This window comes from Nelumbo lutea, chromosome 1 (genome assembly GCF_056320005.1).
Source record: "Nelumbo lutea isolate HS-2025 chromosome 1, American lotus-T2T, whole genome shotgun sequence".
Taxonomy (NCBI): Eukaryota; Viridiplantae; Streptophyta; class Magnoliopsida; order Proteales; family Nelumbonaceae; genus Nelumbo; species Nelumbo lutea.
In genome coordinates, this window is record NC_142684.1 from 64,471,762 (window position 1) to 64,615,940 (window position 144,179).

At 36.5% G+C, this 144,179-nt stretch overlaps 5 protein-coding genes, 2 long non-coding RNA genes and 1 pseudogene across 18 annotated transcripts; 5 read left to right on the plus strand and 3 right to left on the minus strand.

The window, feature by feature from the left end:
• Nucleotides 1–2,257: 2,257 nt before the first annotated feature.
• On the minus strand, nt 2,258–30,702 carry WIP2 (WPP domain interacting protein 2). 4 transcript variants are annotated; one of them, XM_088963925.1, is made up of 3 exons: nt 30,392–30,702; nt 28,649–30,119; nt 2,258–3,227 (listed from the first exon to the last, which is right to left on the minus strand). In XM_088963925.1, exons 2-3 carry the CDS (start codon nt 29,940–29,942, stop codon nt 2,515–2,517), a joined length of 2,007 nt encoding a protein of 668 aa, XP_088820051.1. In that variant the 5' UTR covers nt 29,943–30,119; nt 30,392–30,702; the 3' UTR covers nt 2,258–2,514. The 4 variants fall into 4 exon arrangements, with proteins under 4 accessions (XP_088820051.1, XP_088820049.1, XP_088820048.1 ...); XM_088963923.1 differs by having other exon boundaries at nt 30,404–30,540; XM_088963922.1 differs by having other exon boundaries at nt 28,649–30,106; nt 30,392–30,515.
• A 10,920-nt stretch (nt 30,703–41,622) lies between these two features.
• LOC148874947 (uncharacterized) lies at nt 41,623–45,003 on the minus strand. The gene is made up of 2 exons (XR_016105159.1): nt 44,735–45,003; nt 41,623–42,969 (listed from the first exon to the last, which is right to left on the minus strand). It is a non-coding gene; the product is annotated as an uncharacterized LOC148874947 (long non-coding RNA).
• Nucleotides 45,004–60,996: 15,993 nt separating this feature from the next.
• LOC148874948 (inactive beta-amylase 9-like) lies at nt 60,997–62,259 on the plus strand (annotated as a pseudogene). The gene is made up of 3 exons (XR_016105316.1): nt 60,997–61,159; nt 61,279–61,761; nt 61,862–62,259. The product of XR_016105316.1 is annotated as an inactive beta-amylase 9-like (transcript).
• A 10,255-nt stretch (nt 62,260–72,514) lies between these two features.
• On the plus strand, nt 72,515–76,704 carry LOC148874949 (P-loop containing nucleoside triphosphate hydrolases superfamily protein). Its single transcript, XM_088974238.1, has one exon. It carries the CDS (start codon nt 73,364–73,366, stop codon nt 76,409–76,411), a length of 3,048 nt encoding a protein of 1,015 aa, XP_088830364.1. The 5' UTR covers nt 72,515–73,363; the 3' UTR covers nt 76,412–76,704.
• A 1,304-nt stretch (nt 76,705–78,008) lies between these two features.
• Nucleotides 78,009–79,068, minus strand: LOC148874950 (PRA1 family protein G2-like). The gene has a single exon (XM_088974250.1). The coding sequence runs from the start codon at nt 78,991–78,993 to the stop codon at nt 78,379–78,381; it is 615 nt and encodes a 204-aa protein (XP_088830376.1). The 5' UTR covers nt 78,994–79,068; the 3' UTR covers nt 78,009–78,378.
• Nucleotides 79,069–114,639: 35,571 nt separating this feature from the next.
• LOC148874951 (uncharacterized) lies at nt 114,640–115,861 on the plus strand. 2 transcript variants are annotated; one of them, XR_016105613.1, is made up of 3 exons: nt 114,640–114,780; nt 114,939–115,029; nt 115,287–115,861. It is a non-coding gene; the product is annotated as an uncharacterized LOC148874951 (long non-coding RNA). The 2 variants fall into 2 exon arrangements; XR_016105612.1 differs by having other exon boundaries at nt 114,642–114,780; nt 114,939–115,020.
• Nucleotides 115,862–128,248: 12,387 nt separating this feature from the next.
• Nucleotides 128,249–135,485, plus strand: LOC148874952 (uncharacterized). Of its 7 annotated transcripts, none has more exons than XR_016105813.1 (9): nt 128,249–129,110; nt 129,818–129,988; nt 130,230–130,328; nt 130,520–130,621; nt 130,703–130,825; nt 132,038–132,178; nt 133,128–133,481; nt 134,504–134,670; nt 134,888–135,485. XR_016105813.1 is itself a non-coding variant. In XM_088966553.1 (8 exons), the coding sequence occupies exons 1-8, from the start codon at nt 128,577–128,579 to the stop codon at nt 135,167–135,169; spliced, it is 1,806 nt and encodes a 601-aa protein (XP_088822679.1). In that variant the 5' UTR covers nt 128,249–128,576; the 3' UTR covers nt 135,170–135,485. The 7 variants fall into 7 exon arrangements, 4 of the variants coding, with proteins under 4 accessions (XP_088822679.1, XP_088822678.1, XP_088822680.1 ...); XR_016105812.1 differs by having other exon boundaries at nt 128,399–129,110; nt 129,794–129,988; XR_016105814.1 differs by having other exon boundaries at nt 128,399–129,110; nt 129,890–129,988.
• A 4,429-nt stretch (nt 135,486–139,914) lies between these two features.
• LHCA3 (PSI type III chlorophyll a/b-binding protein) lies at nt 139,915–141,352 on the plus strand. The gene is made up of 3 exons (XM_088963926.1): nt 139,915–140,252; nt 140,350–140,411; nt 140,583–141,352. Exons 1-3 carry the CDS (start codon nt 140,115–140,117, stop codon nt 141,196–141,198), a joined length of 816 nt encoding a protein of 271 aa, XP_088820052.1. The 5' UTR covers nt 139,915–140,114; the 3' UTR covers nt 141,199–141,352.
• The last annotated feature ends 2,827 nt before the right edge of the window (nt 141,353–144,179 follow it).

Below are 144,179 nucleotides of genomic sequence, written 5' to 3' on the forward strand. Positions count from 1 at the left end.
GAAAATTAAAGATCCCACCCAGATTTAAGCTGCTGTAACGTCTGTTCGAACGGGCATTGCACCGAGCAAAGCCAAACTCAATTTTGATATCAAAAGATCAATGTGTAAATTTCCATCAGTTTCTTGAGATTATTGTGCAAAAGAGTGGTGACCCACAAACGTTATTAAATATTATTTCATGGATTGCAGTTGCACGGTATTTCATATGGCAGGTGAAAGATGAAAGGATCTTCAAGGGGACTGAGAAAAAGGCAAACTGGGTTTTGGGTTGTGGTCATTGGTCAGGAGCTTAATGAAATTGAACAGAGTGTGATTTTCAAGGGCATTTCTTTTGCAACGGCCCAAGGATGGAATCCTATATCTGTAGTGATTTTCTCAAACTCAGATACAGTGGTTAAGGCTCTTCAAAAGAGTGAAACTTTATTACCCTGGAAATTTGCTAGAAATATAGCTAGGATTTTGTCTTTAGTTAAGAATTTCAATTTTGTAAAATTTGTATATAAATCTAAGTAGTTGAGTAAAACTAGTTGCTCATGTTTTGACGCAACAAGCTAAAACTTTTAGTGAGGTTTGTTACTGGTGGTATAAGTCATCGGTCTGGCTAGAACCTTGTATTTGTAATTTCTTGCTTAGTTAATGTGTATTTTAATTATCAAAAATAAAAATAAAAGCAATTGAGGTTGAAGTCGTTAAGACAAAAGAGAGAGTTAAAAGAGATTTAGCCCATGTTTGGGAGTGCTTGTTGGGAGTTGGAACCACACCAACAAACCCTAATTTGCATTTATAGGAAATAAGCCTGAATAAGCATTGAACCCAAATTTTGAACTTATTTTTTAAGTATTTATTTTCTTTTGGCTATCTTGGCCCACCACATCATGAAATTAACTATACTACCCTTATTTGGAATAAGTGATTTTTTATCAAACACTGATAAATGCCTGAATAAGCACTTATTTATAAAATACGCACTCTCAACCTTAACCTCAAAAAGGAAAGAGAGAACGAGACAACGGGACCCACTTAGCTTTCCCTTCTTTTTGACTTAACATATAATATATATATATATATATATATATATTTTTTTTTTAATTCACACCTTTAGCAAACTGCCAACTACACGCTTGGTCGTGAACTCGTATCTTCTGGGCGACCCACCAATGAGAGGACACACCAACAATTGAAATAAAATATCAGTTCACATGACGTTCAGAATTTTATTTTCAACTGCTAGCGTGTTCCTGTTTCATTGGGAGGTCGCGTGGAGATTCTGCGAGTTCCCTCGTCACCTTGGAGCTTGGAATGTCACATATATATATATATATACACTAAAAAGACAAATTGGGGTGCCCTTAGTAAGGACAACCCCACCCATCTCCTCCGTCTTCCACTCCAATTAATAATTATTTATATGGAGTATTTGCACTGCATTTGGAATTTGACTGAAAATGTTTAAAGGAGTTGCTGAGATAAACATCTTTGGAAGTTGGAAGTTGAGACGCAAAGAAAGCAGGAGATGATCAACTCCAAGTCTCCAATATCCAAATGCCAAATGGACGTTGGGATTCAGCTCTTCTTTCTGCATACACAAGTAGAAGAATAGAACAGAATAGAATTACAGAACCCTCCTTTTCTCCTAATCAGATGAGATCAGGAAATGGACCCACCGACCCAAACATCATTCACGTCGGAAAATATATATTTGGTTCCTTCCATGTCACATGACATGCATCCTACCGTAATCATTTTCCTTTAAGGCTAGGGTTAAGGCTGTTGAAGGAAAAGGTAGGGAAAGACAGGGAAGCCTAATATAAGATTTGTAAAAGTTTTCCTACCTTTTCCTTCCTGTCCCTGCATTTTCCTTCAAACCAAACATAGGCCTAAGGGTTTAGGAACTTAGGCCTTTAAGGCTCAGTTTGGAAGGAGTACAAATACATATAAAATAATACAAAAAATGTAAGGTTTTTCACTGTACATATTTGCATTTTGTACTTCTATACCTGTATTTACACTATATATTTGTATTTATACTCTTCCCAAACTGAGCCTTGGGGTTTAGATCTAAAAAAATCAGGAGGTGGTAGGAGGCAAGTATTGCCCATACACGCCATGCTATAATTTCTCTTGCCAATTTGCTCAGAGTCAGATGGATGTTAATGTTATCAACAGACTCAGACTCAGAGCAAGTAAGCATTCCTTCAGTTTCAGCCCCATAGTACTATCTCTTCACATATTCCTTGTAATATAACAACCCAACAAATGAGAAATCAACTAATCATTTTTCGCTCTCCTCGTCTTGGCCAATAGAAACTGTACTATCTAATATGGCATTCATAATTAGGAAGAACCGGGAAAACAATGAGCTATAAATGACAAGACGATAAAAACATCACAACAACATGAAAATTCCGTGTGTAAATCTCTAGTAAAAAAATAGCAGAGAGTTTATGTGTTCTACGACCTGGTTTGTTGTCAGATGACGAATACCACAAGCCATTGGCATTCCTCTTCTCAGACTTAGGTAGGTACAAACCCACCATAATGTGGGAATAGCCGCAAGAGGAAAAGCCCAAATGCTGTAAACAGCAATATCAACTGCACCAAAACGCACAAAGTAAAATTCCATACCCTGTTCTGCATCTTTAACACCTCTTCGGTCCTTACCAACTCCTCACAACAAGTCTCCAACTCCTCTGCCTGTCTCTTCAGTACTACAGCCTTGCTTTCTGCATCTCTTAGTTTGTGCAGTATCTCAGCTTGCTCCTCTGCCAGGGATTTTTGTTCTTCAAGGAGTGTGATGTGCTCCTCTGTGTCAACTATCAACTTCTGGGTTGTTGTGCTTACAGCTAGGTACTCAACTTCAGCTTCTATTTTCTGCTTGAACAGATTCTCAAGCTCGATCTCCAAGTCTCTCCTCCTCCTTGACCCTTCCCTGGGTGACTCACTTCTACTTAAAATTGCTTCTAGTTCAATAACCCTACATTCCTTAGCCTTGATAGTGGCCATTGCCTCCTCGAGTTTTCTCTCCTCAATATGCACTTTTTGTTTTAATTTAGTTAACTGGGTTTCCAGAGGCAAACTGCTGTCTTCCATACATAACTTCCCAGCTGAATCAGGTTCATTTATTTTTGAATCAGCATAACCACACTCCATAGGCATATTATGAACAATAACAGGGACATCAGGCACTGAAACAGATACCAGCCCAATCTCTCCAAATTTTTTAAGTTCTGCAAAAGGACAGGTCTCTCACACATTGTGTAGCAAAAATAACACAATTTTATAGTTAGATTTCTTCTTTGATCATTAAGAATAACCAAACAGATGTATTTTAACAAGAAAAGCAGACAGCATATGAAAGAAAATCCCTCTTTTATATATGAAACAATGAAAACACGCAGCTCAGCAGCTGACCAAAGTCCAGAACCGCAGATTCAAAATATTTTATATATGAAAGTATGATAAGACGATTATTCTTGTAGGCAGCTCTTATTTGCTAAATACAAGGCAGAGATACATCATGTGTCAACAAGATACTGACATGCCAGTTACTACTTACTAGGTTTAGGGCTAAAAAAGCCCAACCCAAGGTCTACAGGTTGGGAAGCAAGTAAGGCAGGCTGGGTCAAGTTTAGAGCCAGAAAGCTAGAGGATGAACCCCTAAAATATTAGGTTGGGCTAGGTTTGACCTCAATCTGAACCGACCCTGCCAGAGTTGCATCCCTAGGCCCAGCACACAGCCCAAGAATCCCAGCCAACCATAGTTGTTGCTAAAAGGCTTGAAAATCCAACATAACCTGAACAAAAGAAAACTTTTAACTGGTCAAACAGAAATTGGAATAGAGATTGCGGCTCTTCATGGAAAGTGGCTTTGGAGATTTCTATGAAGGAAGCAGCCCATTGGAGGAAAGTTATCGCAGCAAAAGATACTGAAGTGAATCCTATTATGTCTGAGCTTCTAGATCTGTTTCTGTGACATGAAAATGGATCATAGTTGTCAAGGTGACGCCTAGGCTACAAGGCGCCCTTTGAGGCTCACCTCGCCTAATCGCTAAACAGTTTTGTACTATGTATTATAAAATACCTTTTTATTCTTTATTTTTTGACATTATAGTTATAAAATAGGCACTATTAAACTAAAATGTCCATTTTGTATGTTTATATACTAATTTCTTTTCATTTTCTTATTTGTTAGGGTTTAATCAATATAAACATTACTACTATTACTACTACTACACATTTCCTGATCAACACATTTTTTTTCTTCTTTTCCTATAGCAAAAACAATGTTTTAAAACCAGGATGTGTGATGCGAGGTGTTCCACTACCTAGAGGCGTGAGGCGTAGTTTAGAACACAAGAGGCGTAAGCCTCCCAAACACAAAGAGGCGTAAGCCTCCTTAAGAGGAGGGGGATTAGGAGGAGGATGAAGAGGAAGGGGGGATCTCATTTTTTTCTTTATTTTTAATAAAAATATTTTATATTAAGAAGAATAAAGATGCATAACATCAGTTAATTGTTAACAATGGAAGACTGGATAATCTCTATTAAATTCCTTTCAAGATCAGCATATCTGGAACCTTTGAAATGATCAGTGGAAAGAAGCCAGGAAAAGGTGCCCATGAAAATTCTCTCTCTAATGGCTTCCACCCTCGCAAACTTGTTAAAAAAATTCTCCTGTTTCATTCATCCCAGATACACCACATAACAGCATGAGTTGAGGCTCTCCAAAATATTTTACCTCTAGAACGCAAATTGCAAGGCCACTGATTAAAAAAATTTGCAACCTTTGTTGGTTCGGCTGGTTTGGTGTTTATGTTAGTCATATTTGTGTCTTAAGTCCTTAGTTATTGGGCCTAAACTTATTTTAATGTTTTATTTGTCTAGGTGTCCCATCACTAATCAGGGGCATTCCAGTCCATTCATGTAACATTATTTTGTAAACATCTATATAAGATTGTAGGGCCGGCTGAAGTGAGTAAGCCGCCATTCTCAAATCTTCTTCTCTTCTTCTTCTTCGGCTGCTATGTTCCAGCAAACATAGTATCAGAGCACTAATCCGTCTGTCTGGTTACAGCCACCACTTTTCTTCTCTTCTTTATTCTTTTTTTTCTCTCTCTCCAATCTTGGCTGCTGTGAAGAAACCCTAGGGCTGACCGTAGAACACAGCAAGGTCTGTATCTAGGGTTTACCTTGGTTGTAGGGCCCAAGGGGAGTTTGTTCCAGAAGCGATGCCCTACTAGACACCTTGCAGCAGGTAGTAGCCATTCGGCTGCTAAGAGAGATCTGTGTGGAACAGATCTAGGTGGAAGGACTGACTTCGACAGTCCTAGTACAGATCGTAATGGTGATCAGTCTACGACAGCAGAAGTCAAAGCCCGGCCTAGTCCAGAAGAGTTCAACACAGTACAGAGGTGGATTGTTCTTGGTTTCAGACCTGTTACGAGGGGTTCTCAGCCTTGTAACAGCCTCGGTAAGTCTGAAATAGTACTGAGTTTTCAATCGTGATCACTGTAAGAGGAAGGAGATGTCTTCAATATCGGGAGAAGTGTCTTCTAGGGATAATAGAACTGGTGGAAGGTCTCCTAATCTGGAAAATCCAAATCTGCACAACTTGTAGATCACCAGTGTATTGTTGGATGAATATAACTTCAGAGAAGGGTTTGTTTCAGCCATGCTCTTCATTACTTCCCGGGAACTTACGGGTTATTTAGATGGATAGAAGAAGGAACCTGAAGTGGGTAGTGTGGAGTACGCAGTATGGCATAAGGAAAATGCTACTGTTATGTCCTGGCTGCTTGCTTCGATGACTCCAAGAGTGGCCAGGACTGTTCAACACTTTCCCACTGCTGCTAAGATCTGGGAGAAAGTATCTAAAACTTATGGACAGAGAAAGAATAATGCCAGAATTTATAGGCTAAACCAAGACATTGCTGCACTGAGACAAGGAAATATGACAGTTGCAACGTATTTTGCAACCCTAGAAGGACTATGGGAAGAACTTGATCATCATCTTATTCTCAATTGGGAGAATGCAAAAGACAGGGAAAGGCATGATAAACAAATTGAAGAGGGTAGAGCCTTTAAGTTCTTGACTGGTTTAGACCCAATGTATGAGAGCATAAGGTCTCAAATTTTGGGAAGGGATGAAATGCCAGATTTACACCATGTCTATTATCTAGTAAGGAATGAACAGGTTAGGAGGAAAGAGATGCAAGTTGACACTAAAATACAGCCAGTTGAATAGCCTGTTGAACATTCAGCCCTGATTTCTTCAAACCAAAAAGGAAGCAAGCATTCAGACAAGAGGCATCTTAAGTGCTCTCATTGTGGAGGTGAAAGGCATGTAAAAGAGACTTGTTAGGTTCTTTATCCTCATCTGAAACCAGTTGCGTTAAGGAAAGACAAGAAGCCCAAGAAGAATCAAACAGCAAGTGGGAACCTTGTTACTAGTCACAGTGGTGATAGCTCGAAGAACACATCTACAGTTGCATCTTCTCCCATGGGACAGACTGCTAATTCCTCCACATCCGGGTCTTTAGGTTTCACTGCTGATGAGGTAGAGGTCCTTAGACGGGCCTTAACCCGTCTAGGGACTAATTCCCTTGCTTCCACCTCTCTTGCCAGATCAGGTATTGTCTCTGCTTATAGTGCAACTAGTTCTATAGATTCTACTTCTTGGATTATTGATTCTGGTGCAACTGACCACATGACACACATGTCCTCTTTATTTTCTTCTTACCAATTGATGTCTGGCCAAGATAAGATGAGAGTTGCTGATGGTTCTCTCTCCACCATCTCTGGGGGGGGGGGGGGGGGGGCGGGTTGACTTAAGCAAGGACCTCTCTCTTAAATCTGTTTTACATGTTCCCAATCTTACTTCCTATCTCTTATCTGTTTCGAAGCTTATCAAGAATTTAAATTGTAGCATAACTTTCTTTCCTACTCATTGTTTCTTTCAGGACAAATTGACGAAGAGAACGATTGGGAGCAGTCATGAATGTAGAGGTCTCTAATATTTTGATGCAAACATCAGTTTGGCCTTACTATCAACTACTGCCAGTAGTCAGAATAATGAGGAGTCAATAGCTAGGTTACACTTGTGGCATGCTAGGCTAGGTCATTTACCTTTTTCATCATTGCAAGGGCTATTTCCCAAATTATTCAAGGGTATTTCAAGTCAAAGTTTAGTTTGTGAAGTGTGTCATTTGTCAAAACAATGTAGAACTCTTTATCCAATTTCTAGTAATGAAATTCAAGCTCCTTTTGATTTGGTCCATTTTGATGTTTGGGGCCCTTCACCTCTTGTTTCTATAGATGGCTTTCGTTACTTTATCAATTTTATTGATCACTACTCATGATGCACATGGATTTACTTGTTAAAAGGATGTAATGAAGTGCCCCGGATAACCATGGCATTTTGTAAAATGATTGAAACTCAGTTTGACAAGAAGATTAAGCAATTCCGTTCAGACAATGCTGCTGAATATTTTGAAAGATCCTTGAACCTGTTAATGGTGGATGCTAGCATGCTACACCGGTCATCTTGTGCTAGTACCCCTCAACAGAATGAGGTTGCTTAGTGCAAAAATAGATACTTATTGGAGACCGCTCGAGCTTTACTATTTCAGCACAAGGTTCCCAAGCACTATTAGTCTCAAGCAGTCCTTACCGCATCATATCTGATAAATCGGATGCCATCCAAGGTGTTGGGTATGAAAACTCCTTTCTCTGCCCTTTGTCCTAATCTTCCAGACTTTCCTCTCCCACCTAGAGTCTTTGGTTATGTTTTATACATGTAAAGGATCCAAAGAAGACCAAGTTGGATCCTAGGGCTACGAAAGAAATCTTTCTAAGGTACTCTCCTACACAGAAGGGTTACAAGTGTTATGATCCCGCCACCAAGAAGAAATACGTCACAAAAGACGTGGTATTTTTTGAGTCTCAATCCTATTTTCATTCTTCCCAAAATCCTCTTCAGGGGGAGACTAGTGGGATGGAAGAGGATTCTTCTTCCCCCTCCTTTTTGTGCCACTTTCGGCCTCGGGCCTTCCATCTTCTCCTCCTGATCCTCTTAGTTGTAGCATCCCGGGTGAACCTTGTGAGGCTCCCATTGCACCTGTTACCACTCTTGATGCTGCAGATGTAACTGAGGACACCAGTAGGCAACAAAAAGATATAAGAATCACCTACAACAGAAGGAAAAATGACCCTCTAACTCATGGCAGCAATCAATCGGACTCGGATCAATCTGTCTCAGCAACTCCAGGTAATCTTATCACTCATACTTCTGATTTGGATCTCCCTATTGCTCTTCGTAAGTCTACCCGTTCTTGTACTATCCGACACCCCATTGCTGAATTTGTTTCTTACTCATGTTTATCTCCTCGTTATTATTCATTTGTGTCTGCTCTCTCCTCCATGCATGTCCCTACTAGGTACTTAGAGGCAGTGTCTGACCCAAGATGGAGAGAGGCTATGAATGAAGAAATGAAAGCCTTAATGAAAGCAAGGACTTGGGAATTAGTGGATCTACTAGAAGGGAAATGCACTGTGGGATGCAAGTGGGTGTTCACTGTAAAGCATAGGGAGGACGGGTCCATTGAAAGATACAAGGCCAAACTTGTGGCAAAGGGGTTTACTCAAAAGGAGGGGATTGACTACAAAGAGACCTTTGCTCCAGTCGCAAAGCTCAACACAATCCGGGTTTTACTGTCATTAGCTGCAAACTTCTCATGGGAGTTACATCAGTTGGATGTGAAAAACGCTTTCCTAAATGGCAATCTATGTGAAGAGGTATTCATGGATCCTCCACCAGGTTATGGCTTTGATGGGAAAGTGTGTAAACTAGGGAAAGCATTATATGGTCTTAAGCAGTCTCCTCGGGTTTGGTTTGAGAATCTTTGTGGGGCCATGAAGAGAGTGGGATACACTCAAAGTGGTGTAGAACATACCTTGTTCATAAGGAAATGGAATAGCAGACTTACGACACTCATCGTCTATGTGGATGATATGGTGATTACAGGGGACGATCTGGAAGAGATAAAAAGATTAAAGGAGTTCTTGGCTTCTGAGTTTGAGATCAAAGACTTGGGCCATCTGAGATACTTCCTTGGAATTGAAGTTGCTAGGTCACAAGAGGGCATCTATATATGTCAACGGAAGTATGTTCTTGATCTTCTAGAGAAGACAGGTATGATGGGGTGTAGACCAGCAGATACTCCAATAGAGCAGAACCATGGTCTACAGGAATCAGTAGGAGATGACTACCTTGATAAAGAGAGATACCAAAAACTAGTAGGGAAGTTGATATATCTGTCTTTCACTCGACCAGATATTGCTTATGTTGTACATGTCAGCCAATTCATGCACTCTCCAAAGATTTCTCATATGAAAGCAGCGGAAAGGATTCTTAGGTATTTGAAGACTTGCCCAGGAAAAGGAATTCTGTTCAAAAAATACAATAAAATTGAAATTGAAGCGTACACTGATGCAGATTGGGTTGGTTCTGTTGGAGACAGAAAGTCTACTTCTGGGTATTGCACGTTTGTTGGAGGGAATCTGGTTACACGGTGAAGTAAAAAGCAGAATGTGATTGCTAGATCAAGTGAGGATGAATATCGAGCTATGGCTCATGGTGTTGTTGAACTACTGTGGCTTAGGACCCTTCTTGGTGAGCTCGGGATAAAGGTCGAGTGTCCTCTCAGACTGTACTGTGACAACAAGGCTGCCATCAACATTGCAAATAACCCAGTGCAACATGATAGGACGAAGCACATTAAGATTGACCGACACTTCGTTAGAGAAAGAATAGTCTCAGGAGAACTCTGCATTCCTTATACTCCTTCCAAGATGCAGATTGCAGATGTGCTAACAAAAGGACTAGCTTCAACAAAATTCTTAAGACTTACTTGGCAAGCTAAATATGACTGACATCCATGCTTAGCTTGAGGGGGAGTGTTGGTTCGGCTGGTTTAGTGTTTGTGTTAGTCATATTTGTGTCTTAAGTCCTTAGTTATTGGGTCTAAACTTGTTTTAATGTTTTATTTGTCTAGGTGTCCCATCACTAATCAGGGGCATTCCAGTCCATTCATGTAACATTATTTTGTAAACATCTATATAAGATTGTAGGGCCGGCTGAAGTGAGTAAGACGCCATTCTCAAATCTTCTTCTTCTTCTTCTTCTTCTTCGGCTGTTGTGTTCCAACAAACAACCTTATTGGGAGGAACCCAATAGAAACTAGAGTCAAACACCAAATCATGGAAGAATTGCCATAGAGAACGAGCCACCTCACAATTAATTAGCAAGCGACTAGCTGATTAACCATCCTTCATGCACATAACACAGATGTGAGGAGAAAGACAATGGCATCCTAATCTTTTTCTTTGGATCAAATCACAAGTGTTAATGCGCTCCCAAACCGCCTCCCAAATAAAGAACGAAATTTTAAGGGGCACCACACGAGGCCAAATTTTGTTGACCAAGATGGTAGGAGGGGTTCCCGAAGTAAGGTGGATGAAAAAGGACTTGGTGGAAAATATGCCATTGGGAGATAAAGACCAAATACGTTTGTCAAGGAGATTAGAGAGAAAAACTTCACTCAATGAGAGAAGGGAGGAAACTCCTTGGGCTTCAAAATCAGTTAAAGCTCTATGAAAGTTGAAATTATAGGACAAACCTTGATTACCTCTTATGAGAACATCAGAAACTAAGGGTCCGTTTGGTTTGCAGTCAGAATCGGAATCAGAATTGGAATCGAAATCCTTCGAAATCGGAATCGGAATGGTCCATTCCCATAATCTGTTTGGTTCAGACAGGAATGGGAATGGGAATTAAAATCAGCAGGAATGGGATTTCATTCCCAAGGGAGGGGCAGGGAATGGCCATTCCCATAATCTATTTGGTTCAGACAGGAATGGGAATGGGAATTAAAATCAGTAGGAATGGGATTTCATTCCCAAGGGAGGGGCAGGGAATGGCCATTCCCTCGAATGGGGGAATGCCATTCCAGCAGGAATGGGAATGGGATTCCAATTCCACCCAACCAAACAGTTGGAATCGGAATAGCCCATTCCGATTCTGATTCCAGACCCCTATTCCCGTGAACCAAACGGGGCCTAAGATTTCCTTGTCCAAAGCTAGACTAAAGAGGTTAGGATAGGTGATGCAGAAGATGAAGAGTCAATTGGAATTTTATGATATTTTATGTATTTCTGTATTTTTGGACAGTAGGGGTATTTTTTGTCATTTTTGCAATTTTCTGGGGTCCAATGATAGGGTTTAATTTTTCTAGTTATAATTTGTTTATGTTTAAAATTTCAGTCATTGCATAAATGGGATAAGAGTTATTGAGTCTTCTTTGAAATGAAATAGGATATGACAACTTAGTATGAGTCCTACTAGGATTATTGAGTCTAACAGTTTGACTCCTAGGGTTATTATGATTTTAGAGTCTATGTAGAGGAGATGGGCCGAATGGCCCATAGACTGTCATTTCATGTTATGTTATGTTTCTCTCTGTTGTGGGCCTTATTCTGGGCCCATACTCTATAATGTTTTGTTTTTTGTATTTTCCTGCCCACTCAAGGGCCTCTCTATAATTTGTCAAAGACTAACTTGTTAATAAGATGTTTAGAATGTTAGAGAGTGGTTATGTTCGAACCTCATTGCCGCCGGCTCTCTCTTCTCTTCCTCTCTTGTTTGTTTATTTTCTAGTTTGCATCTAATCTCAAACAGTTCCATACATCAAGTGGATTGTTTATTTTCTGGTTTTCAACTTTGTCCTTTTTATGGTTCCTCTCAGGAAGGACATTGTCAACAGGGGGAGAGTCTGTCACAAGTTTTTGCTCTTCTTCCTCCTGTCCCAGTTGACTCTTGACAAACTTGTATCCTCACCAAATGAATCAAAGGAGGATCAGCCACTTCATTCCTCTTGTCCTAGTGCCTCTATTTCTTTACCTCCTTGTCCTACCCATAATCCCAAAGTGTATCAAAGGCAGAGATCCAGGAATGAGCAAGTGGTTTCACTTACAACAGATGAGGCTCATACATTCCCAACCACAGATGAGATAATAGGTACTGCTTCAGCTCCCTTGGAATCATCCTTCCCAGATCTTGATGTCCCCATTGCTGTTAGGAAAGGAAAGCGGAAGTGTATTGCACACTGCATTTCCAAACACCTTTCTTATGACCTACTTTCCCCTTTATACTGTGCCTACCTCTCTTCAATTGCTTCTAACCCCATTCTTAGGTCTGTATCAAAAGCTCTTGGGATTCCAGAATGGAGAGATGCCATGCAGACTGAAATGGATGCTCTACATGAAAATAGTACTTGGGAGGTGGTGGATTTGCCTGAAGGGAAGGATCCAGTTGGGTGCAAGTGGGTTTTTACCATTAAATACAGGGCTGATGGGACTATTGAGAGGTACAAGGCCAGACTTGTTGCAAAAAGCTACACACAGACATATGGGATTGACTACCTGGGGACTTTTGCCCCTGTTGCTAAGATGACATCTGTGAGGGTTCTTTTATCTCTAGCAGCTCACTTTGATTGGCCTCTCTATCAATAGATGTAAAGAATGCATTTCTAAATGGTGACTTACATGAGGAGGTCTACATGTGTCTTCCTCTAGGAATGTATGGGAAAGATATGCAAGGAAAGGTATGTAAACTGAAGAAATCTCTTTATGGCCTCAAACAATCTCCTAGAGCCTGGTTTGAGAGATTTAGAGCTGCACTTGTTAAATTCGGCTATGTTCAGACACAGTCAGATCATACTCTTTTTGTGAAGAAAAGTGGATCTCTAGCAGTGTATCTCATTGTGTATGTTGATGACATTATAGTGACCGGTGATGATGCCTCAGGCATTCTAGCCCTTAAGTCTTTCCTCCGTACAGAATTTGAGATTAAGGATCTGGGGGAGTTGAGATACTTCCTTGGCATATCAGTTGCCAGATCCAGGGATGAGATTCTTATTTCCCAGAGGAAATATGTCGTTGATTTGTTGTATGAAACTGGAAAAATGGGTGCAAGACCATCTGCAACTCCTATTGATATGAGTCACAAACTTTCAACTTCGGATGGAACTTTGTTGGAAGACAAAGGGGTCTTTCAGAGACTTCTTGGGAAGCTTTTGTACCTGTGCATGACTGGGCCAGATATTGCGTATGCTGTCAGTTGCATTAGCCAGGTCATGCATGCTCCTAGATACCCATATGGTAGCAGCAAAACGGATTTTGTGCTATCTGAAAGGCTCTCCAGGAAAAGGAATTCTATTTAACAAGCATGGTCATCTGAAACTTGAAGCCTATATTGATGCTGATTGGGCTGGAAATATTGATGATAGAAGATCTACTTCAGGGTATTGCAGTCTGGTGGCTGGTAATGTTGTCTCTTGGAGGAGTAAGAAACAATCAGTTGTGGCCCGATCCTCCGTAGAAGCAGAATATAGAGCCATGGCACATGGAGTCTCGGAATTGTTGTGGCTAAGGTCCTTAATGGAAGAACTTGGGATTGATCATGACAAACCCATGATGTTGTATTGTGATAATCAGGCTGCCATCAACATTGCTCACAACTCGGTACAACATGATAGAACCAAACATATTGAGGTTGATAGACACTTTATTCAAGAAAGAGTTTCCTCCGGTGAAGTGTGTCTTCCATTCATTACTTCTGAAGGACAATTGGCAGGCTTCCTCACCAAGGGCATTTCCAAGGCAAGGCTTCAACATGACACTGGCAAGCTGGGCATGATTAACATCTATGCTCAGCTTGAGGGGGAGTGTAGAGGAGATGGGCCGAATGGCCCATAGACTGTCATTTCATGTTATGTATGTTTCTCTCTGTTGTGGGCCTATTCTAGGCCCATACTCTGTAACGTTCTGTTTTTTGTATTTTCCTGCCCACTCAAGGGCCTCTCTGTAATTTGTCAAAGATTAACTTATTAATAAGATGTTTAGAGTGTTAGAGAGTGGTTATGTTCAAACCTCTTACTCTCTAACACTCATTGCCGCCAGCTCTCTCTTCTCTTCCTCTCTTGTTTGTTTATTTTCTGGTTTGCATCTAATCCCAAACAGTTCCATACATCAAGTGGACTGCTTTTCAACTGTCTATAAATCTGTATGGACGTTTTACACAAAGGCAATGAATTATATTGAGTTTTCTTTAGCTTATGGTAACTATGGTGAGTGATTCCCATGCTCTGGAGTGATTCTAGGCACCCTGTGAGTGATTCCAGGTGTTCTCTCTCCTTTCTTTCCCTATTTCTCTCTTATTCCTTCAAGAAGACATTACAGCCATCGACAACTATAAAATTCTGATCCAAGAAGACCATTCAACATTGTCTAAGGACTAGAACTGAGCTGGTCCTACATCAATAGGTAACAGAGAGAAGTTGGGGACCCTATCAGTGCTTTAAAAGTGCAAGGCGCAAAAAAAAGAGCAAGGGCCAATTTGCACCTGAGACACAAGGCACAAGGCGAGTTTAAGAAAGGCGCAAAATTACAAAAAAAAAGCTAAAAAAACAAAAAAAATCCAAAAAAAATCCAAAAAATGCCAAAATTTAAAAAAAAATGCAGAAGTTTTAAAAAATATTAAACAAAATGTTAATAAAAATATAAACTTAAATTTTAAAATAAATGATTTAAAAACCTATTATTTAAAATTAAAATACATAAACATAACATGTAAAGTGTATTCAAATGAAAATTTAAAAATAAAAGCAAACATAGAAAGCATTTTCAAGCATGTAAAACCCACAATCTCTTTTTTTTCTCCTTAATTGCATTGCTTCAAGTAGTTAATGTGATGTAAAACATATTGCATTCTTGATTCTATGAGTCGCCTTTGTAGCATGCCCCCCGAGGCAAGCCCGGACAAGTCTATGTTAGGGTATGAAATTCTTATTTCTCACATAAAAAATAATGATTTTACAACTTTTATTGCCTTTTAAGAAGATATTTTATTGTGCCTCAACCCAACCATTAGACTAAAAAAAAATAAAGCAAAAAGCGCAAATTTTAAAAAGGTGCAGCCTGGGCTGAGGCGCAAGGCGCATCAAGCACACCAGGCACACGTCTTTTGAAAGAGGTGCACCTAGGATCTGGGCGAGGCGCATACCCCAAAATGCGCCTCGACTGTGCATCTAGAGGCGCGCCTTTTAAATTACTGGACCCCACCAAGTATCAGTCCAAAATCTGATACAATTACTAGCTCCAATTCTGAGTCTAAATAAGGGGGAGAAGAAAGGAAGCACTTGCATAATACCTTTCCAAGGGTTGGCAAAGAAATATTTGTTTGTCACAATGTTGCTGCCCCACATGTTATTGTTCCTTACAATATTTACTTCTTATTACAGAAGTCCAGAGACTATCTTGTTCCAAGGGGAAGCGCCATAACCATTTCCCAAGAAGAGCAACATTTCTTTCTTCCAAATGCCCAAGACCCAATCCTCCATCCTTCTTCGGTTTGCAAACTATCTCCCAGCCAAAGGAAGCCATGCTGCAATTTTTCTAGAAGAGGTCTCACTTTGTCTGGCATTTTAAAAATGGAAAGGAAATAGATTGGCAGGCTGGATAGGGAAGACTTGATGAGAATAAGTCTTCCCCCTTTTGGGAGGTAATTTATTTTCCAAGAATCCAACTTTTCTCACATTTTTCAATCACCAGAGCCCAAAAGGAATTTCCCCCCAAAGGAAGGCCAAGATAATTTATAGGCCACTTCTCAACCTTACATCCAAGTATTTCTTTAAAGGTGATCAACTTATCTTGGGGGACATGAATGCCTACAATACTGCTCTTAGCTAAATTGGCTCTTAAACCCATCACAGCCTCAAAGCATTTGAAAATTTTCTTCAAATTTCTGAAGTAGTTAACCTCACCTTCTAGGAAAAAAGTTATGTCATCATTTAAGGAGAAAGTCCAGTAAATCTGCTACCAAAGCGAACAGAAGCGGGGGTAGAGGACATCCTTGTCTCAGTCCTCTCAAGGCCTTATAGAATCCTTGGAGGGGCTCCACTCATAAGAACTGAGAACCAAGTAGATTGAATGCAGCCTTTCATCCAACTAATCCTCCAAAACTTTTAAGTCTCAAGATATTCCCAAGGCATTGCCAGTCCACTCTGTCATACGCCTTTTCTAGATTAATTTTTCAAACCACCCCTTCTTTTCTTTTTTGTTTTCTATCTTCTACTACCTCATTAGCAATTAAGGCCCCATCCACAATTTGTCTGCCTTTGATGGAAGCACCTTGGGAGAAGTCCACCACATCTCCAATTACTTCCTTTAATTGATTAGCTAGAGCTTTGGCCAGGATTTTATATAGGCTTCCAAGGAGGCTGATTGGCCTATAATCTTTAATCTCAACTGCACCAGCTTTTTTAGGAATCAACTTAATGAAAGTAGAGTTATTGCCCAAATTTAACTTGGCTGATCTATGGAAATCAGCAAAGACCTCTATCAAGTCCTGCTTGATAATATCCCAGCACTCCTGATAAAAAATCAAGGAAAAACCATCAGGGCCAGGGGCCTTATCTTCATCAAGACTAAACACTGCCTCTTTAATTTCCTCTTCCCTAAATTCTCTCAAGCCAAGATTTCTTATCTTCTGAGATCTTAGAGCCATTCCATTCTGATAACAAAGGTCTCCAACTTCTGTCAAACAAATACAGCTTCTCAAAGAAGTCAACTATTTCTTCCTTGATAATAAGGGGAACCTCTGTCTCACAATTACCCATCATCAACTTAGAAATGAAATTCTTCCTATTCCTGCCATTAGCAAAGCTGTGAAAGAATCGAGTGTTACAGTCTCCTCTTAGCCAGCTCACCCTAGATCTGTGTCTCCAGTACACCTCCCTCCACACTAGTTGTTCTAGGGCAGCTTGAGTCTCATTTCTTTTAATCAAATCCTCCCTCTCTAAATGACCATCAGTCTATTTGACATCCAGAAGATCTGCTAACAACTTATCTTTTTCTTCTGAGGTTGCTTTAAAGTTCAGCTTATTCCACTCCTTCAGCTTCCTTTTGATGTATTTAAGCTTTTGACCAAACTTAAAAGTTAAAACCTGCCCAACCTTCAGGATTATATTCATCTCACCATCTGGCCACTTCATCCTTAAAATCAGGGTAAAAAATCCAATACTTCTCAAATCTATATGGACTTTTACCCGTTTGTAATTTTTCTGTATCCAACATTACTGGCCAATGATCCGAGGTACATCTATGTCTAGTTATCTGAAACGTCTTAGGAAAATGATTTTCCCAATCAGAAGACGAAAGAAATCAATCCAGCCTACTGCATATTAATTCAGCTTGCATGTTCGATGAGTATATCTAGCAGTAGAAAAGGGGGATCCACTAAAGAAAGGTCCCTGATAAAATGAGAAAACCTTCACATACTTGAGGTAAGCCGACCTCCATTAGATTTCTCTACGACAAATCTAGTGACATTGAAATTGCCTCCTACACACCAAGGGAGCTGATAATGAGAGCCGACACTTTCAAGTTCATCCCACAAGTTCTCTCTCAATCTAGGGGAGTTAGGAGCATAAACACCAGTGAATATCCAAGTAAAACTATCAGACTTATTCGTGAAGAGAATTAAAAGAGAGTGGTTTCCTCTGTCAACTTCCTGTCCAGAAACTTGATTCTCATCCCAAGCAATCATAAGCCCACCCTACGCCCCAGTGGATGCAATTGAAGCCCAACGTTTACCATTAACATTCCAGATAACCTTAATCAATCTTCTATCAACTGTTTCTTTTTTGGTTTCTTAAAGAACTATTATATCCGGATTTAATTTCTTAAGGGTGTCTTTCTCTGAAAACTGTTCTTCCATTTCAGGTCACTTTGGAGTTTCTTCAATTCTCTAACCATTTAGGTTCTAGAGAGTTGCCTTCCTCTCCCAAAAACTTCTCAGTACTCCATTTTTTTTCCTTTCTTATCTACCATCAAAATTCCCAAAACCTCTGCTACCTTATCTGTATCCAATTCTGATCAATCCTTAATCAAAGTGTTATCAGTCTCCTGACTCTGGGCTTCTAAGAAAGGAGTCGAGGTAGAGATGGAAGGAACAGTAACAGGAGAACCAGAACCTGTACCAAGGTTAGGGAGGCAACCAGACGGCAAGTGACAAGGAAAACATTCAAAGGAAGGAAAGAAACAGCAAAATTATGAGTAGGGGTGTAAACGGACCGAATTCGAATCGGATTATGCAATATCCGAATTCGAATCCGATTAAATATTCGAATCGAATTTGATTAATTAATAATTAATAAATATATAAAATAAATATTTTATTGATATAAAGTATATAAATATATAAATTATTCATATAACTTAATTATTATGTATAAATTATATAACATATTTTATATATTATATATAATAATTAAATAATAGGTCGAATTCGGATATTTATCGAATTGAATCAGGACATCCGAATTCGAATCCGATTAACTATTCGATAAGAATAGGATATCCAAATTCGACCGATTAGATATTTGATTATCTGAATTCGATTCAATTATGTCGAATATCGAATTCGAAATCGGATTTTCGAATACCGTTGACACCCCTAATTACGAGGGGGCGGGAGAGATAGTACTTGGAAGTTGGGCCTGGAGGTTCAGAGAAGGGATGGGATTTTGGGAACTGCCTCCTGCCTTGTCGATCAGAGAAAGAGGTTCGGCCATCTTGCTTCTGGTACTAACCGAGTCTTTCAAATACAACCGTTTAATTCTGTAACTACCGGATAGATTAGCTTCTGCTTTCGTTCTGTAGGGCTCTGATGAATCATCGGAATCATCTTCCTGACCCGAGCAATCAGGAGGGTTCGGATGGCAAAGGACCTTGCAGTGATTACATAATCCAATGTTGGAGTTTCGACTGAAACACCCAGAGGATACAGCAGGGTAGGTGGAAAAGTCTTGCTCTCAGGGTATGTTTCCCCTACTGATCCAAGCTAGCAAATCTGTTGTATGAGATTCCACCCCCGATCTTCTGAGATATCGTAAGAGAAGTACTATTGGTTTGCGTGACTTAGACCAGCTTAGGTTATGAAGTACAAAGGTACCATGCAGGACTTCAATAAACATCCTATATTGACTGGTTATGAAGTTGGCAATAGCTCTAGAGTTAGATGCTTGAGAGCTAATTGTAGTGGGTTGGGCACTTTCAGATCTTTGTGCCCTCACTTTTGTTGGGAGTGATAGTGAGTACACCACCAAGGAAGAAGATTGTTTGGAATCCACTATTTAGAAGGCCATCCCTGATTAGAGAGAGTGATGAATGCACCCTATGCTCCAAACGGTGCTAGATATTTTGATTTAGACAAAGAAGAATGATAAAATTACTTCGACAGAAGAGCTCAAAGGAGGCTTTTTCTATGTGGTCTTTCTTTGCGTCCCTTCCTAGAGGTGCACCAGGGAAGATGATTGCATCTAGGGTCGTAAGGTTCCAGCTCTAGTTAAGGCTTCCATATGGCTGGCTTTTCTTGACACAATCATTTTTATTTTTTATAATTAACAGATATTCATTGAACTTGAAGCAAAAGCGTTGCAAAAAAAGTAGCAAGGACAAGATAAAACAGCACATAGCTGACAAAACAAAACTAAACAATCAATTTATATGGGAAATAGCCAATTGCAACTCAGTACCCAAACCCAAAAAGTCACATTCTAAGCTTTCTTTTAAAGCCCCACCCTTGGCAAGTTCGTTGGTCACTTCAGTTGCACTTCTAGAAATCCAGCTAAATAAGGAGTTCATTTGATGTCCAAGCATTGGCTCGCCCATTTGATGTTGGTTTCAACATGCAAAAGCAAGAACAATGGCTGGAAGGGAGTTGGAAAAGAGCCAATTTTCTATCTCTGGTAATCCTCGAAAAGAAGTTCAAACGACGCTTGGTGAGGATCCTGCAAAATTTTTTATGAATACAGGGGTAGTTGTTCAGCCCAAGACATTTAATGCTGGGTTGGTGTGTAAGAAAAGAGAACTGGTGTCTACTCAGGATAAGGGCTTTGAGGACATGGCTGCTTCCAGTCAGGTATTAAGTTTGGATCCACTGGCTCAAACACAGAAACATGAGAAGTTAAAATCTCATGTGGAAGATAATTTTGACAGTACTGAAAGGGGATGAGAGATCCATCACATGGACGCCCAAAGATTGCGGAATAAGGGACGAATTTCAAAAATTTTTCTCTCCCTTCAACTGGGAGTCACATTCCCTATTTAGAAAATCATATTTTTAAGGATAAATCTTGAACCTTAAACTGAACCAGATCTGAACCAAAAGGAATGGGAGAGAATAATACCTGATACGGAGAAGTAATATCTCCCAACGAAGGTGTTCACGCCCAAGGAAGGATCCAAAAACTGCTCCCACTGAAGATGGCGCAGTGTAGGATGGAGCAGAATCAGCAGTGTTCTTCCCCAAGAACTCTGTCCTTCGCAAGAAACAGTAGAATGGAACGTGAGCACTGCTTCCTTTTCAATCCTTTCTCAAAGAACTGATGTCAAGATCCAATCTTGACTTCTCCCACAGCTGAAGATCGAACTGGCAAACAGGGCAACAAGAGCAGGGAGGCGGCAAGAGAGTATTCGCAGGCTGCAGAATTCTCTCTTCTTGATTTCAGCACTAAAGAGGATCTGATGTGTTTCTTGTTGGTCTCTCTCAAGGCTGCCGCCCCCCTCCTTTTTGTTAACTTAAAAGATCAGCTCCTAATCCCATTAGGAGGTGCTTATCCAAATCATATTTGGATCAGCCTTCTCTTCTAGTGATAAGGATAAACCCTTATCTTATCTGCGGATTAAATTAGCTTTATCCTAATCCCATTAGGAGGTTTCTAGATCTGAATCACATTTAGATCTAGACTCTCTGAGTGGATAGGATTAAGACCCTATCCTATCTGCTAATCTATCTCAGAATTCGCCCCTTTAATTAACTAAATAAATAGCCCAGTTCGAAATGGGCTTTAGGCCCATTAAGCTTATGTGCTCACTCAACCTTCCTAACTGCTGCCCAGTTGGGCTTCCTTGTATGGCGTGGGACCCAAACATTGATCTACACATCAGCCACATGGGTTCGGCCCAGCCTTTGTTACAAGGCCTGGTCGAATACACTGTTAAAGACAGTGCACCCCCTGAAACCCATCAAATGGGCTCTATGGGCCCAACACTTACCCTAAGTGGTCCCTGGGCCAAGCCACCTTGTAACACCCAGGGACTGTGGGCAGATGCAAGATTAGCCCATCAGGTATTATCCTCAATGGTCTTACACTTAACCTCTCAGCCCTTAATGATCATACACTGCCCGACAAGAGAGGACCTCTCCCTCGGCTGTAAGGAACAGTGTTGCACTCTCCACTTATATGGATCCCGGGAATTAAAACCTTTTGCAAACATTTTAGAAACCATAATATATATACTTTTATATCTCATATAAAATATACTTTGCAACAAATCTCAACGGTTGAAATCGGCTGCCGGCAGTCTTGGTTTCCAACAGTGAGAGCGCATCCCCGATCATTACCTTTGTCCGACAAAGGGGCTGATCCTGTCACTATGATCACCCACTCAGATGAATTCTCGGATTGTCCCAACATACCCAGGTTTTGACCCCCGCTAAGGATCTCACTGATTGGTACATCAAAGACAGACCGATCCGACACCTAGTGCAGTATCATAATCGAGTCTAGGGGTCAGGTGTAACTTTCCAGTTTTGCCCATCAATCTCCAAGGTCCAGGGCAATACTGGAAATCTGGTCCAGTTCAAAGATTCAATTGATCCCACACTGTATGTGCCTGGGGTCTCACCCCGGTAGCTGAGACAAGCCACCTCAACCGACTTGATGGCACCACAGTGTCAGCCTTGTCAGGATAGGTCTCCCCAGACCGACCCACTGGCTGTAAACTTTCTAAACTAACACGAGTCTCAATAAGTGTCCAGTTTAAGGGTATTACACAGAAACATACCAAGGGAACATGAATCAAATATGCACTTTTATTCATTTACAATAAACTCATAAAATACATCAATTTTGATTGAAGCTAAGGGCATACAAAACTGTCTAACAAGTACACCTGGACTTAAAGTTGGAACAAGTAACTTTGGGTCCATAAGTTTTGGGCCGAGGGCTGATGTGGATTGCTTGGAGGCGAGGTCACTTGGCAGACCTAAAATTCATGTGATACGGGGGAAGGAAGTCCTAGGAGGTGGAATTATTGATCCTTTTTCATCCCTTTAAACACAGACTGAGGGAAGGGGCATTGAGGTGACTGAAGATAAGGCAGTGATGAAGTTTGTTGGATTTACAGTGCTGGATAAAGACAGCTTCCTTTGGAAAATAACAAAGTATACCTATGGAAAGAAGAATGAGCTTCCAAAAGAAAAAAGATGATGGTTTGGCTAACAAGGCCTGTAATGCTTTGATGAGTATTGATCTACATAAGGAAAGTTCTTTAGGTGAGTTTTTTCAGTAGACAGCCAAGAGAACATCTTTTATTCTCCACCATCTTGCGAAAATCAGGAAGGGGCTGACAGGTATTGTTTTGGAGAGGAAGGGGGTTAGCATTGATGGAAAGAGGCACCATTCTCGGCAAAGAAAAAAGAAGGCTTAGGCGTAGAAGAAGAAAGAGACAAGGACGAGGAGTTTTTTCCTGATGAAGGCAATAAGGAAGGCTTAGTAGCGAGAAGCAAGGATCCTAGTGGGACTTATGAGAGTAAAGGGGATCACTCTGAAGGGGAAGAGGTAAAGAAAAAGAAGAAGGAAGGGTAGGAGGGAAAGAATTACAACAAGAGAAGAGGATACCTTACAAGACTGCTGAAAGATAGAGAGGGTGATTGGGGGAGTGATGAAGATGAAGTTGAAGATTTTGACTCAAGTGAAGAAGAATTCTTGTTAGATGAGACCCATGAAGTTAAAAAGCAAATTGATGTGGAGAAGATCGCAAGTACAGGAGTTGGAGTGAACAAATCTTTGGATTTAGTGGTTTTAGGTGGAGATGCTTTTACTAAAAAGATGTTTGAGGAACCAGAAGGAAGTTTTTCTCTTCCCTCAAGGGAGTTAAGATGTCAAGTTTGATGCTCTTAATTCTAGTTCTGACGACTTATGTTCTGAACAGTGAGCTGATCGAACAACAAGAGTCAGCAATGGTGAGGTTGAATTAGTGGGAGTTTTGTGGATTGCTTCATTTGTGATTTGATGTTAGAGATCTGGTTGTGAAGAGCTCTGTGTTAGTGGTTAGATTCTGTTTTTGTTCAGGTTTGGGCCTCTGGGTCCAAGGTGGGATGCTCGGTTGTTTTTCTGGTATTGTGATTGGTGGTTTTTTAAGGTGTTGGGGCTGGTTTGTTTCTTCTTCTCTCTCAGGTGACTTCTGGTCACTTTCTTTGTATTTCTTCTTTTTTATTTTAATAAAACTTTATTTTATTACCAAAAATGAAAAATGGATTTCTCCTACACAGGGCCTAAACTTCCAAGGTACATTGCCTGAGCATAGCCAAGAAACAAACACTTGACAGTCCCTTTCCACTATGATATTTTTTAAATTGCAGGTAGAAGTAAACTTCAAAACTTGCAAAACTGACAAAAGTTCTGCCCTTGGTGAGTTACCATACCCCACCGAGCCAGAGTACCTCAGTTTTTCTTGACAAAATTCCCACTATTTGAACTTAAATGACAGAAGCACGGCATTTAATACCAACAGGTTGGAGGAACTACCTTGTCCCTTCAGCTTTATGGAACTCATCTGTGCTGCTTACGTAGCCTTCTAGCTTAATAAGTGCCAAGGGGTGATCTTGTGGAAAATTGTTCCATTTGAGATCTTAACTATTTGGAAAGAGAGGAAAAAGAGGATTTCTTATAGAATAGAATGATCATTTGCTTGCATTTATCCAGATGAAAGATTCCACTCTTTTATAAGGGATTTTTTTTTATTTTAATTGGATGGTTGTATGAGCAGAGGATGGTGTACTGTCTAACCTTCCTGAGGACTGTTGCTTCATCCCCTTTGTTGTGTGTATGAATCCAGATTTCGTCCTCACAAAATTGGTCACCGTCCTCACAACACTTCGGCTGTGCATTGGGAAGATCTTCCCAGGAATGAAAAATACAGAGATTTCCCATGATCATGATGATTAAAATGTGTCCTAATTTTTCTACAATACATATTATGTATTTTTGTCATATTTTTTATCTTTTTTTAATTTTTATTATTTAATTAATTACGTCATCATGGGTTAACCTAGATGGTTCAATTTCTTACCTGCCACCTGGATAGATGAATGGTTTCATTTTTCAGTCAATTTTAAAGAACATGGGTTTTATATTCTTAAAAGTATTGGGCATATAGATCTAATTAATAGAACTTATTGGTGAGAAAATTTCATTAAATATAGGACTTAATGAGGGAAAATAGGAGTTAATACCTTACATATAAGACTTAATGAAAGGGAATTGAACGAGGTGAAAATTAGTACTTCAAATTACATTTTCTGCTCTCACAATTAGAGAGGGACTAAATTCAAAACTAGGGGTATTTTAGTAAAAAAATCCACAAGCTCATTCATATTTTTAATAGTATATGTGAGTACACATGTAATTGTTATTAATTAATTATTTTAAGTTGGTTCAGTCTTGGGAATGGCACATTAGATTTCCTAAGTTCGGAAACTTAGTTAAATATTTGTTCTCTTTTGCAAATTAGAGACAATTAAACAGATATCCAGAAATAGTTCTATATTTGTTCTTGTAAATAAACTTTTGGAGAAATTATAGACTTGAATAAACTTATTTTTCTTAGCTTTTATTGGACATCACTTCCAGGAATTATTTCTTTATTTTTTCTTCCCCATTAATCTCTACTACTCATTATTCTATTTATTTTTTTCTGCAGATTAGGAGTGTTAAAATGAAATAAATGTTAAAACAATCTGTTGCAAATTGATGGGGCTAGAAGGGCTGGGGCAGACCAAAAAGAGCATGGGTTGAAATAGTAAGAAATGATTTTAAGAGATCATAATTTAACAAGGGATGTAGCACTAAACAGAACGGAAAAACAAAACAGGATTCATGTAGCCGACCCCATATGGTTGGGATAAGGCTTAGATGATGAAAATGAAACAAATGTCTTTAGACAATTCTATCTGTATTCTTGAAATCAAACTTTCAGAGAAATTCTGGACTTGAATGGATTTAATTCTTCTTAGATATTTATTAGGGATTGCTTCCTTATTAATCTCTACTATTCCATTCTGTTGTGCTGGTATCATCCGGTGTTGCAAGGCCGCCTTAATCTAACACAAGATTCAAGAGTAGACAAGTGTGCATGACTGCATTAGATGATTCATGTGTAACTTGTCAATCCTGCACCTCATAATCCATGAGTCACACAGATTACTTCTTTGCAACAGAGGACAGAGCAATGTTTTCAACCAGCAGTTGATCCAGATGGTCGAACCATTGGAACCATCACCTGATCCCTTTTCTAGGTCCAGTTTTCCTAAAACCCGCTGATCCAGGCAGTTCTACCATTGATCCATTCGACCTGGCCACCAGGTCGCGGGTGACACATTAAAATGTATTGAAACTTCCGGAGGGCATAACTTTGACCTCAGTTGTCCAATTGAAGTGATATTTTTTATTTTGGTTAACTTTTTGAGATCTACACATTCCAAGGTGCCAAAAGGCACCTTGCCCAACTATTTTTGTCAAAATAAAAACCCTCTTTTGGCCTCAAATTTCAATTTTTATCTTTTTTATTTATAAAAAATTAAAAACTGAAATAAAAATATAAATTATACCTAATATGAACCATATATATACATATATTACATGTAGAATATAATTATACATTATTTAATTGATAGAATACATGTATGTGATGTGTCACAGCCTGACCTATCCAACCTGGAATGTTTTTTTAATCAGCAACCAACCAGAAAAATTCATTAATGATTAAAGTAGAAGATGCAGCAAGTAGTTGTGAACGAGGAGCATGTCCAAAACAAGACAAGCCACCCAACCCATATTACAATTGTGCCCAGTACATTGATTGTCTTTGAAACTCTTGCTTAACTAAGCTGTTTGCAGATCTTCTAACCCAAGGCACTTGGATGTTCTTGTCTTTTGACAGCCTCAGAAATCTTCTGAAATCATTTCTCATCTGCCAAGTCACCCACTCTTCTTTTTTCAACCATCCCAAAACTACCTTTGAGTCCCCTTCAATAATTAATCTGTCAATTCCCAATTCTTTGGCTTTCTCTACCCCATGAACTGCTGCTAAAAATTCTGCTTTCACCAAATCCTGCTGCATAGTTACCTTCTTTCTGCTTTTTGTTTCATAATTCCCAAATGAAATAGAATGTTACTATGTTATTTTTGAACTATCAAGGTAAGATTCATGCACCCTTTCTTTTCTTTTGTAAAGTGGGAAGGCTGAAATGACCCTCGATTCTTTTTTCCTTAATGGTCCGTTTGGTTTGTGCAACTAGGATGGAAAAGAGGAATATTCTTCAAAGATTCCTATTTTCCCAGGTTTGTTTTGGGCAAAAGTGTGATACGCGACGAGAACGCATATCTCAATTTCTGGGACGCGGGGTCTCACCAAATAGGTGCGACCCCACTGAGAAGAAGCTGAGTGAGAAAATTTCATCGAGGGAGGCAACTGAGCATAGTCTTCTTCTCAGACGCTGTCCAACGGTTTACTCACCGGCGCCATCTCCGGTTTTCATTGCCAGAAAATGGCTTCCGACATCTGCCTCTTCCAGAAAATGGCTTCCAGCTTCCGACATCTGCCTCTTCCAGAAAACGGCTTCCGGCTTCCGGCGTCCAACGGTTTTCATTGCCAGAAAAAGGCTTCCGGTGTCTGCCTCTTCCAGATCTAGCGTCGATCTTTCACCGCTATTCTTCCACCGCCGCCACCACCACGAGCACTACTGAGGTACTTGGTTGAGAAAAAATTGGTCTTTCTTCCACCGCCATTCTTCCACCACTGATAACTTTCATTTCTTCTCCCTTGAACAAATTGGTCTCAGCAACCAAACGGACCATTAATGAAAAAAAATGAGGCCTTGATACCAATCAAGAAAGAAAAAAAGAAGAGCTTGATCATCACAAATTGGTGAACTTTCTCTTTTTTTTCTTAAGAGACATCATACTAGAGTTTGGATGTTGGAGGACAATACAAGTTGTTGACTGCACAATGAAGTATGAGTGTTGGTACACAAATCAATTGGTGTTTTGGCATTTGGCTAGGGTTCTAACAACATTCCAATGATGAGGCCCAAGGTACAAGAGACAAAACCCTTGGGTCCTCCTGATGTGGCACTCAGACAATTGGACTTGTCAGACTTGGTTTAATTCTCACACATGATGGCCCTGTTATCTCTTTGTGATTGAATAAGCTATGCCTGGTGTTGGCACTGAAGAATGCTCTCTTTACACCTAAGCTAAAACAGAGAATAAGGGATAGCATTGGTCTATTGGTGCTGGTATCAAGTGCCAAAACCTATTTGTCTAGGCTCCACTTTAGTCAGAGTTCTTTTTCTTTTTTTGGTAAGCTGGAGTCAGAGTTCATATCACACCACCAAATCCAAATCTCCTCAATCTCCCTTGAATCATCTGGCAAGTTCAAAGGTGTCAGAGGTAATTGGCTTCTACCAGCATAAGTTGCCAGTACTGCTATCCCAATGGTCACATGCCAACTTAATAATAATCCTCTACATAAAGCTTTTTGACTCTCTTCATAAAGCATATGACCTGATCAAGCACATCCTTCATTAGAAATTTAGAATATAGGAAATGAATCTAATATAAACAAAAAAAAAAAGAAGAAATTTAACTGTGATGATGGAATATAGTACAAATATAAATATAATGTATATATGATCATAAATATATTAAATATCTTAAAACACTCCTAAGAAATCCTTGTTTGTGGAACTCGCCATGTCAGACTCCTGAACATATTGGATTCCCATGCCTGTTTCAGAATCCATGCCTCACTGGTTTTCTGTATGTTTTTACATTCTGTTCTCTTTCTTCTCCCTTTACCCCGCAAATATGTAAAGGTTCAAAAACTTGAAGGCTTTTGATAGAACAATTCCACTTCTTTCTGAAACTTACATACTTGCACAATACAAGAAACTGCTGGCGCATGCTCCTATCCAGAATCAAGAAAGCCTAGGCTTTTCTTAAAGTTGTATATTCATTTCAAATGGATGAATTGGCAAGCACGGAGAATGGAGTTCTCCATATAAATTCCTTTTAAATTAATAGAAAGCAAGTAATACGCTTCTATAAAAATATAGAGAAATAATCTGAAGATAGAGACTTCACAACTTTAATTTTCCAATATTTATTTTCCAATCTCTATATTCTCAGAATAGTGGCATGCATACTTTACATTTATGTGATACCTGAGGAAAAAACTTCTAAACTAGAATCAAACAGAGATCAAGTTGAAAGAAGGATACCAAAAGGCAAAACAAAGAAAAAAAAATAAAAGAACGAAAAGTTTTAATATCACAGTTAGGAATTTGGAATATAGAAAAAAGAACAAAATTAAACACATGTAATGAATAAATGAATATCTCCATCCATCACAAAAAGGTAAATTAGGCACAAAAATAAGAGGCAGAAGAGGAAGGTAAGGCCTACCTCCTTCAAGAATTTCCTGCAGATGCTGAAGTGCAAACACTGACTGAATCAAAGGATCCTGATCCACTGTGGACCTGTGATTATCAGCTTCTTCTTCCTTCACCTCTGATGACACATCAGCGGCTACATCATCTTGTGAAACATCTTCAACTTCTTTCCCATTTTCTTGGCAGTAACCAGTTTGAACTTCTTCACTAGATTGTGGGTCACTTACATGAGTATCATCCCTATTCTCTATGCCACAATTTGAAGATATCTCACTCTGTCTTCCATTACTAACAACAGAAGAACTACCCATCTGCAAAAGGACTGCATTGTAGTTTCTCGAGTCAGACTCCAAGCTAGAAAATGAATTCTCCTTTTCAATTTTGACCCTTTCTCCTCTAAGCTTCTTACTGGTATCAATCCTACCTTTTCCTTGTTGAGACCTTTGAATTGCATTACCTAAACTCTTTCCACCCAAATTTTTCACCTTGTTCTTATCTCTCACGGATCCCATTCCTACAGACACATCATACCTCAATTTAGGAACGCTTGTTGCTGTGGAGGACTTGCTGCTCCTATCCTCACTATTCTCAGAATCCGTACCAACAGGAAAACCAGCCCCCATTGCCAACCTAGAATCTGAAGTTGAGCCTTTGGCAGCAAAAACAATGGGAACAGAAGGGCTCTGCACTGATGAATTCACAGATGCAACAGAAGCTTCACTCTTCTCTTTGATCTCCGCGGACAGATCTAGTGAGCGCCCAGGCTCTACAGCATTAGACAGACCCCTTTTCAAGATCCTGTTCGAATCAAAACCACTACCTGCATCCTTTGAAAGGTCTCTCCTAATCCTCCTCCATTTCTTCAACCCAAACCCTTTCGTTGTCGGAGATGTCCCCCCAGGAACTCCAGGAGACTGATTCGTCTCTGAAGGCGGAGTAGAGGCATGAGATTGATTTGTTTTAAGAAGTGGCGTCTCCCCAAGAAGCTCAGAAGACTCATTTGCCTTTGAAAGCGGTGTTTCCTCGACAACTCCAGGAGACTCATTTGTGTTAGAAGGAATCTCGACTTCTATATCAGTTTCAACTCCTTTCCCATTTGCTTCATCCAACTTTTTAATCTCCACATGTTCTCCGGAATTCACAATCTCATTAACACAAGACCCATTACTCTCTACCTTAGTTTCATCCAAATGGGTCACCTTAGTTTCATCCAAATGGGTCACCTTTTCCGAGGTTTCTTCCTCCTTCGTTGCAACTACAGATTCTGAACACTGATCTTCCAATAAATCCATCACTAAATCTAACATACAGGGGAAACGCTTAACTACTGCCCAAGCCAAATCACTCGGTCTTCAAAAGAATTGCCCAATAAATCCCAATTTCCGCTCATAATTTCCTCATGTTTCCTTCCTCTGCTCCTCTATCCAATTATTCAGATTAGGAATCATCTGCTTTCTCCACCATCCAAACCCTGGTCTCCAAATCTACCAAAATTAGAAAGGATATCATAAACTACTCAAAGCTAAATTTGGACCAAAAATACGTAGATTTAATCTAAAATAAAAATGATCAGAAGCTCTTTGTTGATCATAAATGTCATAGATTGACGAATTTAGGGGGCGAGGGGGAGAAAGGATTCAAATTCGAGTTGATCCTCTCTAAAAATATCGGATCGACTAAAAACAAAGTTGGAAACAATAAAACAATAAAAAGATTGTTAAAAGTGGAAAAGGGAGGAGAGGGAGAGAGAGAGCACCTTTAATTTTACCTAGGAAGCAACGATCATGAAGTTGAAGATGATAAACAGGGGAAGCTGAATCAGTGAATCTGACGGTGGTAGAAACCCTGAGCCTTGATAGGATTTGCAGCTTTAAAGCCGGAAATTATTGGCGAGAAAAAAAAAAGTGAAGATGAGTTGTTGGCACGTGGGGAATGTCGGAGTTGCCAGGTAAATAGGTGGCATCATACACGTGGCAATGCTGGTAAAACCCGAAGGTTCCGCTGGCACATCCTTATCAGCACGAGTTCGGATCTACTCTCACAGAATGCACCTTACAGGCACATCCCATCATCTATCCAAAACATTTCCCATTATTATTCATGAGAGATCTTCTCAATGGACGGTGGGATGTGTCTGTGAGGTCGATGTAAGGTGCGCTCAGTGATAACATAATCCAATTCCCTCTTAGCACCAATGACATCATTTCAGTTCAGAGCTAATCATCATTCACAATGACCTTGTATTGGTAACATTTCCGATAAATAATAACACATAAGTATGAAAGGTGTTCCCATGTTCCCAATGCACATTGGGATATGCCTTTGAGGTCGTTGTGAGGCACCTGTGTGAGGAGCAGATCCGGTCTCAAACCAAACCCTTTTGTCCCTCTTTGTGGTCGCTTTTTTGGCAAGCACTTTCGTCTTAGGTAGGGGTGCAAATGTCAATCCGAGATCCAATCCTATTTGGTCGAATTCGAATCACTTCTGTTTGGATCTTTGGTTCAGATTAGATTCAAATCACCATTATTTGATCTGAGAATATTCGATCCGATATATATTATATATTTATAAATATAAATATATATAATATGTATATATGTTATTTATTTATTTATAAATAAATATTTTTATAAATTTGTCTTATTATTTATTTTTTATAAAATATATATATATGATGAAAATAATTAAAAAATATTTGTATTTTTTGTTTTTATTTAAATTAATATATTTTATTTTTTAAATAATATATTATTTTTTAAAGAAAACAAACTAGATCGGATCAGATCCGAAGATCTGATTTATCAATAGGATTCGAATTCAAATAGAGTCCTATCATATTCGAATTAGGGTATATTCGTATATACCCTTATTGGAATCCGATCCGATCCGTTTGCACCCCTAGTCTCAAGAAGAGAGAGAGAGAGAGAGAGAGAGAGAGAGAGAGAGAGAGAGAGATAAGATAATAACAATGGACTCCGGATTCCATATCTCTTGCCCACGTCTACTCACAACACACTAACCCCATGCATGGGTAACATCTCCCCATGCATAAGACTATGTAGGGGGATGAGATATATTCCATGTGTGGCTGTAATGATATGTGGGTAGACGTGGGTAGAGTTATGTTTGGTTTCGTGGGTAGACGTGGCTTTGTTAAGTGAAATCTAACCAATAAAAATACATAAGAGTATGCATGTATGTTTGGTTTCGTGGGAGTTTTCTAAGAGGTTTTTTTTTTTTAAATAAATGTTTATTTGAAAATGCTATTTTAAGTGTTTTCTACTTTTTCTATTTGGTTGGATGTTTTATGGGCATTTCAATTAACACCCCATAAAGTTGCTTTCCACCTCAAATAAAGTGCGCTACATCACCATTTCATTTCAAGAAATGCCCAAGCATTGGAAGAAGCATGAATTTGATGTTTCCCCAGCCTAAATGCTCCATGAACATAAGTCAAAGCATTTTAGTTTTCTAGTGTTTATTTGATAAACAATGAGACCATGCAATAAACACCAACACCTATGTGGCACTGATGTGGTAGTGTTTTTTCAATAAATGCCCACAGAACCAAACATATACCATGTAATTATTTTATATTTTAACTTTTTAATAACTAATTTGATAGAAGTCTTCCCAAGTTGGTCGGTGTTCTAGTATTTCTGATCGGCTTTGGTTCAACAACTTTTCAACCTGACAGAGTTAGGTCAGTTTCAGTTTGGTCATTTGTAAACCAACCCAAAACTGAACTAACCCGACCATATATATATATATATATATATATATATATATATATATATTAGTCTAAAATATTTTATATCATAAATTTAATTCTTTTTTTTTAATTTTTTATAATACAACTATATTTTTATTAAATTTAAATTTAATTTTAAGCTTAAATATTTTGAACAAACAAATCAAACCAAAAATAGATCCAAATTGATACAACCTGAGTTGATGGGTTTTCACTAATGGTCAGTTAGTTTTGGGTGACAAATTCCCGACCCAACCAAGTCGATTTGGTAGGCAAAACAACCTACAATTGAACTGAACGAATCCTTCAATACTCCTAATTTTAGCTAAACTAATAGTTTAATCTCTAATAATTATTGAAAATTTATAGCAAAAATACACGATTATTGAAAACAAATTTATAATGAAAATATATTAAATTAGTTAATAAATAGTGTAATCTTAAATAATAGATTAATCTCTAATAAATATTAATCAATAAATTATAAAAATACATAGTTACTAAAAATAAATTTATAACAAAAATACAATAAATTAAATTTCAAAAGTTAAATAGTAGTTGTTTAATCTCCAATAATTATTGATAATTTTCTGTTAAATAAAAATAAACAGATTTATAAATAATTATTAAAAATATATTTATCATAAATACAATAAATATTAATTTTAGTTCTTAAAAATATATAATGAATATACACTATTATCGTAAAATTATTACTAATAACATTAATTTTTTTGAAAGTTATTTTCTATAATTATTAATTGATATAAGCAAAATTAGTTATTTACAACATTATTTAGTTATTAAAATAATATTGCTATTTAAAATTTTAAAATATTAATTATTTCTTGATTTTAATAATTTGTAAACTAATAGTTAGTACTATTAGTACATAATTCGTTATTAATTTTGTAAAATATTAAATTATTATTAATATGAATATTATGAAATCTATGACAATTATTTTTCTACTTTTAAGAATTTTTTTAAATTTATTACATGATTTTGTTATTTAACTATTTAAACTTTAGTATTGTTAAATATTTCATAATTTATATATTTAATAATATATAAAATATTTATATTTTTTCATTATTTGAATTTTATTTATTTTAAAGTTATTACATAATATTAGATATTTTGTTATATAAATATTTATCTATTTTTAAAGTTTTGTTATTTAAGATATTTATTTATTGAAATATTTAGACAAAATTTTATTTTTTGAATGCTAAATTTTTATTATTTGAATAACATTTAAATTGAATAATTCATAAAATTATAATTTATATTGTTACTACATAATTTCATGATGAATTTTGTAAAAATATAATAATATGAATATTTCTAAATCTATTATAATTAATTTTTGTTTTTTTAATAAATATTTTAAAGTTAGTATATAATTTCGTTATAATATTTAAATAATTCTGATTTTTTTAGTTGAAACTTTCTTTAGATAAGCATAGATAAAAAGTGAGGGGAGAGGATAGATAGGAACTAGAGATAGTTTAGGAGAGAATCTCTCTACTAAATTAGAGATAATTTAAGAGATAAATAGGAGTAAGAAATAATTTAGGAGATAAATAGTAATTAGATACAATTTAGGAGAATATGGGGGAAAGTGGTGCCACTTGGCTAAACATTAGAAAAGCAAATCCCTCTTTCTTTATGGTTGTTAGAAATAATTAAGCCTATGATATTTTCTTATTGGTTTAATGGATAATTATGTGGAATTAAAAAAATAAAAAATTCAAAGAAAACATGAAATTAGGAAGATGGGTTTGGGGAAAGAAGAGACATGGTGACATGGACCGTCTTTCTATATATAAATAGATAGATAAATAGATACACATACGTTTATATATATATATATATATATGCACACATACATCTATATGTTAATGTTTTTAAAATATGGTTGAATATGTTTGAATATTTTCTAATAGGATTGTAAAATTTAATTATTTTTATTTTTATTTTTAAATAAAATAAAAAACAAAAACATAATGGTTGACGTTATAAGGAATCATGGGGAGTGGGGATCTCCATGGGGATGGGGATAACTTTATCCCCATTAGCGGGGATGGGGATAGGGGACTTGGAGAGGCTCCTCGTCCCTGCCCCGCCCTGTTGCCATTCTGAATCAAACTAATGAAACTGATCAACCCGATTTTTAGTATTTTCAGTCGGCTTTGGTTCAACAATTTCTCAACCCAACTAGGTTGGATCAGTTTCGCTTTGGTCATTTATAAACTGACTAAAATCAAAATGACATAACCATATATATATACATATATATATTTTATATTTTAAATATATTTTTTTAATATGTAAAAGTGAGAAAATTCCAATATTTTTTAGGCTAAAATAGTTTATATCATAATTTTAATTTTTAATTTATTTTTTTAATAATACCATTGTAAATTTTATTTTTTATTTTTTATTTTTAAGTTTAACTGAAAATTGACCCAAACCAATATAACCAAAGTGACCAACCCCCGAACTTGTTCAAGTCGATTTGGTTGGCTAAACAACCTACAACTAAACCGAACCAACCCATGAACAATAGTTTAATCTCCAATAATTATTAAAAATATATAGCAAAAATACACAATAAAAAAATTTAAAAAGCTAAATAATAGTAGTTTAAACTCCAATAATTATTGAAAATTTTCTGTTAAATAACAAAACAAAAATAGATTTATATATAATTATTGAAAATATATTTATGATAAAATACAATAAATAATAACTTATTATATATAACTATATAATAAATAAAGATTAAGTTTTTAAAATTATTATTCATAAACAATAATTTTGTTGAAAGTTATTTTCTAGAATTATTAATTGGTATAAATGAAATTAGTTATTTACAATATTATTTATTTATTGAAATAATATGATTATTTAAAATTTAAAATAATAATTACTTGTTGAATTTAATAATCCATAAAATTATAGTAGTATTAATACATAATTTTGTTATTTTAACTATTTAAAATCTAGTTGTGTTAAACATTTTGTTATTTAACTAAATATTTAAAATCTTAATCTATTTATTATAATTGAAAATTATTCAATAACTATTTAAAATATATTATTAATTGATTTAAAAGATTTAGTTATTAAAATATTTAAATAATATTTCATTTTTCATGTTAGATTTTTATTATTTGAATAACATTTAGATTGAATAATCCATAAAATCATAATTTGTATTGTTTGTAGATAATTTCATGATGAATTTTGTAAAGATACATAATTATTAATAATATGAATATTATTAGATTGATCAAGCATCACTATTTACTTGCCCTAACTTTTCTATTGAAGAACTAGTACTTTCCATTGGAGAAGTTGCGTAGGCTCAATTTGGAATGAGTACAAATACAAATATGTCTAGTGCAAAATATTTGCAGTATACATATTTGTATTTGTACTCCCTCCAAACTAAGCCATAGGAAAACATCATTAGAGAAGACAATGATTTTGTTGAAGAAGAGGGATTTAGACCATTATTGTTGTAATTTCAGTTATTAATCCATAACAAAGGGTGGGTTAGACCATCATTATTGCCTAAGAAAACGAGTGATTCTTCAATCACCGAAGAAGACAATCAAGGTAAAATGGTCTAAAAAATATTGAAAATGGTAATTTTGACATTAAAAAAATTGAGTTGCACATGTCATCAATGGATAATTGATGGACTACTAATGATGGTAGGGGTGCAAATGGATCATTAGATTATGATCCAATCCGATCAGAAGTCCAATCATATTTTGTTGAATTTGATCAGAAGTCCATCAATGGATTACTGATGGACTCTCTCTCTCTCTCTCTCTCTCTCTCTCTCTCTCTCTCTCTCTCTCTCTCTCTATATATATATATATATATATATATATATATCAACTTCCTTGGAATACCCTCAAATAGCACAATGAGAGCAAAATGTGTCTCAACGAATAGAAATCTTATGTATAAGTCATTTAAGGGCATAAATATGTTTAATAAGGCTGATTCGCCATTTAGGGCAATTTGGTTATGAAAACTGCATTTGTGCTGACATGGACAACTTCTGTCAAAGTCATGGCGAGTTTAATTCAAATTCGACATTTAGGGTTCTCTAGACGTTTTGAAAAGTCATGGTGAGTTTAAGAGAAATGCTGAAAAGTCATGGTGAGTTTTGGACAATTTCCCTTATATAAAAATATATAACACATATATATGTTATTTATTTATTTAGTTAGTTATAAATATGTTATTTATATTGCATTTTTTGTTTTTCTTTATTTAAATTGTTATTTTTTATTTTTCTTTTAATAATTGATTGATTTTTTAAAAATTTTAATCAGATCAGATCAGATCCTAATATCTGACTTCCTCATTGGATTTGAATTCAAATCGATGCTTATGAGATCCGATTAGATCGGATTCAGATATACCTTAATTCAAATTCGACAAGTTGCACCCCTAATGGTGGGTACTAAATTGGTAGTTTTCAAAAGTTCAGATAATACAATAGCATGTTTTAAAGTTTAGGTACTGAAGTGAGATTAACCCCAAAGTATATGGTACTAATATACAACTTACCTTTATTTTATTTCATACTTGCTGTGAGTTCAAATTTGTTCCAACTAACACACCCAACACTATCCCAACAAACCATTACAATTGTACATAGGGAATTTATCCCCATGAATGATAAGGGAGGTATGGCCGACTAAAATGGACTATTGGGATGGTATTACGAGTGCTTTGTTGGTAGCATATCCTTAGCCACTTCTTGCTTACTGCATTAATAAGTTGGGATCCGCTTGCAACAAAAACTGTCCCAATATGATTCCAAGATCTGTATCTATACATCATAGACATAGTAGATCCCAATCTTATGATGAGATGTGTAGATATATACAAATCATGTTCGAGCTGTATTGGGATTAGATATGCTACCAACACAACAAAACGTTCTTGACAAGTTGGCATTGTCCCAATAGGCCACTGCAACCCTACATTTGGCAACATCTCCCTTGTTATTCATGGGAGATATTCCTTATGTAAACCTATAATGGCTTCTTGGGACAGTGTTGGGAGTATTTGTTACAATATACAACAGATCTGAACTCACAGCAAACCATAAATTTCCTTAAAATTGAACCATGTAAGTCCCAACAAAAGTTCTCCAATTCCAAAATTTTCAAAAGGAACCATCTTAGTCTTAGGGTGTAGGGATAGTGACCGTGGATCAGCGCCCTCCTTAATTTGTCATCACCTGCACTGTTTGTCAGACTCATGGACCTACTGACGGATAAGCCTCTCCTATTGTAAAACCAACAAGTGATTAAATACAAATGGGACCCCAAAATGGTTGTGAAATGTATTAAAAGACTGGTGTGAGACATTATAATTGATCCCACAATTTCTGTATGACATAAAACACCTCTTACAGACATAATTTTGAAGAATCATCATTGTCTCCCACTCTTCATTGCTTTTTTTTTTTTTTTTAATTTTTTATTTTCTTCCTCTCTTTCTTAGCTTTTAACTTATAAAAATAGATACAATACAGGGTTAGAAGCATAAACCAAACCTAATTTCCTAATTTGTGATGTACACCCCAACTTGACAAGTGACAACTTCTTCATCTTCGATCTTGACAGTCTAACCGTCAAACCTTCAATTTGGACAAAAAAATCTGAATTAGGTTTTAAAACATAAAAAAAAAAAATAGTTGCAATTTTCTAAAAAAAACGTTAATTGCAATTAGACCTTTATGAATTGGGTTTGAGATTGGCTTTTGCCAAAATTTGAATAAACTCGAACTTCGGACCGAGTTCAAGTCAAGCCTGAAACCCGTCAAATAAGTCTAATTGCAATTCAGCTTTGCTCCCATTGGACATTGGGGCAAGGTAGTAGAGGGGATTCGTATATAGGCTTAAGAGGAATGATGCCAAATGACTACCTAGACTACATGGTCATTGGCCCTAGAATACTTATTATTATATATATATATATATATATATATATATATATTATGTTATCAATTAAAAGACAAAGTGTTAGGCAAGTCAGTTCATTATTCAACAAACCAAATTTGGGTCATTACTTTGGCATATTAAATTAACTTTTAACCCTATTCATTTGTCGTTATATTTATTTTAGGCATGATCACTTCATGTAATCTTGTCGGTGAATGGAATTTTGTCCAAAGGCTTAAAAGATCAGGTAGAAATAGGGGTGTCGATTGGATTGGATTTGGTCCAATCCGATCTAGTCCAATGTGAGTCCATTACAAATGGACTACGTCCAATCCAATTTAATGAATAATCTGGATCATTTTGGATTGGTCCAATTTAATATTAGGACCATCTAATTTGTTCAAATTCATTTTAATTTAAATTGGTTTTAACTCGAACTCGGTCCATTGACATTTATATTCTTATCTGATATCAATGGACCGGATATTGGCTTAATCCAACCAAATCCAGTATAAAATTATTACGTACGGATCAGGTCCAATCCAATCTAATAAATATTTTGGACCGAATTGGTCCAATCCACTATGTCTTTTTGGTCCATCCAATCAGTCCAAAATGATTTTGGCCGGTCCATTGACACTCTTAGGTAGACGCATACTATGAACATGATGAGTAAATACTAGAAAGTGTTTTTTGACACCTGCCCCTTAAAATACCCCCAGCCTAACCTTGAAAAAGATTAAAATCAACTTCTGATAGATAGAGGTGTAGAATATCTCATTCATTATGCTTACAATACTGTTCCTATTATAAATGGACTTAAGGCTCAGTTTGGAAAGAGTACAAATACAAATATGTACAGTACAAATACATATAAAATAATATAAATTACAAGATTTTGCACTCTACATATTTGTATTTGTACTCAATTTGAAAAGAATACAAATACAAATATATATACAATATTGCAAAATACATAGTTTTACGCTCTACATATTTATATTTGTACTCCTTCAAAACAGAGCCTATAAGGGTTGGAGGATTTAAGGGGATGGGGATCCCACGGTTGTGTAGCTCACCATCAAATTGTATGGAACCAAGAGAGAGAAGAAACACCACCACCAATAGATATTATTATTAATATCTGGTAACTGCCCACTTCTGCTTTGCACAATTTAGAGGATAAAAAGAAAAAGAGTGGATTTGCTTTCTTAATAAATTTGGGGATCTATATATTTAATTAGAAGCTAGCAGATTAGGTACCTACTAATTGGATTATCCTTTGGACCCAACTCTACGGACCTAATTGTGACTAGATGTAAAGTTTGGGGACCCAGCTAATAGGAACATGTAAATTGGATGTCTAAGTATTTTAGGGACCCATTTCCACCCCTAGTTTTAACTATTAACTAAAACTATTCAATATATTTAAGGCAAAGTCTATAATTCATTTATTGCACCGTGCAACAAAATATGTGGATTAATGATGTCTTTTTAATTCACATTGTTTGCTGCACCATTGAGTATACTTTGTGAAATGTGAATTAATGAAAGTAAGATATCTTTAACATGATTGAGTAAGTCAATATCAGTGAATGTACCATAGTTGAACTCTATATTTAAATAGCATTTATTCCAATTTCTTCAAAAATTTGTGTCTTCAATTCTTAAGGTTGTATTTGATTTGAACTAATTTGTGTTTTCTTCAAAAATGGAATGTTGGTGGAATGTTGATTTGAATTAATTTCCATTTCCCTCTTATTTTCTATCAAACCAAATACAACCTAAGGGAGCATTCTACAACATGAATTGTTTTTTTTGTTGCTAGTTTAAAAAACAAACCTAAACCAACATGTTTGAAAACAGACTGTTTCTCAAAACAAAAACACAAGAAATATGTTCTTGGTTGTGTGTTTTTTGTTTTCAAAACTGAAACCAAAAACAGGTTCTTGAATTTGGTTTAAAAAACATGTTTTCATTTGATTACTCAACATCATGTTCCATAAACCATGGTTTTTAAAACTGATCCAGAGATCAAACTGGTCGGGTCCGGTTACTGGGTCGAACAGTCCAATTGTTCGAATCAAACGGTCGGCCCATTCTGACAAAAAATAAAAACCGATCAAAATAGTTCAAACGATTAATTGCTCGGGTCAGTTTTGTTGACCAAAATCAGCGGTTTTTTGAGAAATCTCAGTTTTGGGGAAAAACGGAACTAGTCACCTGACCAATTCCCGATTTTTCTGGTCCGACCGTCTAGTTTGGTCCAGTTTTGAAAACCATGCCATAAGCCATATAATTTCTATACTAGAAAATTTGTTTTTATTTTAAAACTCAATATTTTGTTGGTTCCAAAAACATGTATTTGTTTTCAAATAAATCATATAAATAAGTTGTTTTTGTTTCATGTTTTCAAAAACCCAATATTTCGAACCAGACAATGAATGTTTTTATTTTCATTTGTTTTTGGAATTGCCACATCATAAAAAAACATGTTTTTGAACTCTATTTTTGTTTTCAAAGGGAAAAATAAGTTGGTTTTGTTTTAAAAAGTAGTACATGTTTTTGGAACCAACAAAATATTGGTTTTTAAAACAAAAGCAAATTTTTTAGTATAGAAATTATATGATTTATGAAACATAAAGTTGAATAATCAGATGAAAACATGTTTTTAAAACCAGATACAAAAACATGTTTTTGATTTCAGTTTTGAAAACAGAAAACAAACACACAACCAAGAACTTTTTTTTTTTTTTTTTTTGTGTTATTGTTTTGAAAAACAATCTGTTTTCAAATCAGATGGTTTTGATTTGTTTTTGGATCTAGCAAGAAGAAAACAATTCACATTGTATAATGCCCTATTACCACTTTTATGATACTGGTTGAAATCTCATCCCTAATAAATATATAATCTTAAAAGAATGGAGAGTTGTTTGTTGTATCTTTCATTATTATTATTTTTTCCTTTTTGAGGCCACATATAGTCTCCTTATTCAATGCATTATTCATCACCAAATCAGATCATTTTTTTTTTCTTTTCAACAATAATCAAAGAAGAGAACACTGTCGTTCTCTGCTAGGCAGGGTTAATTGGACGGGATTTGGTCCAATCCGATGAATACTTTGAATCATTTTGGACCGGTCCAATTCAATGTCTAAATCATCAAATCTGTTCAAATTGGTTTTAATTTAGATTGGCTCCCACCTAAACCTGGTCCATTGACACCTGTATTCTTATCTTCTATCATAATCATTGGCCAAATGCTTATCATTTATTTTCTATTGGTAAGTTGTGAAAAGTTTCTTCTTGTTCTAAGAAGAGTCATGTGTGTTCTATTCTACAATACTAATTATCTGTTCCACTTTGAACCTTTATAATCTCTACTTAAGAACCAAGGCCAATCCCAGTTCCTCTTTTCTGTGGGGTGAAGTATCCTGATCCATTGATTCTCATCTGCTACGTCTTCCTCCAAATTATCTGAAATCTGTTTCAGGATGTATTCTTCCTCTTCCTTTAGCTGCCTCATTGCTTCTTCAAAGGCAGTCACCAGTTCCATGTCAAAAACAGAGCCATCATTGCATTCATTTTTGTTTGTAGGAGATGGTAAACTAAAACATCCAAATTTGGGAGTGACATATGAACCAGGAGAGAACAGTTGTCCCCCTACATCAAGCCATTCCTTTAGACTTCCCACGGATGGGAATTCAATAGTGGATTGAATTTTGAGTGTTGTTAGCCCCTTTGCCATAGCCTTTCTTCTCAAGCCCCTTTCCTTCATTGCAGTTCCTTTTTCAATGCCATCTCCAATTGATTCATTCACCTCATCAGAATTTGAGCAACTACAACTTATGAAATCATTTGTTGCTTCATTTTTTGAAATTTTAGGCTTATAAGTTTCCGCAACCCCTATCTCTTCAATAAAGCTATTTGTGTTAACTGCAGATTTCGGATAGTAAATTTCTCCTTTTGGATGACCAATGGATGAAGTTTCATGAACATCTAGAAGTTTCTCCTTCGTGTTCTCTACTGAATCTTCAAACTTATTGTCCTGTGATTTCGGATAGTAAATTTCTTTCTACCATTGCATCATATTCCTGTGCAGTATGAAAGCTGCTATGGTGTATGATTTCCCCATTCTCCCCATTCAACCCACATTCTTCCACATTGAAGCTGACTTCTGTAGGTGACTCACTTGCTGATGACCAATGGAAACTCTGAGACTGCTTATCTAAATTTTTTGGTCTCTCTACTCTTGGTGGTGATTGTAGCTTCTGTTGTTGTTCTTCATCATCTAAGCCTTCCATCAATTCCCATGTGTTGATCATCTCAGGATGCATAACATCAAGGGATGGTTTGATGCCTGCATTAGATTCTGAACTGAAACTTCCGGTATGGAGTGTCTTGGCTACTGCGTTGGTAGTGCAGACAAGAGCAAGGAACTGGTCCCCTCCATTCTTAGAGACGAGTATTTCTTCCAGCATGGGAAAGGCATTTGCTGTCCTATGCATTATTCTTTGGTTCACCTCTTCCTTAAAGCTTCCAGACCTAGTCAATACTTTTGAAGAAATGCAACCCATGTCTTATCACGTAATGATTTGCCACTGCACCAATCATCAAAATTTTAGTGTAATAATGTGCTTGTAACCAAAATGCAGAACATAGTGATAAATGTTCCAAGTATTGGACATGATATAAACTTATTATACTCAGATACATGCACATACACTGGCACAAACAGAAATTTGACCCACCAAAATGATTCTCATGCTTATGTGGCCAAGGTTTAAAAGAACATTGCAGAAGATTTGGTTAGAATTATATGTTACATGTCAACTTTTATATGAGCTCATAACTTCATATTCAGAACCCATTAATTAACTGGTGGAGTTATTTCAGATCTTGTATTCTGGATAGTAACTACAGTTGCCAAAGCACATATTTGCACAGGACAAGGACTCGACATAGGGTCTTAAAGATCAAGGAATACATTCCTTTATTGTAGTTGTACTAAAATAGAAAGCTAAAAAATCAAGAACAAAACAGAAGATGTGTACCAGTGAGTGAGGGAAAATGTAACCCATTTCTTCCCATGGACTGACTACAAACTAGCTTTTGCTACAAGGCACCAAGAGTTTCCAAGGATTGGACATGATGCTAAACTTATGATCATCAGAATTCAGAAACAAACAAGCGCGCACACACACACACACACAGAGTAGCTGCTGGGTTCAAAAGAACATTATAAAATGAGAGGGTTAAAGTGTTAAACCCATCTGATATAGTTGACTTTGGCATGAGTTCCCCTGTAATATTGCATTTACAGACAGTGATTACATAAAAGCTAGAAAAGCAAGAACTGAACAAGCTACTGCACTAGTGGAAGGAATTATAAGATATTGAAATGAAAATTAGAAACAGATAAATGACATTTGAGATAGGTAGGGGCAATTTTGAAGTTCTTGTTTCCTTTCAAAAACTGTATATCCAATGGTGAGCTTTCTTGGTGAATGTTGCAATAATAGTAATAAATAATAATAATAATAATAATAATAATAATAATAATAATAATAATAATAATAATAATAATAATAGCATTATATAATGCCAACTAATCAGAGAAGGGTTACTGCTTGGCGTCATGAAAATATTAAAGAAAAAACGGAGATAGAAGAAAACGGTAGTAACACATAAATGAAACTCCACTAAATCTCTAAGAAGTAGCTTCATGGTTCATGCTATACAAGGGCTTAAATTTGTAAGATAAAAATAAAGCACCGAATATGTAATTATTAAACACCAACCGAGGGCTGGCTCGTTGGTGTGTTACTTGGTTTGTCTAGCATTGACGCGGAACAAATCCCGCAACCGGCACTTTGGGGAAAAAGGGACACAAACATAATATCCACATCAAATCAGAAGAATACCATGAAAGAAGGAAGAGGAGGAAATTGAATGGCATGAAGATACTGAAACAGAAAATAAAAAGAAGAAAAAGAGGAAAACCTTATACAAGTATAACCCCAAAATGGGATAACAAATATGAATTACAAAAACAGAATAGACCCATTAAATATGAGTAGAGATATCATCAGCCTTATTAATTTCACAATATGAGACCCAACTAGAATAACTAAAAACATTGATACAAACGATGACCAAGTGAAGCAAGACTAAAAACTAAACGGAACGGAATGACGGAACAGGATTCATGTGGCTAAAGGCTTAGATAGTGATGATGAAAACCAAGTGGAGAAAGAAGGTATGGGAGAGAACATATACATGACTGAAAACAGAATCATTGTTTAAAAACAAGTAAACAAACGAACAGAATAGAGCCAATTCAAGATGGAGCTAGGTCATTGTTACCTTTGGACGAAAATTTCCCAAAACTCAATCTGCAATATTATTTGTTCGGATTGAAACAACACAAGATGGTGCTCCGTTTTCAGGTTGGAGCAGTTTCAGGGAAAGTCTTCTAGTTGGACTGCATCACCATCACCATTCACCGTTCAGCATCTGCAATTTTCAAACTTCGACACTCCTACAGTCCTATTGCAATTGGACTTGTGGTATGCATAGAATAACACCACCAACATTTGCCAAATTTTCAAGTTTGCCACTTGTTCATCGGCCAGCCCGTGGACAAAATCCCAAAATTAAATAGAGTTTTGATTTTTATGCCCCGTTCATTTGCTGGTATTCAGTGGGGTTAAGTTGATCAATTGATAAATTGATTTTTAAGCAAGAACATTGGTCAGGGGTCCGGTTCTTGGGTTGAATGGTCTGATTGTTCAAACTGAATTGATAGTCTGTCGTGATAAAAAATAAAAACAGTCAAAATCATTAGATAGTTCGAACAGTTTGACCGCTTGAATCAATGGTTTATTGACCAAATCAAATTATTTTTGACAAAGTAACTGTTATGAGAAACAGAACTAGTCATTGACCATTCCTATTTTTCAGTTCAACCATCCAATCCGGTCCGGTTTTAAAAACCATACAGTTAAGGTTGTTATATCGTACAACCTTCCACCTCTCTTTTTAATAGATTAATTATATCGTACAAGAACATCAAAACTTCACTTATTCGAACAAGCTTTACATAAAAACACTTGTTCGAATAAATGTAAGAATTTGAGAAGCTGGAGTCAATGAGAAAATCCAATGTGATATTATTAACATGGCCCAAGAACAACAATTATTCACAATCCAAATATGGAATGGTGTAGGGCAGAGGCAGGCAAAAATAGGGTGGCACTTGTGAAATTTGTGCAAAAGCGAGGGTCACATGAATTAACCGGGGAGCTTGTAAATTAATTGAAGGCATGCAGTGGGCGGGCGAAAAAGAAGTGTGGCCTCATGAGTCATGACCCACCTGCGTTAGGATGTGGCCCATCTGATGTATATATAAATTCTTTTCTTACCAAACAAAATTAAGAAGAAGGCATTTTTACTGATAAAAAGACAAATTTCCCTGTTTGTAATTTCCATTTTACGGAAAGCGGTGGTCTATCATATGCTAATATTCGAATATCATTCAAATGGGTCAAACGAGGGATGCATTTATTTACTCGCAAAGTGGTGTTTGGTAGGAAGTATTGATCAGACCAGTTCCGCTTTTTCATGTTTGTCACATCAACTGATTCATCATTAAATTGTACTTTTATTGGACGGACACCATTCTTCAATGCGCAGTGCAAACAATTAAATTAACATGAAATGCCTGGTTAGGGCTGTTCATAAGAAGCCCAATCATACCAATCCGATCAACCCGAATCCATCCAACCTGACTCGGTTGGGTTTTTATCAACACCAGTCGGTTTTGGGTTGGGTAAAATCATAAATCGATATATCGGATCGATTTCGATTTTTTTTATGCGAAAACTGAAACCGATCCGAACCAATTAGTTTTTTAGTTCAGTGGTTCTTAGTTTCCTACTTAATTAGTCTTCTACTAGAACTGGAACAACCCTATATTCTAGTTCTTACTTAACTAAATTGTATCTATCCTAATTTCTAGTCTTTTACACCAAATAGGCAACCCATTAGGCAATTACAATTAGAATTAGGTGTCCTTCGAGTTCTAGGCTTCTCTATCATTTTTGTACAAAAGCAAAACCGAAACCGACCGAAACCAACCCAACCCGACTCAAACCGATTAAATCGGCTTTGCCTATTAGTAGGTCGGTTTCAGTTTCCACCTCATGTAACCCGACCAGATCGAATCGGTTGGGAAAACCCCTGTAAGCCGACCCAACCCGACCCATGAACAGCCCTATACCTGATCAAGATTTTGGTTCATTACATATGCGCATTGATTGGAATGAGAAATTAGGTCCATCGGCCATGGGCTAATGCCATGAGATTTTAAATGACCTGGGCCTCACCTAAAGATAACAAGGTGAATGTTCCATTTTGTTTATATAAAACAAGAAAGGGGCTACACAGAATAGCACACCCCTAGGAATCAAAATAACTAGTAACTTTTTTAAGTAGGACTATAAATGGTATTTGAAAATTTGAATTTGAATTCTAGATCCGAAGTAAATGAATCGAATTCAGATATTTTAAATTGAATGAATGATCGAATTCGAATATGTTTTTTATATCGATTATTAGTCGAATCGAATTTGGATATAACATAATTCAATTCCATAAATATCCGATTTAATTACAATATTATAAATATATAAATTATATATTTATTTAACAATATTTGTGATGATTCATAAATATTGATTTCTTAAAAAGAAATATATTAATATATTAATATATCATTTTATTAATAGTTCAAGTACAATGCATAATGATTTTCGGTAAAACCACTCAATATAATATTATTTTAAAAATAAAAAGTTAGTGAAAACACAACGAAGACATAAGCTAGTTCCCGTCTCTCTGCATCGGTCAATTCATCATATCGTTTACTATGGCTGGGGTATGCTGACCATGCCCCAAGCGACTACATAGGTAAATGCGCCACTCCCTCTTGTAGTTGGCGTGACCTTCGCTGAACCGTTTGTGGTTCCCCTGGAGTCGGGCAATCCCAGTTTAACGACCTGGTACATTGCGTGCGGGCCATTCAGGTCCAAATGCAACAGGTCCACCAGTTCCAGCACTATCAGCAACAAGTTCTCCATCAGTTCTACCAGCAACAATTCCCTCCACTGCAGCAGAATCAGCAGCCAAATCCACCCTGACACCCCGCAGTACAGCAAAATCAACCTCATCTGCAAAACACTCGCTCTCCCTGCCGAGGCGAGACTTCCCATGTTCCACTTCCTCTTGAGAGCCAGGTCTCACCCCGCGGTAGGAGGGACAAACAGGTCACTCCGCCCGCTTTATAGGGCAACATTGGAAGCATATCAGGAGATACTCAACCCGCTAGGGCTATTTTACCTCGGCCTTCGCATCAAGAAGGTTCGCTCGCAGGTAACCGGTTTGGGGTTTTGGCCACGAACTCAAGGCGAGGCCCTTCCATCCATGGCAGTCAGCCTCAACATCCAGAGCCACCTCACGCCAGAACAATACCCGACCACACAGAGGTCAGCAGCACTAATGCGTAGCCAATGAAGAGGTAGCAACAAAGGCATCGCAAGGCACGCCGAACCATAGCTCAGAATAGCCAGCTCGCCAGGCCCAGCCAGCCAGAGCAAGTTAGCAGCAACACATACCGCTCCTCTCCTCTCCGGGTCATCCCCTCTGTCCTCCGAGCTTCTGGCGACCCCGATGCTGAAGGACTTCAAAATGCCTCCTCTCGACAAGTATGATGGATCTTTTGATCCAAACGACCATGTAGATTCCTTCCAGTCCAAGATGCACCTAGCTGGGGCTGATGAGTCTTGCATGTTCGTGGCTTTCTCCACCACATTCAAAGGAGTAGCTCGTACATGGTACCGGAACCTCGTGCCAAGAACAATCAGAAGTTGGGCGCAATTCGTAGAATTGTTCACCTCGCACTTCATCACCAGCAAGAAGTGACCGAGGTCCCAAGAAAGCCTCCTCAACGTAGTTCAAAGAGAAGGGGAGTCTATCAAAAGCTATATCAAACGCTTCAATGACACCTGCCTACAGATCCCCAACCTAGATCCAACAGTGAGGCTCACGGCAGTGAAGAAAGGTATAACCCACAGGGAGTTCATGTGGCATGTAGTGGCCAACAAGCCTAAAGACATCACCGAATTCCTCAATCTCGCCGATCAGTTCATCGAGACCGAGGAGGAGATGAATCAAAAGACTGAAAATCCGACAGAAAAAGAGAAAAAGAGAAGGTGACAACACAAGTAATGGTGGAAATAAATGAAGAAAGAGCAAGTCCCCGACCAGGGGAGGAAACAAGTTCGGGAGCCGATCTCCTTCGTGATCTCATAAGTCAGGTCAGCATTCCAAAACTCCGCCGATTGAAAGGATGAGCTACACACCCCTCAACGCGAAGCGAGGAGAGATCCTTATGGTGACCAAGGACTTCTCCTATGTCAAGTGGCCACCTCGGTTGAGGGGGGACCCCGCCACTAGAAACCGGAATGTGTATTGTCATTTTCACAAAGACCACGGTCATAGTACCGAAAGTTATAGAAATCTCCGCAACGAGATCGAAGAGCTTATCCATCGCGGATATCTAAAAAACTTTATACAAAAAGAAGATAGGAACTAAGTAGATCACCAAACAGACCGACAGGGGGAGCAAAGAAGAAATGCTCCCGAGTCCAGTAGCAGACAGAGTGAGCAGCTGTCAAAGCAGTGGCCAGAAGAAAGGCCGATCCGCGGAGTAATCAACATGATTATTGGCAGGTCCATCATCGCGGGCTACACCTCTGCAGTAGGTCGAGCTTTAGTTTGTGAACTAGAGAACGAGGAGCAAAATCCGCTGAAGTGACCCAGACTCGAAGACCCCATCTACTTCACGGAAGATGATGCGCGTGGGATCCAATATCCTCACGATGATGCCCTGGTAATAAAGCTGAGGATAAATGACTTCGAAGTCAAGTGCGTCCTAGTAGATTCGGGCAATTCAGTCGACATTCTGTTCAAGGATGTCTTCGACAAGCTTCAGCTCCAAGAAAGCGATCTCAAGCCGATAGATACCCCCTTGGTAGACTTCAGCGGCAAAGAGGTCAGACCGCTAGGGCGAGTATCAGTACCTGTAGAGGTCGGCACGTGGCCCAATATTGTAAGGTTCGAGCACACTTTCTTTGTGGTTGCGACTCCATCCCCGTACAATGCCATAGTAGGTCGGCCCATTATGTACGCCCTACATGCGGTAGTATCCACCTACTACTTGGTGATGAAGTTCCCTACGGACTATGGAGTAGGGGTTGTGCGAGGCGACCAACTTGAGTCTCGCAAATGCTACGTTGCCGCCCTCAAGGGGAAAGCCAAGCTAGCGGCTGACATCAAGCTCGAGCAACCTACGGAGTATGCCGAGGAGTGAGTTACACCAACAGAAGAGACGGTTCACATCCCAATCTCAACAGAAGATCCAACTAAGAATCTCTAGATCGGCGCTTCGATCGAGGAACTGCTCTGCTCTCAGTTGGTAAGTTTTTTATTTAAAAATTTAGATGTATTTGTATGGTCCGCGATAGAAATGCCCGGCATAGATTCTAAAGTCCTAACTCACAAATTAAATACGGATCCCTTAGTCAGGCCCGTTAGACAGAAAAAACGCAACCTCACCCTGGAGCGTTGGAGGATAGTCGACAAGGAGGTTGGGAAGCTCTTAGAGGCCGATTTCATCAGGGAGGTCCATTACTTGAGCTGGGTAGCTAACCCAGTTCTAGTAAAAAAGGCCAACGGTAAATGGCGCATGTGTGTCGGTTATATCAACCTGAATCAAGCCTGCCCAAAGGATTGTTTCCGGTTGCCCAAGATTGACTGCCTAGTGGATGCGACCTCAGGGCATGAGTTGCTGAGCTTTCTGGATGCGTACTCGGGATACAACCAGATTAGGATGGACCCTGCCGATGAAGAAAAAATGGCCTTAATAACCGAGCTCGGACTGTATTGTTATAAGGTTATGCCCTTTGGACTAAAAAATGTCGGGGCGACCTTTCAATGACTCATAAATAGGATTTTTGAGCCGTTAATCGACAACAAAGTTGAATGCTATGTAGACGATATGATCGTTAAGACCCTATTTTCAAAATTTTTATTAGATGATTTGCAAAGTGTCTTTGAAATTTTGCGTAAATACAACATGAAATTAAATCCCAACAAGTGCATCTTCGGTGTCACATCGGGTAAATTCCTGGGTTACATAGTCAACCGACGTGGCATCGAAGCCAACCCCAAAAAAATAAAAGCCATCTTAGATATGAGACCACCTCACAAACTAAAGGAGGTTCAGAGACTGAACGACAGGATAGTTGCTCTGAGCCGCCTCATGTCTAAGTCGGCAGATCACTGCCTGCCTTTCTTTAAGGCCATAAAGAAAAGCAAGGACTTCAAATGGACCACGGGGTGTCAGTTAGCCTTCGATGAGCTGAAAAAATACCTAGCTAGTGTCCCAATTCTGACCAGACGCGAGGAGGGAAATATTTTAAAGTTGTACTTCTCCATGAGCGATGAGGTAGTCAGCTCGGTACTAATAAAAGAGGTAGATCGGGTCCAATGACCCATCTACTATGTTAGCAAGGTTTTGCAGGATGCCGAGACAAGGTATCCAGAGATTGAGAAGCTGGTGTACGCGCTAGTCATAGCAGCTCGAATGCTTCATCCCTACTTCAAAGCCCACACTGTCGTCGTCCTCACCAACAAGCCTTTGAGGTAGATCCTGCTCAAGCTCGAGGTGTCTGGCAGACTAACGAAATGGGCTATCGAACTCAGTGAGTATGATATCCGGTATGAACCTCGGACAACAATTAAGGCCCAAGCCTTAGCCTATTTTGTGGCAGAATGCACGTTCAGCACCGCGACCCCCAAGCTGGTCGAGCTCGAGCACACGAGGGAAGCATCAACCAACGCGACACCAATCCCAGTTAGAGCAAGTCCGTCCTGGGACGAGGAGCCCTGGATCCTCCACGTTGATGGCTCATCCAATCAGTAAGGAAGTGGAGTAGGCATAATTCTATATGGTCAAAGCGGGTGAAACTGGAATACGCGCTCCGATCGGGTTCACAACGTCCAACAACGAAGCAGAGTACAAGGCATTAGTAGCCGGGCTCACTTTACTGAAGGAAGTAAAGGCTAAACACCTCATCATCTGCAGCAACTCCCAGCTCATGGTCAACCAGGTCAACAACGAGTATGAAGCCCGCAACCCTACCATGGCTGCTTATTTGGCCAAGGTCAGAAAGGTTCTATGCAGCTTCCAATCTTATTTCATCAGGCAGATCCCGAGGTCCAAGAATGCTGAGGCTGATGCCTTGTTCCAGTTAGCCAGCACAAGAAGTAACGCCATGCAGACTGTATACATAGAGGACCTACCTCAGCCTAGCATTCTCAGGGGGGGGGAGAGAAGTCGCTCCCGTAGCACAAGCAGAGCCAAGCTGGATTGACCCACTCACGAGCTATCTGTTTCATGGGACCCTCTCTGCAGATTGCAATGCGTCTCGAATGATAGAGCGCCAGTCAGCTAAGTACATCATTATAGATGGACAGCTATACCGGAGATCTTTCACGCTCCCCTGCTTGCGCTGCTTGCGACCCTCAGAGGCCGAGCTTGTTCTCGGCGACGCCCATGAGGGTTTGTGTGGTGGACACTTGGGGGGCAAGGCTCTTGCCCAGAAAGTGCTACGACAAAGGAACTATTGGCCCACAATGAAGGCAGACGCACTCGAGCTCGTCAAGAAGTGAGACAAGTGTCAGAGGCACACCAACATCCACCACCGACCTACCGCTGACCTCAAATACCTCACTAGCCCGTGACCCTTCGCACAATGAGGAATCGATATTCTTGGCCCATTCCCACCAGCAGCAGGACAGAGGAGATTCTTGGTGGTGGCAGTGGATTATTTCATGAAGTGGGTGGAAGCGGAACCCCTAACAACGATCACAGCCCGCAACATACAAAATTTCTTATGGAGGAATATAGTGTGTCGGTTCGGGCTACCTCAGGTACTCATCTCCGACAACGGAAAGCAATTCGAGGACATCAAGTTCCAGAATTGGTGTGCCGAGATGGGAATACAACAAAACTTCACTTCGGTGGCACACCCCTAGGCAAACGGGCAAGCGGAAGTTACCAACAGAGCCATACTCCGTGGATTGAAGGCTCACTTAGCCTGAGCCAAAGGACTATGGGTAGACTAGTTGCCCAATGTGTTATGGGCTTACCGGACTATCGTCAATACTGCCATGGGTGAGACCCCCTTCAACTTCACTTATGGTATGGAAGCGGTGATCCCAACAGAGATCGAGGAGCCAACATTGCGCTTGGAGGCCTACAACGAGGAGACAAATGATGACAAGCTCCGTACCCACCTCGACCTGGTGGAAGAAGTACATGACATATCATACATTCGAACTGCAGCCTACCAGCAGGACATATCATACATATCATAACGGCCAGGTCAAGAAATGACACTTCCGTGTTGGCGACCTGGTTCTTCAGAAGGTTATGGTACATGAGCCCGGTATCGGTAAGCTCGGACCGAACTGGGAAGGTCCGTACCGAGTAAGATGGGTACTTGGGGAAGGTACGTATGAGCTCGAGACCTTGGAAAGGAAACAAGTACCTCGAGTGTGGAACATTGGCAACCTAAGATGATATTACCTGTGATCGTCAAACTAGAGAGAGGACTGCGAGTCTCTCCTAGAAGCCAAAGGGCCAAGATGCCGAGTTGACATAAGACCCCGGCATTACGACAAGTCCCAGTCGCCTCCTCGGCATGGGCAAACAAGTTCCAGTTGCCTCCTCGGCATGGGCAGACAAGTACTAGTCGCCTCTTCGACATAGGCAAATCATCCCCCACGCCTAAGGCATAGACAGTTCGGGTATAAACCCTACAACGTCTAGCCCAGGTCGGCATATAATAATAGGTTGGACCCACTAACTCTAAGGGACAACCGACATCTAAGCATGCAGCCTGTGTGCAGACAGGTTGGGTATATACCCTACAATGTCTGCTCACCTCGGCGTACACGATGTGAAGTTACCCCTACTAGTAGTCCATCTCGGTAGCTCGACAGTTCGGGGTAACCAACACTTAGAAAAATTTCTTAGATATGCCTACTTCTGTCTGGTTTAGTTTGCTAGTTCGGTAATTGCTCACACTTAGAAAATTTTGCACAAAAAAGTCAAAACGTTTTCATTTCATTTGATGTAAAGATGTTGAGTACAAGAGAAAAGAAAAAGCAAAAAACTTTCCTTATAACCCGAGCTCAGAGGCTCGAGGTGTACAACAAAATGGTTCAAGGAGAAAGGCAAGGATCATGCATTCGGACTGCCAGGCAGGTCGGTCTCCATATGCTCGACCTCCGCGTCCTCTTGACCTGATGGGCCCGCCTCTAGGACTTCGTCGTTGCTTTCCTCTTTGGAAGAGCCAGACTCTTCATTCGCCGCCTTCGCCACTTCTAGGGTAATATCGGACATAGAAATGTCTCCAAGGTCCAGCTCGGGGAACTTCTGCCGCATCAGATACTTGCACAACTTGAATCCGGAACGATAAGAGCTCGATCCATACTCGACTTGGAGATTGTGGAACCTCGGAGATTCCTTGAAGCGGTCGATGGCGTGTTTTTTCTCTTCAACTCACACCTCTTGAATGGTGGTCTCGAAGATTTCAGTACGCTCTCGGATCATTGCTTCAAGATTCTCGTTCTCACGTTGAAGCTTCCCCTTCTCCTCGGTCAGCGCCAAGATCAACTTCTGTTGGCTCTGAGCTCTCTTCTTGGCCTGAAGAACCTCACCCCGAGCTATGTCCAACTTACAGTAAAGTTTCCGTGCCTTCTCTTCAGCTTCCCGAGCTTGCTTCAGGCGGAACTCAGACTGGTAGACCAATGAATGAATGGCGGAGTTCACCTAGTAAAGGAAACAAAGGTAAGTACACTTAAAAGTTTGACAAGGAAATGAAATGTAAAGTAAGGTACTTACCACCATGCAGTTGCTGGCAGCCCGACCTCCGAGCTGACTTATAGGCATGTCAGCCCACTCCACGACCTCGACAGGAAAAACGGCATCCTTGCTCTTGAGCAGCCCGAGCCAAGGGGTCATTATACTTTCCTTTGGGAGTTGGGTCTCGGGCGTGGAAGTGCACTCCGGTTCGTGAGGCAGAACGCCTTCCTCCTGGTCTTCGTTCAGGTCGACAATGGGAGGCTGAGGGCGGACCTCCTCCTCTAGGAGCTCGACAGAAATCGGCTAGGTGCAATAACCTCGGATGGAATGGGGGCAAAAGGATCGGTCTCCTGGCGAGACTTCTTTGAAGCCTTCCTCTTCTTCTCTCTATGGAAGCTCTTGAGAAGGTTCTTAGCATCGACCTCCGGCATGACTACTACAAGAGGAAAAGAAAATGTTAGTCGCGAACTAAGGAAAACTTAAAGTAAGTAAGTACCGAGGTGAAGACCTACCAGGAGGGCTCAATCCAACTCGCACAAGCTTCTCCTCGGCCAAGAAATCTTTCATCTCCAGGTCGAGGTCCCTCCAAGAGTTAACAACTGCCCTAGTCTCCACATCTAAGCTCACCCCGGGATCTTTGATAGCCACCCTCTAGTGAGTTGGGAAAGGCCATCCCTCAGGATTCCAAACAAAAAAGTATCTTCTCTTCCAGGCTGGTACTTTGTTCGGGCTACCGAACAGGATTTTAAACCCGGGCCGAGGAGAGATGTAGTAACTTTATCAGACATCCCAACGCAAACAAGCAGAATTCTTTTTGATTGAGCAGATCGAACTAAAGACGTCTAAGGACAGAGGTCAGTTGTATTTGTGGAATAGGGAGAGAGTACCTAATATGTTTTGGATAGAGTTCAGGTGTAGTTGGTCGATGGTGATGTTAAAAAACTTGACTATTTCTATAATAAATGGATGGAGCGGGAAGCGTAGCCCAGGGATGAGCTGCTCTTCGAAAATCACGAGCTCATGGTGATCGTGAGCCCATGGATACTGACCTAAAGGAATGCTAAAAACTTAGCTATCGGGGAGATAGTAGCGAGCTTCCAAAGAGAATAACCTATCCGAGGTCACGGTAGAAGGACCGAAGTCATCCGAATCTCAACCCTGAGAAGAAGATGGGACCTCCTCTTTGGAGGTCGGTCCCTCCTCCCGAGCTTCGAGCTCCCCAGGCCGAGATGGACCAACTTCAGGTAAGGAAGTCTCCACTAAAGGGCGAAGAGGGGAGTTACCCAGCGAGGAGCTGACCTTGCCAGCGTGAGCCGAGGACTGCACCTCAGCACCCTCAAGCTCACTAGAATCACCTAAGAGCCTATATATGCTAGCACTAGACATGATTAAAACAAGAAAAACAAAGGGAGAACAAACTAAGAAAAGACGAACTCACCAAAAGAAGAACGACCTCGGAATACAAAGAAGGAAGTAGTGAGCTGAAAGACTCCAACGCGACCTCGGGAGAGCTCACTCACAGAATTTTTGGCGAGGAGGAGGGGTCCCTCGGCCCCCTATTTATAGTTCAACCGCAAGGCGATCAACGGTTGAGATCTGCTTGATCCAACGGCTCTCATGAAAATCGATTGCACAACACCCGAGGACGAAATCGGTTGAGCGCGTTTTTGACGTAAGCGGAGTCCATAAACAGCGTGACGTCCGTGCATACACCTGACGTGACCTGGGCTATTGCTGGTTAAACTGGAAGTTCGAACAAGTCCAACCAACTGATCCGCTCGACAAACCACCTAGAGCTCGTGCCAAATCCACCTGGACTCGTCATGAACTCCCCGCACCAGGTCGGGACCCCTGGCTCGGGGAGTGAGGGGCAATTGATGAAGGGTGATTTGGCTCGACCTAATAATAAGGGGACACGTGGACACGACCTGAGTGATAGATAACAGTTCAGCCCAACATACCAAGACCGCAACAGATCGGGCTCGGATAATCAAACCACCTCGACACGTGTCACCTCGGTACAAGGTCGCATTAGGACCACCTCGGTCCCAAGGCACTTCAACATTCATTCTAGTTTGGAACTAAAGAGCATCAATTCGGGGATACTGACTCAGACCACTACATAGCGACCCTGGAAATCTCTCCATCAGATTCCGAGCCTTACGGGATCACACCTCGTAACGGTAAGCCTTATCTTTCCCCCGTCCAGTTCGGGCAAAATTGATAAGCCTTATTAGTTGGCAATGTTATCCCTCAATTAACATGGAAACGGATCTCATCGTGACGAGGATCCTAGAACCGCTCCGTGAAACTTGCGAGAACTCAACTATATAAAGTTTCCAACCTCGAGGGTACAAGGTACACGTGATTTCTCTATTCTCTAGCTCTCAATATTTTCAGCAACTTTCAGCTCGCAACAAGTTTGCTAACTTAAGCATCGGAGTGACCTTGCCGGGTTAGCCACCTCGGGTTCTTTGATCCTCCTTTTGCAGATCAATCTAGTCCGCCGTCCGACTGGAAGCCAGATCACCTCCAACATGGAGCAGCTAGATCACGCTACATCAAATTCTGAAACACCTCATAATATACTGAAGAGTCATATTTGTTGAGACCTCATAATATAATGTGGAATCATATTTGTTGAGGCCTTGATAAGAGTAATTTTGCTAGCAAGGAAGAGAGATTTTCTTCCAACCCGCAAGCTTGCTAGTCATTTTCTCATTTAGAAATTTGAAGGTGTTTTTATAGTATCTATTGTTGAAAGTCAGAGCACCCAAGTATAGACTACTTTTATTTGAGCATTTTAGACAAAATTTTCCAGAATTTAGGATGGGTAGCTTTTGAAAACATGATATTCGATTTCGTGAAAGTTGGGGCTTATCCATAAGCTTTGGCAAAATGATTTAAAATATTCTTAATCACCAAACAAGCCAGAATATCTGCCTTGGAAAAACTAATGCAATCATCTACAAATTATAAAATTGGAATGGAGGGATCGTACATAGAGGCCTTTCAACCAATAGGACTCCTAAGGTTCGAAGTCACCCTTTTCTAGATTCCTTGTTAAAGCTTTAACACAAATGACACAAATATAAGGGGAAAGAGGGTCTCCTTGCCTGATACCCCGAGTTGGGGTGATCTCTTTGAAGGAACTCCATTAACAAGAACTTGATACGAGACATATGTAATACACTACATCACCCAACTCACCCATTTGTTATGGAACCCAAATCTATGGAGCACATTCTCAATGAATCCCCATTTAAGTCTATCATAGGCTTTCTTTGTATCAATTTTACAGGCCATAATCCCTGAACTACCCATCTTTTTTATCATGGAGTGAATTATTTCATGGGCAATGAGGACATTATCAGTAATTTGCTTGCCAGGCACAAAGGCATTTTGGAAGTATTCTTGATGCATGTGGTTCAGGTAAATGTTCCATTAATGTATTAATTGATTTTACTTTTATAATTATGGGTATTGCATTTGTAATAAGTGGTACTAGTTGGGTCCCGTGAGGCATAGGATTTTTTAAGAGAAATTGAAGTAGAAATAACCTTATGACATTCTCTATTGAACACATCCAAGTAGAAATATCCTTATAAAATATTTTATAATATTTATAAGCATAATATTGGCACTTGCCCGCTATTCCAAGGTAAGCTCTGCACAAGTCCATATCTCCTACACATTTGTTCCTATAGAGCTTCCTATACATCAAATCAGAGGGTGCCATATCAACACTCTCTCATGCTTAAATCTCACATGTGCAAGTGGGACTAACAAATGTTACAAATGTCTTCCCATCTTGTTTTTAATATATTAAAATTTATAAAATTCTAAAACAAATAAAAAATAGGGGTTAAAAGGGTTTCTTCTTCCTATTTTGTTCAAATCTTTCTCTAACAAACAAATTGAGTAACACTAGAAGAAAAACAGGAATAAGGGTTTAGAGGATCGAATGCCTGGCTAGAATGACTTTCTCTCATATCTTTCACTCTGCTATTAAGTACCAACTATCAACCAAATATCAACTAGGATCACAGGATCTCTTGTACATTTGTCCTTGTAGAGAACCATTCAACAACCATCGATTTTCATAAGATTTGAAACTCAAATAAGCTTTTTGTTTCAATTGTTTTTATCTTCTAGATTCCCATCACCTTAAGGGTTTAGATAATCAAACACTTGGCTGAGATAATTATCTCATATATCTCGCTCAATGCTATTAAGTAAACCAAACACCAACTAGGATCAATAGAATACGGGGATCTATCAACAAACTACAAAGCATATGCCATCGCTCTTAATTTTCTATTCAATTCAATACCTTACCTCGATTGTTGATCCCAGTTGGAAATCATGTAAAAGTTAGAGAATCGTTTCAGTCTCAGGCATTCAATTCTCGAAAGTTAGAACTCTTATTCGTGGTTTTTTCTTCTTAGTGATATTCAACTCTATAAATTCTTGTTTTTTATTTGAACAAAGTAGGAAGAAGAAACCCTAACTTCTGTTTTTTATTTGTTTTAGAATTTTAATATAATTTTTAATATATTAAAAATAATATGGGTTGATGTTTGAAACATTTGTTACTCCTACTCCCACATATGAGATTTAAGCATGAGAGGGTGTTGACATGGCACCTTTTTATTTGATGTACAAGAAGTTCTACACGGATGAATGTGCAGGAGATCCGGACTCCTGCACGTACTGTTTTATTCCAACAACTCAAACATAGACCGTTGGGCCTTGACAACCGAATCATTGTCAAGCCTAAAAATTGCTATAACACAAAATTCAACAAGTGAAGTAACTAAATTGCTCTTCAACATGTGGAATAAAACAGGATTGGGGGTTGAATCAAAAAGAAAAATCAAAGGATTGGAGCCATTGTTGAAGGAGAACTCGTATTGATGGAGAACAAAGCCAGTACACACCTGCATGTGATCTTTGGAATTGGGGTGTTACTGTAAGAGAACTCTTAAGAATCAAATGTGCATGCTCTTCTTTCTATTGCAGTAGGAAAATTAAATTAAGAAAGTGCAGAAATTGGAAACAACAGTCCTATCAACCAACAAACAGGCAATGGCTCCCTTTACAAATGGATCCATCAACTGTTTCCTTGCATTTTCACTTTTTTTTGCTTCAATTTCTCTCACAATGTCGGCAATGGTGCATTGAAGGACTTCTTAGCCTTGTGAAACTCATGTGCTGCAGAGCTGAGAAAGGATTGTCAAATTCATAATCCTCAAAAAAAAAAAAAATAATAATAATAATAAGGGGTTTTTATTGTTCAGTTCACCCAATAAATGTTAATTCTACCATACAGTTGGGATAGGTGTCAGCTTAGAATTGATACCAATAAGCGGGTGGGTATTGGTGTTATATGTGGGAATATTTTAAATTTTGAATTGTTGTAAGTCTACAGTAAAATTTAGAATTTTAAGATAGAATGGAGAATGTAGTATAGTTTTTACTAATAAAAATGGAGAGCGTTTTGCTAGTTCAAATGTCTCCATTACTGCAAAGTGACGACAACGAAGTTTCTATTTCTCGATGAAGATATCTAAAAAAATGAACTGAAAATAAATAATAAAGATAGAGTGGGTGATCGAGAGGGGGGTGCTAAGATATGAATTCTCTTATTCTGAATTGAAGAGATCGTTTTTGTGAGCACGAAGAGTGGGAGGGTAGAGAAAAGAGAAAGATATGAGAGGTGCAAATTTGACCGTTAGATTTTTATCTAATTAGAAACTTGAATAGGTGGTGCAATTTTGGCAGGTTTCTATACAGGTACAATTTCTTTTGGGAAGTTACCCACTATAGAGGACTTGGGTTAATGATGATAGATATTTGAAGCCTTACCACGTGACTTAATGGGAGGGCTGGGTAGGGAAAGGGGAGGAAAGAGAGAGAGAGAGATAGTAAAGGAGAGAGCAGGGATGGGGTTTGGGAGAAGGGAAAGAGAATTCAAGGAGGAAGCAAGGAAGGGGGAATGGACAACTTTGCATTATAACATTAACATACAATATGGTCCCATTGCTAATAATAATAGTTTGCAAAATTAACTAGTTAGTTAATTAATGTTAGTAATTTATAAAATTATTCATTTAATTTCCATTTAAAAATGATTACCATAATAGAAAAATCAAAAGAAATTATTGATTTTCAGTTTTAACAATAGTAATTGTAAAATTAATTATAAGAGTATTATACTTAATTTTAATAACAAATTTTGACATTATTAAAAATTTTAAGTAGTAGCAATCTTAGCATAATATCATTACTTAAATTATTTATCAATAACAATTTACCAAATAAATTAAAATTGATTTAATTCAATTCTAAAATAATGAAAAATAAACACAACAAACCGGGTTCAATATGGATTTGCCTTCACACTTATATTATAATGACAAACTCTAACATTATTAAACATTTGGGTAAATTACAAAAACTCCCCCTATACTATGGGGTCTGTAACAAAGACCCCTCTGTACTTTGTTTTGCGACAAAGACCCCCCTTATACTATGACTGTGAGACAAAGACCCCCTTCCGTTAACTTTAATCCCCATACTACCTTTATAATATGGAGATGGCAGATTCACCTTATCCGAAGCTTGGGTTTTTTAGTTCTAAGCAGATCTTCACAGAAAAAAAAAAGGGTTTGTTTTAATCTTGCTAGGAGATGGACAGCAGCTCAAATTCAAGTCTCTCTCAAGGCAACACAACCGGAGGTCTCCGGATCGGTGAAAATTACCAGAGAGAGGGCGATGCAAAAGGATCGAAGCTAGTAAGTGTTATTTTTCTTTCCTTTTGTTCGTTTTGAATTGCAAAAACTAGGGTCTCGACTTTAATTCATCAGAAAAATCTGAGTATATCTATTGAAATTAATTATTATTTTTTATGCAGGAGGATGGATTAAGAAAATTTGTTGGGCTTCCTCTAGATGCTGTTTCCCACGGCAACACAATGAACCGTGTAAGAGCAATCGGGGCAGGGCTGAAAGCTCTGAAGCTCTTGGGGGTAGAAGGGGTCGAATTTCCCATCTGATGGGGGATAACCAAGAAGGAAGCCAGAGGAAAGTAGGACTGGTTGGGATATCTTGAGCTTGTAGAGATGGTCCGAGATGCGGGTCTCAAGCTTTGCATGTCTCTCTACTTCCATGCCGCCAAACAAGCCAAAATTGAACTCCCTGATTGGGTGTCAAAGATTGGTGATGCACAACTAGTCATCTTCTTCACCGACAGGTCGGGACGGCGCTACAAAGAGTGTCTATCACTAGCGGTGGACGATTTGCCCGTCCTCTATGGGAAGACTCTGGTTCAGGTTTACTAGGAATTCCTGGAGAGCTTCAAATCTTCATTCTCAAACTTCATGGGCTCTACAATCATGGTAAGCTTCAATTCTTCATTCTCAAGTCTCAACCCATCTCATTTATTTATTTGTTAGAACCGGTTCTTATCAATGGCTGCTTTTTTTGTGATCTCCTCAGGATGTTTCAATGAGCCTAAGACCGGATGGAGAGCTCCAGTATCCTTCTCGGCCGTCAGTGAGAGGTGGCAAGATTACAGGAGCAGGAGAATTCTAGAGCTGTGACAAAAACATGCTAAAGCATTTGCAGGAACACGCCGAGGCGACCAAAAACCTCTTCTGGGGCCTCTCAAGTCCCCATGACGCCCCAAACTATGACTAGTCACCCTTTGCCAACACCTTCTTCAAGGAGAACGAAGGCTCCTGGGAGAGCCCGTATGGAGTAGCTCTTTTCCTAATAAAAAAGCAGAGCAACACAACAAAAGTGAAACCGCGAGAAGCCCCCCACCCCCAGTGGCTATGAGAATTACGTCTTTCATTTTAGAGAGTTGAGAGAGAGAAAAAATGAGAGAGGACGGTGAGGGAGGGGAAAAGAAGAGAAGAAAGGGACAGCGATAGGTTAAATAGGTTTCAAGAGAAAAGGGCAAAAATAAGAAAATAGAAAAAAGTTTAATGGGGGTATTTTAGTAATTTAATACATTCCGTCATCCGACTTAATAGTCAAAGGGGGTCTTTGTCTCACGGTCATAGTAGAGGGAGGTCTTTGTTGCAAAACAAAGTACAGGAGGATCTTTGTCACAGACCCCATAGTACAAGAGGCTCTTTGTAATTTACCCTAAAAATTTTAAACAATAGTAAACTTAGCATAATATCTTAATTGAATTATACATCAATAACAATTTACTAAATAAATTAAAATTTAGTAAAAGTAAAAAATTATTAATTTAAAATTGATTTAAATTCAACTTTAAAATAATAAAAAATAAATACAAGTCAGATTCAATATGGCTTTGCCTTCACCCTAATCCAAGCCTCCAATGCTTCTACTCAAACCCAAAATAATGACATATAGTTTCCGAATCCGACCCAACTATAAAGGTTCTACACAACACCAACCATGCTTTCATCATCTTTTTTGTATTTTTCTATATTGCATTTAAAAACCCAAGTAAAAATGGAAATCTAATCCATCCCTACTGATGCTCCAACTTTTGCCCTGCCCTGATTAGGGCAATTGGTGATATGTGGAAATGATATCATATTAATATCTAAAAATGCTATACCAATGTAATTTCATTTCACGTCAACTCAATTTAGAGGGGCAATAGAATTGACTTGACCCTCCACCTAGTATCCCTTTCTAAACCCTTTCGGTTTCTTTGAAAATGTAGGTAAATTAGGGACTTCACCTCACCAAACTTCACGAGTTTTCATCAATCAAATGGATTTGATAGGCTTATTTTGAAACACATTATTCATAAAAAAAGTAGTTTAATTCTTTTTGCAATTAAACATCTTTGTCTATTTAATTTGCCAAAATTTTCGTCACATATGCATCAAACCTAAAAAAAGCCTAAAAACAATTTTTTTTACCCTTTTTTAGCGATTTAAATTATTTTTAATTGTATTTTTAAATAATCTTAGTTATAATGTTATATTAGAGAATAACCAATCCGTATTAACTACTAAGTGCGAGGCCAGTATTCTGATAAATTTTGTTTGACACCAATATTTTGATAAAATAATTTAACAGTACTATTCTCATAAAATGTTGAATGGATCACAAATCAATAAGGTATAAGTAGTGAATTCACCACCATCTTCTTCGTGATTAGGTGAAAAGTTCCATTAGAATTCCTTAGAATTTTCCCTTGTTTTTTGTTTCTCTCTTTTCCATCAAACCAGATGACTATCTGCCATTAGTTTCGCAATCAGGCGTTACAATTCTGTTATAACTTCACTTATCAAATAAACTATGTGTCTTTCACAAGGAGCTCAGATCTCCTATCTACATACACACCAGACACTACAGCCACGTATTGGGAATATTTTTCTTGTCTTTCATAGAGAGAGATTTCAAATGATGTACAGAATGGTGAATCAATAGGTGGAATTTTCATTTTTAAATCTATTGCTTTGTAAGCGTGATTATGATATTGAAAGGTAGGGCACAATTTGAGTGGGTTGATTCAGGTTGAGGGACAATTCAGGCCAACCCTAAGATGGATGCAAACCTGGGCTCAAGCTTGATCCGAGCCAAGGTCAAGTTCAAGTTTATCAACGTAGGCTAAAGCCTAGCTTTAACTCAACAAAATTTTGATTGGACCTGGGCCTGTCGGTCAAGTTTAAACGAATTTAAGAAATATATTTTTTTGTGCAATCATCTTTTATTAGGCTTTATAACCTAATTTAGGAGTAGAATGAATTTAAAATATGTAAAAATAATGACAGTAGATGTGATATATATATTATATTTATTTATTTTTATTATATGGATAAATTTATGATGCCAAAAAGACATGATACAAACCCCCCATGAAATTTGATGAATACCACCTAATTTGTTACCATTTTTATGATACCAATTGATTGGTTATAAGGCCCTGTTTGGTTCACAAGAATAGGGATTTGGAATTGGAATCAAAACGGGCTATCCGATTCCAACTATTTGGTTGGGCAGAATGGGAATCCGATTCCGGTTCCTACTGGAATGGTATTCCCCCATTTGAGGGAATGGTCATTCTTTACCCCTCCCTTGAGAATGAATTCTCATTCCCATTGATTCAATTCCCATTCTCATTCCTATTTGAACCAGACAGATTATGGGAATAGACCATTCTGATTCCAACTACGAACAAAATGGACCCTAAGTTTTTCTGGTGCCATATCCTTACAATTTCATAGTTGAACCCTTTCTTCCATATAAACATGGTCATTATCACCATGATTGAACCCTTATCCCAACTCTATGGGGTTGGCTACATGAATTCCATATTACCATTACCCCATTTCCTTTTATTTGATGACATATCCATTTTTAAATTAAATTATGAGTACTTAAATAAAATGCATTTATGCATGCACTTGTTTAGCCAGGTTTGAGTTGGGCCAGATGGGCTGAAGGTATTTGAGGCCTCAACTCAAGCCCAATTTGAATTTAGATCTGACCCAAATTTTATGGTCCACACCCAGCCCAGATCCCAAAAAGTCAGGCTTGATTTATGCAAAAGCTTAGGTTTGGGCCAAGTTAGATCCTTGGCAAAAAGATATTATACCTAAAACAACCAACCAACCCTCACTAGAAAAATAAATAAATAAATAACAATGATCCATTAACTAGCATTCATACAAATCCACATGATTATATGATTGATAAAATATATGAGATACCATACCTTTCCTTCCCGGTATCATAGAAATTGCTAGCTTGGTAGTTACTGATTTTGACATCTGCATTCAAAGGACGCAGGTGAAGCAGATAACTGACTCGTACGTATTTGTTTGATAGTTTTGATACGTACAATGGGTAAAACAATAGCCCATTGAGGCATTAAACTGCTATTTAGTTCATGGGCAGTTCAGAATGGAGCACTTTCTTTCTGGATCCCTTTTTTGTTTTTTTCTCTAAAATCTCGAAAAGTCCTACACAGTCACATCAATGCCGATAGTTCGGTTCTCTGCAACACCAATTTTCCTTGCAAATAGAAATAGGTTCTTCAACGAGATTGAATTTCAAAAGCTTTTTTTTTTTTTATATATATAATTTATGTGGGGCAGATTTGGAAGTGCTGAGTTGAAACAAACAGCTTGAGCACTTCGGTTTATCAACAAGTGTTTCCGTAAGAGCAGAGCTTTGGCTGGTTGATTCTTTTTTATCTTATTCATTGATTGCACCTAGACATTCTAAGTTTATGGCGACTATAATATATCTTTTCTATCTGAACTATACATGAAAGGAGATATACACGGGAAAGGAGATAAGAAGATATACACGGAATTCTAATTTCAGCATAATCCTAACACCCCCCTCAAGTTGGAGCATGCAGATTGTGAATGCCCAATTTGCGGAGAAAGTATTCAAATTCTTTGTAACCCAATGCCTTTGTAAAAATGTCAGCCAACTGAACGGTAGTCGACACATAAACAGGACGAATGCAACCATTTTGAATTTCATCACGTACAAAATGACAATCAACTTCAATATGTTTCGTACGCTCAGAAACACTGGGTTTGCTACAATATGCAAGGCTGCCTAACTATCACAAGATAATCGCATTGGGTTTGGATGTGTAACTCCAAAAGCCAATAACAATCCTTTCAGCCATTTTAATTCACACGTGGCAGTGGCCATAGAACAATACTCTACTTCTGCTGAAGGACGAGCCACAGTGTGTTGTTTCTTAGTTTTCCAAGAAATAGGCGAGTTCCCAAGCAGAATAAACCATCCAAACAGAGAATGTCGGGACAAAGGACAACTCGCCCAGTCTAAATCACACCATGCATATAACTACAAGTCACAGTTTGAACACAAGAGAATTCCTTGACCAAGATTTCCTTTCAAGTAGCGCACCACTCGCAATGCAGCTTCCCAATGTCTTTCCTGTGGTTGCTGCAAAAATTGTGACAGAACATGCACACAATAAGACAACTCTGGACGAGTTGCTGAGAGATGAATAAGCTTGCCCACCAAGTACCTGCATCGCTTAGGATCAGATAAGAGAGGCCCATCTGTCAAGGCTAGATTGTGATTCTGCTCCAGAGGAAAATGAACAGGTTTTGCACCAAGTAATCCAACTTTAGAGATAATATCCAAAGCATATTTATGTTGAGAGAGAAAAATTCCTGTTGAATTTCGGGCAACTTCAATGCCCAAAAAATATTTCAATGGTCCCAAGAATGTGATTGGCCGAGTGAGCTTGCAAAGAGGCATGGAGAGGGACTCAATCGCTGTGCAGTGTGAAGCACATAATCTCTCAACCTTGTGGACTATTGTTTCTGTCGATGCCCATGCCCCAAATGAAAATCAGATTGCTACTGTTGCTCAATATCACCACCCCCTTATGTTAGGATTGCCTTTGCTTGCATTTTCTGCAGTGGCGTCACAAGGATGCATGGGGTTCACTAGCATTTGCATTTGGGTCTACGCGGGTTCATTTTTCTACACATATTCCTTCTTCAGCGAATTCACCTTGCTGGTCAATCTCCATCTCACCATTTGTTTGTCTAGGTAAATAAGTGGACGACACCAACACCTCATCTGTCCCACCTATTCCACAATTAAACTGGCCTTGTGCTTTGTTTGGCTGTGCATCCTCCTTGTGTGCATAAAGGGAATTCATGCTTTAAAAAAGTAACATTTCTTGATGCAAAGAATATGTCAGACTCTAAATCATACAAGCTCCATCATTTCTTTCCAAAAGGATACCCAATAAAAACACACCGTCTGGTTCGACTGACAAATTTATCCCCTCCATGTCCTTGATTGTGCGCATATGCTAAGCAACAAAAAACTTGCATATTATCATAAGAAGGAGGTCGCCCAAATAAAACTTTATAGGGAGTCTTTCCCTTCAACAAAATTGACGATGTCCGATTAATCAAATAACATGCGGTCAAGACACATTCCCCCCAAAAATCAATAGGCAATCTAGCTCGAAAGTGCAAGGCTCGGGCAACATTGAGTATGTGGCGGTGCTTGCATTCAACCCTCCCATTTTGTTGAGAGGTCCCAACACAAGTGGTTTGATGAATAATACCATTTTCAGCAAAATGACTAGTCAAGCAGACAAACTCAGTCCCATTATCAGTACGAATCACCTTTATAGGTTTGTTAAATTGCCTTTGAACCATAGCAAAAAAATTTTGAAGAACTCATCCCACTTCCGTCTTATAGACCAGAAGATAAATCCAAACGCTTCTAGAAAAGTCGTCTATTATGGTCAATAAATAATGAGCACCACAAGAAGCTACAGTTCTATAAGGACCTCATAAATCACAATGAATTAACTCAAAAATATCGGATGCTTTATTATTACTAGAAACAAACTCTTCTCGACATTGTTTAGCTCGGAAGCATGCATCACAACCCTTAATACTATCATCATTATTATTCTTAGTACTAATAAAAGGTAGCAACTTAACAATTCTATGAGAAGGATGCCCCAACCTTTGATGCCAAATATCACACGTCCTATTCTCTGTAGTCTTCATTGCTCTTGCTGATGCAATTCACCAGAAATAATAGAGTCCCTCTCGCTGCTCACCCTTCCAATTAGCATCCTCGTAGTGCAGTCCTGTATCACACAGAATTTATTAGTGAACTGAACAATACAACTCGACTCTTCAATCAATTGCGATACAGAAATTAAATTGCAATTCAAACTAGGCACATATAAAACATTAGTCAGTTTCAGATGATCGTCTAGTTCAATTGTGCCTTCTTTCTCTGCTATTATCGCTTTCCCATCTGGTAGCCCGATAGAGCATGGAATGACATTTTTTATGTCTCTCATTGAATCGAGGCTTCCTGTCATATGATGAGAGACCCCTATGTCTATTATCCACTCTAACAATTTTTGCTTACCACTTAGTCATTGACTCCCCTCTTTCTGTGTGTTCAAAAGCTTGAGTAACATGGTCCATTGCTCACTACTTAGTCCATTTAACCCAATCTTGGCTGCATCAATTGATTCTCCTTGAGACGCATTGCCTTGTGCAGAGACTTTGGCTGTATTGGCCCTGACTTGGCTGCCACGACCTTTTCCTTCTGCCCCTGCTCCTTGTTTCTGTCCACCATGCCCACGACCTGCTCCATGAATGTTATTTTTTGACCGATCACCCCACCATTCAGGGTAGCCGATTAGTTGGAAACAAGACTCTGCATCATGGCCTGCCTTGTTGCAGTGAGTACATACCACGTTCTTGTCTCTGCCTTCGCTTTGCCTCTTCCTTGTGTGGGCTATGAAGGCCACAACTTCAGTTTTCTCTTCCTTTGCATGGGTCATGGTTTGAACTTGCTCCTCCTGAATCACTATGGTTGAACACAAATTAGGTTCAATCGTATTCAGAATCCATGACACAAGCATGGAATTCACCATCCACCAATCTTCCAATTTCACCGAATCGTCTGAAGATTGTTTCACCGATCCATCGATGAAGCTGAATTTCTTCTTGGCTCGCAAAGCCGTTCTTATTGCTCGAGCCCATTCATCATAGTTGTCGCCTCTAAGCTGGATCTGTGTGATAATGCTACCTGGATTGTCATTGGTTGATAGAAGGTAGGGCGAGACCACATTCTTTTTCAATTGACTACCGCTCTGTTCTTTTTCTCTGTTTTCAGCCATACCGACTACTGTGCTTGAAAACGTACAATCGGCAGCAGAATTGCCACAAAAGACAGAGAACCGATCTCCCAATCTCCCTAAAACCTGTTGAGAGCATCTCCTTATGAATAACAATACAAAGTAGGGAATGTTTCTGATGTGCGGCTGAAACATATGGTGAGGTTGGTGTGAGGAGTAGATCAAGACTCTTTCCTGGGACCAATTTTGAGGTGGGGGGTAAAAGGATTAAGAATGGCTACAATGTGAAAGTATACATATATATATATATATATATATATATATATATATATATATATATATATATAAAGGTAAGAATGAAAAGACCTAGTGGGCAGGATAAACTATGTATAAAAGGGAAGAACTGCCCACCCCAGAACGTGCTCCAAAAATGCTCTACATGCACATCATTGAGAACATCTCCAGACTTATCATAGGGAGATGTTCTCAATACACGATTGGGATGTACAGTGGGATTTTTGGAGCGCATCCTATGGGGGGGCAGATGTGACTTCAAAACTTACATGAACCGCTAGTTCAACATGGAACCACTGCCCAAGGTGGATAACAATTGAATGATAAAATCAGACTTGTTTAATTAGTGTTATTGTTGTATTAATTAGTTTGTTTTCCTTGCCATCTCAAATCCCACCAACCCATTTTCAAAACTTTACACCAGCCACAGCCTAAGGGAAACCCATCCACTATCAATGGCTTATTCACTTTAAGCTAAAAGACAAATCACTTATTAAAGGCTGGGACCATATCAATAAGCCCTTATTTATATTTGGGAAATAAACTTATTCTAATTAAGAAGCCCAAATTTTGAACTTTATCTTTTAAGTACTTATTTAATAAGTGCTTATTTTCTTTCTGGTTTATCTTAACTGGCAACATTATTTTGAAAATACCTATATTACCTCTGTTTGAAATTAAGTATTTCTTTTTTATCAAACACTCATAAGCACTTATTAATTAGAATAAGCACTTATTTTTCAAATAAACACTCCCAAATTTGATGACGCCATTTGTGCAATCTGATTCATCCGGCGGTGCATGCTGGGCGGCTGCCAATTGTAGGCATTGCAAAATAACCAAAAAAAAGGCAGATGTAAAAGGAATACATGTCATCTTCCTCTACTACTTGTTAATTCATTCCATATCTGTTGACTACCCACGCACAGCCAGTGGGTTCCCATCTGTAACCAAGTGGAAGTCAAATATTTTAGAGAGGCAGATCAAACTTGGGTTGGGCCAAGCCAAACCCAAAAAGAAAAATTGTGTCTTTCATCATCTTCTTCTCATGGACTTTTCTCTGAAAAAGCTTATTTCATCGTCAGCTCATGCCCTTTAGCCCCTTCACCACTTACTCTACAGTTGTGGTTATTTGGGCACTAATACATTATATTATAGATGGGTCCCAACTAAAGAAATCGTGTATGCCAAAAATCAAATGATTTTTTTTATTGGCTTTGATTTGTGGTATAGACGATAGAGAATCTGTTAAATGGGTTCTAGCCAGATGCCAAAATCACAATAGAAAAGCTAAAAATCAATGGCTAAAATAAACAGCTCCTGGAACAACTAATGTTGTGCCTTCTTTAGCATTGAATAATTTAACTAATATGCTATGTGGCTGGCTATCATACCTTTTTTCTTCTGGGGGAGGGGGATTAGATGGGATACTGGGGAAATATTTAGTTTAATGTCTTGATGGGTGAAGCCTCTTGAGAGCACCCACCAAGTAAATAGATTCAGAGAAGTACAAGCTTCTCCATCGTGACTGTCCCTGACCACGAGGAACAATGCAAAGGACCTGGTATTGTGCAATAGTTGGGGATGCGGATTGCTTGGTGCAATAGTTGGATTGTTTTATTGAGACCTGAGTGACCAGGGTTCAAAACTTGAAAACAAGCCTGTCTGTATAAATAAAGCGTAAGGGTAATGCTGCTGCATATATTTATCCCTCTCTAGACCCACGGGGCCTTGTGCACTGGGCTGCCCATATCGATCCTGATTTTTGAAATTTCAGTTCTTATTTGTAAGCAGGGTTTTTAAAATTGAATCGGACAACGAATTGGTCAGGGGTCCAATTCTCGGGTCAAATGGTCAAATGTTTAAACTGAATGAATGACTCATTCTGACAAAAAAAAAAAGTAAAAAAAAGGCCAAAACCATTGAATGGCTCGAATAATTCAACCATCTAGATCAGCGGTTTATTGACCAAATCAATGATTTTTGGTGAAATAACGATTCTAAGGTAAAACGGAATCGATTACCTATTCTCAGTTTTTCTAATCTAACTATCCAGTCCGATCCGATTTTAAAAACCATATTTGTAAGTGAAAAGTTGTAGTAATGGAAAAAGGGAAACCTAAAACAAAGTAGTATCAAATCCAAGAAAAAAGATAAAGGAATATTCATTTAGCAGCCGACAAAGAATAACATAAAAGAAAGATGGGAAGTTGTGAACAACTTAGCTCATTTGCCGAGTGATATAAACTTATAAAGTCCCACCCCACCTCACGAGTTAGGTTGATTTTAGCTCACAAAAAGAAAGACATTATGGATTGAACGTGGACAGATACATACTACCAGCAAAAGTGGGACAAAGCGGGATGATTCAACAAGAGAAAAAAAAAAAGGAAAAGAAACCACACACAGTTTGAGGCTTGAGGGTCCTCAAAAGACAGAAGCCATTCATGGGTGTTGAACTGTTATGAGTTCATTGGCCCAAGGGTTCTCCCCATCTGGCCATGTGCATCCAAGGAATGGTGGAGCCAGAATTACAGATTGTTGACTCAGCACAGGATTCTGTATCCCACATCAGCATCATGATGGCACCTTGGCATAGTAGTAGCATAATAGCAATGTCTTGTGACTTGTGAAAGGAGAGTTTTACTGAGTTAAAAGAGGCAAGTAAATGGTTCTAGTCACTTGGTGGGTCCAGCTTTATGATGGTTTTGGTATGCCATCAGTTGTTATTTCATCACCACTCAGCAGAGACATAACAGATGCTGACTCAACAGCTGTGCTGCTGCTTGGCATAGTCAGAGCTCTCAGAAGTCAGGACTCAGGACGGAAGTGAGACTTCAAATTTGAAACTTGAAATGAACGGCTGAAAGCCAAACACGAAAGAGTCGCTTTCAAAGTGCAAGTTGGACCCGGTCTTCGGTCCAATTCCCAGTGCAGGGAAGTCCAACGATTTCAGGGGAGTACACATGCAGAGAAACCTGAAAATATTACAAGCTTTGTTTGTTTATGGGGTTTTGAGGCTCTAACCAGCAAGCTCTGAGCATTGGTTGCCCTCCCAATGCTTTATTATTATTTTTTATCTGAGTTCTTTCTGAGTCTGACCCATCTTTGGCTTCTGTGCTGTGACAACCCACGTTAAAAGATAACCAAAGATTAAAATGCACCATGGCACGCATAAAAACAAAAAGAAATTGCCAAACCCAACAAAGAAAATGCAATCAAATATAAATTATTGCACCCTTCACCCCTCTGCTACTCCTTTCCAAGCACTGCTTCATTATTTTATATTTCAAATACTAATGGATCGAGCCCAGGAATTAGATTCCCTGTCCCTAGAAATTTTTCAATTTCACTAGAGAGAGAGAGAGACATAGAAAGAGAGAATAGTTTTGTAAGGCTGCTGAAGAGAAGGGTTCTCTCTTTTATCCTTATGCCTGAACTGGAAGAAAGTTGTAGGTAGATTCTGTAGTATTTTGGTTTGTCTGATGATGGATCTTTTATGATGTATTCTTGCTTATCATCTTTGCTTCTGCATCATGGGGATCAAGTAGAGAAACCATTGGTCATTTCTTTGTTCCTTGAACTAGATTTCCGCGAACTTGTGACCTTCATCCTTATGTCAACTTGAGTCTTTGAGGAAGAATATCGGGTTGGTCATTGGTGTGTGCCCCATTTGGGAAATGTGCTTTGTTTTTGTTTCTCCACTCAGGATCTTCTTCCGTGGCTGAAAAAGTTTTTGGCTTTGAACTTTTGAATCTGAGAGGCCCACAAGCTATCTGCACATAAAATCATTAAATGTTTCTTCTTTTGGCTCTTCTCCTGTAGTCTTTTTTTACATTGGTCTTTCATCAGATTCACCATTTTGTGCAATTACCAACATGAACTACAGCAAGTTTGTAAGTTTTCTTGTTGGTCTTCTGGGAAATGACTGGTTTCAACAGCTTTGCTCTTGAGAATCCATTAGTAGGACCATATGGCATCCATTCTTCGACAGGAAATGAAGATTTAATCTATTCTAGGATTCTGGTTTTTCAGCATTGTTTGAATTTTCGAGATATTACAACTGCCACCAAGCTTGTATTTTCTTCATGGATGCAGCATCACCATCTCAACTTCCTCAAGAGTCATTATCTCTAGATATCTTAGCTTTGGAGGAAGAGAGTTCTGCAGTTCCAACTAAGCCTCTGACCATCAGGACATCAAGTTCCTGCAGCAGCCAATCGAGTAGTAAGAAATCTCTCCCTGTATCTCCTTCCGATTTGCTTTCACCATGCATAAAGAGCTCAATTGAATCATCCCCATTGAATTCCCCATCCCTCATCTCTCCACCATCATCAGCATTCGTTTCAGCTTTACAATCACCTTACATATCTCCAAGGGCCTTGCTTCCACCGCCCCCAGAAAACGCGACTCCATCTACTACACCAGAAAACGTGACTCCATCTACTACGCCCGAAAACCCAACTCCAGCAACACATCCATCTCCTCCGGTTTCTTACTGTGGCTCTGTATCTGATGACATCCCAAGCTCTTCCTACACCCCTCCACCAGAAAGATTGGATTTCTGCGATGACCCATCTGACCAAAAGCTTAAATTTGTGACCTGTGCTCCAGTTCCTGATACTGCACCTCCCCGAATCTCATTTACCTTCCCTGTCCCTCGGATTTCCTTTGCAAAAACCTCAGTTTCTAGCTCTCCCAATGCAAAACTCAGGAGCTGTGATGTTTATATAGGTTTTCATGGCCATAATTCCAATCTGATACGCTTCTGTAAGTGGCTTAAATCAGAGCTTGAACTCCAGGGAATAGCTTGTTTTGTTGCAGACAGAGCTAAATATTCAAATACTCAGAGCCATGAGATTGCTGATAGAATTATTTGCTCAGCCACTTATGGTGTTGTGGTTGTCACGAGTTCAAGCTTTCTCAATCGTCTCAGCATTGAGGAGATCAGATTCTTCACCCAGAAGAAGAACCTGGTCCCCTTGTTGTTTGATACGGACCCTACTGAGATTGCTGGCCTTCTCAATCGCAGTTCAGATGATAAGGAGTGGAAAGAAGTAATTGACAGCTTGATAAAATCACATGAATTCAAGCTGGAGGCGAATGAAAGTAATTGGAGAAGTTGTGTATCTAGAGCTGCTGGGATTTTAAGTGCAAAGCTCGGCAGGAAGAGTGTTGCTGAGAAGGAGATGGAATATCTTGAAGAGTTCCCATTCCCAAGAAACAGATACTTTTTAGGAAGAGAGAAGGAGATGATGGAGATTGAGACTGCGTTTTTTGGATGTGGTGATTCTTTTGATCATGACTGTTCCAAGCCAATTATGAAAGGAGAATCAGATGGGGTCTCAGAAGGCTTTGCAGATGAGGAAAGTGACACTCTGAGAACCAGAGGAGGAGGATACATCAATTTGGAGTTGAGGAAGTGCAAGGAACCTAAGTTAGAAGCATGGATTGAACCGGTAATGGCAAAAAGTCCATCTAAGAGGGCAAAACATAAGAAATCAAAGAGTGGGAACAATAAAAGTCTCAGTTCTGTGGTCTGTATTAATGGTGTTTTGGGTATTGGAAAGACAGAGCTGGCATTGGAGTTTGCTTACAGGCATTCACAGAGATACAAGAGGGTGCTCTGGATAGGTGGAGAAGCTCGGTATTTCAGGCAGAACATATTGAACCTATCAGTTATTCTGGGGTTGGACGTGAGTGCAGAAGCAGAGAAAGAAAGAGGGAGGATCCGAAGCTTTGAGGAACAAGAATTTGAAGCATTTCAGAGAGTTAAGAAAGAGTTGTTTCGAGACATGCCATATTTACTCATCATTGATAATCTAGAAACTGAGAAGGAATGGTGGGAAAGGAAGGATCTGCATGACTTTATCCCAAGGAATACTGGGGCATCCCATGTGATTGTCACAACTCGGCTCTCAAAGGTGATGAACTTTGATCCAATGCCACTCCAACCATTGTCCTTGCCTGATGCAATGATTTTGATCAGAGGAAGGCGAAAGAAAGACTATCCAAATGAAGAGTTGGAGTTTCTTAGGAAGTTCATTGACAGATTGGGAAGTTCAAGCTTTGGATTGTGGATAATTGGGTCACTACTCTCTGAGATCTCAATTTCTCCATCATCTCTCTTCGAAGCTGTGAACCAGGCATCAATTGATGAATGCGTCTCCTGTACTTCTTTGAGTGCTGGGGATGAACAATTCTTCAAGAATAATACTTTCCTAATGATGATTTTGGGTTTTTGTACTGCTGTCTTAGCCCAAACCAATGGGACAGGGAGTCCCCTATCTTTGAGAATGCTTCTTGCTGGTGCTTGGTTTGCCCCAGCACCCATTTCAGTGACTCTACTTGCTGCTGCTGCTAAGAAGATTACTGTTACTGGAAATGGGTTTGAGCAGTGGAAGGAACGTCTAAGACTCGCCTTATGTTGCTGCATAGCACCCCAAACTCGATGTGAAACAGAATCAGCTCTCCTTCTGGTAAAACTAGGCTTGGCAAGAAGAACAAATAGACAGCCTGGATGCTGGATTCAGTTCCATCCCATCACTGAAATATTTATGAGAAGAAAAGGAGGCTCGATTGCTGCCAAAGCTGCAGTTCAAGGTGTGAAAAAAATTGCAAACCCAGCAATGAATTCTGACCACCTGTGGGCTTCTGTATTCCTTGTATTTGGGTTCAAATCTGAGCCCCCACTTGTCCAGTTGAAGGCAATTGATATGGTTCTCTTTATAAAGAGGACTGCTCTTCCTCTGGCAATCCGGGCCTTCACAGTTTTCTCACGCTGCAATTCAGCATTGGAGTTACTGAAGGTGTGCACCAACGTACTTGAGGAGGTCGAGAAATCATTCGTGTCTCAGATACAACATTGGCATCATGGTTCACTTTGCTGGAGGAAGAAATTCCAGTCTAACCAAAGGGTAGATGAATATGTATGGCAAGATGTTACACTGTTGAAGGCTACATTGCTTGAGACCAGAGCCAAGTTGCTATTGAGAGGTGGACATTTCGACAGTGGTGAGGAACTGTGTAGGACTTGTATTAGCATCAGGACGGTGATGCTTGGTCATGACCACTCCCAGACCTTGGCAGCTCAGGAAACACTTGCCAAGTTGGTAAGATTCAGAAGTAAAATATGAAACTCTGTTTCCGTTAGTAAAAGAAGGAAAAGTCATAAAGCAAAAGAGGGCCTAGTTTCCATGGTTTTGTCCCTTTTTTTGGCAAGCAGCTCTCTGGTTTTGTTTACACTGAGAAGATTAATTACATATTGGAAAATTTTTCCATGCTCTTACTTTACAATACATGAGGTGCTGCTCATTTCTATTTTGGCTTTCCTAATAATTGTACCACTAAAATTGAAAAGCCAAATACTTTGAGTTGATATTGGGTACTCTAGCAGAAAAATAATATATCTATATCACCCTCTTCCACATGTGAGAAGCTCATTTTGGTAAATGGCAGTTTTTTTTTTTATTGCTTTCATTCTTAAAAGCCAAGACTTTGAGTTCCATGCTCTCCTGACTTAATATGGAATATGGATGTTTGAATATATATATATATATATATCTCCATCATACCAGTCTAATGTCTGTAACTCTGAATGGTGTTGTCGAGGAAAAGATAAACATATTGAACTTGGAGGGTTGCAATTGATCACAATGGATCATCAGCATGATTCTTGGAACATGCTTTTTCTCTTCATCCAGTAGCAGTAAGTTCTCTATCAAACACTCGTAAAAAGGATCTCTGGAAGCACGTAAGAAAGTAGTGCAGTTTCAGCTGTATCTGCATGAATTTGAACCACCAAATACCAGCATCATTATAATAAAACAGAAGACACTGATTAATGGTCTGGATCTGGAATGCAACAGGGATGGGGCGGCAGTATGCAGTAAATGAATAAAGAAGCTAAACCCAACTTAGCAGGGAGCCAGGGAGAGGTCTTGGACATTGACTACACAAGTTGAATATGACTGCTCCCCACCCCCAACCCCAACAGGCTACAGTCAAATGGAGTCGTATCTGCACCTCCTGGCACAGGTCAGCTAATGATGCCTAATGGGTCATCCTCATCCAACATCAGTCATGAGCATCCAAATGGATGAAACACATTTTTCATTTTACTTGCACAGAACGCCCCAGTGGAGTGAGCTGAAAAGTGAAAATTAAAACCAGAGCTCTGCAGCAGACTTTTTGTCCCTTCCCTTGTAAACTTTCTGCTTCACCATTTGATACTTGATAGTTGATACATCTCACCTCTTGCTCACCCAAAAGATAAGGGAGAATAGAAAAGGAATTTTGGTACAGAAACATTCTGCACTTGTTCAATTTAAATTTCAAATTGAGGCCAAACAAGGTCCAAACAATATTCACTAACAACAGAGAATAAACCATCTAGGGAAGAGAACCCCTCCCTCCCACCTGGTTGATGTAAACCCATTGCCCAAAAAGACAACAATTGGTTGTACTTGATCACGCAATGACGCAGAGTGGGTTTGGTATCAGTCCAACAAGGATATTTAGAGTTTAGACACCCAATACTCATTTTGAACTTCTACTTTGAAGCAGCATCCATGACAACCAGATATGCGATATCCTCGTTTTGAGCTCTAACGATTTGGATCGTCAGGAGTCTGAACTCCACCTCCACGTACACTAATAAGTCATTAATTTATTAATTCTCAGAAATAAACCCCACCCAGTAAAGAAACCAAGAGTCCAAGAACTCAACTGAGCTTAAATCCAACAAAGAATTGACAATCCACATTAAAGATCAAACAAAGCAAAACACATTACATGTCACAAGACTCACAACCACACTTTCTCCCCGATTCTGTTTCTGATAAATAATAGTTAAATACATACATAGTTACATACTATAGAAGCAAAACAGAAAACATTCTCAATACAAAAAGCCGAAACCCACAACAAATGTCACACACAAACACTCACCCAGAGATTCTCAGTTAAAACTAGATGAAAAAAAAGGGTATCCACCAACTCTCCCAATTAAATGAGGGGGAAGAATATCGATGACAACATTAAAATCCTCAGAGAAAAAAAGCATATACTGTTCGTCTGTTCCTACTCCTTTTAACGCACATTTCTATGGTCTCAACACATGATCCCACCGGTCTGAACTCGGAGAAGATCCAGGCCTGATCAAACCCTGTGACATGGCCTCGTTCTCGTCCAAAAACAGCCCATCTGGGTTCCTGAAAACCCCGTGTACGGCGGAGATTACGAGCCCAGTCCCAATCCCCATGATCATATTCCCAGCAACCCCCGTAAACCAAATCGCTACTACAGAGACCAAGACCAATCCCACCAATACCGCCCGATCGCCCACGTGGTGGCCCCACAAGAACAATGGGTCCTCCCGGAACAGGTAGAGCACCAGCCAAAGGCCGAAGATCGCCGCGATCAGAAGCAGGTACAGAGGAATCCCGATGAGGGAGAGGAGTGCACACGTTAGCACGAGCAGGGCGTAATTCAAGCGGAAGTGAACGGCGTTCTTGCGGAGGCGGTCGCCGGCGTGGGCTAGTGAGTGTGGGCGGTTGAAGGTGTCGGGGGAGATGAACTCTGGCCAGGGGCGGCGCTGGGAGATGAAGGAGAAGAGGTTGTGGAGAGATCGGGAAATGACGTCATTGCCGGATATGGGGATTGTTGTGTAGGTGGCGGTGGCGGTGGCGGTGGCGGAACTAGGGATTTGGGGTTGCATGGCTAGTTGCCTTGGGGTTGTTTGACCAGTTTGACCCAACGAACCTTCTAGGGGTTGGAACTCGGCGGACTGTTTGGTGGCTCTTATTTAACAACTAACACAAACATAACTACTGTTTTTTTTTTTTTTTTTAATCTCTTTAAGGGGTTTGGTTTTTATTTTCTGAAAAATGCCCCCTTCACTTTTCTCCGTTTCTTTTAAACGTAATGTAAACTAACTTCTTATAACCTACAGAGCAAACCCCTATAAGAACATTATTTGGGTAAAATGGGTAAAATGTTAAAAGTTAAAACCTTCCTAAGGTTTCATTTTAACAAAAGCCTTCGAAAAAACATGCAGTTACCTCCCTTTCATTATTTGTCTTAGGCCATGTTTTGGGAGTGCTTATTCAAAATAACTGCTTATTTGGGTTGGAAGTACATCATTAGGCACTTATTGAAGTTTGGGAAATAAATGATTATCTTAAAAATAAAAGTATTTTTAAGCTCAAATTTCCAACTTTTTTTAAGTGCTTATACAATAAGCATTTATTCAAATTTTAGTTGAATTTTAAAATATCACTTATAAAATTATCCCTACTTGAATGTTATACAAGTACTTTTATAAAAGTGCTTTCATGAAAGTGTTTTCATAAAAATACTTTCGTAAAAGTACTTTAATAAAAGTGCTTTCATAAAATTACTTTTATAAAAATGCTTTTGTAAAATTTGAAAGAAAAATGAATGGCAAAATAGTTACAAATGTTTATTTAAGTGCTTATTGGAGAAAATGACTACCAAACACCCAATATGAAATAATAAGCACATGAAAAAGTTGGGCCAAATGCACTTATTGGAATAAGCACTCCCAAACATGGCCCTAGTTCGGTACCTAAAAAACATTATTGTCTCAATAATAAAGAATCAGAAGTTACAAATTTGCCTCTACTACTTATAAAGGCATCTTTCAATATAATCAAAATGCCAAATTTACCCATTTAGACTTCACTCATCATAATGAATTTACAAAATGAAATTACTTTACTCTTTCTAACCTAACCTAGGAAATTTTTTAGCTAAAATTAGAATTTCTTTTGTAGGAATGGCAACGGGGCGGATTTGGGGTGGGGCACCCCCTCCCATTCCCTGCCTTGGTGGTGGGGCGGGTTCAGGGCGGAGTATCCATTCCCCATCAGGGATGGGTAAACCCCGAATTTTCCCCACTCCAATGCAACTTCTTAAAAATTATTTATTTCATGGGCAATTTACACATATAACATAGGAAGTTGGGGGTATTTTAGGAATTAAATTATAATACTTTGGGGGTACTTCAAAAATGGAATTATGGGATTCTAGGATTTTAAGAATTTAGGGAAATTGTCATCCCTATTCTTTTGGGAGTATTTTAGTAAAACTTCATTTGAATTGATTAGTAGTTCTATTGGGAGTATTTTATTAAATCTCCATCTGAATTGAAAGACACAAGGGTAAAATGGGTATTTAAAAAAACTAATGCATTAGGTCGATGTTTTCTAATTGGGAGAATGATGAAAGGGAGATTATGTTAGATATTTCAAAATTACAGAAGAGGTTTTTGTTAAAATGAAATTATAGGGGTGGTTTTTATATTTTACCCTTAATAGAAATTGTCTACTTCTATGAAGAGGAAATCGATACTCTCTTAGGTGATTTCACCCAGTGTTTTAAAAGGCATGGAAAACATACGCTTAGAGGCACCCCCAAAGTGCCTTAAGGCATATGCCAGAGGTGCTACCTCTAGGACATTCTAGAGGCATATTCCTCATGCGCCTCATGCACACCTCATGTAAAAAGATAGAAAAAAGAAAAAAAAAAGGTAGAAAGAAAAAGGAAAGGAAATGAAAGAAAAGAGAAGAAAAAGAAAAAGAGAAGAGAAGAAAAAAAGAGAAGAATAAAGAAAAATGAGATTCTTTTACCTTTTCTTCCTCTTCATCCCCCCTCCTCTTAAGGAGGCTTACACCTCCTTGTGTTCAGGAGGTTTACGCCTCTTACATTCTGAACTATGTCTCACGCCTCTTACATTCTCTGTTCATTGTTTTTTGCCTCAACAACTTTAGAAAATACTTGGCTTAGAAAAAAGAAGAACAAAAGAGAAAAAAAGAAGAACAAAAGAGAAAAAAAGAAGAAGAAAATAATAAAGAGTATTAAGAAAGGGGCAAGATCCAAAAGGCATCCCAAACAGGGTGCAAATGCAAAGTTCTACAAATAATGTCAACCAAGTGGTTGGAGAATCGATTATGGAGATGATGAGGCAAACTCTCAGCAAAGGCAAGATATATGCTTTTGAGTCAAATATCCTTATCTTTTGAACCAATGGTCCTACAAACTCCATTATGAGCTATAAAAGTCCTCTGGAGGCCCAAACTTGGATAAACTCTTTCAATGGGTGACAATTGAACGTGTCTCTTGAAGTGGTGGAAACTAGCTAATGACCATTATAACTAAGTATAACCTGATTCCTAGGAAATCAAAAGAAAATTGTTGAGCCAAAGCAATATATGTAGGTAGCTTGAGGAAGTGGTTTAGGTGCGGTCAACATATTTGGATTTTGAGCCTTGTATCTTTCATTGATGAACCCAAGCAAAGCCACATTTCATCCTATGTACTAAGACCTCTTAGAGGTGTGCATACTAGGGCATGGAGACATTTTCAAACCAAGGGCAAGGGTGTCCAATTACTTTTTTTCAGTCTAGCAGATTTAATATTAATTTGAGCAAGAAAAAGGAGAAAAAAAAAGAAGAAAAAAGGGAGAGTAAAAGAAAAGAGAGAATAAGGAAAAAAAGAGGGACTCAGAAAAAAGAGAAAAATAGTAGAGTTTGTCCTGATCTACTCTACAAATGCATGGTAAGGATAAGTCAAGAATGTCATTGGCTATTTCTTATTTTCTTTGAGGAAGAATGAATCCTACTACCTCTCTTGGACCTGGTTTAGGCAGTTATTGAAAGAAGTCGCATTTCTTTTATGATCTAAGGCCACTCCTGTGAAGAATGATTGGTAAAATTGGAAAATAATGATATTTTTGAACTTCATTATTTCACATTAGATGCCTACCTATCCTTTCAGTTTTTAAAAGTAAAATATATTTTCTCTTGGCTTCCTTGCTTTTAAAAATAAACATTTTATATCTTTAAAAAAAATTGAAAAGGGGCTTTCTTTTAGTGACAGGTCTTATGTAACCTCCCTAAAGGCCAACCTTTTGAGTAATGCATTAGTTTGTCAAACCCTTGAGTTGTGCATTTGAGTCAACTCTCTTTCATATGTCATTTGGAGTTAATCCCCCAAATTTATCATCCTTTTGTTATCTTGAATCATTTAGATTAACCCCATTAAGTCATTAGCCAACCCTTTACTCAACTTATCATAAGACCTTTGTAAGAACCCTTACTTTTTGAGCAAATAATTGTGTGTGAAGACGTTGTCCATGTTTGGTCCTTTGCTTGGGCCACTTTTCATGTAATTAAGAATGTTTGAGGTAGCCTCCTATTATGAAACAAGTAATGGATAAAACTGAGTTAGAAACAAGTAATGGTGTATATCTCCTATTCAATAAGTTACAAAAACCCTATTTTTGTTTTTTTTCCAATTTTTTCTTTTTCCAAGAACAATATTGTTTTATTATTAATGAAAACATTCATCATTTAGTTTGGTGCTGCCTAAATTTAGTTCTAGTTTGTTGTGTAATTGCCGATTTTAAGTTCAGATATTGTTGTTGGTTGTGAACCCATTAATTGATATGGGTGCACTCATTTTCAATATGAATTTAGTATTTTGTGATTATGAGGTTATGAGGACTATTCTCAAAAAAAGCCTTCTATTTCTCTCAGTCCATAAAGCCCAGACAACAACAATGGGTATAATTTGTTCTACTATAATTCATCTTAAATGAACACCCTTTGAATTTTCACTAGCCACTATCAGTTTACAACTATGATTTTTTGGAGTAGGCAAGTATGTCATCCTACTCATGTCATGTAATTTCCTTCCAAAGCCGATACATGTCCATTGCCTCTAGGCTCATTTAGAGCTCTGCAACCAATGCTTCTTCTTTTTTTCTCCCAGCAATTTGGAACAACATTTGGAATACTTTCCAGTGCTAGATCCAGAGTTATAACATCAAGGGATTGTCTAGATACAATAACATCTCTGCTTGAACAATATATTCATTTTCATTCATATAAAAACAATAGAAATGAATTTGTTTCCTGATAACCAATAGGAATTCAAGTACAATATCATAGAGAAACTGAGCAAACCTATTTCTCTTAAACCTGTTATCATTGTTTGGATTGAAGCACAAACATGATATGGGACAGGTATCCTGTTTAATGTGTTATAAAATGTTTTTTATCTAGTTTTTGAAGCTAAGCTCAATTTTCAATTTGTACACCTTTCTAAGTCATATTTGTATAGTATAATGAGAATAGGAGAACACAATAGAAAATGAGCATGATGCCCAAATCCTAATATGATGTCATGCTACTTTAATTATTTTGACACTCAAAATTTCCCCCAAGTAAATGTACTAAAACCCAACCACCATCAAGTAAACTTGCTTTAGATCATATAAACCACATAGCAGTTTTCATTTCTCAATTTGATTGGTTTTGGATTCCTCTCTTCGTTTTTTGGATTCTCAATCAAGAATTGAAGTTTCAAGAGGCTCATGATTTCATTTTGAAACCATGATTAGCATTTAGATGCCCCATTAATCCAAGCCAAATACTAAACTGGATTATGACAGTCTTTCCATCGTGTTAAAATGCAATGCTTTTTTTTTCTAGGGTTATTTTAATATTTCCCCTCTCTTTTTTTTTTAACTCTGTTTTATCTCTCTTAAATCATAATATTAGGGATAATATTGTAATTTTCTTTTTCATTATGAATTTAAACATATGGAGGCAACAATTTAGTCTCATTCGACAGAGACTATTTTTCCCTATTCTTTTTGTATTCTTCTTCTTTTCTTCTTCCTCTTAGTTATTTCCTTTCCAGGGACTGTTGCAAGTGTTTTTCTTGGTTTATTGGATTAAATACGGGTCTAATAACATGGTATTAGAGCCTGGTTGATCGACCAACTTGCCTACATCAATGAAGGATGCCTAAGATTGCATTGACTAAAGTTTTCTACTAATAAAAGGTGAAAGGAAGGGGAAAGATTGAAAATGATTGATCGCCCAGAAGGTTAGAAGGCTTCCATGCCTCAAGTTGCATCATTGGTTGGTTTATTGATGGTGTATTAGACTCCCTCTATTTGTTAGTTCAAAGAGGAACTGTGAATGTGCAGGTCGAATATTTATTGTTGTGTTTAGTGGGTTAGTCTTTGTGAAAGGTGAGGTCGGTTGACTTGTAGAAGGGTTTCCTGGTTTTTTTTTTTTTATGTTCCAGATTAAGGGATTGCAGCTATGTTATTGATTTTTTCAGACCAATAGAGAAATCAGTTGAATGCTTTTATTGTCTCTGAAAGGTGTTCGGTTTGGGAGAGTGTTGCAGAAATAACTTGTGATTGATGGCAGCTTCTATAAGTAAACAAAAGTGTGATAGTACAATTGGATTTCATGGCTGTACAAATGATGTTGATCAAACTTAGCGGTACAAATTATATACCATGGGCAAAATCTGTTGAGGTGAATTTGACAATTAGAGGAAAATTAAAGTACATTAAAGAAAATAAACTAGACCCAGAGGTTACAGGGTACAAATGATTGGATTCAAGAGAATGTGCAAATCATGAGATTCATGACATGTCTTTGGAATAGTACAGAACTTCATATTAGTGTGAACTTGATGTTCTTTGATATTGCGAAAGAAATTTGGGAACATGCCAAACAACTCTATTCTAGACAAGATAATGTAACTAGAATATATCAATTATACTAGGAATATTTTCAGTTGCAACAAGATGATAAAAGTGTGGAGGAGTACTAAGCTAGTTTAAAAAGTTTGTGTAATGAGTTAGATTCATACCAGCCCCTTTCAATTGATCTCAAAGTACAACAACAACAAAGAGATCAAATGAATGTAGCAAGATTTCTTCCTGGACTATGGGTAGAATTTGAACCAATGCGTGACCAGATTTTAGGTAGTAGTAATATAACCACACTATCAAAAGTTTTTCCAGAGTTAGAAGGGTTACAAACCCACATATAGATAGTACTCCAGTATAAGAGAAGTCAGCTCTAGTTGCAACTCTAGGTGGTATAGGTAGCTCACATGGTAGAAGTAGTTATCCGAGAGGGGGTAAGTATGGTGTGAGAAGAGGGAGGTTATGATGGTGGTAGAGATGGGAACATTAGAGGTTGTGGTGTGGGTGTTGATGGTCAAGAAATGGTCAAAGAATACAACTATTCTGGATGGAAATGACATACTATAAACTATTGTTATGATCTACATGGCCCACCATCTACTTGGGCCAATCATGCTACTATAGATGGATGAATCATGGCCCACCATCTGCTGCTTTAGGAACTAGGAAGGAGAAGGAAATTGTCTTTATCACCCAGGAAGAATATGAAAAACTCCGTCTATCCTCTTCTTCCCCTGGTAAAACTACAACTCTTGCAAAGTCAAGTACATGTCCATGTCTTGTTTCCTCTTCTAAACCATGGATTATTGATTATGGGGCTTCAAATCACATGATTGGGTCCTCAGATCTATTTACATCTTTATCCCCTCCCTCAACTGGCCAGTTATCTCCTTTGGTTGATGGTACTACCTCTCTTGTTTCTAGTACCGATAATGTAACTTTATATTCTAATTTAACTTTACCTTCGGTGCTCTATGTTCCCAAATTTTCCTTTAGCCTTATGTCTATTTGTAAGTTGACAAAATCCTTCAATTGCTCCATCTCATTTTTCTATCCTATTGTATTTTTCAAGATCTTGAGATGGGGAAGTGATTGGTGGTGGACATGAAGCTGGAGGATTATATTATCTCGATGGTGGTGGATCACAAATAGCTCTTCATTCTTCTGTTACACCACTGTAGTGGCACTATCGAATGGGTAATCCCTCTCTTCCAACTCTCAAGAGTCATGTTCCGGATGTGGTGTTTGTTTGTGAGTTACAGTGTGGAGTTTGTCAGCCTAGTAAACTTTGTCGTGTCTCTTTTGTTTCAAAGAAAGGTACTAGAGTCTCAAGTCTTTTTGAATTGGTTCATTTAGATGTTTGGGGTCCTTATCCAGTTTTGTCTTACAATGGTTTTAAGTATTTTGTGTCATTTGTTGATGATTTTTCAAGTACGACTTGGATTTATTTAATGAAATCTCGTACTGAAGTGTTTGATATTTTTCTCTTTTTATGCTAAAGTCCAGAATTAGTTTAATGTCTCTTTTAAATATTTTCATTCTAACAATGGAAAAGAACTTTTGATTCAAATGTTCGTTCCCAAAAAAAGTATTGGACTGATGTTGTCCTCACCTCTTGCTTCCTCATTAATTTTATACCACCTTCAATGCTACATGAATCTTCTCCTATCTCTATTGTCTTTCCTTCTCAAACTTTATTCCCTTTGCCTTTATATGTCTTTGGTTGTGTTTATTTTTTTCATTGTCTGGGTCTTATTTTGGATATGTTGGACGCTTGTGCTCTTAAATGTGTATTTTTTTTGTATTCTTGGACCTAAAAAGTGTATAAGTTCTATAGTCATTCTTTTCATCTCTCATTTGTTCTTCTTGATGTGACATTCTTTGATTATATTCCTTTCTTTTCTGCAATGGATTATACTTCTCTTGATAAATTATCCCCACCTCCTCTTCCCTTACCAATGGAGGAGGTGTCGGTTACTAATGTTCAAGAGCCAACATGACCACCAATCCATAGAGTGTGTGCTCATGGTCCCCATGGTACCATGTTTCAACCTACTTTAGCTCCACCTCATCCATCACCGACTTCTTCATCAATAGATCAATCTCATTTAGATCTCCCCATTGCCCTTCGCAAAGGTAAGCGTGCTTGTACTAAACATCCTATATCTCATTATGTTTCATTTGCTCATTTATCTCCATCCTATCAAAAATTTGTATCCTTTCTATCATTTGTGTTTGTTCCTAGGTCTCTTTATGATGCCCTCCTCTCTCCGTAGTGCAAGAGGGAAATTTCATACTCTCCAATCTAATCATACTTAAGACCTCACTTCTCTTCCTCTACGGAAGAAAATAGATGGTTGTTAATGAGTTTATAATGTTAACCATCTTGTAGATGGTAGTGTAGAGAAATATAAATCTTGCTTAGTAGATAAAGGGTACACATAGACCTATGGAATTAATTATATTGAAACTTTTTCACATGTAGCTAAAATTGGTTTAGTCCATGTGCTTATCTCTCTACTTGCACACTTTGATTGGTCATTGTTTTAGTTGGATATAAAAAATGCATTTCTCCATGGTGACTTAGACGAAGAGGTATATATGGAGCAACCTTTAGGGTGTGTTGCTCAAGGGGAAGAAGGAAATGTGTGTTAGTTGAAGAAAGCAATTTATGGGTTGAAGGAATCTTCAAGGGCTTGGTTTGGGAGATTTAGTAGTATGATACAACAATTTGGGATGACATAATGTAGGGTTGATCACTTTGTGTTTAGTAGAATTACTACCTTTGGAAAGACGGTTTATGTTGATGATATTATTATTATAGAAAGCGATGAGCATGGCATTGAAGAACTCAAATAGTTCCTACAAAATCAATTCTAGACTAAGGACTTGGGGCACTTGCAATGTTTTCTAGGCATAGAAGTGGCAAGGTCAAAGTGGGGAATCTCTCTCACACAAAGAAAGTATGTGCTTGAATTGTTGGAAGAGATTTGTCTATTAGAAGCAAAACCAGTGGACACTTCTATAGACCCAAAAGTGAAGATCTCTAATAGTATAGGGGAATCCCCTAGCTGATCCTGGATGATACGGAAGAATAATTGGGAAATTTATTTATTTAACAATCACAAAACTAAACATTTCCTTCAGTATTAGACTATTGAGTCAATTCATGTAGAACCCAAGGACAATCCATTGGAAAAATGTATTATTAAAGTTCTATGCTATTTAAAGGGTGCTTCAAAAATAGTATTGTTGTATAAGAAAGGGAAAGAATTCTCCATGAAGGGATATATAGATGTTGATTGGGCAGGACCAACTACTAGTAGAAAATCAGCAAGTGGTTATTGTACATTTTTTTCAAGCAATTTGATCACTTGAAAGAGCAAGAAGTAGAATGTGGTGGCGAGGAGTAGTGGTGAGGCCAAGTATAGAGCCATGGCTTCACTATGAGGCCAAGTATAGAGCCATGGCTTCACTACATATGAGTTAGTGTGGTTGAAACAACTATTATAGAAAATGAGAATATCAATCACAATTCCTATCAAGCTATTTTGTGACAACTAGGAAACCATTCATATCTCCTCCAATCCAATGTACCATGAGAGGACTACACACGTAAAGATGGATTGTCACTTTGCTAGAGAGAATGTGGTTAGTGGAGAAATCATTACCCCATATGTGAAGTCTAAAGATCAACTGGCTGGCCTATTCACCAAAGGATTGAGTGGTGCTCAGATGAAATACATTTGTTGGAGTTGTATGATATATATGCTCCAACTTGAGGAGGAGTGTTAAAAATAGTGTTTTTTCTAGGGTTATTTTAATCTTTTTCACTCTATTTTTTAACTATGCTTTGTCTCTATTCTTAAATCATAATATCAGGGGTAATTTTGTAATTTCATTTTCATTATGAATTTAAACATATAGGGGCGACAGTTTAATCTCATTCGGTTGAGACTATTTTGCTCTATTCTTTTCGTATTATTCTTCTCTTCTTCTTCCTCTCTGATATCTCCCCTCCATGGACTATTGCAGGTGCTTTTCTTGGTTTATTGGATTAAATACAGGTTTGATAACACGTAGCTTTCACTGCCAAATCCTGAAATAATGATAATGTACCAATCCCAATTCCTTCATCCTCTCATCATCAATCACCAAAGACCAACAAGAATTCCAAATCACCAACATGATTGATTCCACAAAATCCATATGTATATATTAAGATAGACCTAGCTTTTGTTTATCTTCTCCTCATTTCCTTTTTCTGCTTTGTAATTTATTGTTTCTACTTGTTTCCTGTAACTAGTTGGACTACTCGACTCTATATTCTAGAGTGGATAAAATATATGTATATATACAATGATTTTTTTTGGCTAGTGTTACTATTTTATCATTATTCATTCTCTTCCTCTCTAGTTGAAAATCAAAAGCAAATTAAAATACTTGTATATATACTAGTCATCTTTTTTTTAATAGTAGAGCAAGTTTGTATGCATATGGAATTGATGAAGGAAGGGCATCTGATCATTAGCTGGACACAACCATTTGATGTGAGTAGTGATTAATGCAAATGCAGATTATTTTCAAAAACAAATGAAAACCCAAAAATGCATATCTACTAGAGACCCCAAGAAAAAGTAATGAGTGGAACAAACATAGGAGAAAGTATATAAAAATAGAAAAGAATAGAAAATTTACATACCATAACACAAATAAGATCTTCTTTAATGGAAGTGGAGAAATAATTATCAATCTTTACTACTAAACTACAAGAAATAGATGAGAAAAACAATGGATGAGTCTCTTCCCATCCACACATTTGAAAGAAAATAGAGAAAAAAATAGCATACCTCAAAGTCTGTAGGAAGAGGATTTCTTCGATGGAGAACAAAGACAACGAGAAGAAGAGCTATTTGAACATATTCTAGTGTGATAGAAGTACAAAACATATCTCGTGCCAATAAAATATCTCTACATAGAAAGAGTTAAAGCCATGATTAAGCCTAGGAAGGTGGCCCTCATTTGTACACCATCATTAATCATTGACCCAAGGTTTAAAATTTCAATAAGATATGCCCTATATGAGGCATATTGTATCGTATCTTTGAAAAACAGATATGGGATACATATGGAAATCGTGCATCTCATCTTTTTTCATGCGTATCAAACCCATATCGGGGGTGTATCAATAGCATATCGATGAAAAAGATACGACCAAAAACTGGAAAAAAAAATAAAGGGGGAAGCAAACTTCTTTTCCCTAAAATAATGCTTTTTTCACCCCCAAATGACTCTAAAACTCCAAGCATCATTCATATAGTGCTAGATTTGCAAAAATTTGCAAGAAACAAGTGTGAATCATTAATTCTTTTGAAGATTTTTCAAATTTTGAAAAAATATGGCAAAAGTAGGTAATTTTTTCAATTTTTATAATATCTTATGATTTCTTTTTTTCTTGAATGTTTAAATTTATGTTGATATACATTTCTTACATTCAAAATCATAATTTTTTGTGTTATCAGTAGATTTATGGAAATTTCATGAAGATATTTGGGGAAATATAAATTAACAAAAAATTTGAAAATGTAATTTTTTCTCTGCCTATAAAGACTAAATATGTTTTAGATTTATGGATTTATCTTTCATATCTATAGATAAATTGAAATTTCTTCTTTAATATTTTTTTTATTTTTTATATTTTATAATTAAAAATAATAATTAATTATATTTTATCACTTAATCACAACAATTGAATATATTATAATTCTATGGATGATCTATCATATGCACAAACCAATTAAAATTTCATGTTTAATAATTATTTATTATTATTTTTTTAGAATTAAAAAATAAATAATTAATTAATTATATTTTATCATTTGATCACAATGATTGAATATATTATAATTCTATAGATGATCTATCATATTCAAAAAGCAATTGAAATTTCTTCTTTAATAACTATTTTTTGAATATATTATTTAACATTTATTTATTTTTTATAATTTTTGGAAATAAATAATAAATAATTATTAATTATATTTTCATGTAGAAGTTGTGCCAATTCATGTTTTATGTTGGATAAAAGAATTGGGTTTTTTTCATCCCATAAAACATTAAAACTTAAGAATTATAATTTATAAATTATACTTAAGCATAGGATTTTTAATGGAATTATAATTAACTACAATATATTTCTTCATAAAACCATTAAAACATATTTATTTAATGTATATACACCTCATTGAGGTCTTATATTTAGTTTTGTTGATGTATTTTTATGATTTATTAAAGTATTTATAGTGTTTCTAAGCGTATCTATGTGTATCTTAGTTTTTCTCCGATACACATGCGTACCCAATGCATATCTCGATACGTCTATTAAAATTGCCTTTCCGATACACTTAGCATTTCTGATACTTTGAACCTTGCATTGATCCATTAATCAAAATTTGCTTTTGTTAGCCCATTGAGATGATTTTACCCTTTTCTTTGTATCCATCTCCCTTTTCACCCATTCCTTTGTTAGTGAAATCAAGAAATTAAATCTCCTAGTTGTTTAAGGAGGCCTAATAAAAGACAAGAAAGTATAAGTTTGGGATTTAGGGTTTAAGGATTTAGAATTTAGATTTTATGCTTTAAAGCTTAGGGTTAGGGTTTAGGGCTGGATTTAGGCTTTAGGATTTAAGGGTGGGTTTACACGAGTCTAGATCTACTCCTAATAGTCGTGAAGCGCTCCACACACCAACCTCACAACATATCACATTGGGTTGTACTTGTGCATTGTTATTCATTGGAAGATGTTCCAAATACACAATGAGGTGTGCTAGGAGGTTGGTGTGAAGAGCAAATCCTAATTCAATTTAGACTTTAATTTATAGGGTTTAAATAAACCCAAGAGTCCTATTGGATGTAAAACATCTAGAGGTGGTCCCTCCTCTCGGTGAAAGGAGGGAAGTTTTCCAACTTTGGAAAGGAAATCTCGAGATTGTTGGATTTGGGATTGGTAAGAGGGATAGGGTTTTGCCAAGTTATGCTAGTGTAGAAGATATCTCTTCCCCCAAGATCCGAATATGAGTACGAGTGTAGCTAGAATTGGGATCTGCTCCTCACAAAGGGTGCCTCACAATGACCTCACAGACACATCCCACTGTGCATTGGGAACATCTTTTGTAAATAATAACACATAAGTACGAGAAATGTTCCCAATGCATGGTGGGATGTACCTGTGAGGTCGATGTGAGGCACCACGTGTGAAGGAGCAAATCCGGTCCCGTGTAGCAAATCCGGTCCCGTGTAGACACTAAGAAATGTCTTAAGTGTTGGTGGTGTTGTATGATACAAGGTATAGGATTGATGCATGTTTGTGGTGCAAAGCCAGAATGCTATAATGCATGTATAATTGTAACTATGGTGTGAACCATCTCAGGAAGATGGACTAGAAGACCACAACTATAACTAAGGACCTAGAGGAAGGTGGTGAGTGTGCCCCTGAGAAGTGAACTTACTATAACTGAGTATCGCTATTTTAATGTTTCGCCATGTCATCACTATTGTGCAAATGGTCATGGGTGTATACTTAACATAGACCATTCATTGTGAGTGATGCATGTCAAAATCCATGTACTTATAGAGGTCATTTGTATGAGTTCAGATCTGCTCCTCATAGAGAATGCCTCACACCAACCTCACAACACGTTTCAACCATGCCTATGAAACATCTCTATAATTATAATTTTTTATTCATGGGAGGATGTTCCCAATGCACACCTGAAACATTCTGTGAGGTTAGTGCAAGGCACGCTCTGTGAAGAGCAAATCTCTTCTCCATTTGCATGCCTGAATATGTATGTATATCTTCAGGATTGCTGGTTGCTTTCTCAAACAATCTTTTCAAAGAACTAGTACACAAGGCTACCTCCTTGGCTAACATTTTCACTTGCCCTCAAAGTAGATCCATTTGACCCATAATAGTGGTTCCATTTTGAATTAGAAGGAAATAGACAATCAATCACATCTATAATTTCATAGTTGAATATGATGAAACACCTATTTACATAGATCTGCTATCATGTTTAAGTCATTGAAAACATACAACCTACTGAATTTAACATACTGATTGTTTCACTTTAAAATGCAAATAATAATTATTAATTTTTTTCATTAATGGAGAAAACCTATTATTAAGGATATAGTGGGGTGATTTTGGTTTGCATGACACATGGTTGCATAACTAAACAGTTGTCATGAAGTTGAAGTGGAGACTAGAGACTACTACAATCACATAATATATGTTGGAGTAAAGTTAGAATCCATTAAATGGCTGGCCGAAATTCATAATTTTTTCTAACCCTTTCAAGAACCGATTTCTTGGTAAAATTTGAAATATGGAATTTTAGGATTGTTCTTACATTGAATCGAACCAGATTTGAAACAAAGGAAAATAGAGATTATACGTAATACGAAGACCACAAATCTCAGCTCCCAAGGTGGTAGTTCACATCCAATATCAGTCTTACAACCGACCTCCAATTGAATATGGCACAGTATATAAAGAACCGATTCAGCAACACATGATTTCAGCAAATATGCTATCCAACTTGCTTGGATCAAGTAGGGTCATTGAGCTTGCTATTCTTCTGCATGTTTTTCGCAAAAATAAAGAAAAAAACTGATATAAATCAGTTCTTGAAATCCTAGGTCATTATAGGGCCTCTTGAGAGACAATAGAGAAGCAGAGAGAATAAGAAAGAGAGGTGTTCAAGTCTAATTCGCCCTTTTCTCTTTTTATCTCTTAATGGAGCACTCTCCTAATTAAATTAGGAAATTATTCATATATGAATTGGATGTAGACTCTTTTAATAATTAAACATTATCCTCTTAAGAGGATAGGAGCTCCATACCTAATACCAAACCCATATTGGACCCAAAGACATGACAACTTAAGTTGCCATGTGATTGCTTAATTAATCTTATTAATTTTGGGCCTTTGGCCCATTTTCTTCAAAGGCTCACGACTCTAGGTGTTGCATGGCCACTTTAGGCTTGATATTGTATGGCGTGGGACCTCACGAAGGTCCCACTTAAGTCCATAAGGGTCCGGCCCCACCTCTGAAAGAGGTCAGGCCGAATTCATTATTCAAAGCAGTGAACCCTGAGCCAATCAACATGGGCTCAGTCTGGGCCCAACATTGATCATTGGATTCAACTATCCTATGAAGACCCAAGGATAATGGACTTAAGTGAGATAAAACCCATCAGGTAATTAACCCTATAATGGTCTCTTACACTTAACTTCTCGGCCCATAATGATCAAAACACTGCCAAACAAGGCATGACCTCTCCGTTGGCCGCAATGTGCAATGCCACATTCCCTGCTTAGATGGATCTCAAGATTAAAACCTTTTGCAAAAATTTTTCATAAAATAGTAGTATATATAATTATAAATACATTTTGCAAAACCTGATTTTAAATACAACTGAAATCTATTGCCGATAGTTTAGGTTTCCATTAAAGAGAATGTAAACCCTGATATTCACTTTGTCCGACAAAGGGGCCGATCCTATCACTATGATCACCCACTCAGGTAATTTTCTAAACTACCCCAATATGCCCAGGTATTTGACCCTTGATGGATTTCACTGATTGGGTCATCAAAGATAGCCCAGTCCAACACCTAGTGCAATACCATAATCAAGTCTGGGGTTATGCATAACTTCTTGGTTTTTCCAATCTATCTCCAAGGTCCAGGGCATAACTAGAAATTGGTCTAGGTTTAGTATTTCTTCCAAATACACACTGAATATGCTTGGGGTCTAACCTAGTAGTTGAGACAATCTGCTCCAAGTGTACGTGGGGTCTAACCCTAGCAACTCCCCAATTCTATCTAATGGGTGGGAACATTCTAAACTAACATAAGTCTCATAAGTGTCCAGTTCAGGAGGTAATACATAGAAAACATACCAATATCAACACAAAACAATAATGTACTTTATTCATGTACAAATAAACGGTTATGTACATCAGTATGATTGGAGCTAAGGGCATACATTGTTTAACAATATATATCTTAATTGTTTGGCTATTGTCTTAAGAGCAAAATTACTTGGGGCATTCAAAAAAATTGATGAAGGGTTTCATAGGTGTCTTCCATTTCACCATTATAATGTTCCATTTATGGATTGCATACAGTAGCAATTCCATCCTTGCCAAGTCTTTATTCTTGCAAATTCACAAATTCTAGTGTCTACCAAAACATGGAGTATATTCGCCATTGCCCATCTCTTTTGTAGGAATATAGCTTCTTGACTACAACTTTTATCCCTCTACATTGCCCATCTCTTTTGAGACATCTTATCAATTGTAAAACCTAGCATTCTAAATACAACTATAAAGGCTTTGGGCATCCTACTCATGATTCTTTCTTAGTGCTCAACTCTTGCACCATTCTGTTGGGTACACATATTTATCTTCTTGCTAAGTTTGGATAACTACTAGTTTAATAAAAGTAAGAAAATATAGAAATTTCTCCAATGTTTTTGATGGTTTGAAAATGCCATTGTTTGAGAGACTACTCACCCTTACATCTGAAGAAAAAAAATATTTTATGAACTTATTTTGAGTTAAGGAGCTTGGAAAATGAAATCATCTTATTAGACAATGTTCTGACTAGATGAACTTAACCAAATAATTATCCATGACAAGGGGTAAAGTGCCTTTCTTAGGGATACATTTTCCTCTTATGTAATATGTTATTTATTAATAGACCTTGAATGTTTAATGCTAAATGATCTAATATAAGTTGAACCTAAGTGGTTAATAAACATCAACAATTATTTGACTTTTGGAAAGCCTATTTCCACTCCTACTTTACATCGCCATCAAATTCAAACTGGTACATTTCTATCATCAGTGGGCTAGATAATAAATGGACAATCAAAAACAATAAACATGCTACAAAAGATCCTATACTCCAGTTAGGATAACATTTTCTTGAGTTCGTTTCTCATAGTCCAAGTTTAAGATGTCAAAACCTAATTATTTGACTTGATTTTGGCATCATTGCATAGGTTTTCAATTACCTAACCAATGATTTAGGTGGTATTTGATAGCACTTTTTAAATCTTTGAAGTTTAAAAATATTGCTTTTCAAGTGCCACCTACGTTTGGGTTTAAGTCAAATTAGTAGATTGAAACCCACTTTTAGATCTAAATAGAAAAGAATCGAACCAAGTGCCTAACGCGCTAAGAGGCATTTCAGATGTGCACGAAAGATAAAAATGCCCTCATACAATTTTGAAATGACCCATAATGCCCTTCATATAAGCCAAAAAAATCAGGTTATTCGACTCCTCCCCCAGTTCGAGTAAGGAGATTTGCCACATTGGGTTCTGCTCACAGGTATGTTCTTCGACTGGTGAACTCTAACTAGTGTTGAAGCAGTGGTGACGGTGAGTATTTTGGCATTGTCTTTTTTTTCTCTGTTGTTCCATTTTCGTTGTTGTTTCATATAGAATTCAATTGGTGGCTATAGGGTTTTTGGGAACATGTTTAAGTTTTAGGTATAAAAACAAATTCTGAGGTCTGCCCTCATAGAAGTACTCTTTACTCCTTACTTGTATACCTTGGGAAAATTTGAAACTTTAGAAGATTTTTGTGTAAGTTTTTCTCTTATTCATGATTTGGTTTTGGAAGGATTTATAGGTCTTGGTCCATTTTCCTCTCGCAGAATCAGTAATATTTTACCAAACCCTCGAAGGAAAGCTTCCTCTGTATCCATTTAAAGAACCTTAAGCTGATGACTGTTATATGAAATAGTGATGGTTTAGCTAAAGATGGTTGGATGTATTCTATGAAACATTAATAGAAGACTTTCTCCTATTGTTAGTTAAAATTAAATTTTATTTGTAAAGAATTGTTAACTTGGGGTTTGACTTCTGTGGCCATCAAAGCAATAGTAAGCATCGGGTCTCATGCAGTTCAATGCAGGAAGCTTCCCTTTTGCTACATGTATACGAGTAAGGACTACTGCTATGAAGGCAAAATTTGCAGAGATCTAGTGCACTTTGAAAACTTTTCTAATGACATATTTGGATTAGCTAGGGTGTCATGAATTGTGAACATGACTGAGGTTGAGGGATCAATTCAATTCTGCAGTTTTTTTTATTCATGTCATTTGAGATATTGCTTTGGGTTCACTATTGTTAAGAATAGGGCCAGGAGATGTGAACTTCAATGGTTAGCAAGAGTTATTTGTAATTGTTTTGGAGGAACAGGATTATGTAGCCCACAGGAGAAGTGAACTTCAATGGTTAACTCTAGTCACATTGGGAGGTCAGTGCTCCTCTTTTAGAAATCAAAAGATGGTCAAATAGGGTTAAAACTTGTAAAGAAGCAGCTCACTCCTTTTTAAATGAAAAGGTGGCATGTTTTAAAATATGCTCCCTAGTTGTCTTATTGGCCAAACTAGATTTAGCTTGCATTAGCTCTCATTCAATATTTCAATTTTAATCATGGTGCTTCAACACCATGTTTTGCTAGTGAAACAATAGATTTACAGGCTTCTTTTCTTGTGATTGATCATAGTTGATAATTGAAAATATAATGGCTATTCGTTTGTTTTTGACATTTTCCTCTCTTATTTTTCTACTTTCCTTTATTCTACACTATCCATTGTTGGTTAGAAATTTGATCCTCCAATGGTGTTTATACATCATGTGGGCCCCTTTGGGAGGGCTGATTTGAAGATTCAGCTAAGCTGAATCAACTGCTTTGAAGCTCCCCCAATAAGCAAGACCACTTTATTTATAAATGTTTAAAAAAAATATTATAAAATTTTCAAAGTTTCTACCAAAGTGGTATCCCTATTGACATGTTCTATGAAATGCTACAAAGCTGGATCAATTTGTCTTAATCGTTCATTTTATAGATTGATATCAGAGGATCCTACTTTAGTATATTAATAGTTTAATACTGCATTATCTATAACCAATCAGTGATTCTTGAGCTCTCTGCCTCAAAATCTATCCTTCAATCTTCTTTTCACTCTCCCTATTATGCCTCAATTCTTTTGGCTTGTATATAAATTTGGTAAAACTAAGGAATTACAAATGATTGAAGCTGGACAGGTAATAAAATATGTTAAAAAAAAAACAGATTCTGATTTTGTGCAAGGACCCCTTATATCACATGGTTAATTTGATGCTTTGATTGATGAAGGGGAGCCACACACAACAGAGCAATTCCATGGGATACATAATCATCCAAACCACAAAGGGAAAATCAAAAGAGGCATATTCTATCAGTTTATTTATGTAGATTATGTGAACATTTAGCTATTATGCTAGGCATAGTGAGGAGAATAAAGAAATTGCATAGAGCTTAATAAAAATATTCATAAGATGAAGAAAAAACAGATGATAATAACCTGTTCCCCAATTTACTTACTTTCTTTTATTAATATTTCTTTTGGTTAGTAAACCATTCATTGATGCTGCATTGAACCTCATTAAATGTCTTTTTCTTTTTCTGGTTATAAATTCCAAGTGTCTACAGAGCTGCCATTTCAGGTATGTAGAGACTCTCATTGTGAGAGGGAAAAAAGAAGAGAAGGTCGTGTGTAAGGAAAGAGGGAAGAAAAGGTTGGTATTATCTTCAATTTATTTAACAGAAAATGGATCTATTAACACAGGATATAAGCACTCAGAAGATCTGCTATGACTTAAATGCAGAGCTAGAACAATGGAGAGATGCTTTAGAATGAAAAAGATATCAAAGGAGATCTAGGATATCCTATTAAGTGGGGCAAAGGGGTTGCCAAAGGCCTGTGGAGATCAACAGACATCTTTAATGAGATTCTGAAGCTCTTGAGAACCAAGTCATCCAAAAATGGGTCCCAAGAGAGTTAAGATGGAAAAGCTACTATAAATCAAATATTGGAAGGGATTTTTTTGTATAGCAATGACATGATATCCAAATAAAGTTTAGGGCATGGTCTTAGGATGAATTTTTTCTGAAGTCATTATATATATTATATATACTTCTATACATTAGTATATACATTTGTTCTTTAATATAAGGGGAGTAATGCAGTACTATAGAGATCTCCAATTCTTTAATGTTCATGTGCCAATGATGATGCCAATGGATATCCATTATTTAAGTATGTTGTGATTAATTGATTATTGGTTTGTGTTGTATATTTAGGTTACCTTATGACACATGGAATTAATCATCCTTCTCCCTCTTTGCACAGCTATGGCTGCAATAGGAAGGTTATGATCAATACACCTTTTTGGTTTTATGGTGGTTTTGCATGTGTAATGGATAATTGATAGGAATGGATGAACACCAAGTACATTGGATAGGATGATAGTGGATCGATGACATATTTGACTACACCTAGTACACAGAGGTGTAAAATGGGTTGTGCCCACGTAAAGTGCAGGTTGTGTCGTGTCGGCCCGTGGGTCGTCCTAGGTCATGCCGCCTTCCTAGGGATTACTTGGGGGGTCGGCCTGACACGTCCCATAACCCACGACCCAAGCCCATGCGGGCCCGTGCCGTGGGGCTAGGCCATGCTGGGCTGGGCCACAAGCCAGGCCTTAGTCGTGGGCCGAATTGGGCCATACCGGTTTTTTACATTTTTTTGTTTTTTTTATTTTTTATTTATTTTTATTTCTTTGCTAAGTGAAAGTGTAAAACTAAAATATTTAACTTTCCTTTGGGCTTTGGGAACTATTTGAAAAAATAAGAAATGAAAAATCTAACGAATAAATGAAAAAATACTTAACCAAATAAGAATGGAATATAGATTTGAAGAAAAATAGGAATTCCATCTATATTAAACATCTAATAATGTTTATATTTTAAACCATAATTTTGACATAAATATTTAAATTCTTGTTTTCTTAATCCAAAACTTTTAATATATATATATATATATATATATGCTATAAAATTTCTAATTTTAGAAATGTGAGTAGAAATAATATTTAAAGCATCTGATCTAATAGTATTCTTAGAAACTTTTTTATATTGTGGATTTACAGAGTTACATAACCATTTTTCAAGTTTAGTATCTTCAGTTAACAAAAATGGTTGTTCAGCATGTACAATGTATTTTGCTAATTCTTGCCTCATTTTTTCTTGAGAATATTTAAATGTACCAAAACCTCCCACCCAATTTGTGTTTGTGTTGTTTATCTCCCTTCTTCTTCTTCTTCTTCTTCTTCTTCTTCTTCTTCATTCTCATGGGTGAGCAAATGTCTGCCCAAATAACCAGTGCCACCCTTGATACAATAGCTAAAGTCTTTCCTACATTTTTGGAAAACAACTCTTTTTTCCTTCCCCTCAACCTCCTCTACTTTAAATATTCTCCAAACCGAGTTAATCAACTTAGAGGCATTCTTTTTCTTTCCCCTAGTATCAGTACTAGGGGTGGAAGTTCCTTTAATATCAATAGCATTCATATTGGTGCTAACACTATCATGATGCAACTGAATATCGTCAACATTGAACATGTTGGGGAATTGGTTTCGAGAGGATCTGGATTTCCAGTTCGGAATCCAACTTGAACTTACTCAGATTGCCAGTTCGGAATCTTAACTTGATTTCAATGGTTGAAGCCTTTCAACTCTAAGAGTTCAAACTTCCCAAATTGCCAATTAACTTGAGATACTTGAGATGGTTGAGCAAGCCTTCTTCTTGTTGAAACTTTAATAAAGTTGAGAATTGGAGAATCAATTAATCAGAGTTCAAACTTCAAAAATGCCCTCCTAAACTAGCTGTTGTATAGCTGTTGGTGGGCATTTGTGTCATTTTCTCTCCCCCCATAACCAAAATACATAAATACCCACCTATATAGCTGTTTATAGATGTTGGAGGGTATTTCTATAAAAAACCCCCAAAAGTTGAATGGCTAGTTCTTGGACTTGTTGAACATGGCCTGTTATGGACCCACTGGATCGTGATGGGCCGTGCCACGTGTCGTGCTGGGCCATGGACTTCGAACCCCAGGCCCAGCACAGCATGAACCATCGTGTCGGGCCTGGCATGGCCCACATGCCGTCAATGCTATGTTGAGCCGTGGGCGACACAGCTTGATTTACACCTCTATGTACACACCATTGCTGCTAAACAGGAGCATCAAGAAAATTCTATTTGCCCTTGGACATCACAAATAGTTTTGCTACCATATTATAATTTGCATGATCTGTTTGCTGCTATCCATGAGCCGTTTGCTGTAATAGGTGGATCAGAATAATAATAGTAGATAGTCGCCATTGGCTATGTTTAGAACTCATATTTTGGGTTCTCTCAATGTCTTAACTCCTACACCATCAACTTTTTCTAGTTCCTTTCCATTAGTTTGAGCTTCACCATTTGAAGGAAGCATTGATTTTAATCTATTCCAAATAGACACGACTTTCACCCTTAAAGGTTTCCCATGCTAAAAAGCAAAGTATTTTTTTATAATTTTTATGAACATTAATTATTAACTACTCTATTTTTTATTAATTATTAAATAGTTATTACGTTTTAAGATATTATTTTTCTAATTATTAAATATTTTTCATTACTTCATGAAATTTATTAGTATTTCCATATTATTTTCATTATTAATAATTTATTTTTAATTTTTAAGATTTTTATTTGTATTAATTATTTTGTTATTGATTAATCATTAGATATTTTGTTAATTTTTATTCATAGTAATTATTAAACACTTTTTTTATTAATTATTAAATATTTCATTACTTTTTAAGATATTATTCTGCTAATTGTTAAATATTTTTCATTGTTTCATGGAATTTATTAGTATTTTCATATTTTTATTTTTAATAATTTATTTTTAATTTTTTTATAATTTTTATTTGTATTAGCTATTAAGCATTTTATGATTTATTAATTATTTTCATTTTAATAACGTATTTTTAATTGTTATTTTTTTATAATTTTTAACATTTTATTGATTTTAATATTATTTATTATTTACCAATTTTTGGAATGATAATGTATGAAATAGTGCTAATTGCATTCAAAATTACAAAATAGCCTATTCTAGGGGTAAAATAGTAAAACCAGCAATTTTAGATATTGCATAATTGTTCCAATACAAACGACATTGTCTATTCAGACCCAGTAAAAAGTAGAAAAATATCTATGCTGGTTTTCAGATTTCAAACACAAATAATATCTTTTTAACTTTTCAGACTTCAAATTTCAGATTTATCAAATGCCACCTTAGGTTTTTATCATGGTTTAAAAAGGCTAAAGGTGTAGTTGTGGCATAATGGTCCAAAATGGTGAGGCGTAAGCCTCAAAGCATTGCAAGGCATAAGCCTTAAAGCTTAAGAATGAAATTAATTTAAGTTGATAAATTGATAAAAATAACATGTAATATGGCAAGTTAAAATGATAGAGTAAAAATATCCATAAAATAAAAGTTTATAAGCAATAAGTTTTAGTGTTTAAGCATTAAATAAAATAATAGGGTAAATTACAAACATCCCCCTTGTACTATGGGGTATGTGACAAAGACTCCCATGTACTTTGTTTTGTGACAAAGACCCCCCTCTACTATGACCGTGAGACAAAGACCCTCTTCTGTTATCATTCCATTAAATCCACCATTGCAATACTTTTTAATTTCCATACTACCCTTGTAATAACTATTCACACTGTTCATCTTCCCCAACCTCTCATACACGAACAATGTAGATGCAAACATCATTGCTTCTCTCCCCCGATCTCTCTTCTTCTCCTTCCCCTTTCTCTCCTCCCCTTTCTTCTTCCCCCTTTCCTCTGTTTTCCGTTCCTCTATGTTTTATAATATAAAATACAATCGCTCTCAATCCCTCACTTCCCACACTTGACTAAATCCAGATTTTGCAATAGAGAAGTTGTGACATACTAGAGAGAGAGGAAAGTGGAAGGTTAAGCTGGAAGAAGATTGGGGAGGAGAGAAACATCTACAATTACCAACAGTCATTTTTAGTCCAAGTAACCCTGTGGAAAGTACATGACAACACTCCCTCTCTTCGACAACGATATAAGCGGCCCTGCATAACATGTTGGATTTTAATCTAATAAGAGATTAAATCCAATGGGTTTGATTGGTCAATTACATGAGAAATTGCACTTGCACACTTAATTGAAAAATTAGTGAACTTGTCTTACATTGGAAAATTATAAGCTTTGTTTTTAGTATTTTAATAGAAGTTGATTTACACTCCTTAGAAATAGTAGAGGAGAGTATGGGGGTTGGACCATTGGTCGCACTTTGCGCACTTTGGTGCGATGCTGACCATTGATCACTGTTGATGAGATCAACGGTCACAATTTGATTGGGTGTGATCAAGAGGCACAATTCAAAGTTAACGGTCATTAACTGTTAACTATTTTTTAAACATTCACAATGTTTGAAATTGTGACTGTTCAAGGTGCCTTATTTGAACCAACACCTACCTTTTCTTCATACCTCTTCATAAACTATTTAAGGAGCATGAATCAGACTTCAAAAACACGCATTTTCGAAATCCACTTTCTCTCTCTCTCTCTTTCAAAATCCACCGCTGAAGCATCGCCATCATCATTGGTGACGGTGTTGAGATCAATAATGCCTCCCATCAAAAGCAGAGAAAAACCCTACAAATCAAGCGAAAGTAAGTAGAGCAGCTTTGAAATAGTACAACTTAACATGTGAACCCCCTACTCAATGTTCTTTGAAGAGTCTGATGGGTCAAAACTCTAAAAGAGACCCGCCTCTCCATGCGCCTGTACTCCTCCTGAGTCTTGGTCCCCTTTTTTATTTTTTAATTAATTTATTTTATTAAATAATTTCAAATATTAATTAAAATTAATTCACATGAGTAAGGGGAATATTTTATTTATCTTTCTTAGTAAAACATCTGCAATCAATTACCATGTAGCAGTCCTTTTCAGTTGAGGCAAAGTAGATGGTTTTTGCATAAGTTTCTCTACAAAGGGGAAAGGGGAAAGCAGGAATATGAAAGGGGAGGAGAGAAAGGGGAAGGGAAAGAAGAGAGATCGGAGAGAGAGAGAGAGAGAGAGAGAGAGAGAGAAGCAGTGATGTCTGCATTTGCATTGTTCGTGTGTCGTGAGGTTAGGGAAGATGAATAGTATTTTTCTTCCAATTGTCTAAATAGTTATTACAAGGGTAGTATGGGGTTAAAAACTATTGCAACAGTGGATTTCAACAGAAAGCTAACGGAAGGAAGTCTTTGTCTCACGGTCATAGTACAAGGGGGTCTTTGTCTTAAAATAAAGTACAGGGGGTCTTTGTCACAGACCCCATAGTACCGAGGGGTCTTTATAATTTACCCAAAATAATAACAAATGAACTAACAATTATAAACACTTTACATTCCATATTTCAAAATGCAAAATTCTCAAATAATTCAAATGACCAATTTAAAAGAAACATATAAAGGATCATCCATATAATTGGATATTAGGTTTATGGTCATTCAATAGTTTAGAAGAAAGAAAACAATTTAGTTAATTTGATATATGCAAAAAAAAAAAAAAAAAATCCTAGAGAAGCTGATGGAACTTGACCCCCTATTGGTTTTTCATTTTCTCTTTATTTATTTGGCCCATAATATTAAAGTGCTTCTTCCATATAATTTAAACTATAATAATGTATAAATATATTGTTTTTGCATTAAATTGCTAAATAATCATTGATACTCAAAGTGACACCTTTTTATGACTCACGCTTTGAGTAAAAACCGCTGAAGTGTGCATCTCACCTCATGGCATAAGCCTCAAATCTCAAGGCTTAAGCCTTTTTTAAACAGTATGTTTTATGAATAATGTGTGTTTTGGGAAAGTTATATCCCCTTTAGTAATAAGATTGTTTAATTTTACTAGGATAAATAATGGGTATTTAGAGTTGTAGTAGAGAGAATTCTTATTTGAGTGTCCTTGTGTGCTTTTATTTGAGTTTGTTGTAGTTTTAAAACAATTAGATTCTCTTTTGTTACAATGCAATTTGATGGATAAGAGTACCATTAAAAACCCTTCTCATTGGTAGAAGATTATGGGGACTTTCACACATCTCTCCACTCTCCAGCGGTAGTCTTTATCCTTGGATCAGCAACCATGTGACACTACAGAAACCCAAATTTGTTGAGGGCCTCAGCTAACCCGGCCTGGCCTGAAAGTTCCGGGATTGGGCCTGGGTTTTGTGTTCAGGCCCGGCCTGGCCCGCATATATTTAAATTTACACATGTTGTGTATAATGTATACATATGTATACATGTTATTTTACATTAAATTATATATTTTATATATAAATATTATAACATGATATGTACATTATATGTAATATTTTATATTATATAAAGTATAAAATAAGTTTATCTACATGTTATATCATTTAATATAAAATATTATAGATATGTAATGTTTTATCAGGCCTGGACCTAAACTATAATCCTTATCATAAGTGCAAAGCCCAGCCCCGGCCCGTCCCAGCCCATGATCACCCCTAGCCTCAGCCATGTAAAGGCCTACGGCTAGCTTCTGGATCTATGTCCCCTGACTCCACATGGCTGGCAAAAGGAGACAGCCTTATCCCAACCTTATCAGCTCCTATCTCATCAACAATGGCCTCAATTACTTCTCTAGAGGGAGGTGACAATGGTTTTATAGCCAAGGCTCCCACCATACTGATTGTTTCTGTCATTGACTTGGTCTTTCATGAATTGGTCGAGTAGGTAACCATGAGCCATGGGTTTCAACTCCATCAAACCTGTACTTGAGGAAGAAATATCAATTTAGTAAAGATATAGGAGGTTGAGTTGGGAAATGGGTCCAGGTTATAAAAATTAATTAACGTCCTAGTGGTGAAAGGATGTCTGAGGTCTCTTCCAACTCAAATAACAGGTTTGCCAGATAAAGCAATGTAAAAAAAAAAAAAAGAGAAAAAAAACGGTTATGCCAACCATATCTAAGTTTCTGGGTTTCATCCAAGTTTGATGTCTAAACTTGAAAAGAAAAAGAAAGAAGACTCAGAATACAATACACCAATCGGTCTAATGGAGCCATTTTGCTTTATCTTAGATGAGTGAACAAAACAAAACATGATGAATCTAAGGAGAGAATAGGACCAACGGGTAAATGCAACCTTTTTTTGGCTTCTAACAGGGCAATATATACATCTATTAATCTATTATATCTATTATGTATATACATATATATATATATATATATTGAGGATAAAATTTAAAAAGTAGGAATAGCCTCTAGAATATTTCTGGAATTTTTTTAGGATAAAATTTACCACTCCATATTTAAATTTATTGATAAAAAATGAGGGAAAATAGGATAATCGGTTATTGATATTAAATGAGTTAAAAAGAAGTAATTTTAAGATATTACATGCATTAAATTCACTCTCATTAAATTCATCATTTAAGGTATTAATTTGCATTCACCTTAATGAAATCATTTAAGGTTTCTTCTCATTATTAAATTATATTAATTAAATCCATTCCTATAAATTAATAATTCTAATAACATAAAAACATATACTTTCAAAATCTACCGAGAAAAAATAGTGTTTTCATCTAGGTGGTGGGAAGAAATTAAACCATGTTGGGCCAAATGAGTAAATCCATGTTACCACAATTAAATAATAAAATTCAAAATTAAAATAGATAAAATGCAAAAATATAGAAATTAAAAAAAAAGAACATTTTTAACATCGTATGTTGGACATATTAAACAATAATAAGTATGATAAATAAGAAATGTTTTTATTAATGATGAAAATGGAATATAAAATTAAAACCAATTGGAAATAAAACTATTTTCTTATTCTTTCTCATTAAATCTTATATCTAAGGTATATTCTTTCATTAAATCCTATATTTAAGATATATTTTTTCTCATAATTAAATTCTATTAATTAAATCCATAATGTCTATTTTAATAGTATAAAAATAAGTATTTTAAAAAATACTTTAAAAGCAACTCCCAATGGTGGATAAGAAATTCAACCATGATATCTCTAATAGTGTATATTCATTATACTAAACAACAATAAGTATGTAATGTAAGAAGTATTTTTATTAACCATGAAAATGGAATGCCAAATTTAAAATCAACCTAGAAATGAAATGATGTCATGGTCAAATAATAAAATTTAAAAATAGAAAATACAAAGAATCACAAAAATAAAAAATAGAGAAAATTTTGGACACACTTCTCTTGCTATATGCTTATAAAAATAAAATATTGGGTATGTCTCTAATATTATAAATTCATTATATTGAACAACAACAAGTTTTGTACATAATAAATAAATTTATCAATGATGAAAATGTAATACAAAATTTAATGTCTACCTAGAAATCAAAATAGTTTCCTTTTTGAGTGGAGGGTTAGTTGTTTGGGTCAAATGGATTAATCAATGAAATAATGGTTAAATACTAAATCATTAAAGAATAAAAAGAAGTAAAAAATCAAATGGATATATATAAATTATATATTATTTATGTCAAACAAAAATTAAGTATGATAAGTAAAAATTATTTATATAATATAGGCGAAATATATAATTTATTCAAAAGAAAAGATTTTTTCGTATCTAGATGGTGGGTCAATGATCCAACTTTTCAAAAGACTCATAAAGTCATAATTCAATAAAAAATAAGAAACGCAAAAAATGAAAAAATATAGAATTTTGTCGAAAACACTTAGGTACATTTCTAATGTTATATATTCATCATATTAAATAAAATATTTGTTAAAATAAAAATTATTTCTATTTATGACAGAAATGGAATACAAAATGCAGTATAATAATAATAATAATAATAATAATAATAATAATAATAATAATAATAATAATAATAATAGTAATTTTTTATTATAATTTAAAATTTTCACATGTAATGCACGTGCACATTTACTACAAACATTTAAGTTTATTTTTAATCATATTGTTACTTTTGTAAATTTTTAATTTCTACCTTAACTATGATATATATAAAATTCAAGTAATTAATATGAAGAAAATTTTTTCACGTGCAACACACATGCTTAATTACTAGTACTTTAAAAAGCATGAATAGCCTCGGTAATATTTCTGGAATTTTTTGAGGACAAAATTTACCCTTCCATATTTAAATTTATTGATAAAAAATGAGGGCAAAAGGATAATCAATTATTAATATTAAATGAGTTGAAAAGAGACAATTATAAGATATTCAATTTCCTCTCGCTAAATATTACACTTAAGGTATTAATTTGCATTCACCTTCATTGAATCATATATTTAGGGAATTTTTATTTCTTCTCATCATTAAATTCTATTAATTAAATTCATACATAATAAATTAATAATTCCAATAACATAAAAACATACTTTTAAAATCTACATGAAAAAACAAATAGTATTTTCATCTAGGTAGTGGTAAGAAATTAAACCATTTGGATCAAATGGACCAATCCATGTTGTCACAATTAAATAATAAAATTAAAAAATAGATAAAATAAAAAATATATAGAAATTAAAAAATTGGGAACATTTTTAACATCATATGTTCGACATATTAAACAATAATAAGTATGATAAATAAGAAATATTTTTATTAATGATGGAAATGGAATGTAAAATTTAAAGCCAATTATAAATAAAGCTATTTTCCTTTTCTCTCTCATTAAATCTCATATTAAGTTATATTCTCTTATTAAATCCACAATTAATTTTAATATTATAAAAATAAACATTTTGAAAAAAAAACTATTTTCTTCTCTCCCAATGGTAGATAAGCAATTCAATCATTTTGGCTCAAATAGGTTAATAAATAATGTCATAATTAAATAATAAAAAAAAATTAAAATATATAATACAAAAAATAAGAAAGGATTGGACATATGTCTAATATTGCATATTAATTACACTAAACAAAAATGTCTATGAAATGTAAGAAATAATTTTATTAATGATGAAAATTGAATGCCAATGTTAAAATCAACCTATAAATGAAATAATGTCATAGTCAAATAATAAAAATTAAAAAAATAGAAATATAAATAATAACAAAAATAAAAATAGAAAAAAATTGGGCACATATATAATGTTATATATTTATAAAAATAAATATTTGGTACATCTCTAATAATATGCATTTATTATCAATGATTTAAATGTAATATAAAATTTAGTGCCAATCTAAAAATCAAATTATTTTCCTTTTTGGGTTGTGGATTAGTGGTTTGGGTCAAATGCATTAGTCAATGATGTGATAGTTAAATAATAAATATTTAAAAAATGAAATTTAATTGTTAAAATAAATTTTAATTGTTCATCCTAAAAAATAAAAATAATTGTTAAAATAAATTTTATTTTTATTTATGGCAAAAATGGAATAAAAATTTTAATAATAATTGTTATTGTAATTTAAAATTTTCACATGCAATGCATGTGCACATTTACTACAAGCATTTGAGTTTATTTTTAATCGTATTGTTACTTTTGTTAATTTAAAATTTGTATCTTAATTATGATATATGTAAAATTCAAGTAATTAATATGAAAAAAATTCTAGTACACACACACATACACACATAAACCTAAACCAAATTACTGATAAAAAACCAATCTTGAGCACCAAGAGACTTGTAAGAACTCTGCAAATGGCACAAAAAGGTAGAAACGCCAATAAAGGACCGACCTCCAACAGAGTCAAAACTCAACAAGGAACTCCTAAAATGGGGATAAACATAATAATGATTGCCAAAGTCACCCCCTTCCATGGCAATCGCAACTAAAAACATCAGACTTGGTAGGTGAAAAGGAGATGGCCAACCATTGTCTCACCCGGGCTTGGACGTAATAGACATTTTGCGAGTTTATTAATTGCAAACTAGATTTAACTTTTAGATGAAATGGTTTATTAATCAGAAATTTGATTAATTACAATTGGTGTGAGCTTCATTCTTTTAGATGAAATAGTTTATTAATTGCAAACTAGATCTAACTTTTTTTTGGAAGTGTAACCTAATTTATCTTTTAAAAATAAATTTATCAAATAATAATAAATACCAATTAAAGTGGGTTACTGCTTACAAATAAGACCTCATTTAATCTCTTAAATCATATTAAAAACAACATAAATTAATAGTGATTTTCAAACAAAGTAGGTCAGAATAGATTGTCAATTACAAAGATGTAAGACCCATGTTAATTTTTCTAATTTAATTTTTTATAGTTAAATAGTAAATTTCAAATTAAATGATACTATATTTGCCCCATAGTGATACTATAGTCTTTTAAATCAAATAAAAAGACTAACCTAAATGTCTAATATAAAAATTTTAAAAAATAAAATAATTCAGAGTAAAACAAACAAATTTCAAGGAAAAAGTTGTTTATAACATGTCAAATCCAACAATACTTCGGTATAAATAATTAATCTGGTTTAAAACTTTGATTTTTCGTTTTTTTTTTTTTTTGAGGGGGGGGGGTTCTTAGATTAAGATATTGGACGAATAATCTTACACTACTTTTATCATCTAGTTTGTTTTCTTTTGAATCACCCCTTGTATTGCAATTGCAAGAGAACAATTGGATTTTATAATTGAATAATTTATTTAAGATGTTTATAAAAAAGAATTTCACATTAAATGACTTTGTTAAAATTTCCTATTTTCATTTTCTTTTGTTAAGATTGGAATTAGAAGGTAAATGTGATATATCCATATAGGATGTGCAATTATTACCACTGGGTTTATTAATTTTACCATTAAGGGGGACATTTGAGACAGGTGTGTTTCACGACCATTACCTTTTATAAGCAATTCATTTCATTTATTTTTTTGAGAAACACAAAAAATCAGGATACAAACTAATTGGATGTTTAAAGTGATTTGGCTTAATATTATAACTAGCAGGGACCACTTATAATAGAAATGATCATTTGCTAAAATACCCCTTGTAATTTCATAGATTTACTAAAATCTACCCTATAGCTAAAATTTTGCTAAAGCACCACTTATAATTTGCAATGGATTTAATCAATCTTCCAATAGATAACAGTGGAAAATGACAATGTTGACCCTAATGTTCATTTAAATAAATTTAATCAAAAGAAAATAAAAATACCATTTTCTCCCTTTACAAGACACAGGCAACCACTCTATTGGCTATATTTGGTTAATTTTATTTTATATACAAAAAAAGTTAAGGGTATTTTTGGAATAAAAAATCATGGGCCTAATGGCAAAATAAACACTCCTTAATGAAAGGTTGATTAAGTAAATAAGTTGTAAAATATATGAGATGTTTTAATAAAATGAAAACTGTAAGGTATGTTTAAGTAAATATGTAAAACTATACGATGTGTTCTAGTAATGACCCTAATAGAATCACATAAGAGTGTACTATTGTTTTATATTTTTAACTTTTTAAACATTTAATAATTATTCATATTTTATATACTAATTTTAATAATTTTTTATAATACAAAAATAATAACAATTAATTTCAGTTAGGTTTATTCATTAAACTGATGAAACTGACCAACTTGACCCAAGTTGGTCGATTTTCTATTATTTTAGGTCGGCTTTGGTTAAAAAATTTCCCAATTCGACTAAGTTGGATAAATTTCACTTTGGCCATTTATAAACCAACCAAAATCAAATGACCTAACCATAGATATATATTAACATTTTATATTGTAAATATGAATTTTAATATGAAAAAGTGGGAAATTTCCCATATTTCTATATCTAAAATGTTTTATATCATAAATATAAATTTTTTAATAATTACACTTTAATTTTTAAATTTAAATCTTTTGAATCGACTAACCAAACCGAAAAATCAACCTAAACCGATACAACTTGAATGGGTCAATTTTCACAAAAAGGTTAGTCGCGCGTTTCAGCTAACCAACTCCCCAACCTGACCAAGTCAAATTGGTTGGCCAAATAGCCTACGACCAAACTGAACCAACTCATGAACGCTCATAATTTCAGTTAAATTAATAGTCTCATCTCTGATAAATAACAATAGTTTAATCTCCAATAATTATTAAAAATTTATAGCAAAAATGCATAATTATTGAAAATATTTTGATGATGAAAAAACCAATAATTACAAAAATACAATAAGTACTAAAAATATATTAACTTAGTCAATAAATACTATAATCTCAAATAATAGTTTAATCTCTAATAAATATTAATTAATAAGTTATAACAAAAATACAATAATAAAATAAATACAATAAGTACAATACATTGAATTTAAAAATTTCACTAATAGTAGTTTAATCTCCAATAACTATTGAAAGTTTTCTATTAAGTAGCAAAACAAAATAAATTTATACATAATCATTGAAAATACATTTATCACAAAAACAATAAATAATTACTGAAATATAATAAATATTAATTATAGTATATATAATTATATAATAAATACAAATTAAGAGTTTAAAATTATTATTAATAAAAATTAATTTTTTGAAAGTAATTTTCTTGAACTATTACTTGATATAAGTGAAATTAGTTATTTACAATATTATTTAAAAATATTAAATTATTATTAATTTCAATATCATGTTATAGTTATTTTTCTAATTTTTAGAATTTTTTAAATTTATTACATAATTTCTTTATTCTAATTATTTAATTATTTAAAATCTAGTTATGTTAAATATTTTGTTATTTACAATACCTAGTTTTTTAAATACTTATATAACATGTAAAAATTTTAAATTTTAAAATATTAGTTATTTATGGAATTAAATTATCCATGAAATCATAATTTATACTATTATTACATAATTTCATTATTAATTTTGTAATATATTAAATTATTATTAATTTCAATATTATGTTATACTTATTTTCTGCTTTAAAGAAATATTTTAAATGTATTACATAATTCCATTATTTTAACAATTTAAAATCTAGTTATGATAAATATCTAGTTATTTAAATATTTAAACAATCTATAAAATATTTAATTTTTTTGTTATTTTAATTTTATTTATTTAAAGCTATTACATATTATTAAATGTTTGAAAAACATTTAAATTGATGATCCAGAAAAACATAATTTAAATTGTTAGTACATAATTTCGTGATATATTTTGAAAAAAAATATAAAATTATTTATTGGATAATTTCGTTATTTTAACTATTTAAAATATAGTTATGATAAATATTTAGTTATTTAAATATTTAAATAATTCATAAATTATTTAATTTTTTATTTTAATTTTATTTATTTAAAGCTATTACATATTATTAAATATTCGAAAAGCATTTAAATTGATAATTCGGAAAAACATAATTTAAATTGTTAGTACATAATTTCGTGATATATTTTGTAAAAATATAAAATTATTTTTGTATTTTTAGTAAATATTTTGAAGTTATTATATAATTTTGTTAGAATATTTAAATAATTCTTAAATTTTTTAGTCCAAACTTTCTTTAGATAGATATAGATAAAAAGGAGGGGAGAGGATAAATATGAATTAGAGATAATTTAGATGATAAACTCTCTATAAATTAGGGATAATTGTGGAGATAAATAGGAATTAGAGATAATTTAGAAGATAAATAGCAATTAGAGATAATTTTGGTGAAAGTGGGGAAGGTAGTTTAGGATAAATTTTAGGAGAAGAGATTATTTAGGTGATTGGAAAAGTGCATCTCATTGGTTGTTTCAAAAATGACATGGAATAAAAGAATAAAAAATTCAAGAAAAGGAAAAAGTTTCTTGACCGCTTTGTATCATTGCAAAAAAGTAATAGATAGATAGATAGATAGATAATGACAACTGTGTATCATCACAAAAAGTAATCAATTTTATCAAATTTCAATGTACTATGTCATCAGGGTGATTTAGGACCACGTAAGTGATTCAAGAAACAAAAATTTGGCATTTCAAGAAACCCCACTTTTCTTGAATCCCAAAGCTAATTATTATAAAAATGTTTTCTTAAAAAAATAGGGCTACGAAATATTGTTTTTTTACCGATTTTGTTTATTTGTTGATGTAGCATGCAAGACATATCAGCGAAAATGGATTGGTCGTGAAACACACCAGTCCCAAACGTCCCCTAAACAGGGACAACAGATTTTCTAGTAATATGTTATTTAGTAGTTATGATTGCAGCCTATGACAAATTAATATACCCAATCGCTGGTTTTTGGGTTGGTGGGTCGATCATCCGGTCCAAATGGATGGTCCATTCTGACAAAACAAATTTAAAAATTAAAAAATAATTAAAATTTAAAAACGACCCAAACCATTGAATGGATCGAATGGATTGACAGTTTGACTGTCCGGGTCAATGGATCATTGACCGATTCAACAGTTTTTGGCCAACGATCGGGTTTGAAATAAAATGAAACCAATTGCCTGAATGATTCCTAGGCCAAACGGTCTAACCGTCCTAGTCAATGGCAGTTCAAAAACATCAAATATACCTAAATCAATTGTTTATAAAAATAAAAATTGAATCTAACTCCGCAGTCACAACTGCCATCTTTGATGAAGTAATATATCTATGGCGGTAGTTTAGTGAAATGAAAATTGAGTTTAAGTCGGATATTCGTTTAAGACAAAGGGGTTCCTAATGAATGTTTTTGAACCGTTGGTTCAGACGATCAAACCGTTTGGTTTAAGATCCATTCAGGCAATTGGTTCTATTTCACCTTTAATCCGGTCCTTGACAAAAACTTGTTGATTTGGTGTTGGACTTTTTTTATTTTAATTATTATTATTTTTTTAGGATGCTTTTGTTTCGCAGGAATAAGGGTCTGGGATCGGAATCTCTAAATGTTTGGTTTGGCGGAATCGGAATCTCATTCCCATTTCCTATGAGGGAATGGCCATTCCCGACCCCTCCCCAGGGAGATTGGGAGAACCGAACAGGGAGAACTCCATCGCCGAACCAATCTCCGGCGAGGTAAGACCACTGTTAAACCATTACCCTCCTCCTCCTCCTTCTTCTTCGAAATCAACGGCGAGCTGAACCAAACTCCATCGCCATATTCTTCTTCCTCTCCTCCTCTCTCATTCTTCCTTCTTTTTTTTTCACTAACTGACTGGTTTTATCTTTTGCAGATCTGCTCCTACCCTTTTTTGGGATCGACCTACTTCTTCACTCTTACCATTAGCGGTTTTTCACACCAGATCTAGGCAATCGGTGAATATAGTTGGGATCTGCTCCTATTTTTTTTTTCTGCGATTCATTCTTTGGAACCCTTGTCTCCATACATTTTATTTGTTTCATGAAATGTTAATTTAATCGATCGTCCAGTTTAAGTAGTAGACTAATACTCGTTTTCAATTTGATCCCACCAACGGGGAATATTACCCCTGAGTTGTGTCATGTCTGAATGACTTTTAATCTAGTACTACTTATTGAATGAACTTGTCATCTCACCAACATTTCACAATTGCATGTTTCAGGTATATGCTCTATCAAGAGATGAGGGAGTTCCATTTTCATCCGCATCTGGAGAAGAGTGCATCCGAAACACACGGTTCCAGCGAATGCAGTGTGGCTGTGTTCAACCATCTGCATTCTTCTTGGACTAATGTGGTCACTGCAATAACTTCCATATGCACAATAGGATGGGTTGGTGGATATGCTGTTCCAATTTTTGCAAGGATGGTCATGGCTGAGAAGAACTTCAAGCCAGGGCCATTTTATCTGGGCAAAGCAAGAAGGCCAATCTGCTTGATAGCCTTCTGGTGGATCTGTTATACCTGTTCAGTCTTCTTATTACCAACTTTCTATCCCATCACCTGCAACACATTCAACTATGCACCTGTGGCATTGGGTGTAAGTTTGGGTTTAATAATGCTTTGGTGGTTTCTGGATGCAAGGAAATGGTTCAAGGGTCCTGTTAGAAACGTTGATATTCCTAATGGGAAGGTTTAATTTCTTCATAAATTGGCTTCTGTTTGTTAACATTCCCATCAAATGAATGTTTTCTTGATTAAGTTAATGAATTGATTACTGATTACTGATAAAAAAGTTCCCACCAAATGGAAAAAGTCATAGGGTCCAATTTTCTGTTATTGTAGTTGACAGGTCTTTCTTGTGATTCTTTCAAGGCATTAACAGGGGCAGAATTGAAAACTTTGGCTGATTTCGATTCTAGTTTCTAGTTGAACCAAACAGTAAGAACCGGAATCTAATTCTGATTCTGATTCCTGACTGAATCAAACAGATGTCAGGAATGGACCATTCCAATTCTGATTCCAATTCCAACTGTGAGCCAAACCGACCAGTAGTTCTCTAACAAAGCAATTCTGATTAAGAATCGATTTTTAAAACCTTGGTATCAATTTCGATGGTCATAACCGCTGCTATTAATGGAGCTAAAGCAGTGTTCAGAAGAGCTCAGATCTTTTACAAACCAGTGGTTCTCTAACAAACTGCCATATTTTCTCATTGCCTTGTCCCCATGAGATAAGGCAATAGATATTTTCTACAAACAAAAATTTTGTTCATATAACATCTAGCACATATTGAGAATATCTCCTCATAGATATTCTCAATACAGGGCGGGATTCCCATACTTATCTACAGAAATTTTGCTTGTAGAGAATCCTGTCGCCTATGAGATGAAGTACTCTTTAAACAATCAGCTTGGGGATTTAAATGATGGTGGGAAAATGACTTTTTTTTTTATTTTATAAAAGTTAGAATTAAAAACATAAATAATTCTAATAGCCAAAACAAATGGTTTTAGTAAGTGAAATACTAAAACTGATATATGGTACAGTCATGATATTAGTTGGGACCCGTTGAATGGTTGGTATTGATCTTAAAATGTCAGACATGTGGGTGTCCCCAAACCCGTATATGGGCCCTCTTTCCCTCCACCCAAGACGCTCCATTTTGTAATAATTTATTGGTTTCTATGGTATAAGGGCAACTTTTGTGGCTTAATATTAATAAAAGTAATATAATTAAGAAATTTTAAAAAATAGGTTAATTTTTTTAAAAATAATATCAATAAAGGACAAAAATACTATTCATCATCTTCTTCTTGTCCTTTATCCAACGCCGCCACCTCCGCCCACCTCTGCCTCTGCCTCCAGCAACGTTGCCGGAGATGGGTGGAGATAGAGGTGGCGGCGGCGGCAAGCAGAGGAATGACCACCAGCGCTGCCACCGCCACCTCTGCCTCCGACTACTTCCGGCAACATTGCCGGAGGTGGCGGCGGCGGTGGGTGGTGGCAGGCGGCGGCGAACGATAGCTCTAGTGAACAAATGGCAAGAAGAATAAGATGAACAGTACTTTTGCTCTTTATTGATATTATTTTTAAAAAGTTTAACCTATTTTTGAATTTTTTTTAAATATATTATTTTTATTGATATTAAACCCCAAAAGTTGTTCTTATATGCTATTACCCCTATATATAGTACTAAGGTTTTGCACTCTACATGTTTATATTTGTACTCTTTCCAAATTAAACTAAGCCTAACATTCCACGGTCATATATCCTTTCTTCCCCATACATAAGGTAGTAGTTAGCTAGCTGGTGAGCTTCACCTCCACAGCATTGATAAAAATGGAACCAAGCCAATAGGCAATAGCTAGAGACTTGTAGAGAAAACAAACAACTTTTCCACAAGAGTTTTGAGTAAGGCCACCAACTGCACCGCCTCCATTCATTGACCTTCCTAAAGCTAAAGCTAAAGGCATAGAAATTTATTTTAACACAATCCAGATTCACGGGTTTCCATTTATGCCATATCCTCACACCCATTCTTTATTAATTAAGTACTGTATGAGGATTGTGACATGGTTACTGTTAAGCTTCACACTCCAGCAGAGTTAAGATTCTCGCTTTTTCAATGATATATAACAGGATTGGGGTTACACACATTCCTAAAGACTTCATTTCTCTTTTTTGCCACAAAATAACAGCAATCTTTTCTAATAGATTCTCCTTAATTAGATTTACCTAAGGCTTATTTGGGAAGAGTGTAATAAATATGTACAGTGTAAATACAATATTTAGAAAAACCTTATATAAGGTTTTACGCTGTACATATTTGTATTTACATTCTTCCCAAGGCTCAGTTTGAAAGGAGTATAAATACAAATGCAGACAGTGAAAAACCTTCTATTTTGTGTATTATTTTGTATGTATTTGTATTTATACTCATTTCAAACTGAGCCTAATTGAAAGGAATATGTATACAAATATATACAAAATAATACACAAAATAGAAGGTTTTTCACTGTCTGCATTTGTATTTATACTCCTTCAAAATGAAGCCTAAAAGAACAAGGTCTTCCCACCATCCAAGAGCCCTATTTGCATAAAAAAATGGGTTGGGGATGCTGGGTTCAAGGATCATCGAGATTCTAGCTTGATTTGCTTAACCATGCTACAATCCTGAAAATGTGGATGGAATCCTCCAACTCATTGGCATAAAGTTAAAGGGCGTTTAATTTTTATTCCATTTTATTCATAGTGGAATTTGGCAATATGAAAGTTTTAGCATCCAAATTCCCTATCATACAAGAATTTAAAATTTTGAAGGAGAAATCAATTCCCAACAATTGAGGCAGAAAAAGGATAAAGGGATTCAAATCTATGGCAATTCCCATAATGGCAGAAAAAGCAATAATGGGATTCAAATCTATGACAACTCCCATGATGAACGAACCAAACAGTTTAAATTTGGATGGTATTAATTTGAAAATAAAGGATATTTGAAGAAGTCAATTCCTGTATGCTTATTTGGATGCATTTTCCACAATGGAGTGGATTTTACAAAAATGACTTAAAACATTCAAAATTTGAATTTTGGTACAGTTCAAAATAATTGGGGATAATCATTTCAATTCCTACAATTGATTCCAAATCTAAATCTATCCCATGATACAAAAGTAATTAAGTTCTTCTAATAATAATTATTTAACTCTTCTTATTTTACTAGTAAGTGCATACATGCGTAGTACATGATCTAAGTGATGATAATTATAGTAATAATGTATCTAATTTTTTTATAAAATTCATGTATTCTTTTTATATTTTTTTGCTTTTCATTATTAATTGGATGCAATTGCAAAATCCGAATCTGATTATATAAACACCTCATATTGGGTTGCAAAGTTTTGGATATCAATGACAAACCTACTTAGAGGGTAACGGGCTGCGCTCGGCCCACCCAGGGATATAACCATTGGGCCCCCCTCCCGAAGGGGCCCAACGGCTAGTTTCAGCTTTTTTTTTGAGGGGGGGTTACAGAAATACCCCCAGTAGCTATAAACAACCATATTAGGGGGGTATTTCTATATTTTGCTTATGAGGGGTTGAAAAATGACATAAATGCCCTCCAACAGCTATATAACAACTAGTTTAAGGGGCATTTTGGATAAAGTTATAAGTAACTTTACAATGACCAAAATATCCCTCCCAACAACTAAATAACATGTAGTTTTTATGTATTTTGGGCAATTGAATTATGTTCAATTCCTATACATAGCCCTAGCCTCCACCATTCTCATCACACCAATTCAACAATTCTCTCAATTCTCTCTCTCTCTCTCTCTCTCTCTCTCTCTCATACTCGTACATTCTCAATCATCTACAATCTAAGAAATTCTGATTAGCTAATTGTTTAATTCTGTATTCTCCAATTCTCAAGTCTCAATTTTATCGAAGTTTCGACTTTCAACAAGAAGAAGGCTTGCTAAACTCGAGAGGCTTGGATGTTGAAAGTCTTCAATCATTGAAATCAAGTTGGGATTTTGAACCGGCAACCCAGGTAAGTCAAATTAGATTAATTTTTATCTCTTTAGAATTAAAAAAAAATGGCCAGCCCTTCTCAAAACCGATTCTCCAACATGTTCACCATTGATGACATTCAATTGCATCACGATAGTATTAGTGTTAATACAGATGCCTATGCATTTGATATTAATGGAAATGAAACTTTCACCCCTGGTAGTAGTGATATTAGGGGAAAAATGAGGGCTTCTAAGCTGAGTAGCCCGATTTGGAAAGTTTTCAAAGTAGAGGATATTGAAGGGAAAGGAAAAATGGTCGTTTGCCAAAAATGTAGAAAAGACTTTAGTTATCATAACAAGGGTGGTACGGATCATTTGAGCATACATCTATTCACACATGAGTGGTAGAAAGATGAAGGGAGAGAAACAACGCAAACATAGATTGGGAGGGAGACTAGTTTTGGTACTTTTAGATATTCACAGGAAAAAAATGAGATAAGAATTTGCTAAGTATATTGTACATGCAAAACAACCATTTATGTTAGCTGAAGATCCAAAGCTAGAAAAATGGTTGTGTAGTTCTATAAACCCACAATATAAAAAAGTTTCTAGGAATACTATACGAACTGATGCTTTAAAAATTTTTTATTCATATAAACAAAATTTAATTTCTTTGTTAGCAAATCTTAATTCTAAAGTTGCAATTATTTCGGATGTTTGAACATCCAAATTTAATATTAGTTATATTTGTGTTACCGGCCATCTCATTGATGAAAATTGGCTTCTAAATAAAAGAATTTTAAGTTTTACTAGGCTTGAATGGCCACATAGTGGCCCAGCTATTGCTACAAGTATTTTAAATACTTTGCATGCTTATGGAATAGAAAACAAATCTATTGCTACAAATTGTTTTCTATTAGTTTTGATAATGCTATCAATAATGATTCTGCAATAAATATTTTAAAATCTCAATTAAAATCATGCTTAAATGATAAATTATTTCATATTAGATGTGCATGTCACATCTTAAATTTATGTATTCAAGATGCCTTGAATATTATTTCAAAAATTAGGAATTGTATTATATATATAAAAAGTTCAGGGGCAAGAAAACAATAATTTAAATATTTATGCCAAAATTTTGTTTAAAATATAAAAAATTTATATTAGATGTAAAGCATAGATGGAATTCTACCTATGCTATGTTAGAAAGTTGTATATCTCATAAACAAGTTATTTCTGATTTTTATAATTTAGAAATGCCTAATGATATGATTTTTTAGGAAGACTAGGAAATAACAGTCTATATAAGAGATTTTTTAAAAACATTTTTATGATGCAACAAATGAATTACCTGGAATTTATTATCCAAATAGTTGTAATTTATCATATCAATTAATGGTAATTAGTGATTGTTTTGCCAAATATTTAAATAATCCATAATTTCAATGTATTATTGAAATTATGAAAAATAAATTTAAAAAATATTGGGAGAACCTTTCTTTCCTTTATTGTTTAGCTACAATATTAGACCCTAGGATTATGAAAGATGGTTTAGATATTTTACTTCAAACATATTATGAAAATATGAATATTGATATAGGAAAAAAAAGAATAAATTAATAATTTATTATTTGAAATGTACAGTTTGTATGAATCTGAAATAGTAGGAAATATTCCTACAACTTGTTCATCATCTTCTTCTTCTCCTTCAGACTTTGAGCCTGGTAGTAGAAGAGAAAAGCTTTTCTATTTAATAAGTGGAAGGCAGAAGTCTGCTTGTTTTACAACAAGTTCATTTACTAAACTTAATTTTTATTTGGAAGCAATTTTTTCTAATTTAGGTGAAGTATCAAATAATTTTGATATTTTAGCCTAATGAAGTGAACACTCGAAAAATTATCCAGTTCTCCCCGCCATGGCACGTGATCCATTAACTCCTCCGATGTCTATAGTTCCATCGGAGTCTTGTTTGAGTACAAGTACCATGGTGCTAGATGACAAAAGAAGCTGCTTGAATGATGAGAGCATAGAGATGTGCATCTACTTCAAGGATTGGCTAGATGCAAAAGATAGATTACAAGACAAGGGAGGGAATGATACAACATCGGACATTTCACTCGAAGTAGATGATGAAAGTCATGAATGATGATTCATGAATTTGACTACTTGTAGAATTTTTTATTTTTTCAAATTATTTGATATATTTTTTTTTTTAACAATAAAATTTTGTATTTTCAATTTGTAACCATATTGTATTTTTTATATTTTATTAATTTATTCCATTTTTATATTTCATTCATCCAAGTATGCAATGATCCAATCATTGTATTTGTAATTCACTAATTTGTACCATTCAAATTTAAATGAAATAAAGTTCCAATTTTTTCTTCCAATTTGTTATTCCATCATTCTTATTTCAGTTTGGTTAAGTATTTTTTTTCATTTATGTATTAAAGAACTTAGATTTCTCATTTCTTAATTTTTTAAATAGTTCATAATTCCCAAAGTTCATAGGAAAGTTAAATATTTTAGTTTTACAATTTTACTTAGAAAAGAAATCAAAATTTTCAAAAAAAAAAAGTGTAGCCCAGTTCGACCTAGAACCAAGGCCCATCCTATGGCCCAACGCGGCACGACCCAAGCCCACGGCACGGCCTGCAGCCCAGCCCAGCCCAAGCCCGTGTGCCAGCACGGAACGACCCACCTTTAGGGCGTGCCGGCCTGGCATGACCCACTTTACACCTCTAAGCCTACTTGCTTAATTTGACTATTCTTTTTGTAATGCTTTATCTTCTTAGTGTATATTTTTTGTTCATTTATCAAAAAAAAATGTAAGATTTAAAGAGAGGGAATTGAATGAAGTGAAAAGTAGTAGTTCAAATTGCATTTTAAATATCATATTTAAGTAGGGTTTAAATTAAAAAAATTGGTATTTTGGTCAAAAGAATGTTTCACAATCTTATTCATATTTTTAATAGTAGTGTAAATATAGAATTATAGATGTGTTAAATTTTTTCTATAATTTTTTATTTCTCTATGTAAAAATAATTTTGTTATGTACAATTACTTTTTGTTTAATATAATAAATATATGATATTATACATGTGCCCAAATGTTTTTTGTAAAATTTATGTATTTTTTCTTTTTTTTTTATTTTTATATTTTATTAATTTTTATTATTTAATTATGACATTAAAGGTTGATACATTTGACCCAAAAGTTGAACTATTGATCTTTGATAAATAAGAAAATAATTTCATTTTTGGTTATTTTTAAATAATATATTTTATTTTCATCATCAACAAAAATTATTCTTGTTTATTACACTTATTTTTTAATTTAACTAATAAAAATATTTTTATAATTTTCTATTTAAAAAATTTTATCATCTGACTTTGATTTTATGGGTTGACCAATTTGATTCAAATGTTTGAATTGCTTAATCATCACTTGGATAAAGAATGGTTTTTCTTTTGAGTAAGTTTTAAAATATATGAGTTTATATTGTTAAAATTATTAGACATATGTCTGATTAGTAGTGTTTATTGGTGAAAAAGTAACTTAAATATAAGATTTAATAAGAGAGAATGAGAGTTAATACCTTAAATATAAGACTTAATGAGAGGGGATTAAATGAGGTGAAAAGCATTAACTGAAATTATTTTTTCAACCATCATAATTAGATATGAACTAAATACACAAATATGGACATTTAGTCAAGAAAAGTTCCACACCCTCATTTGCACAAGTTCGGATCTCCTGCCCATTTTTGCCCACATAACATCACAACCACACATGGAGAATATCTCATCCTCTTGCATAGTATTATGTAGGGGGAGATGTTCCCAATTCACGAGGGTAGTGTGTTGTGAGTAAACATGGGTAGGAGATCCTGTGTCCATTTGTACCTTTTATAATATTATAGATATAGATTTAGCTAAAGGGGAGTTAAAAGACAAATATTATTTAAAAAAATTGGTTTTAATATGCCTTTAGCACATCATATAAATTTCTCCAAATATGCACAATCCCATCCAATAGTTTGTATAATAAGAACTAGGGAAAATTGCATATTAGTATCCTTTACTTTGGCCTAGTTTCACTTTGGTCCCCAAATTTCAAAGTGTGTCAATCTAGTGCGTAAACTTCCAAAACATGCTAACTTAGTGCCTACCATTAAGTGACATGTGAAAATACACAAATGTCCTTCATATGTCAACTAATTTTCTTTATCAACCATCCAAATTCCCTTTTCTTGAGAAGTCTAAACCATCTCTTTGCCGCTCAGAATGGTGTCGATGCCTACTTCACTTTAGATTCAGCTTTGGCTGTTCAAGCTCTTCAGAAGCAATGAGCATAGCTTGAACGATCTTAACCTAAGGCTGAAAGAGCTCTTCAAGTGTTGAGATTCATTAGCAACAAAAGTAACAAAGGCATTGCATTGAATAGGAGGAAATGTATTAAGATGGATAAGATCTACAAAGAAGAGATTCATGAGTTCTAGTCTTAAATTACCAATGAGAGATTCGATTCTCGTCTCCAGATCTTCTTCGACATTATGTGTTAAGTTATAGTCAATTATAACCTCTAGGTGTCATTCATCATCGTCATCCTTGCAACTGCCATTTCTTCTCTAGCTCTTCTCCACTGAACAAAACAATCGAATTACACAAGAACTTAATGTGTGGTTGTGTGTACGGGTTTTTATTGGGGGAAGATCGGGAGAGAAAGTTAAGAGTTTAGTATTAAATTGGGCTTGGCCCTCCGATGCCCCTAGATTTGGACTTTGACCTATTTTCTTCATTTTTAACCAAATTTCTCTTCCACCTCGTGTGACACAGTTGTAAACTTATAGTGAGTCCCTTTGTTGTCTGTTCAACACCATAGTGGATAGGTAGGCTGACCCCACCTATTAGACTGAACATTTTGGATTCACTGGCCCCATGAAAATGCATCTGTTGCAATTAGCAAATGATGTATGCCAAAACTTACACCTCTGTTTCATCTTCTTGAGGAAGATGATGATGAACAATGTTTTATTTTGAAGGGTAATTTTGACATTTTCAAAAGTTTTAAGTTACACATGATGTCACATGATACATATAATTGGTGGTTGGTTAATGATAAGTATTAAGTTGGCACATTTTGGGAGTTTAGGTATTGGATTGGCATGCTTTGAAGTTCAGGGACAAAAGTGAGACTAGGCCCAAAGAAAAAGGTACTAATATGAAAATTTCCCTAAGAATTAAGGTGTTCCTACAATATTTTCAAGCTCCATTACATCAACATTTTGTTGCTTCTCGACAAACTGGATATACAATATTAAGAAAGAAGACACTTTTTGCTTGATTGGACGAGGTGGGAGAACAAAGCTGTTGTATTCCTTTTTTTTGTTTTTTTTATTTTTTTGTTTTTGGTAGATAACAGCATTCTATCATACTGATTGGTTTCAAATTCTTATTCACTTATTGGCTAAGAAAATTCTCATGTAATTAGCTTAAAAGGAGAATTACCTAGAAGACTAGCCTAAATGAGAAAGGGGTTAATGATATGAAAAACCCCACTAAAATAACATAAAGGATCCCATAAAATAAAAATGGCTTTAGAGGAATTATGAGACCATGGAGGTTATGGAATTTCCTTTATTGGTCTAGATATAGGTAAAAAGTGTTGGGGTTGTCTTATTTTTCAACTATTAGCTAGATAAGGTTTTAATTTAATGATGGTTGTGGTCCCTCCTTTAAGTTAAGGTAAGTGTTACATACAAAAGGGTTATTTTCTATGCAAGGATTTAAGAGAATTGAGAAGGAAATTTGCTCTTTTTCTTGTTGAAGAGTGAAAAAAGAGAGGTTGAGAGAAAGAAGGTATTTTTAGTATAAGAGTGAGTTTCTCTTATTTTTGTTCTTCATGTTGAGAGAGAAAAGGAAGAACATGTGTACAAGGGTTAAGATCGGTTAGGTTGCAATTCACAAAGTACTTGTATTGTTTCTCATTATCTTTCATAATGAATAGTGGTTTTTTGTTTCTCCCTTGGACATAGGTAGTAAGACTGAACAACGTAAATCCTTTGTGTTTTTATAGTGCTTTCTTTTCTTGTCTTTACTTTGAATTTTTTATTTTTTATTTTTTATTTTAGTTCTATTGGATTCCCTTGGTTATTATTTCATTTCAAATACATTGTGGTTTTATCTTATGGGTGGTTGTTGTGAGCCCTAAAAAAATGGTTAGAACTCCTATGTTGGTATTTACAAGGTGTTTGTAACGGCAACAAAATGTATGAGTTCTCAATTCCATATTAAAATGGTTTGATGACAAATGTAGTTGGCAAAGAATAATGAAGGATATCCTAGCTAAACAAGGCTTATTAAAATGTTGAAGGGAAATTATGGAAAGTCGATTGGGAGAAATTTAGTTAAAGTGTGTTAGTACAATTCAAATGCTATTCTCATTACTTATAAAGTTATGTTTAACATTATGGACAGAGATTGTACATAGAGTTGTGGAAGAAATTGGAGAAACTTTATTATGGGAAAAGTTTAACTACAAAGTTATATCTGAAGCGGCAATTATAAGGGTTAAAGATGGAAGATGGTGAAAATATTTTGGAACACTTGTGTTTAACAGTATATTGGATCAACTAAGGAAATTTTATGTCAAGGTAGATGAAGAAGACAATGCCCTTTCACTATTACCTCACTCCCTAATTTATATGAAAACTTGATGACAACCTTATTATACAGGCAAGGCATAATGAAGTTGGAAAAAGTCATCACATCTCTTCTATCTAATGAGGTTAGGACGAAGTCCAAGTATGAAAATGGGAAGGATTCAATAATGATTATGCATGGAATGGATCAAAAATAAAATCATCTAACAAGAGATTTGAGAGCAGTATGTATAAATCCAAGGTTAGGGAAAGGGACAAGGTATAATATTATAGATGCAAGGAGTTTGGACACACGAAGAGATATTGTCCTACATGGAAAATGAGTGAAAATGAATCTGGAGGAGTGGTGATTGCATTGGATGATAGTGGAAACATTCTCATAGTTTTTGAAACTTAAAACTATGTGCATTTCTTGTCCAAATGAATGGTTTTTAGAATTTGAATGTTCTTTGCATGTTTATTCCAAGGATTTAAGACGGGTGTTACCCTTTTAGGTAAATCTACTTGTGACATCACAGGTGTTGGAATGATGACAATAAAAATATTTAATGGAGTGGTTCACACTTTAGGTGGTGTGGCATACGTCCTGAAAATGCATTGTAATTTAATATCATTTTCCACAGGTGAAGTCATGAAAAGTACACATGGAAGTAGGGTCTTGATGAAAGGAGAAAAATGTAAGGGCTTATATTACCTAGTTAGGAATGCAATGGTTTTTTAGACCTTGATAGGTTGTTGGAAATGAAATGCACAAGTTAGTATAGCCACATAGAGAGTCTCTTTTACAATTGGGAGGCGATGAGTGTTACATGTTTCTATGGTACAAATGAAGGATTGAGGTTTATCTCTACAATCAACTAAGACTATTAACTCACGTGCAACTAAATAGGTGCATTGGCCATTATCTTTTCAAGATTAGAATTTTAAATTAATTCGTTTAATAGTTTATTTGGCATCTTCAGTTCTTAATGTTTCATTTTTTAAAATTTCAATAATTGATAGAGTTGAACCAAATTAATCCGTGAATCAACCCCTATCCCGAATGTTTAGGGTTAGGGTCTAGCATTCACTAACCCAACCCAAAATCCTGACCTGGCCTGAAATCAACCCAAAAATGCCTCGATCCAACCCGAACCCAACCCACCTGACCTGATTGCTAGGTCTACCTACATGGCACTTACATGACAAAAAATAAAGGGCTCCATTACCAAACACTATCAATGTTGTAAAAATAATAGCAAGTGAAAGAGAAACACCATTAATATGACACTTAAGTAATGGGGTACACATGTATGGATCAAATTGAACTTGGTGGAATGTGAGATTAGCTCCAGCCTCCAGTATTACAGTTAGACCTGTTCATGGGCCGGGCTGGGTTCGGGCTGGGCTTTTACTCATCCTTAATGGAAATATGCTAGGCCCGAGCCCGAGCCCAGCCCAACCAATGGGCCTATAACTTGGGCCTAAGCCCGGCCTTGATAAAAGCCCAAAACCCCGGCCCGAGCCCAAAGCCCAACCTAATAAAAAAATTACAATTTTCCCTATTCAAATTAGAATTAAAAATTTAGATGGTTTTTTTTCCTATTTAAATGAATAATAGGCCTACAAGATGGTTTTTTTTTCCCTTTTTTTTATGTTTTAAAACACAGTTTTACATTCTTAAATCAAAAAATTTATTCAAATGGACATAATCACATAACCCATTTTAAATCTAATTTTAGGTCGGGCCAGGCCGGGCTATTTTGACAAAACCTAAGCCCGGCTCGAATTTATTGCAGACCGGGTTTTTTGGCCCGAATTTAAGCCCACAGGCCTATAAATATGTTCAAGCCCGTATGGGGTCGGGCCACCCGGCCCATGAGCAGGTCTAATTACGGTATTACTTGTACAACTGTAGATGATTTGAATGACATGAAATTCCCTTTCCCGCCTCCCTGTTCTTACAAAATTTGATTTGAATTATATAAGCAAAAGACAAAACGAAACAAAGCAGCCCGATTAGGACTAGCGAGTAGTAAGTAGCCACTCCCTAGTCTGGAGTCCGGACTTATTCAGTCAATGGTACCCCTCGTAGTTTTGACAAATATTAGGGCTAGTTTGGTCCAAACGCAGTCTTCTCTTCAAAATTTCCATTTCTGCATCGTCGTCCTGTATTATGCTGTAGCTGTGTTGGTTCCATTTCCTAATTCTTCCCTTCCGGCTGGAAGCTAACTACTACTACTACTACTCGGCTCAAATGGTCATCTTCAAATCCTACTTTCCTCCCACACCCCGGAAGTGCAGACACTGAAGCCCGAATTATCTTCATTTCTCCGATTTGATTTTTGAATGGCGACATCGGCTTTCAAATCCACCACCAAGAGGTCTCCGATCGGACCTACCACCACCCGGACACCCGAAGACGCCGGTTCATCCAACCGAGCTGCATCCCACCACCGCCGCTCTAGGAGTCTCAGCCGCTTCTCCCATCGCTTCCATTCGGAAGACTCCGAAGATCTCCCGGCACCCAGGGGCAGGTTCGTCAATACGGTCAGGGGTTCAGGGTTCCCCGAAATCAGCCTCGATGATCTCGCCAACGAGTTATTTCCTTCCATAGATGCTAGTGGCATAGAGGATAGTGAGCGGCACCGGTCCACTCGCCGGAGTTCTGACGTTAACAGCTATGCGATGGCGTCTCAGAGACGGGGAAGGTCGGTATCGAGGCATTACAGCCGAGCAGGTGAGGGCAAGGGGGTTTTCCATAATCCTTCGGAACGCAAGGGCGTTTCGGATGGCAGTTCGGGAGGCAAGGGCGTTTCCGATGGTAGCTCAAGAAGAAGGCGCTCGCTCTCCGTCGCACGCTATCAGTTTAGCGATTCCGAGGTAAATTATATCATATGCTCCAACAGAATAGACTCTATATGCTCTGCCGAAAAAGGGATACAAAGACATTCCTTGTATTGGGCTTAATTGTAATTCTTATGTTGGGTCAGCTCTAGTGAAACTGTGTTTTTCTTTTTTCCACAAGCTCCTGTAATTCTATTTTCTATTATTAATGAAATCATTTATTTGTTGCTGATCAAAAAATGAAAAAGGTGGCCTATGAAAGTTAATCAATGTCTGTCCAAATTTTGCCCTGTGATCGTAGCAGGTATATGGATATGGTCCCTGTTTACAGCCTTACACAGTAGCTGAAAGTAGGAAGACTTAGATATGGAAATCAGTACCTCCACGCTTTCTTTCTATATCCTTGTACTTTCCATTGTTTACATATTGAATTATTGATGAGGTTCTCAATTCTCATGTTCAAACCGTAAGGGGGATAGAGGAGCCAAGGGGAAAAAAAGGATGGCTAAGTCATCTTATTAGGTCAGCAATTGCCCCATCTACGTCCTTCATGTATACTAGGCTGCATATAAGTATAACATTTCCTGAAATGAATTTTCCTAGCGGGAAAAAAGTTTATAGCATGTTAATTTTTTGAAGTAGCTTGCATGCATTTCTTATTATTTGGAATTATTTTTAGCTTCATTTTCTTGATTTCTTATCATGAACAAGAGAAGCAGTCAAATGTTTCTTCTGTTCGACAGAGTGATGTGGATAATTCTCGTAACACTAGTAGTGGTGCTAACCAGAAGAGCCTTGGTAATGGTATCTGCCAGAAGCCTTCATCCTGTAGGCCAACAGATCCCAAGCAACAATTTGGATTAAGAAGATCTATGAGCCAAAAGGATTTGCCAAAGTCGCATGACAGCTTCTCAGTAAGACACCAAGACTTTCCGTTTAATAATGTGGTTTCATTTTTTTTTTTTTACTTTTTCTTATTATTTTGTTGGGGGAAAACAGATATTTGTGATTAAAGTTGCCTTTATATTGTCCAGTTTCCCTGTAGTTGCCTTCTGATCCTTTTTGTATTATTTTCTAGAATTTTAATTTGAAGCTGTCTTGTAAATTTAAATTTTAAAGTAAGAAAACTTGAACAACTATATTTGATATTTTCAGAGCTACTCATCCGCATTAACTGATGATGAAGTCTGGGATGCTCATTCCAGTAAACATGGGATTGAGAGGATAATACAAGCAGTTTATGCACAGAAAAAGGTTGGATTCTTTTGTTGATACTAGCAGTTAGATATGACTCAAATATCATCTTAATTGTAAAGAATGATGACCCTGTTACTTATCAAAAAAAGAATGATGACCCTGTTGTCAAAATCATGAAACTTGTACCTTTGATCTTCTTGACGAAGAATTCTCACGTGTACACCAATCTGTTTCATTTTCACTTTCAGATAGAACATCCTACTGAGGATGGGTTGGAGACTGGGTTGTATGAAGTCATGCGAAAAGAACTTAGACATGCTGTTGAAGAAATCAGAACAGAGCTAGCACAGGTATATAACAATTTTGGTTTTCCAAAACCTGCCTTCAAACCTGGATCTCCTGAGATCTAAGAAGTGTATGAACTTCTACAGGTGATGGTGAATACAAAGCCATCTGTAGAAAACAGTGATTGCTTGCAGTCAAGTAATTCAGATGTTGATGTCCTTCAAGCTGTTGATGCGATCAGAAAGAACTATTCAACAAAATTAGAACAGGTATCCGGGTTTTTTCTAAAAGAGTCATAATTATGCACCAGTGAATTGATTTTCTGAATGCCAATACCATGAACATTTTGGTGCATTACTTATTTGACCCCCAACCACTTTAAATCAAATGGGTATTGGTTAAGTCCAATCTGATTTCTCTGATGTGGCTCTCAATGGCATGTCCTTTTATTAACTGGATTTAACCCAAGTCCATCTTGGTTCAATTTGATAAGGATCTGATCTGATAATATTGCTACCTGTTGGTATATGCACATAAATGGCGACTACCTAATGTGTTTTTTTTTTTTGAAGGAAGTTAAGGTAAATTTATTACAACATCAGAGATTACAGAGGGGCTCCAAAACCAGAGCAAGATTACAGGGAACAAATCCCAAAACTGAATTACAACTTAAACAAACTTCTAGACCTCAGCTGTGCTCCAAGAGCCCTGGATTGGAGCCCTTTCACTGCTGCAGTCGAAGACACTAATTTCCCCACACTACAAGATAAAAGACTGTCTACATCCTTAGACTTATTTTGAAAAATTCTTCTGTTTCTTTCTGCCCAGATGGTGCTGATCACTGCTGCAGGAATAGCCAACCACACACTTTTTGCAACTTGGAGAGGCCTTGAAGCTCCGAGCTTCTTAACAGATCCATCACTTTACTCAGCATGACCCAGGAAAGACTACCTAATGTTGGTCCTGGGTATCTGGGACCTCGGCAAGAGTGGGCTGGTTATGGTAACTTGCCTCTCTGAGACTTGAACCTGCAATCTCAATGTTACCGGCCTGAATTTATAATAAAAAGCTTGTTTAGTCTCATGGAAGCTACTATTAGTTAATTATATTAGGAATTTATAATATCCGAGATTGTGTGAAATCTTACATGGATAAGCGATGGTTACAACCATGCCTTGTCTATTATATTATTTTGGGTGGTCTGAGATTCTAAATGAACTGATCATAGTTGGGAAAAAAATCTGTATATAGGAATGTCTGGTAATCGGTAATTTGATTTGGTTGATTTTTGAGCTTGGAGGTGTTGTAGTTAGGAGATCTCAAATATACCTCCTCACTAGTTATACAGGCAAACCATGACACACTAGACAAGGGAAACTGGAGACTATTCTCTATGCATCGCCCTTTGTCTTTGAGTCAGTTTATTGCACTATACTTGACATGTTTAAGTGCTGATAGATTTCAAACTTTTTAATTTCCAGTCAGAGAAGCGTAAACATGATCTCCTAGCTGAAATCATGGCTGAGGAGCAGCGTGGACGAGAACTTTCTAATATTGTAAGGGAATTACTTCCTGATCAAAAGAGTACTGCAACTCCAAAAAGGCCATCACGTGCTCGAAAGGTAGTTCTTTCTCTCTCTCTCACACACACACACTATCACTTGCGCGCATACACACACACGATTATATTAGTTGCATGAACATTTTAGCCAAGTCAATATTGATCAGTTCATAGTTGTCATGGTGTTGCCTAGGCACCCCGCACCCTTGGCTGGGCGCCTTGCCTAAATGCTTTGTTTATAGCAACTAGGCACCCATGTAGGTGATTTGGTGCCTGCCAAGGTGATAAGGTGCCCATTTAAGCGGCTAAAAATGACAAGGGAGGCGCCTTGTTACAATATCATTCATGTAGCTACATCTTACGAATATGCATGTTAGAACATTTATTATATACTATATATCATTTATACTGTGGTTTAAAGTTTTACTATTGAAATTTAAAAGATCCAAAGGCTTTTAAAAGAGAACAAGAAAAGAAAATAGAAATATAAAGAAATTTCTTTATTTTTTGTTTGTTCTACTCTCTTACATTAAATAAAATAGCAGCTCATCCCTTGTTCTTTTTCTCTTGTAGCTTCTTTCTTAAATTTTATCACACAAAATTATGACCTTCTTTAGTTAATTTGATATGAAATTGCTCTATTAAATACTTATTACATTAGTATCATTTTTGAAAGTATTGAAATTAATATAATCAAAGTACTACAGTTCTAGATATGTTGATTTCACATGTTTTGAGAGGAAATTTGATGTTATTAATAAAGAAACTTGCTATGTTTCCAATTAATATGCATGCTGAATTGTATATAAAACTAGAGAACTAGGAAGAACTTAGTTTTTTATTTTATGAAATGTGCCTAGCCAACTAGGCACTCCACTGTTGCCTAGAATTGCCTAGGTGCCTTAACAGCTATGGTTCAGTTAGAAATTTAAGATCGTATCTTTGGCCAAAGGAGGTGCAAATGGGATCTTCTCTAAACTCCTATTTTTCTTGTTTCACTTTTGTTCTAGAGGAGTAATGACAGAACTAGGGTGTCCAAATGCTTGGCTCATGAGGCAGAAAAATATTTTGAGGATTTCATATCAAGTGTTGAAGACACAGATATTTCATCATTTGACGGTGAAAGGAGTGATGCAAGTTCAACACTTGGAGGAACGACAAAGTTAAGGGATCCTATGATACATTGTGGGGAAGCAGAAACAATTGGAACTCCAGCAAGAGCTAATTCTCTTCCAGTTGAAATGGATGGGATTGTTTTGCCTTGGTTGCAATGGGAGACCAGTAACGATGGATCTCCTTTATTGTTCAAGGGAAGAAAAGAGGTGCCAGTGAAACTGCAAACTGATTTATGTGATGCAGTTCAGGTAATTCTTCTACAAGATGGCATGTTTTTATAAACAAGTTCTTGTGTGTTGTCCTGGGCTGATGTAATAGGTTAGTGTCTACAAGATGGCATGCTTTTTTCTAATCCGATTTGTTTATTTATTCTATGGACTAATTTTCTAGATCATAATAAATTGGTTATTGTCATGACTTGATTGCAGGCATTTAGATATGTATCTCCAAGCAAGCAGGCTGCTATAATGAAGTGTATAGATTTAAGCTCCCAACAAATACAAACATACAAGCCAGTAGAATTTGAGGACTTATAATTCAGTTTTTTCCTCTTTTCTTTTTGGATTTTTGTCATGTGATTTATTGTTTGAAAGTTGAAAGTAAACAGGGTTCCTATAGGAGAAACAGTATGCTCCAGGATCTGTGGTGGATCTATTCAGGATGCATCATGGAAGAAAAACATGCTATAGTTATTCAATCAGTTTGTGTTTGGACTGCTGTGGTAGTGGAAATGATCTGCAGAAAAGGATTTGTGAACTCTTAGCCACATTTTCCATTCAATTGTCGAATCTGCAGAGCTTTTCCATTGCTGCCTGCAATCCAAATGTAGCCTTACTGAAACCTTAGAGGAAGCATAGGGAGGAAAGAGGACAAATAGCTTTTTGGGAGGGAAAGCCTACCACTAGCAAGTTTCAAATGTGAAATGCACCCTAAATATCTTCCTTTTATCTTATCTGTCCAATCTTAAATATCTTTGTCATCCTGGGGAACCTGTCACATACTGAAAGTTTCTTCACTTTAGTGATGTCTTTCATCAAAATTTTGTGGGCTTAGGGGTTCCATCAAGGATGCATACTCATGGTTGTTTGTATTGCAAAGCAGCACCAGAATTCCTTCTTGCCATAGGAGATTTGGCAAATGTCATCTGGTGGTGCCAGAATATGGAGGCTGGACGTTGGTTTCCAGCCCACTATGGGCATCCTCTCATGTGCACATTTGTCTTTGATTATTAAAATGCATCCTCTCAGCATGGGTGTTTTCCATTTTGCAGTGAAGTTCTTGATTTGTCCTTTCTGCCAAATAATGCAGACTCCCTTTTCATATCTCATTATCTGTCCAAAGGGATAATGCATTTAAAGAACCTTTGAATGGAGATAAGGCATGTTGAGCACCTTTTTGGAAGGAGCTCAAGCTGTAATGCTACTCTCAATTTTTAAGGTGACAGCTGGTTGCATTGAGTCATGTTGAAATCTTTATTCTGTATGATTCTAGTTTCTCGGTGCATTTTGCTCCTTTCCATATTAATGTATCATAGCTCGATGTTACAGTATTGGTTACTTTCTATCTGCATGCGGACATAAAAATACACATACATATTTACATTCCTATAGGTAAGGTAGTAGATGACATACTTCCAATTTATGTATTTTTACAGGGAGGGAGCACTGAAAAGAATAAAAATAATTGTTTCGCTAGTAGCTGTGGGGGTTGGAGCTCTGGAGGTGAAAGTGCTTCCCTGGCCTATAGAGATTTGGTGAGCAGATTTGAACCCTTAAGCTGCAAGAGTCACTCTGTTGCTAGTGGACCACGACTATCATACTTTGACATGGATGAGTACCTCCATCTTCAACACCAAGAATATGCCCTCTTTGAAGGCTGGAGGCAGCGGCAAAGAATAAACTCAGGTGGTCTTCTACTCTGCAGTAAATATATGTAATCCTAGGCTGCTAGACCTGTCAGTTTTGCACCTTCCAAAACGCAAAACGTAAGAGGCTGGCTTGAGGATAATTCCTTGACTGGTCAATTTTGTATTATGTATATAAATTTTAGTTGCAAGTAGCTAGTAGTATTGATATCAAAGCAGGACAGGACTTGGTGATTATGTTCAGTTTCCTTCTTTCCACCTAGTGTTTGTTTCCAGTTCTTGATGATTCTGTATTTCTTGGTATTAGGCTTCCATAACTGTGAAGTTTGTAAATTTGTTAGTGGTAAAAGACTAACAAGTAAAATCATAAGAAAAGATGTTAGAACCATCTTTTTTCCCTAATATAGTTCTGGGATAATAAGAAGTTCCAACTTCCAAGGTATTTTAAGAGGGAAGGGCAAGGTGCCAACCAGTTGGTTGGTTAGGTCTTCTGCTGGTTGTAGCAGAGACCTGGGACCGAATCCTGCCTGCACCTGGATTGGGGGGGGGGGGGTTGGTTATGGGTTGGGGTTGGGCTACCCCCGTTGTGTAGCCCTTCAAAAGATATCAAAAAAAGTTTAAGGAAAAAAGGTCAAAAGAACAGAGGGTGAAATACTCAACAACCCTTCTTATGGTAGGTTGATTCTGCAGTTCTTTGGTTAGCATCAACAGTCCTGTGTTTGCTACAAGATTCCATCCTGTAGTTCTAGAACAGTTCTTTAACCTAACCTACCTACTGTTTTCTTGTTCGTGTGAACAATGCTACTAGGATTGTTGGATGTAAGTGTTAGTGTTTCTGAAAATTCACACCATGGATTCCGTCTTGTAGTTGGTCAGAAGAAATTCATGGGAAGTATCCAGCTAATTCAGCCTCCCACTGTTTCTAGGGATTATGTCTTGTAATTGTTGAAAGAGGGGCAATATTGGATTTCTTGAAAAATTTTAATAAAATTTAGTACATATAATGGGATCTTAACAGATTGTTAATCGAAGGGAGGTATATGTCTGATAATGTCATATCACAAGGGAGGTCTTAGTGCATTTAGAATTGAGAGTGGAGGTCTTAGTATTTAGCATAAATATCAAAGGAGGTTCAAGTCTTGTACCCTAAAAAATTGGTATTTTAAGCTGGTGTTTGGCATGAATGCTATTGCTTCAGAGCTGTTTTCTCAGTGCTGTATGGATGAGGGTCTGTTGCACTGTTTTCTGAGAAGAGAACGACTTTTTTTTTTTTTTGTTTGGCATTGATGCTGCCACATAAGATTGATCCACATTATCCAATGGCTCCTTTTTATTTGGCTCCTTTTTCAGCATTTATCCACATTATCCAATAGTTCACAAGATGCCACATTGGTGCCAGATCATGGTACTATTGGCAGCAAAGGTTCTGAAAACGAGAAGATGTCAATCTTGACGTTTTCTCAGACCATGCCTTCCTGAATTCTAAGGTGTGGTCGTTTTCTGGAACAACAGTCCCAAATAAGTCTGTTTCTTGGCGCACCGTTTTTTTCTTATGGCACCGACGTAGAGCCGTTTTCTGGGACAATAGCATCCATGCCAAACACCACCAAAGAGTGCAGCTAATGGTCTGGGTTGGAGAGCGGACTTATTATTGATATAGTAGTTGAACCGTTTTTCTCCCCTTCCTGATTCCTTGGAAAGTGCCTCTAAAATAAGGGTGGCAGCATGTCATTGATGTTAGAGTTTAAGAAAGCTGTAGAAAGTAATAGAATATATTTGGCATCAAACTAAACTAGCATCCTCTGCAATTGGTGATTTTTTTTGATAGATAGTTGAAAAACTTATTAAACAAAAAGATTACAAAGGTAAGGTTCCAAGTTTCCAACCAGTAAAAGGCTTCATATTTTTCATTTTTTGAGCCAACAAATGAGCTGTTCTGGTACGACCAAGGTTTATATACAAAAATAATATTGTTTATGGGTTTATGGACCTAACTACAATTTGCATTCTCTTTATCCAATTAACAAAAGTCCAGGTAAAATTCCTTTGAAGCGCCTCTATTATGTTCTTAGAATGAGCATAAAAATTGACCCCCATCCTTGACTCCTAGCTAGAGGTGTAAAGCCCGTGGGTGGCCTGTGCAAAGTGCGGGCTGTGTCATGCTGGCCCACGGGTTGTTATGGGCCTGCCACCCTCTCTAGTGAAAAATTTGGGGGTTGGCCTGGCATGGCCCACGGCGCAAGCCTGTACGAGCTCATGTTGTGTTGTGGGTTGGTTTGGCCTATGGGCCAAGTCTTGGGCTAGGTTGAGTCGTGCATCGGGCCAAAGTTATTTATTTAAAAAATTGATAAAAATTTAAAATTTTAATTTTATATGAATTTTGTGTATAAAATTACTTATATATAATAATTAAATCAATTAGTATAATAAAATAAAAAAAAATATTTATTTTTTAATATATTATATACTATATATTATTATATAATTATAATTTATATAATATTATATAACTATATATAAAAAATATATAAATAATATATATGGGCCGTGCTGTGGAATGTGCGGAGTCGGCCCGTGAACCTAAAACCCCAGGCCCAGCACGACCCGTAGACCGTCGTTCTGGGTTAGTCCAAATTCATGCCGGGCCATAAACAGTACAACCCAATTTACACCTCTACTCCCAACAAAATATAGAGCTTCAAAAACTATTCCTAGTTCAGCCACTAAGAATGTGTTAAAATAAGAAGCACAAAATCCAAAAGTTCTAAATTTATTCATTTTCATTCCACCATCACATTGAATAATAAAGAAATTATTATCCTGCCCAGCAACCGGATTTGCAAAATTACCACATGCCACAGGTATATTCCTACTACGACAAAATTTATCCCGTGGGCAATCCAAAAATTTAGGACCCAGTTACGACTTTAAATAATTACCATCATCCTGCAAAAACATTGAACCCTGGATTTGCACACAAAACAGCACGAGCAAATGAGAATCCTCTTGGAGTACTCCATCCAAAAATAATGGTTGCAATTCATATAAAAATAATTAAATAAGGATTCAACCAGAAAAAAATTGTAACCTGAACTGGTATCATAAAAGTTGTACCAATAAAGTGATATTTACCAAATTTATTTTAGTCCTTCCTATATCCTGTGATCATGTCTTTCCGGCAGCATATATTTTACCTATAAATAAGACCATGTTATAACCATATAAATCCGAGTCCGGATCTCCTGCCCATACAAAAATTTTGCTCACACCTACCCACATAACGTGGCAGTCATATATGGAGAATATTTCATCTTCCTATATAGTATTATGCAGGGGGAAATGTTCTCAATTCACAGGGATAGTGTGTTGTGGGTAGAGTTCTCGTGGGCAGGTGATCGGGAGTCACAAAACCCAGCCAGTTTAAAGCCAACTTAAACTTGTAGTTAAATAGTCATAGTTATCGGGTTGGGTGGGAAAAGGGGTTGGTTTCAGACTATGTCATTTGATTTTCCATCAATCATTCACTGTCTGAATCCGACATGCTGCCATGGTCATGGTTTTCAAATCATCATTGACCCAGATGATCGGACCATTCAGCCCAGAAACCAGTCAGGCAATTAGTTCTGCTTCATAACTGAGCCGCTTTTTTGTCAAAAAACATTGACTTGGTCAATGATCTACTGATCTAGGAGGTGAAACTGTTCAACCCAAACAACGTTTTTTGTCTGTTTTTTTTGTTTTAATTATTTTTATGTTTAATATTTTTTAAAATAAGCCATTCATTAGTGATCTAGAAACGAGTGGCTAAAGCGATTCTAGTTCCGAGTCGGTTTTGAAAACTCTGGCAATGATAACTGCGGATTCCATGAACAGGGTGGCAATGTAGGATCTGCCTTAAGTCAACACCGTGATACCTACTAAGAAACATAAACTATGATCGTCATTTGTCATGTACTCGTGAGTTGGGAATTGCTTAAAAATCTTTAACAAGGGCTTTGTATTACAGATTTACAGTGGTGAAAAGGAATTTTTAACAGTAACTTGTATGTTAACTGTTATAATGTATTTCGCCTTATAATCTTTTGCACGGTGCATTATATTTTGTTTTGCAATTTTCAAGTACCAAAAGAAGGTATTAGGCTAACCCTTAAGGCTGAGTTTAGAAGGAGTATAAATGTAAATATGTAGAGTGCAAAACCTTATATTTTGTATTATTTTATATACATTTAAGCTGTACATATTTGTATTTATACTCTTTCCAAACTGAACCTAAAAAGTTACTTAAACCCTTAACATATACAAATATGTACAGTACAAAACCCTATAAATTGCATTTTATTTGCACTGTACATATTTGTATTTATACTTAATAAATAACAAGCTAGCAGCCCCAACTAACTTGACTGAGTACTCATAAGAGTTGGTGGTGGGTGGACTAAACTTTGCTCACTTTTTTTTTTCTTGTGACAAATATAAATTTACTTGTGTTTTGTTCATGCAGCATTCATGTAATTTCCCCCATTTCTTACATCATATTTTACTTAACTCATTTTTTATTTATTTCTGATCCAAACATGTTTTTGGGTATGGTGAGAGGATATCCAAGCAATCTCACTGGATAAAAACAAAAGAAAATCTAAATGCTTACATGGGTCTTGTGGCCTGGAGATACAGGCAACAAGTAATGGTTCTCAGGCCTCAACGTGGCAGAAAATCTTCAATAACATTGGAAAGGAAAAGGAGAGTATCTCTTATCCAAGTGAAAGCTCCACGCGCCAATTGTTTATTGGCTTAGGAGATCATATCTCATCTGCTGCAAGGCCACCTCATATCTACAAATGATTTCTATGCCCCGCCACCCAGATACTCGGTTAATATACTCTCATTGTTTTGGTTCACCTTCTTCATTCATTCATTCATTCATTTCATAAAAAAAGTGACAGAAATAATCCAGCTCTCTTCCTACTGCTACTGGGTTTCTCAACTCTGTCACGTCACACAGGAAAGAAAGAGGAAAATGGCAGCACAGGCCCTTGTATCCTCTTCTCTTACCTCTTCAGTGGAGTCTGCTAGACAGCTACTTGGAGGACGGCCTTTCCAATCTCCAAGAAAGGCTTCGTTCGTTGTTAGAGCAGCTTCTACACCTCCTGTTAAGGTAAGTTGCAGCAAGAGACAATCAGATCCCATTTAGATTATACAACCCAACTGATTGAATATTAATTCATTCATTCTTTCCTTGGAAATTAAAACAGCAAGGAGCAGATAGGCAGCTTTGGTTTGCCTCCAAACAGAGCCTTTCTTATTTAGACGGCAGGTAATCCTAACAAACCTCAATATCTACACTCTATCCGATTGCCAAATTACTACAAAATCAGTCTTACAGTGAGTTAAGGCTGTTAACTATCCCCTTACCTCTTTTCACAACTCAAAATTTAATCCAAAGCACATGGGTCTGATCACTCGATCTGAATCTGTGTAATTACAGTCTTCCAGGCGACTATGGGTTCGACCCACTTGGGCTTTCTGACCCTGAAGGAGCAGGAGGATTTATCGAGCCGAATTGGCTAGCCTACGGTGAGATAATCAATGGACGATTTGCCATGTTGGGTGCTGCAGGCGCAATTGCTCCGGAGATCCTCGGCAAGCTGGGTCTGATTCCGGCGGAAACTGCACTCCCCTGGTTCAAGACGGGTGTAATTCCTCCAGCAGGAACTTACAATTACTGGGCGGACCCCTACACCCTATTTGTGTTGGAGATGGCACTGATGGGATTTGCAGAGCACAGGAGATACCAGGACTGGGCCAAGCCTGGTTCCATGGGGAAGCAGTATTTCCTAGGATTGGAGAAATATTTGGGAGGGTCTGGAGACCCAGCTTATCCTGGGGGACCCTTCTTTAACCCGCTTGGGTTTGGAAAGGATGAGAAATCCCTCAAGGATCTGAAACTCAAGGAAGTAAAGAATGGGAGGTTGGCCATGTTGGCCATCTTGGGTTACTTTGTGCAAGCACTAGTCACTGGAGTTGGTCCCTACCAAAACCTCTTGGATCACTTGGCTGACCCAGTCAACAACAACATCTTGACTAGCCTCAAGTTCCACTAGGTTTAGCCTTTGGGAATCAATCAATGCCCATAATCCTACATACCCATCTCTCTTAACCCTCTCTCTCTCTCTCTCTCTCTCTTGTAACACTTTGTGAAGCCTTGTAATTGGCTATTGGTATATTATGTGAATGAATGATGCAGATCTTTCTCTCTCTCTGTGTGTCAGCACATACATTTAAAGGTAGAATATTTTGCACATCAGAAGCTTCAGTGTTTATTAATATTGCATTTTCTAGAACGTTCAACTTTGGCTTTGATCTCTGATGGAAGACCATTCATATTGCACTTTGTAGAGTTTTATAGGTAATTAGTTGTAAAAGGAATCTTTTTACAGAGTTAAAAGTAATTAATAATCAAGTGTGGGGAGTTGCAATGTCTATAGTTGCAAATACATTGTAATGAAGTGCATTTGAATTGTGTATATCGAATATATGTGCACATTATTGCTTGAGGTTTAAAAGATGAAGCAAATTCTAAATATTAATTAAGGCTCCGTTTGGTTCGTGGGAATAAGGTTCTGGAATTGAATCGGAATGGGCTATTTTGATTTCAACTGTTTGGTTGGATAGAATTGGAATTCCATTTCCATTTCTATTGGAATGGTCATTTCCATTTCTCATTCTCATTCTTGTCTGAACCAAACAGACTGGGAATAGACCATTCCAATTGCGAACCAAACAGACCCTAATATGTATTGTTAGTATTGAGAAAGTAAATTTTAATCCATATTAATGTGTATGTGGATGTTGACACAAGGAATTAAAGATTCTAAAGAGTACAAAGGATAGAAGGATTATCTGATTAAGAGCCAATGAAGAGAGCAGCCCATGAATTTTATATTTATAAATTGCAGCTATAATTAAATTGGTGAATTTAATATTTGAGAGCATCCCATGAAAACAATTAAGTTCAAAACACCTGCTATATATAAGCTTTAATTAGAAATGTTATATCGGTGCTATTGGAGCCATTTACCTCAATAAATTAAGTTGAGAGCAAGTATGAAATGGTGATTAAGGATAAAAATCAAGTGGAAATTAACAATATTTAGTTCCCCTTTCTCATTAATTGTTTTGAATGTGGAAGGCAGAATGTGCAGGCATCTCAGGCTGTCTGTTTATAATCTGAATTTTAATTAGAGAAGAATGTTATAAATTAAAAAAAAAAAAGAATGATCAAAATTAAGAGTACAAATACAAATATCAACAATGCCTGCCACTTCTTAACAGTTTGGAAAGAGTACAAATATATATGTATAATACAGATAGATAAAAAATAATTCAAAATACAAGAATTTGTACTCTACATATTATGCTCGCTTATATTTATATTCCTTCCAAACTGAGCCTAAGGACTTCTTCTCAAAGCTCAAACTCTGGAAGAGAGCGTAGGGAGTCCCTTTAAATATAGGGTATATCTTTCTGGTGCTGTGAACAGTCCCAAGGATCTTTCAGAGTTACCCACTTCCCTTAGCTTTATTAATAGAATCATCTTCCACCCATCATCAGATGTGTCATATACATCGATCTACTTCATATCGACCAGGCCCACAGCACTATATCCTCTGCAACCTAGACACAGATAAAGGCCAGTGAGTGCATGCTTCATTTCCAAAGTTAATCCTGAAACATCACCTATAGCTGCTGCTGCTTGAGAAATGAGATCACCTTGTATAATGCAAGTAGAAAGCATGGTTTTAAAAAACGATCTGGAAATAGAACCATTCTGACTTTTAGTTCGATCATTTGATTTGAATGGACGGTCTGTTCTGACAAAAAAATAAAAAAAATGGCCAAAAACTGTTAAATGGGTCGATAGATCGACAATTCAACCACTAGAATCAATGAATCATTGACCGATTAAATAATTTTTGACCAAGGACCAAGTCCAAATCAATGACAGTTTGAAAACCATGATAAAAAGCCATCAGCCATGCATAAAGATAACAGCTAACGGCTATATATAAAGAGTAAGACGCCCAGCTGCAGTGAGTAGCAACCATGGATATTCCCCTGTTGGGCAAGTCCAACTTTATCAACTGTAAGGAGCTTCTCTCATCAACTCTATATTGCTCCTTCATGTCACTTAATTTCTTCCTCATATATGACTTGTTCAGCTCAGCCTTTGAAGCTTGGTCTGACAACCAACTACAAGCTAGGTTTCTACCATATATATGATCAGGACTTGTGTCAAATTGGTGAATTAATGGATGAATTGATACTAAGTACATCCCACTCTTGAAAAAGTTTAATTTTTCTATATATATCATGTTGCGCAAAACCCAGAAATACATATTCAAATGTCACAAGAAAATGAGGTAAAGATAAAGAGAAACAAGAAAGAGAGAATGTTATGGGCCCGCGCGTAGGATCTCGTCATGGGTCAGTCCACAGGGAGAACCTCTTGCTTCCCGTTGCGCCTTCCCTTGCGTGCAGACCCTATTATGGAAAACCGAATGGGTGATTTGTCCAAGAGACCACCCGAACTCTCCTCACTTTTCTCTTAACTGGAAATTGAATGTTTTATTCCAAAACACAGCTCCTTAAATAGGAGATTACAAGAGGGGGTTCCTTATTGTATTCGGCTAGGCTAGGATAATCCCTCTCTAAATCCAACTCAAACTCCTACTTCTAATGGTAAACAAAACTCTTACTTCTAGTGGTAAACAAAACTCTTACTAAGAACATAAGATAAGATAAGGATAGATGGGATAAGGGATAAGGTAAGCTGGTGGAAAGTTGGCAAGAAAAGCTGTCATGGCAAGATAAGTGTGGGCCCCTTGATGAGCTATCGTATGGGCCCCTCCTCATTGCTGTTGCCGACGGCGGTGGTAAGTCTTTCCCACGAATGCATCCATAACATCACACCCCTCCTGGGCAACGAGCTTGTCCTCAGGCTCGAGATCCGTATAGGCATTGCGGAGATCAAACCAGGGGATCCAGGTGGCCTCCACTGATGGTAGTCCAACCCACTCCGGAC

What these genes read in the sequence shown, in the direction of transcription:
- WIP2 (XM_088963925.1), bottom strand. Translation starts at nt 29,942, where the DNA reads ATGTTAGATTTAGTGATGGATTTATTGGAAGATCAGTGTTCAGAATCT. An exon ending in GCAGGAAATTCTTGAAGGAG is followed by an intron (nt 3,228 to 28,648) that starts GTAGGCCTTACC and finishes GTCCTTTTGCAG; the next exon opens with AACTTAAAAAATTTGGAGAG.
- LOC148874949 (XM_088974238.1), top strand. Translation starts at nt 73,364, where the DNA reads ATGGATGCAGCATCACCATCTCAACTTCCTCAAGAGTCATTATCTCTA.
- LOC148874950 (XM_088974250.1), bottom strand. Translation starts at nt 78,993, where the DNA reads ATGCAACCCCAAATCCCTAGTTCCGCCACCGCCACCGCCACCGCCACC.
- LOC148874952 (XM_088966552.1), top strand. Translation starts at nt 128,577, where the DNA reads ATGGCGACATCGGCTTTCAAATCCACCACCAAGAGGTCTCCGATCGGA. An exon ending in AGTCGCATGACAGCTTCTCA is followed by an intron (nt 129,989 to 130,229) that starts GTAAGACACCAA and finishes TGATATTTTCAG; the next exon opens with AGCTACTCATCCGCATTAAC. An exon ending in CAGTTTATGCACAGAAAAAG is followed by an intron (nt 130,329 to 130,519) that starts GTTGGATTCTTT and finishes TTTCACTTTCAG; the next exon opens with ATAGAACATCCTACTGAGGA.
- LHCA3 (XM_088963926.1), top strand. Translation starts at nt 140,115, where the DNA reads ATGGCAGCACAGGCCCTTGTATCCTCTTCTCTTACCTCTTCAGTGGAG. An exon ending in CTTCTACACCTCCTGTTAAG is followed by an intron (nt 140,253 to 140,349) that starts GTAAGTTGCAGC and finishes AAATTAAAACAG; the next exon opens with CAAGGAGCAGATAGGCAGCT. An exon ending in CTTTCTTATTTAGACGGCAG is followed by an intron (nt 140,412 to 140,582) that starts GTAATCCTAACA and finishes GTGTAATTACAG; the next exon opens with TCTTCCAGGCGACTATGGGT.